Here is a 142,775-nt window from a genome sequence, read left to right as displayed (position 1 = left end):
GTGGTCTAGGGTGGCGTGCGGTTCTCCGCAGAGAGTGCACTCTGGGGAAACATGGCGGAAGTGGGATAGAAGCTGAGGGGTAGGAAGAGTTCGGGTCTGGAGTCGCCTCCAGAGGATTTGTTGGGAGTGGGATAGGCGGGGGTGGGGAGGGGGATAGAGTCGAAGGGCAAGGCGTGCTTGTTGAGTTAGTTCTGAGAACGTGTGTGCCCGCTCCCTCGAGAAATCCCGGCTGGGGTCGCCATTTGCCCGGCAAATAAGTCCTCGGGCTATGTTATCGGCGGCCTCATTTCCGGGATTGCCAGAGTGAGCCGGCACCCACACGAGCTCAATACGCCTATCGGGATTTAGGGTGCACATTCTCAATATCTGCCACGCGGGGGGATGGACGCGTCCGCGGGCGAAGTTAAGAATGGCTGTTTTGGAATCGCTTAGTATATAAGCCGCATTGGTTTGGGCAATGGCTATTGCTATAGCTGCTTCCTCTGCTTCTTCCGAGGTACAAGGTGGGTCTATGAAACAAACCTTAATGCACCCGTTTCGCTTCGCTTGTGCAACGCCGCTGCCCAGTAAGTAGACCAAATAATCGCCAACTAAAAGCGAAACCTCCACTAGTCGTCCACCGATTGCGTTTCCTTCGCCGCAGTGTGTTCAAGGGTGTCGTGAAGGTCTCTTCACTCTGTGCTGGAGACGCCACCAAATAAGATGTTAAAAAAAATTGAAAAGTGGTCTATTTTTTCTCGCATATCGGTGGACAACCGACCCGCGCCATAAGGGAAGAAGGAGGTGGAAGTGAACGAAGAGAAAAAGGTGTAGTGGAGGGCTCCGGACTAATTTCGACCATCTCGAATCATTAATGTGCACTGGCATCGCACAGCACATGGGCGCCTTTGCGTTTCGCCTCCATCGAAACGAGGCCTCCGCGGCCGGGTTCGAACCCGGGAACGGCGGCTCTCAGATCATTCATGGCAGTTTACCTATATCCCTCAAAAGTGTACAACAGCTGCACCATACCGGTACTCACCTATGGGGCACCGTTAACGTGGAGGTTGACGAAAAGGGTTCAGCTTATGGACAACGCAGCGAGCTATGGAAAGAAAATTGATAGGTGTAACGTTAAGAGACCGGACGCGGGCCGTGTAGGTCAGGGATCAAAAGCGGGTTAATGACATCCTATTCGAAATCAAGAGGAAGAAATGGTTTGGTTTGGTTTGGTTTATGGGGTTTAACGTCCCAAAGCGACTAAGGCTATGAGAGACGCCGTAGTGGAGGGCTCCGGAAATTTGGACCACCTGGGGTTCTTTAACGTGCACTGACATCGCACAGTACACGGGCCTCTAGAATTTCTCCTCCAAAGAAATTCTAGCCGCCGCGGCCGGGATCGAACCCGCGTCTTTTGGGTCAGCAGCCGAGCGCCATAGCCGCTGAGCCACCGCGGCGGCAGGAAGAAATGGGCTTGGACAGGGCATGTAATACGAAGGCAAGATAACCGCTGGTCCTTAAGGGTAACGGAGTGCATTCCGAGAGAAGGCAAGCGTAGCAGGGGCCGGTAGACAGTTAGGGAGGCGAATGAGATTTAGAAGTTTGCCGGCATAAAGTGACCGCAGCTGGCACAGGACAGGGTTAATTGGAGAGATATGTGAGAGGCCTTTGTCCTACACAGGGCGTAGTCAGACATGATGAAAGAACCCGTAACCCTGCCAGTACCAAAAACTCATGCCTCATAGCAATATTCAAAACAAATGCGCCAAAATCCTAAAGCACAAGCCAGAGCTGATCATCGGCATTGCTAAGTGTGTAATCAGAATTAAATTTTTATTCCAAAAACCAGGGAAATTCACTCCGTACCACTATTTGTAAGGAGCGAAATATGGCGCGACATTAACATTTCCCGCGCATCGTAGTAGGACAGCGCGGGCGCTCAAGACGGGGCTGACGGGAGAGCTCCAGGCGGATCTGTTGGTTGCTGTCGCTCTTGTGCGCGAAGAGCATTTGGCAGAAGCCGCACTGAAAGTTGCCGCCGGTCCTGTGAAATCACTTGTCGGCGGCGACAACGTATGTACTGGCGAATTCTGCCCCGCACTTCATGCAGAGCCTTTCCCCGATGTGCGTGGCTAGGTGCAGAGCCATGGTAGCCTGGCTCCCGCAGGGGCACACGCGACATGCAAGGGTGGAGAACCGGGAGGAGTCGTCCCGGTCATGCTTGAAAACATCGTGGGCTGTAAGGATGCTGGGCAGATCGAAGTAACCTCGGGAATCCCAGCATTCGTGAATGGTCTCTTCCAGCACCGGCCGGACGTACTGGAGCCGCCATCGATGTCGGAATAAGTGACACTGCTGCATGGTAAGAAAGAGGGTTGGCTGGTAAGTACGGCCTATGGCAGCTTTCGTTCCCAGACCAAAAACCCCAGCCTTCTATCACCGTTGTTTGCAACGGTACCACCTGTTTTAGCACATTGATAACTAGGCGGCACTATTTTTCTCCACTATAATGGCACGACGACCGAGTCCCGCATGTTCCGCGCATAGACTCTGTGATAGAGAGCTCCGGACCTTAAATGAGAGCCCCCTGGGGGACAAAGAGAAGTTGGTCTGTATCTATGGGGTACCACATGTCTAGTCACAAAAAGAACCTCCACCAAACAAATTGCTGAGGTTGAACGTGGCTTGAACCTAATTATATGAGCGGAAGCTATGTTAAGCATGGTCTCCACTGTCTCAAATCAAATGTCAAAGTCAAGGTAAAGTACCCAATGGTCATAGTCATATGACCACGTGGTCATGCTACCATAGCTTGGGCCATACCACCACGCGGTTATGTTCCGTTTGACCTTGTGAGAAACGGACGGTCATTGTCGATGTGGCGCCCAATGCCTAAATTCAAATGTGAATGTCAAAATCAAGAAAGGTCACCGGTCAAGGTCATGTACCCGATGGTCACAGTCATATGCTCATGTGGTCATGCTGCCTTGGACCATACCGCCACGCAGTTGAGTTCGGTTTGACCTCGTGAGGTATTGAAGGTCGTTGTCTCAACCACAATGAAATCGCAAGTTGTACCCCGAGGCGACGAGGAGGCGTCAATGCTTTGCATTACTCCAATGCGGTTTCAGCAGTGCAATCTAAAGTTTTTAGGGTTTAACGTAGCAAAGCGGCTCAGGCTATGCGAGACGCCGTAGTGAAGGGCACCGGAAAGTTCGACCACCTGGGGTTCTTTAACGTGCAGTGGCATCGCACAGTACATGAGCCTCCAGAATATCGCTTCCATCAAAATTCGGCCGCCGCAGCCGGGATCGAACCCGCGTCTTTCGGGTCAGCATCGAGCGCCGTAACCACTAAGCCACCGCGGCGGGGTGGTGGTGGTATTAAAAGGTTTATGTTTATTCAGTATTAACCAAACTTGCTTGAATAACAGGTGTAATTGGTCGTCTCCGATACATGCTTTCAGCTAAAACAAATACGGCAATTATATTCAGTGTTCACAACGTCACCGATGTCAAGCGTTTGCACTAGTAATCTTCAATGGTTGCTAGGAAAATTCAGGGGGGCACTTTGTTGACCTAAAGTGCGGTGAGGCGAAAGCCTTAAGCGTGGTGTTGCTGCTTGTGTCACTGATGTGTGGTTAAGATGTTAAGCGTCGCCTCTAAGAGGGGGTTGCAGCCTGCGGGCTGTGGCCGCTTATCGTTCAGCCAGCGTCCGCTTCGGCGGACGCGGTTGTTGCGACGCGAATACTCTTTCTTCTTATCTTTCAACTCTCTTCTTTCTGCACGTGGCAGCGGAGGTGTCTCGGCTTGAGCCAGTCGGCAGGCAAGCCGCGTGCACTTTCCTTTTCGTCCTTCTCTCAGTCGACACCAACCAGCCCGCCTATAAGAGCGGAACGCGACAGCGTCTTGCAACGCTGCCAGGGAGTCCATAGAACGCCATCGCCCGTTCGGTGCTCTGCCTTGCTCGTCGGTAAATTGGTTTTTGAGGAAAGGAAATGTATCTGCCTCTCATATCTCGGTGGACACATAAACCTCGCCGTAATGGGAACGGAGGAAGATGGGATTTAACGAAGACACCGTATTCGCTAGACGCGCCTGTGTTCATTCCAAAGCATCGAGCTGGCATGGCGGAGTGGTAGCGTGCTCGTCTCGCACTCCGGAGACCGGGGTTCGATTCCCGATCTCGGCCAATTTCCTTCTCGGTTTTATTTATTTATGTGGTGTGACTAGAAAGGGTAATTGGGCTAATTGGTTAAGTAAGCCCGTGTACTGTGCGATGTCAGTGCACGCTAAAGAACCCCAGGTGGTCGAAATTTCTGGAACCCTCCACTACGGCGTCTCTCATAGCCTTAGTCGCTTTGGGACGTTAAATCACATAAACCAACCAACCAACCAACCAAGCAATTAACTAAACTCAGTCCCACTTACTTGGAGCATCACTATATGATCCGTTTAATTGGTTGCATGGTTAGTAGCCAAAGTACAATTGGCCCCGTCTGAAATTCGCGCACTATGACGTCACGACCGTTTCGACCAATGAAAAAGCGTGACATTTCTGTCGACAGCTGTTGCTTACAACGATCGGCTTGCGACTTAAAATATGAAGCCGGAAGCCTTTAATGCCTCATCGTTGTAAGCAGCAGCTGTCGACAGAAATGTCTTAAGGCGGAAGCCTTTAATGCCTCATCGTTGTAAGCAGCAGCTGTCGACAGAAATGTCACGCTTTTCAATTGGTCGAAACGGTCGTGACGTCACAGTGCGCGAATTTCAAACGGTTCCAATTGTACCTTGGCTACTAACCATGCAACCAATTAAAGGGACCGTATAGTGATGCTCCAAGTAAGTGGGACTCAGTTTTAAGAGAAGTTTTAGTCAATTGCTTGGTTGGTTAGTTTATGGGGTTTAACGTCCCAGAGCGACTAAGGCTATGAGAGACGCCGTAGTGGATGGCTTCGGAAATTTCAACCACTTGGGGTTCTTTAACGTGCACTGATATCGCACAGTACACGGGCTTACTTAACCAATTAGCCTAATTAACCTTTCTAGTCAGACCACATAAATAAAAAAAAATTGCGCCTCTCCCGTAACCGATAGTAGAGTAAGCATGAAATGTTCACGGGCCTAACACAGGCGGCATTGAAATCCAGGACGATTCAGAAGCGTACGCGGACACGACGAGACGCGGGCCTGACAAGAATGTATATGCAGCGCGTTCGAATACTCCGCGAGCGTGTATACATCTGCCAGCCAGAGGGGGAAAGGGCTTGAAGGCTAAGCGGCCGGTCTTTTACATGCGTGAGTGTGGGACCGCAGCGCCATCCTTGGGGAGGGAGCGAAAGTTTTCCGCCGAAAGCCCTTCTCGCCCTCTTTCTCTAAGCGGCCTTCTCTCAAAGCCCCTAACAGATCACGTATGACAACGAAGTGTATTGTGGCATGTATGTGCTTTTTCCATGCGTTATTAGAAATCGGAAATTATAATTCCGTGCATTATCAAATGCACAGCTCGACTGATATCTTGATAAACATTGAGAAGACACTGGCAGCAGTTAATTTTTGTGACTCGTTTGGAGAGCAACCGGCGCTTGTATGCCGGTCCCGTAGGAGGGCTTAGAGAGTCGTTAAATCTCGTCAAGTCTCGTACGGTGCCCGGATGTTCTCGTTTCAGAGCCCGGATTAGTGGATTTCAGTGCCCGGATGATGGCTCTCGGTCTCGGCGTGACGTCACCACAATGCCGACAACGGGAGCTAAAAGCATTTCATGCTTAATAAAACCGAGAAGGAAGTTAGCCGAGCACGGGAATCGAACCCCGGTCTCCGGAGTGCGAGACGAGCACGCTACCACTCCGCCATGCCAGCTCGATGCTTCGGAATGAACACAGGCGCGTCTAGTGAATACGGTGTCTTCGTTCACTCCCATCTTCCTCCCTTCTCCTCCCTCCTCCCATCTTCGGCGGCGAGGTTTAGGTGTCCACCGAGATATGAGAGGCAGATACATCTCCTTTCCTCAAAAACCAATTTACTGAGGAGCAAGGCGTAGCACCGAACGGGCGATGGCGTTCTATGGACTCCCTGGCAGCGTTGCAAGACGCTGTCGCGTTCCGCTCTTATAGGCGGGTTGGTTAGTTGCGACTGAGAGAAGGACGAAAATTGGTTTATTGGTTTGGTTTGGTTTATTGGGGTTTAACGTCCCAAAGCAACTGAGGCTATGAGGGACGCCGTAGTGAAGGGCTCCGGAAATTTCGACCACCTGGGGTTCTTTAACGTGCACTGACATCGCACAGCACACGGGCCTCTAGAATTTCGCCTTCATCGAAATTCAGCCGCCGCGGCCGGGACGAAAAGGAAAGTGCACGGGGCCCGCCTGCCGACTGGCTCAAGCCGAGCCACCACCGCTGCCACGTGCAGAAAGAAGAGAGTTGAAAGATAACAAGAAAGAGAAAAACAGAGAGAGTAAAGACGCGCGTCGCAACAACCGCGTCCGCCGAAGCGGACGCTGGGTGAAAAAAACAGATAAGCGGCCGTAGCCCGAAGGCTGCAACCCCCTCTTAGAGGCGAACCTTAACATCTTAACCACACATCAGTGACACAAGCAGCAACACCACGCTTAAGGCTTTCGCCTCACAGCACTTTAGGTCAACAAAGTGCCCCCCTGAATTTTTGCTCTATAATTCTCTTTCCAATTCACACGTCAAATACTGCCAGCTTGTCTGGGGCAAGACTACATTCTCTAAAACAAAAAATATATTATATGCAGAAACGGTATCTACACTACGGGTACAATGCTGGTTATAATGCAACCACTGCACATTTTTTTTTTATAGTTGTCATGTTATTACAGCTCACAAGCTATACCGTTACCGTTTCAGTGCTCGGTTTAAAATTTAAGTGAAAAATAGTATTCATAGCCTGGATGCCTCGGCACATTTAGAACAAAATGAGAAATGTTATACTACTAGACGTGCAGACAACTAGAAGGCTGCTGTTCCATGCTTGGATCATGGTATGGAGCGTTTTTGTTATTCTCTGCTATCACTTTTAAACTAATATCAGTCACTAAAGGTTGATTTATTTAGTTGTTCTACTGCTAAACTTGAAGACATCCTTGTTGGTTGACTAACCTGATTTTTTCATTCTGCTGTTTGTTTTATCTTGCTCGAGTCTCTTCTTTTTTCTTCTGCATTCATCAAGTGTCTTGATTTGTTTATCGGTTAATTCTTTGGTGCTGTCTAGATGCTGCCTTATATATGGGGCTGTGGACTCTTCAAGCCGCCAAGTGACAGCTTTTTTTCCGTAGCACTCCCATCTGTAGCACATGGTGGAAATAAAATTTGATTTGATTCATGGGAGTTTAACGTCCCAAAGCGACTATGGCTATGAGGGACGCTGTAGTGTAGGGCTCAGGAAAGTTCGACCTTCTGGGGTTCTTTAACGTGCACTTACACAGCGCAGAGAGAAAGAGGTGCCGTAGTGGAGGGTTCTGGAATATTTTCGGCCACCTGGGGATCTTTTTAGCGAGCACTGACATCGCACAGCACACGGGCAACTTCGCGCTTCGCCTCTATCGAAACGCAGCAGCCGTGGCCGGGTTCGAACCCGGGAACTCCGGCTCAGTAGCCGAGCGCACTAACCGCTGAGACACCGCGGCGGTAGGTTTCACATCCACATGCGGATTTTGTGGGGTGGAAGTCTAATACGCACTAAAAAAATTTCTCAATAAAATATTCTGTAACAGCATCCCTTACAAACATGTCTGAGTGCCTCCCAAATTATGTACTGCAAAGTATCTCGCAAAAGCACATCTCAACAGCGTCTCTCTAAATCGTATGTCAAGCACACCTGCCAATCTTGTTCGTTCCACACTGTGTGCTCGTTCGGTCGAAAAGCCGTCGACGTCGTAGTTTTACTTGCGAGCACCATGACTCGGAAAAAATCGTATCATGCCAAAAAAAAAAATCGATTCGTCCAACGAGCAAGCCGTCGAGCCGAACGGGCGATGGCGTTCCCGTGGACTCTCTGGCAGCGTCGTAAGACGCTGCCGCGCGCTGCCGCGTTCCACTGCGTCCTCCAAATTTTTTTCCTGCTTCTCTCTGTGAATAGTGGAGTTTTAACGTCCAGAAGCCACTGAGGCTATGAGGAACGCCGTAATGGAGGGCTGGGGATTAATTGGGGATTGGGACGTTACACAGCCCAAGAACGCGTTTTGCGTTTAGCCACCATCGAAACATGGCCGCTTCTGCCGGGATTGAACGCAGGTCCTCCGGCTCAGTAGCCTAGCGCCCTAACCACTGTGCTAGATCTGCTATGAGTCGCTAACCAGGCCAAATATACGTGGCAACCGAGCATGCGCTACAACGCAAAGCTGCTGTCGTAGTTGGTCAGACAGCACCGCGGTGGCTCAGTTGTTACGGCGCTCGGCTGCTGACCCGAAAGACGCGGGTTCGATCCCGGCCGCGGCGGCGGAATTTCGATTAAGGAGAAATTCTAGAGGCCCGTGTACTGTCCGAAGTCAGTGCAGGTCAAAGAAACCCCAGGTGGTCGAAATTTCCAAAGCCCTTCACTACGGCGTCCCTCATAGCCTGAGTTGCTTTGGGACGTTAAACCCCAATAAACCAATAAATCAATCCAGTTGTTCAAAAAGCTACACTCTTTAAGTTGTGCACAGTGGTTGCGCACAATCGGTGCTCCCGATGGAACAGGTGCGACTAGTTTCGAACCTCGCTGGCAGAAGCTACACGGGCGACCCCCAGGAAGCATCGCGTCTGCAGTGATTACCGATGGTTGTCGGAAGAAAGTCAAAGCTCACCTCCTCAGGACACAAATCGGAATCGAAGCCATCATCAGCCTGCTTTGACTTCGCTTCAGTCTCTGCCAGAGAGGGAAGCCTAATTTCTAGGAGTGAGGCGGCGGCCTGATGTTCCATGTCTCTGGTCTTCCTGCAACACCTGGCACTGTACTGTACTGCGCTGGTGACGAAGGTAACAGCAGCCAACGTGGCAATGTTCAGCGAGACTGGAGGGGCGGGCGAACAGCGGCACGTGAACGACACGAGCGACGAAAGCGAGAGAGCAACACGTGATCAGTATGACGTAACTCACGAGCGATACACAAAAGAAAAGGAAACGCCACGTGGGTATCTCCTTTTCGCTATTTCTGTATATAAGGAAACGCCACGTGGGTATTTCCTTTTTGCTATTCCTATATTTTTAAGGCGAAAGCCTTTAATGGCTCATACTGTCGTGACCACGACCTACTGTGGTCGTGACCAAGACGGGTTAGCAAATTTGTCCGCGTTTCAGATTGGTCGAGATGGTCGTGACGTCACTGCGGCGCGCGAATTTTGACGGGTGTCCAGCGAAATATGCGAGACAGTTACTGCGCAATTTCTTTTCCTCAAATATTGGATTGGAAAACGTTTATTGTCAGCACTGAGCCCTAGTGGGCATTATACTAGGTGGCTTCGAGCCCATGGCTCTTGGCGACCTTGTGAGCCCACTCAGTGGCCCGGACTTGCGTCAACGGGTCTGAGCTGGCCAGTATAGCCTCCCACCGCTCTAGAGAAGGGACTGGTAGTAGGTCCGCCGGTGGCGGCGCCTTTTTGCAGCTCCATAAAATGTGGTCATATCCGGCTATCTCGCCGCATTGTTTGCAAGTAGCGTTGTATTGTGTTGGATACATGTGTGCTAGTCTCGACGGGCTAAAGAAGGCTCGCGTCTGGAGTGAGTGAGTGAAAAACATTTATTGCTCCAAAAATCAGGTTTTAGCGGTGGGCCGATGTCGTCATGTCTTCGGCCTCTTCACAAGGTCGGCGCCCCTATTCCAGGGCACCGCTGAGTCTTGCTGCTTCGCAGGCGTGCTGCACCAGTGCCCTTTGGGCCGTGAGCTCGCTGCTGGTCAGCAGGCCCTCCCATTGTTCCGCATTCGGGTCATTTAGCTTGTGAAATGCTCTGTTACGTTCGCATTCCCATGTGATGTGATATAGCGTGGGGGTTGCTCCGCACCACGGACATGTGTCCCTGTATTGTGTAGGGAACATTTTATGTAGTATGTATAAATTGTGGAAAGTCCCTGCTTGCAGTCTCCGCCAGCAGACCGCCTCGTGCTGTGTTAATGATGTGTGGGGTGGTGGGTATTTGAATCTCCGCCCTCTGTAGTAGTTTAATATTTCTGCATACGCACCGTCATGGGGTCAGTTGGATTCCCTCTTGATCTCGTAGAGGGAAATTTAGTTAATGATGATGATTGAAGGATTCTTGACGTCTTGAAGATTCGAATTGCTCAATCACATTGCAAGAGGACACTTTAGGAGAGGTTACTTTTTATAACAATTAAAAGCACAAAGGAGGATACAAGCAAGGAGAAAACATATTTACACTTGACTGGCTCGCAGTTCTAGGTGACGAAACCAGCCAAGTGTAAATATGTTTTCTCCTTGCTTGTATCCTCCTTTGTGTTTTTAATTGTTATAAAAAGTAACCTCTCCTAAAGTGTCCTCTTGCAATGTGATTGAGCAATTCGAATCTTCAAGACGTCAAGAATCCTTCAATCATCATCATTAACTAAATTTCCCTCTACGAGATCAAGAGGGAATCCAACTGGCGCACTCGACAGGATTTGCTACGTCTTCCTGCTCGAGGTATCTGACGGAGGGGCGGAGGAACAAGTCGGTGGACAAGCTGCAGAGCGGTACGTCCTAAAGGAGGAACGTCAGCGTCATAGAGCGACGTTGAAAGCTTCATGAGACTGCTGGTCATTGTCAACGGGACGTAGGAGGCTCAAGTCGGCGAGGAGCTGAAGGAGCCAGGCGACCGACGTGTCGTGGAGGTGCCTAATCCGTGAGCTGCGGAAGGAACCAAGCGTCCCTGTTGAGGTTCAAGAGAAGAACCAGGCGACCAGCGAGTCAAACGAGGCAGGAGGGTCAAGTCAGCGAGCTGCTGCGCGAGCCGGGGCTCAACTCATCGCATCGAGGAGCCGCTGTCGTCACTCAGGGCGACGAGATCACCGCGGCAGAGGAGAGCAACTAGTGACAAGGTAGGAGACCTTTTTGCTTTCTCCGAATTCACCATGTCGGTGTAGTGTTTTCATGCTATAAACGATAGCACGGAAAACGGAGATGGCTGCCGTACGGTACGATCAGGAGGGCATGATGCGACGTTTGGAGATTGAGAAGTTGAAACTTCTAATTGAGCAAGAAAAAACAAAGCTTGCACAGATGCAGTTAAAAGCAGGGCAGGGAACGAAAGCCGATAGCGGGATGTTATTGGCAGCAGTTCAATGTTTTGACTGCATGGAATTTGGGCATCTAATGATTGACTGTCCGAAATCGAAGCGAGAACAGCATGTTCCCGTATTGAGAATGACCTGTGGGCCAATGGCTATAGGTGTGAAAGCTGCAGCGTTTAGGCAGCAGGGCCCAACCGTGTGTGCCGTGCCAGGAGAGATGGCCGAGGGCATAGGGGCGTTAGTCACGCCTTTGAAGCGCTGCTTGTCAGAGCAAGCCGAGATAGAGGAGACCCAGGAGGCTCATGAGTGTTTTGTTTGTGAACAGGAGTTCAGCATTGAGCAAGAACAGGTTGGCGCAAACTCTGGCGCAGCTGTAACGCTCGACGAAGAGCTAGAGCAGGCGCGCATAACGGGAACACCCTTTGCAGGCGAAGGTAAGCTGGCTGCCAAAGATGAATCGGTTAGCCAGCCGGAGCTGACACTCTGCGCAGTGACAGCAGATGTAGCGGACGGTGTAGCGAAGTTGGTGACACCTGAGACGCACTCGCTGTTAGACCAGATAGAAAGAGAGCGGCTACATCAAGAAAATGAGAGAGCTGATTTGGAAGAGCATTTCAAAATTCGAGACAAATCTGAGACGCCGGTAGAGCTTGAGGCCAATTCGGTAGCTGCAAAAGTTTTTGCAGCAGATTGTGAGCTAACAACGAGCGATGAGGCTGCATTTGATGCCGAGGAAGGAAAGAATGCGCATTTGATCACTGCAATGGTTTTCGAAGATGATAAGGAACTGCAGGATTGGGATAATGCACCTGTCCCGGTGGGTATCAGCGTGGAGGAGAGACAGTCTGTTTCATCGCCAGAAGTGCGCAAGCAAGCTGGTGGAGTCAACTGTGAGAAAAGAAGGCTCGAAGGCATGATTTTCTTTGAAGCGTACGTCGGCGGGCAGTTGTACGAAGAGCTAGGGCTACTTGAATCTCGTTGCAAAACTGCATGCGAAGTAGCCGATGAGAGGCCTGAGCGAACTGTAAAATTGAAAGAAGTGGAGAATGCAGACGCGAGGGCAGCAGCAATCTTCGTAGCCCGCGGGGAGCAGGTGAGCTCTATTGCTCCGACGGTGGCGGCAGCCTTTAGAACCGGTGTTTTCCCGGATAATTCGGAAGTTGGGTCCAGTCTTCTGGGCAAGGCTCAAAAGAAACAAGTGTTGTTTCGAGATGTAGGTGGCTAGAATCTATTTCTGCCAGTTTGGGGCACCGATCTGACATGGTGAATTCTGGAATGTGCAGATTGGTCTCCAGCCTTGTGTGTGCGGGTTGAAATATCCGCTGTGTGCGCGCATGTGTGCGTGCTGGTGTACTGACCGGACAGCCGGCGCATGTGTGCGTGTTGGTGGACTGACCGGACAGCCGACGTACGTGTGTGTGCGTGCGTATGTACTTTTGTTGTTGGACACCGTGGCTGAACTTTAATGTCCCACTGACAAGTGTCTGTGTGACATTCTTGGTTGGGAGGAGTGAAGTTCGCGGTGCCGTGTTTTGTTTGCTGCATCCGGTCGCTTTATGGGAATGCCCATTAAGTCCCTTTTCTTGGGCCCTCCGCACAACCGCACAGAAAGGGGTCAGTGAACCCAGCGGGAGAACGAAGGCGCCGAATGGCGGGGGATTACAGGAGACGTCAAACTCCCCTCATGGACTCAGTCGTTAGGCGGCATCCTGTGTGCACGTGTGTACGGCGAGGCTGACCCGCGCCAGTGCGTGGCTCTTTGTACCATGTCTGCAGCGGCATGCTTTGACATATTGTCACGCTAGCTGCAGGCATGAGGAGCGACGACGAGAAACAGATGAGTTGAAATGGCGTTCCTCGAACTTGGCGGCAACCGGACGTTGGGAAAGCGAGTGTTCGCGAAGCTCGCAGCGGGAAAGCATGATTATCCGAAATCGTGATGGTGGAAAGTGTGCATATGTGTACAGTGTCGCGATGAGTTACCTTCTTTCCCCAATCATTCATTGGTTGTGTTATTCTTTCCCCAATTGCTGATTGGTGGTATTTTCCTTTCCCCAATAAGTTATTGGGTGGATGTTTGTATAGTACTTGATTGGTTATTCTCCCACCGAGGGCGGGGACATGGGATTTAAAACCCGCTGCTTCGGCAGGACCGAGGGCTGGTTTCGTCACCTAGAACTGCGAGCCAGTCAAGTGTAAATATGTTTTCTCCTTGCTTGTATCCTCCTTTGTGCTTTTAATTGTTATAAAAAGTTAACCTCTCCTAAAGTGTCCTCTTGCAATGTGATTGAGCAATTCGAATCTTCAAGACGTCAAGAATCCTTCAGTCATCATCATTAACTAAATTTCCCTCTACGAGATCAAGAGGGAATCCAACTGGGTCCTCCAGGGTTTCTGACTGCCCTGCTCGGCTCGTGATCTCGCGAACTAGGCTGTCTACCCTCGAGTTACCCTCTATCCCGGTGTGTGCCGGTATCCAGAAAATCCTGTGTCTTAAGGTCTTATTTGGAAGCTTTGCTTCGAGGAGGATGCTCAGCGCTTCCTTGCTTATTTTGCCCTGTATGTAGTTCCTGCATGCTGCTTTGGAGTCTGTTAGGATTACCAAAGACTTGTTCCTACGGTAACCTTCGGCCGCCGCTAGAGCTACGGCAGCTTCCTCCCCCTCCGTTACCGTACAGTTTCTTAATGTCGCGCTGCTAATTGGTTCCCCCATGTAATCTACCACTGCTGCCGCGACTCGGAACTTTCTGGTCCTGTGGTCCCATGGATAGAGGGCCGCGTCTGTGTATACTGTGTTTTCCATTGTGGCTAGGTTCCGCTTCACAGTCTGCCCTGGCCTGCCTTCTAGCGGCATGGAGGTTGGGATCCATGTTTCTCGGCAGAGGGCTGATGTCCAGTGTCTGGCGGACCTCGTCTGGAATGCTAGCTGTTCTATCTGCGATCCCTTCTACATTGTGCCCTAATCTCTTTAGGAGCTTGCGGCCGGTGGCTGTCTGCTGGAGCCTGGCTATTTGCGCACTTGCTTCCGTTAGTTCTTCGAATGTGTTGTTTAGGCCCATTTGTAGCAGCTTTTCATTTGATGTGTTTCTTGGCAGGTGGAGTGCCGTCTTGTACGCCATTCTTAGCAGCGCCTCCGTCTGTTCTTTGTCTTTCTTGGTCATGCGGTGGTATGGCAACGAGTACGTGACTCTGCTGACTATCAGGCTTCTGACGAGCTTGATCGTGTCGCTTTCTTTCATCCCGCTTCTGTTCTGTGATACCCTCGTTTTCATGCGGCTTATTTGTTCTGTTGACTTCTTGAGTAGGCTAATTGTGTAGGTACATCTCCTGCTTCCTTGGATACACATGCCCAGGATGCGAATCATATCCCTTTCTGGTATATTTTGGCCTTCTAACTTTACTGTCAGTTCCTCCTTGGTAGGGTTGGACCCTACCCTAAGAAGTTCCGACTTTTCCGTGGAGCAGGCTAGGCCCCTTTCCCTCACGTACTCTTCTACACACGTTGCTGCTTCTTGCAGTCTCTCTTCCTTTTGTCCTAGCGAGCCTCGATTCACCCAGACCGTAATGTCGTCTGCGTACATCGCGTGCTGGATGCCATCGATCCTGCTGAGTCTTCTAGCCAGTCCGATCATTGCAATGTTGAAAAGCACTGGTGAGATTACGGATCCTTGCGGCGTGCCCTTACGTGGGGTGGTAAAGGTGTCGCTTCGCAGGTCTCCCAATCTCACTGTCGCAGTGCGTTCTGACAGGAAGGATCTTACGTAGTCGTGGGTTCTTCTTCCGCAGTTGGCGTTGTTTAGGCCTTCCATAATGGCCTCGTGGCTAACATTGTCAAAGGCCCCTTTGATGTCCAGGGCCATGATAATGTTTTCGCCAGTTCTAGGTGCCGTGTCTATGATCTCTTCCTTGATCTGCAGCAGGACGTCTTGCGTCGACAGGTTCGCCCGGTGGTGGTGGTGGAAAACATTTATGTACAGGTATAATACAGGAGGTTATGCATGAGCTGACCCAGAGGGGGCCAGCCCTTACAAATACTAGGTGGAGGTCCCTAGTTCGGGACCCCAGTGGCATCGGCCGCCGCCCAGGCTCGCGCGACCAAGGCCCGTTGGGCCTGCAGGTCAGAACAGCCGAGCAGGGTCGCCTCCCAGTCCTCCCGGGTTGGGTTGGGGTGAGGGGGGATAGCAGGGTTGGAGGGGCAGGCCCACACCATGTGGTAGATGTCCGAAGACTTCTCCGCACAGTGCGGACAGCTGCCCGAGAAAGAAGGGTCGAAGTGTTTCAGCGCTGCCGGGCACAGCAAAGTATTAGTATACAGGCGGAGCAGAAGCCGCTCCTCCGCCTTTGACAGACCTTTACACGGACGGGGATAAAGACCATGGCCAGATTGATAGAGTAAAACGATGTCTTTGAAGGTGTGAGCTGGAATAAATTCGAGTTCCTGATCGTCAGGGTCGGAGGGGAATGTCCGGTGAGAGAGCGCGCGGGCGGCGGCGTCAGCTGCCTCATTTCCCTCAAGGCCCATGTGAGCGGGAGCCCAAACGATACGCCGGTGCGCGGGGTCACCGGTGTAGACGCTGTTTTGAAGAATGCGGTAGGCTAGGAAGCCGAACATGCTGTGCGGGTACTGTTCTTCGTCTTCCAGGTATTGTTGAATTCGCCTGGTGACGATTCTCTCGTACAATTTGCCAAGGCACGACGTGAGGGAAATGGGTCTCAGGTTCTCAATCTGAAGCTTCTTGCCGGGTTTGGGTATCATAACCACGACAGTGTGCTTCCACTCCTTCGGCACCACTCCCTCTGCCCACAGCGTGTTGAGGTACGCCGTGAGCTGGTCAATCGCCTCGTCGCTGAGGTTGCGGATCAAGGCGTTCTTGATCTTGTCTGCGCCAGCTGCTGTATTTCTTGTTGTCGCGCTTATCGCCGCCTGGACTTCCTTTCTTGTGATCGGCCTGTCCATTGCGGGATTGTCTGCTCCTTGGTACTCCCCGTTGTAGCCCTGGGGGTTGTCCTTGCCGTAGCATTTGATGCGGACAGCTTCTAGCAGTTCTTCGTCCGATCCTTCGTACTGGTAGGCCAATTTCTGAATTGCCTTGCCACTTTCTGCTTTTGTATTGGTTGGGTCCATGAGGGCCTTGAGTATGCGCCACGTCTTGGTCGTGCTGAGCGTGCCTGGCCAGTTGCGCCGCGTACTCCTCTGCCTTCATCGTGATTTCCGCAATCTTCTTTTTGAGTTTTCTGTTTAGCTTTTGTTTTTTCCAGCGTTTGGTGAGCCCGCGTCTTGCCTCCCATAGCCCGATCGAGTAGCCGCCTATCCACCTCCGGTGCTTGTTCTGTTCTATCTATTTCCTTTGTATAGAGTTCTTGTATTTGTTTCAGCTGTTGGCTCCACTCCTCTATGGAAGTGATTTTCCCTTTTAGCCGTTCGCTGTGCTTGCGGAAGGCGTCCCAGTTGGTAAGGTGGGCCGTTCCGATCTTCTTCTTTACGTTGTCTGCTTCGATTGCCGTTCTTAGAATGTAGTGGTCACTGCCAAGGTCTTCCAGCAGATTTTCCCACTCGGCCTGCTTTGCTCCCTTGATAAAGGTGAGCCGACGCCACGTTACCTCCTGGCTTTTGTCGAGCTTTTTGTCTGGTGGCGGATAGATCCTCCTTTCCAGTTTAAACTGATTGGTGTATTCGTGAAATGATATGAGTGCATCTCTCGTGAAATTTGGGGACTCAACCCGGCTCACTGCTCGGCTGACATAACCTCGAGCTATACTGTGAGCCAACTCGTTTCCCCTGTTCCCCGAGTGTGCCGGCACCCATATTAGTTCCACCTCTCTTTGGTCCCAGTCTTTATCTCTTAGGATTCGTTCTGCCTCCTGGGAGATCATACCCCGCGCAAAATTGTTGATAGCCACCTTGGAGTCGCTAATTATGGTGACTGCTTTGGTGCTGGCCATTGCCATGGCGATAGCCGCCTCCTCCGCTGTCCCTGAGTTTTTTGTTTTGACCGAACCGGCCGTTAATGTTTCACCCGAGTCGTTCAGGGCCACGACCACAAAGGAGTCGCCTCCTTCGTATTCCGCCGCGTCTACATAGGTTGTGTATTCCGAGCCTTCGAGCTTGGCTTCAAGGGCCTTTGCTCTGGCTCTCCTCCTACCTTCGTGAAAAGCAGGGTGCATGTTTTTTGGAAGTGGTTTAATAGTGAGTAATTTTCTAACTTTGGTCTGTAATTTTGCCTGCGCGTTTCTTTCCGGAATTCTATCATGTAATCCTAGGATCTTTCTCCCCGGGGGTGAGGTCGCAAGCCTCCTTAATTGCGCAAATATATGTGGTGGTGTTGTAGATCCCCAGTTTAAGAAGTCTTTCCGTAGGAGTGCAGTGGGGCAGCCCCAATGCTGCTTTATATGCCTGCCTTATGATCCCATCTATTTTGTTCTGTTCCGCCAGCCCTAGCTTGAGGTAGGGAACGGCGTAAACTATTCTGCTTATCACGAAAGCCTGAACCATTCGGCAGAGATCTTTCTCTTTGACTCCCCGTCTTTTGTTAGCTATTCGCCTTATGAGCCTGGTTGTCATGTTAATTGTGGACTTAAGCCTGTTTATTGTCTCTGTGTTCTTTCTATTGTCCTGTATTATAAGTCCTAGGACCCTGATTTTGTCAACTCTGGCTACCGGAGTCTCATTTACCAGTACGTGAATGTCTCCTGCGTTGGTATCGCGTTTCCTAGCCCCCCGGATCACCAGAAGTTCGGATTTGCTTGGCGAGCATTTTAGTCCTGCCCATTCCGCGTAATCCTGGACAATATCGATCGCGTGTTGGAGATTTTGTTCTATTTCCCCATCGTTTCCTGTATGCGTCCATATTGTTATGTCATCCGCATATAGCGTATGGTTTATACCTTCGACAGTCTTCAATAGCGGCGGTAGGTTCTTCAACGCCAGGTTGAATAAGAAAGGAGAGAGCATTGAGCCCTGCGGAGTTCCCTTGTCTCCCAGCTTAATAGTTTCTGACTGGATGTCTCCTAGATTTATTTCTGCGGTTCTGCCGGTTAGAAAGTCCCTTACGTAATCGTAGGTCCGCTTTCCAGGGGCAATCTCCGCCAGATTAGTTAGTATGGCCTCGTGTTTGACGTTATCGAAGGCTTTATGTAGGTCTAGGCCCAGTATAGTTTTGGCGCCCCCTTTGTTCCGCGGGTCTATGATGTCTGCTTTGAGCTGGAGCATGACGTCCTGCGTGGACAACTTGCTCCTGAAGCCTAGCATCGTTTCAGGAAATACCTCCCTTTCCTCTGCGTATTCCTGGAGTCTGTTTAATATGACATGTTCCATCAGCTTCCCCAGGCAGGACGTTAGCGATATCGGCCTGAGGTTGCCCACTTCAAGTTTCTTCCCGGGTTTTGGAATAAAGATTACTTTGGCATGTTTCCATTGTGAAGGTAGACTACCTCGTTTCCATATCTCATTTAGGTAATCTGTGACTGCCGTGACCGAGACTAGATCTAGGTTCCTTAAGGCCGATTCACACGACGGACCGTTCGCCCGCGGCCCGCGCACTACGTGTGCATACGTCAGCACTTTGAGAGGCGCGCTGGATGCATGGATGGATGGCGGCCGACAGCGCGCCCCTCAAAGTGCTGACGTATGCACACGTAGTGCGCGGGCCGCGGGCGAACGGTCCGTCGTGTGAATCGGCCTTTAGCATTTTGTTGGTTACCCCATCTGCCCCCGCTGCCGACGTGGTTCTTAGTTGACTCATTGCTCTCCATACCTCCGCTATCGAGATGTCCTCATCTAGCTGTGTGTTCTCTGCTCCTTGGTAAGCTGGAGATGAACCCCCTTTGTCTGTGTTAAGGTACCTGCTCTTCAGTTCCTCTATTAGGTCCGCGGCTGTTCCCTGGTATTTGTGAATCAATCGTTTAAGCTGCCCTTGTGCCGCCGACTTTGTTTGTCCTGGGTCTAGTAAGTGGCGAAGAAGATGCCACGTGTTCTTGCACCCTAGCTTTCCATTCATTTCATCGCAAATTTCTCCCCAGTGTTGACGCTGAAGCTCGTTTGTGTAGTCTTCTATCTGTTTTTCGAGTGTCGAGATTCTCTTCTTTAGCCTTCTATTGTGTTTCTGTTTTTTCCACCTCTTCAAGAGGCTCTCGTGGGCTTCCCACATGTGGGCCAGCCTCGAGTCTGTGATGTCATGTTTTCGACTGGTGTCCACCGAGATATGTGAGGCAGTTACTGCGTAATTTCCTTTCCTCAAATACAATTTTCATTTTGTTCTTTACGGCCCCTCTTTCTCTTTCTTCTTTCACTCCATTTCCTCCCTTCCTGTACGGTGCGGTTCAGACCACCGTGGTTCAGACGAGGAAGCGCAACGACTCCTTGTGCGCCGAGCCACGATGGCAGCAGTCAAGTGCGTCATTCTGTACTAAGGATCGACCACAGCGCCCAGTGACCCGTAAGGGTCCAGAACACCAATTTATTAATAATAAAGTTTTTTTCCATCCATCCATCCATCCATCCATCCATCCATCCATCCATCCACCCACCCACCCATCCATCCATCCGTCCGTCCGTCCGTCCGTCCGTCCGTCCGTCCGTCCGTCCGTCCGTCCGTCCGTCCGTCCGTCCGTCCGTCCGTCCGTCCATCCATCCATCCACCCACCGAGATGACAATTACAGCGCCATTTTCTTTCCTCAAAAAGCGTTGCGTTCAAAGGGCAACGCATCGCGCCGAACGGGTGGTGGCGTTCCGTGGACTCCCTGGCAGCACTACAACACGCTGTCGCGTTCCAGTCCTAAAGAAAAAGATTAATCGTCATTAATTGGCAGTTAATTAATGCACCAACAGAATATGAAGTGAACAATCGCATAGCAGAATGCAGCACTGGGGCTTTCGCCTTTCACCACTTTAGCCGCTAAAGTTCCTGGTAATTTTATAGCGCAACTCCTTGGCGCCCATTTCTACGTTTCGCGGCGTCGCCGTTGTCCGTTGTAACCAGGAGTGGACACCTTAGTCCCGCTTTAATCTGCGAAACCAATGGAGCGGGAGATTGGAAAGCAGTGGATAAAATTGAAAAATTGTTTTTTTAGGAAAGGAAAAGTATCTGTCTCGCACATCTCGGTGGACACCTTAATTGTGCTTTAAGCTACGTGGCGGTAGTGGCTAATGTGCGCTGGATGCGTTGGCATTGACAACGTTGTGCCAGAAACGCGGCGCTGAAGCCATAGGCCGTCGGCGTTCATTGGTGTCGCCGTTGACAAGGTTTTAAAGGCGCATAACTGCCCTCTTGGAACAGCGGACACCTCGATCGTGCTTTAAGCTACGTGGCGGTAGTGACAGATATGCGCTGCATGCGTTGGCATTGACAACGCAGTGCCAGAAACGCGGCGCTGAAGCCATAGGCCGTCGGCGTTCGTTGACTTTGGCATTCACGTTTTACACTCCGATCATTTTAAGGAAAGGAAGTGCGCATAACTGGCTCTCTCGGTCAGTGGACGCCTGAATCGCGCTTAGAGGTGCGTGTGGTGACGAGAGAGGAGGAGGAGGAATAACATTTTTTTTTCCGCCGAATATGGCGCGGCACCAACTCCGAGTCCGCACGCAGGCGTCCAGGGAGGCAGTCTGTCGCACCGCGGCCGGAGGACATCCGACCCCATCTAGGAGAAGAGGTCTTCAGCCTCGGCCGTGAGGCGGACGGCGAAGCGATGAATTTTATTACGAAAGCAATACTGCGCTAGGTTTTGAGCCTTCAGCGTCGTCCCGGCGGATCCACGTTCGACCTTAAGCTTGACCTCTGTTGTGGCGTTCATTGAAGCGCTTTGACATAGACAGCGTTGTAGACTGCGTTGATTTGGAGGAAAGGAAAGGCACCTTACCAACTCTGTGCTTTAGTGGACACCTCAATAGCACTTTAAGCTAATTCCGGCGTTCCATGCAGCACTCAGGCTTTCGCCTTTCATTACTGCAGTCGCTAAACTTGCTCGTAATTTGCTTTCGCAACCTTCCGGGCTTAACCAAGCTAAGCCTCTGGCAATTTTTTTTCGTCGGAGCTTCTTAGCGTGGTCTCCCATTCATCGCTAGTTTTAATCACGTTCGCCATGGGGCACGAACACGGTGTAGGCACGAACGCATCTCCATATTATGTGATCTAATGTTGCCACGTGGCCGCAAAATTACAAATTTCGGTGCCAGAGGGCGGAAGAGGGACGATGCAGAAACCGAAATTGGTGATGAGAGAAAGTATGGGCTGTATGCGTTAGCGCTAACAACGATGAGCGAACTCTCGCGATCAACTTTTGACTGCCACCTGCCAAGGTGGCAGGGTGGGTGGGGACCTTGATATAATGACGAACAGGAATTTCTTACCACTTATGCGGCAGAACGCCCCGTTCCTGTCGTTCGTAACGCCTCCCACGGCTGTGACAACCTCGCGAAATACATGCACAGACCTCGTACTTGAGAACCAGGCATTTGTGCAGCAAGTCGAGCATATATCCATCTATTTCTCCGACCACAAAGCTTCTTTCATGACAATCAAGAACTGTTAGTGGAGTGTTTCTTGAAGAAGGAGTATGTGCGAAATGTACCAAGTTCTCTGTAATTGTACTCTTGCTCGAATTATTTGCCTCAGTCTATCGAAAAGCTTGAACAGCTGATGAGCTGCGCTCAAATTTCGCATAAGTAACGTAATCATCGGCAATTTTTTTTTCAAGCCAAAGTTTCACTACGCGAGGTAAAACAAGCTCCGTGGTGGACCGAAGTTTCAGCTTCAAATGGCCTTGAGCTTCGAAAGCAAACGGAAGGCGCATAACTGACCCACTGGGACAGTGGACACCTTAGTCGTTCTCTAATCTACGTGGCGGTAGTGACAGATGTGCGCTGCAAGCGTTAGAATTAACAATGCTGTGGCAGAAACGCGGCACTGAAGCCACAGGCCGTCGGCGTTGTCGTTTTAGAATCCCATGATCTTTCAGGAAAGGAAGTGCGCATAACTGCCTCCCTGGTGTGTGGACGCTTTAATCCGGCTCTGAGGCACGTGGGGTGGTGAGAGATATATGTGGCCTGCTTGCGTCAGCGTTCACAACATTGCGGCTGATACGCGCCACTGCAGCAATAGGCCGCAGCGTTCACTGTGTCAGCAAACACTCGCGATTAACCATTAACAGCCACCTGCCAAGGTGGCAGGGTGGACACGTTGCCTATCCAGTGTCCGGAACGCACACATTACAGACGCCAAGCTACACCATAGCTTTCGCTCTCTACCTCGCATAAGAGCAGTTGAACCGCAGCTAAATTTTTCCTTTCTTTCTTTGACTCACTGCCTCATAACTTTAAGCTTAGTAGGCCCCCTTAGCCCACTCGGCCACCTCTATCACGGAAACTGAGTAGCCCAAATTTTTTAGATCATTCTTGTTAGCATTCGCAATACAGGTCACCGCCTGGTTATGGTCAATCCCCCTTATGGTCAATCCCCCTATGTGGCATTTTATGAGGCCAACAACAAAACTCAAATGTGCTCAGAACATCCACAACAGTCGTTGTTGTTCTTTGCTCTGAGAGCAGAAATATTTCTTAGAAGTGATTCCAAATCGAGGGAAGTGTTTTAGATTTTGACACCGTAATGCATTGTTGTTGATGCATTGGCAATGGTGAAGCCTGGTGGCACGTAGAACCTGCCCTGCTTATCCATAAGTGGTCATGGTGATAAACGTTTCATTCAATAAACAGCTTTGCGGCCCCCAAACTAAGAAGGGCCCTTAGCCTAGGGCTCCTACAGCCTTAGCTGATTGCTGTGCCAAGTGAACCAGCTGCCTTTGGTACTCTTTAGGGCTGAGCTGGACAGCACGGCCTCCCACTGCTTAGGTTGTGGATTTGGCATTGTTCTTGTGGCAGCCTGCACGCTTTATCCACATGTGTTTTCTCTCAGTAACATCAAGGCCTATTAAGAGCCTCCCCGACGCCTGATAGTCACCTTGTTAACGTGCGGCAGGACCGGCAAGAACTCCAAGCAAAATACGTAGCCGATGGTCGCACCTACCCTGAACAGGAACGCATGCGACAAAAAACGGCTAGAATCCGACGCCGCATAAAACTAATCGCTCGCCAGTGCTGAGAGGAGCAGTGCGAGTAGTTCTCCAGGCGCGCTGGCACTGGCAAACTCTGGTCCACATTTCGGTCCTTGCGCGGTCGGGGGAAGCTCCATGATATGGTGGAGGCCATGTTTCTCCGAACCGACGTCGGCCATGAGGAGTTCGAAAAACAGGCAGCATCCGAATTTTAAATTGCAGCGCCCGTTTGTGGATTCCACGTAACACGCCGCCTGACAAGCATGGGAGGTAGTAGCACAGCGAAACGCCACCTGCCACAGCGAGAGCGGAGGATGGATGGATGGAAAAACTGGACAGCCGGAAGGTCGCTGCCACGGGAAAATCTCACGAAGGTGGCTAGCAGCGTAACACGCCACCTGCCAGCGGTGGCAGGTAATCGTAATTGTGTGCCATTTTTTTCCCCGTCGGGATTTAACAAGAGCTTCGGTGTTCATACTGCCCTTTCGGAGTTTCAGAAAGTACTGAGGACAGGAATAGCTGCCTCCAATATATAGTCAAATGGTGCCCACACTGATAAAAACAATAGTCTCCTATACAGCCTCTTGCAGACCCAGATGTGCAGCTCTCAAAAGGTGCTCATTGATTCAAGGGCTGGATACAACTATGCTGCCCTTATTCATGCCTTTACAGATCCCAGCAGCTGTACACTTTGGAAGTTATGTTCCCAGGGTCATCAGCAAACAAATGAACAGAGACGACTGCACCAGTATGTTCAATGACAAACCAAGTACTCTTAACATTCACATGTAGCCTGGGCTGAGGCGAGCTTTTTTTATCCCTCACAGGAGATGCTGTCAGTTCTAAAGATTCTCAGGGAATTTTCTGACGAAATACTGCAGAAAATCCAACTCCTTCAAAACCACTTAAAACATTGGTTAGTCATGCAGTTTCAGCTATTGCACTGCAAAGACGATCACGACAAGATGCACTAATGGAGTTTATTGCTCAGAATTTCTTGAGGCTGCTTCTGGTGAACTGTGCGTTCAGCAACACCGACAGACAGGGAGCACATTGGTACTCTGCTAAGAAGCCATTCTCATGGAAGTGTCGAAGGTAAATTATTTTGTGCATTTCCTTGTTCGGATCACAATGAAAGTGTCATAGGCATGCTGTATGCCCATTTTATACAAGGAGTCACAGTGCAGCAGCAGCATCGTAGGGACTTTTTTGCTGCGGCACAGAGTGTGCTTACAATAACAACTTTCTCAAGGCACATGTGTGTGCTTAGCTTTTAATTTTCAGCCCCCGGTGGCGGGCAGTGAGCGAGAAAACAAATTTTAGGTCCGGCCACTCACCCTCACAGATTCATGGGCCCATTTCTGCCTTTTTATTGCATAAGCAACGTCCAAAACGCCTAGCATCGCTCACTAATACAAGTGCAGCTTTGCATGCAGACAATATGGATAAGTGCACAATGTGTGATGGAGAGCCCTGTTTCAGTGGAGCTCCCTGCGGTGACACCTAGTAGTAGCACCAACGGTGGCGCTCTGTGTTTTTTTTTTCTTTTCCTAGGCAATGAAACAACACAGGAGGCACCGCCTCTACATCGTGCTTTGGGGCCATCTGCACACGTGCAATGATAGATCGTGGTTGCACAAGGCAGCACATGTGTAAGGAATTGTGTGCAGGATAAGACTGATATGCCACCTGGTGTCAACCTTGGCAGGACAGCAGATATAGTAGCTGAATGCTTGTTTGGATAAGAAAAAACTCTAACTGAAAGCTTGAGGAACAATGAAAGGGAACACACACAAAAACGAAAGCACACAAAAGAAAAGAAACATTGCTTGCAAAAGTGTAACATGTCTTGGCGCACTGCCGGGGTCATCAAGGCGTTGACACGATGTGGACCAGTCACGAGTGGAAGAACTAGCCATGGCGCCTAGGTCAGGTAGCCCAGAGAGGAAGAAGCGACCCAAGACAACAGGAGACAGACAGTGCCAGTGGGAGACAGTGGATCGTGCCTGGAGGCTCAGGCTGGCGATGACGGCCGGTCCAGGTTTGGAAGCCCGGCAAGCCAGCAGACACAAAACCAGTATCCAGCACTAACCGCTTGCCCGATGTTCCATCCCGTACACGCCACGCTCTCTTCTTCCATTGTGCTCTGGCTCATGTCACTAAAACAAATCACAGTGTGGCACTGGCCTCTCACAATATGCTATGGCAAAACTGAAGCCTGTTCCCTGTTCAACATCCAGGACATGTCAGTGCTCGTCGGTCACGCGAGCCACTGCGAGCCATCTCATGCAGGCAACCGCATCAGATGGAGAGTTACAAGCCAGTTGAGGAACTAAGGAGTCAGATACTACAGGCGGCACTAATGCTCCTTATACTTCTGTATAACATTGAGTATTTCAAGCTGCATGTCCAGCTTTTTACTTGGCTTCACGTTCCTCATGTGGCCAGCCAAGAATAGAGCAAAGTGCTCATCCGCATCTGGCGGCTTGTAGTCTGACAGCAGCCTTGACACTTCATCAAGCTGCTGCTGTAGACCATCGTCTGCTTTCTTTCTCTTGTGCTGCCTTGGCGGAGGTGTTGGCATGCGCGCAGGCAATTCGTCCGTGGCAGCAAGTTCCTGGTCTGACACATCAGATGCTCCTTGTGCCGACTCCGTGGACAGAGAGGCAGCAGGTGCGGCGTCCTGGTTGCTTTCTACAGAAAGCAACGATACGCAGTCGACATCGACGTATGGTGTGGCTGCTAAGACTGCTTCTTCAGCGGCTACTCCCGAATGATTCAGCTTATGAGATTTCCTGTAACAAAGTGCATGTACAAGAATGAATTTCAAAATGATGGAATTTCAAACCATACACTGACAGGACAGGACACAGGCCAGGACACAGGCCACTCCACTGAAGTAATGTTGTACAGTACGTACGGTAATCTCCTCAAGGAGTCCTTCAAGAAGGCAAGCTGCTCGAAGTGTTGCCATGACACATCGTCAGCAGCGGCGACATCTGTACCTTCCTCAGTTTTAATATCGTTCTTCTGCGCCAACACTTGCGCCGTAAGCAGGCGCCTGAACTTGTCACGTAGCGATTTCCACCGCTTTTGAACGACTGTGTCTGCGGGCATAAAAGGCGACGGTAAATCGGGGTGACCAGTACCCTGCAACCATTCGTGACGAAAAGGCCGGCAGTCAAAGCACGGCAATGGACAAGGGCAGTACGGGCTCACCTGCGCCCGGAACATCTGGCAGCAAGCGAGCCGCAACCTCGGCCCACAACAATCGCGTCTTGTGACGGTTTTTGTGGTCCTTGTGCAGCGCGTGCCACAGCGCCGGTCGAGCTTCGACGCAACAAATCAGAGCTTCGTTGTCCAGCGCCAAACTCATGGTCACTGGACGATGGGCACAGGTGACAGGACAAGAAAACACTCAACAACAATGCGGAATACATGTACGGATGTACCGCCGTGCGAAATTAGCCAGCCTACTGTGGCTATGGCTACTTCTGACGTTATTCGATCTTGCTGGCTACCGTCACAATGTCACGCCTGGAAAATGAGGCCTGTAATCATTTAATTAACTGCAGTAACTATAAAATATGTTAGCATGTTAAGGGTTCTACCGAATGACACACGTACGATGCATAGCGTGTTTCTTTTTGTGCATGTATGCCTACGTCCTTCGTGTTCGTGCGCGCCCCCGGTACGGAACGGCCGCATCGCTGCTCGCATCATCTACGCGGCCGCGTCTGCGATGCACATGTCTGAGCGTTGTTTGGCTGAGCGCGTGTTGTTGTAGTCTGACAATGGGTAGAACCAAGAAAAATCAGAAGGATTTTCAGAAGGTCAAGCTCAAGGTTGGACGCAAACTACCGAAGGGCTTAAATGTGACCGACACCAGTTTCAAAACCAAGAAGATAGTTTTGCACGACCGTCTGTCAAAGCCGGCCACCGGTGAACCCACAACCGCACGAAAGCAAAGTGTCCAGGTAAGTGGACAAGGAGAAACTGAAAAGTGTCCGCTCATAGTAGTAAGCGACGTAAGTGTATTCGCTCGCCTCTGCGCTGGTTATTGTCATGTTTAACAGTCGGCTTGCGTATTGGCGCCGTGTTTCGGGCAAGACGCAAATCTCCCTGGATCGCGGACGCGTTAGATTTTCTGAGACGCACAATCGTGCTGAGATGTCACAGCGCTTGGCATTCAGTCTAGAGAGCGAAAAACGGAACGCAGGCTTGGTTAGTGGCACAGTCTCCACTACATGGAGATGTCAGACGCGAAACACCGGCTCGCGTTTGTAATAAACCTGTTGCGCGGTTGTGCGTTCCTGAATATGCGCCATTTCATGATGGGCTTTGGACACTGCGAAATAATGGCGCACTTCGTCTGAATGACCCCCAAGCACCCATTGCGCAGTGTGATTATCACGAGAGTTTACCTTAGCGTTACAGACGCACGCACAGTCCGAGACGCCGATGTAGTTGCGAGAAGCACATGTGGATGCCACAGGCGTTCTGCGCGTTGAATATATTGTGAGGTGCCGTTTGTGAGTTTGAGGGAAATGCCGTCATATACCATAACGTAAAAAGTAGCTAACTTGGTGCTATGGCTGACAGCTGTCAGTTTCGGCTGTTCAGTTTCTTGATTTCAGTTCTTCCTCACAATCATTTCCATTTTCATTCCCGCTAATAAACCTCCGTGTTCGTACTTCTCTCTGCCTCCTTGAGCTTGACGAGGGCAAGGGCATCTCGCCATTAGGGTGTGATACTGTAGTTCGCTTGGGATTGGGGTCAGCGCAGCCTGAGTTGCTGTGGGATGTTAAACCCCAATAAACCAAACCAAACTAAACCCGCAGCCTGCGGCTTTAGTAAGCGAACTGATGATCCTCAAAGCGTATGCTGAGGAAAAAGGCAGGAGAAAATTGCCCTTAAGAAAAGCAGTTTGGCATATTTATTACGCATTTAATTTACGTTCTCTTGTCCATTAGTGAGGAAAAATTTTTCTAGGAGACCATTGTGAGTAAGGGGCCCACAGCATCGAAGGCGTATGGTATGGTCAGTGTGAAGGCATGCTAAGAGAATAAAGCAGTGAAATCAACAGTAATAAAAGCATTGATGGCGCAAGAAAGTTGTAGTGCCTTTAGCGTTAATAGTAAGTGACCTCATGTATTTTGCCTTTGTGTGTATGAATGAACCGAAGGGAAAAAAAATAGTCTGCGTGGCTGCTGGTGCAGACAAAACCTACAAGTGTCACATGTTTATTGTGGACAAGTATTAAGAAAACAGTGAACATCACTAGTGAAAACTAGGTGCACAGCCTGCTCATATTTATTTGACAAAAATTTTTTTAAGAAGTTGAATCATTTTCACATTCCGTAAAATAACATTTCTCGTGTGCTTTTACTGGTTTCAAGAACTTTTGGCTTGCCTTGCCCTGTGCATATTTTTATTTGCTTGGTGGAGTCTTAATGGAAGGAGAACATGTTTCCCACATGTGTGCTCATGAGGGATGTTGTTTTTTTTGTTGTGGGTTCTTCTTCAGGACCTGATTGGTCGACTGCACCACTACAATGCCACCAGCCGTCTTGATGCGCTGGCCGGCCTGCGAGAACTGGGACGCAGTCACCCGGCCGCTTTCAGCCCTCACCTCAAGCCACTGCTGGAGATCCTGGGGGCACTGTGCACCGACAAAGAGGGCTCAGTGCGCCAGTCCACCCTCAAGGTGCGAGAGATGTCTTGTCGTGAATAATTTAACAGAAGCGATTCTTAGTATCAGAGGCAGTTAAATGTGTATCTCTTTCTGGTGCTGCATCTACATTTGTGCACAATCATTGTATACAGGCAATTGATTGAAATCTGAAAACCTTGTGTAGAAGTCTATCAAGCCAGGCATGTAAAATGAACGCAGAAAATAATACTTAAAATGCATGCCTCTGCATTTTAAAGGGAAGCTGAAGAGTTTTTCGAATTCATTAAAATGCTCACGTGTGGATGTGGGAACTTTGATTTCATGCGGGTGAAATTTTTTTACAGATTCATAACTTAGGAGCTACGTAATCGCCGTTTAAAATTACATGTTAGCTTCGCCCCCCCGCGGTCTGCCGAGCGCTGCTGATGACCCTAACGATGCGAGCCAAAACCGGAAACTGCGGAGTGGTGACGTAAACACCGGTGATCCGTCGCTTCACAGCCTCCGCGGCCGAGCTTGTTTCTGCGTACGTGCCATCATAAGCTGCTTCGAGCTGCCGTGTGTTTCTGTATTTGTGCGTTTTTATGTTTCTGGTGAGGTACAGAAAGGTGTGCAGCATCGAATGAAGCGGTGGACCCATCATGCCGGCGTTCTGCGCAGCCCTCGGCTGCACGAACATCCGCGGCCGCGACGATGTGGTCTTTCATTATTTCCCTCAAAATAAGAAGCCCTCCGCGAAGTGAGTCGCTGCTGTAAAGCGAAGGGATTCCAAGCCGTCAAAGGCAACAGTGCTATGCTCTGGCCCCTTTCGTGATTAGAACTGCCACCAGAGCCTGTCGACGATGCATTCACTGGGCCTGTCAACAGTCAGCTCGACTGAAACCCGGTGCAATACCATCTGTTTTCTGATAATTTCATTAATTTCTTGGCAGCCTCAGCAGTCTTCTTCATTCCCCTCTGGAATGCAGCGGACGCAGGAACATAGAGTGTTTACAATCACATCACTTAACTGCCAGGTATACATTTCTGATAACGCATGTAGTCGTAAAAAATTGCCGACTGCCGCATGGCTTCATACATTAATAATAATATTATATAATTGTGCGCAATGTGTGCTACAGCCAGCCTTGCAATTTGTCCTGCTCGGTTGCAGCACGAGTCCATCTAGTTAGAGAGGGTCGCCGCGGTGGCTCAGCGGTTATGGTGCTCGGCTGCTGACCCGAAAGACGCGGGCTCGATCCCGGCCGCAGCGGTTGAATTTGTTTGGAGGAGAAATTCTAGAGGCCTGTGTACTGTGCGATGTCAGTGCACGTTAAAGAACCCCAGGTGGTCGAAATTTCCGGAGCCCTCCACTACAGCGTCTCTCATAGCCTTAGTCACTTTGGGATGTTAAACCCCATAAACCAAACCAAACCATCCAGTTAGTGAAAAAATCACTTGCCGCTAGATCTGAGAACAAGCACGACAAAGGCGGCGCAAACGGATGAAAGTATTCCTACAAAGACTTGTAGCATGAACCAACTCGCCTAAACAAGGATTTTAATTTACTGCTAGCTCCCATCTTGGCATGCAAAACGGAAGGCACATGTTTGTCACCTAGACGAGTTTTGTCGCAAAGTGCTGCGAACTTGTATGTTATGAATCGAGCCGGCATGCAGCTGCTATGAAGTGGAGCAAGCATAAAATTTCCGTACAAAAAGATCGTGATAACTTCTTTCGCATGCCAATGATCTTTATGGATTACAAGCAGATTTGCGGCAGCACTGACATATGGATTACAAGCAGATTTGCGGCAGCACTGACAAGCGGCAAGACAAAAATGCAGACGATTGCATCCCGCTTACGTTGTATTAGGAAAATTACGTCGGGCAGTGCTGTACTGCATTTGCTCGCCTCAAAATTCATCCATTTTATCTCTGAATGTAGTTTGGTAAGAAAAGTATGCTTACCAAAATCATTTCCAACACGTGGAGATGCTGACACTTCGCTTTCGTTCGAGTTAAAATCACGGCTTGCGCCAGCATCGTTTCTTTCTTGGAGAGGTTTGCTCTTTGCAATCGGTTCTAACATGTAGGGGATGACGCCAAGATACTCCGGGTAATCTTCGATGTGTTCCATCGTCGCATAAGAAGCAAAACAACAACTCGAACCGCCGAGCGCCGCGGTTCATTTGCAGCGGCGGCGGCCGAGCCGACCGAGCCAGCGCCATTGTTGACGTCACGAGGCGCCCAACCCATCACAGGCGGCACCGAGACGCGTGAGCTCGCCCAAGGCTGCTGCTGCGCTTCTCGCCAAAATAAAATAAGTTTGCGCTTTCCTTTGCCTAATTTCGACCAGAAATTCGAATTCCGAAGATGGAAAACTGTAAAGTGCATCTGTCCACTCAATTTTTCTGGGAAACCTTTCAGCATCCCTTTAAGGCGAAAGCCTTTAATGGCTCATGCTCACGGTGTCCGTCCATGCTCCCATGCTCGTGGTGTCCATGCTGGTGGTGTCCGTCCATGCTCGCGGTGTCCATTGGTGTGCTGTAATCATGCCAACTGTGGCCATTGGTGTGCTGTAATCAACTGCGGCCTCTCCTCTGTGCTGTAGGGGACAGCACAACCTCCTCTGTAATTTCCTTTCCTCAAATTCATTTTTTTCATTACAGCCCCTCTTTCTGTTTCTTCTTTCACTCTCACTTGCTCCCTTCCTCTGCAAATGCGAGACAGTTACTGTGTAATTTCCTTTCCTCAAACACAATTTTAATTTTCTTCATCACTGACCCCCTTTGGCTTTCTTCTTTCACCCCCACTTCCTCCCTTCCTGTATGGTGTGGTTCAGGTTCAGGTGTCCACTGGGATGGTTGCAGGGTGGATTCAGGTGTCCACTGACCCAGGAAGCCAGTTTGCCCTTTCCTTAAAATGATGGGACTGTAAAACGTCAATGCCAATGCCAATGAACACAATTGCCAATGAACACAATGAATGCCGAACGGACAATGGCGGGGACGCTGCGAAATGGGCCCCAAAGAGCTGCCCTCTAAAAAACTACAATCCAAAAAGCGACCGCAGTCGCCCAAGTCAATAAAAACCGCGCATGCGGGAAGCCCGCCATGCGCCCAGCGGTTCGGGGAAGCGGCAGTAGGTTGACCACAAGGCTTTCACCAAGCACACTTTAGAATTTCCAAAGTGTAAATTTTTATGACAGCTCTCGAATGGCTCCTGTCAGTGTGTGTCTTCATTTGCTTGTCAAATGAAAAAATTTTCTGATCTGTTTACATAACTTCCTATAACTGGAAAGATTAAATTAAAAAAAGTTCTGCAATGAAGACCTTGAATCCAGTGTTGAGTCACGATGTAGACATGCAAAGACCAACACAACTGGTGTAATTAATCATTGGGGAAGATGAAAATTTTTTTCTCCTCAATCTTTTGCTTGCTGCTTGCAAAACTGAAAATTTGAGGACTCACCCGTATGCTGGATTGTCATTGGTGCCCAAAGTGGGTACACGTTTATGTGTTTTATTATTTAGCATGTCAAAGCTACACACATGTTCTGAGGTGCACTGTAGTTGAGGGCTCTTGACTGATTTCGACCACCCAGGGTTTCTCGATTGGACGTTGATGACAACGCTGTCCCATTTTTGTTCTTAGTAAAATTCAATTGCTTATGTATTTGTGGCTTTGTTTCCGTACTCTCAGCAGCAAAAAAACTTATTGCTGAACCGTTACGGTGGCTCATTGGTTATTATGGTGCTCGGTTACTGACCCAAAATCCTGGCTGCAGCAGTCACATTTCGATGGAGGCGAAAATCTAGAGGCCCGTGTACCGTGCGATGTAATCATCATCACTATCATCATCATTATCATAAGCGCGACTACGCCTACTACAGGGCAAAGGCCTCTGCCATGTCTCTCCAATTAACCCTTTCCTTTGCCAGCTGCAGCCACTGTATCCTCGCAGACTTCTTAACCTCATCCGACCGCCTAACTTTCTGCCGCCCCCTGCCACACTTGCCTTCTCTTGGAATCCACTTCGTTACCCTTAAGGACCACCGGTTATCTTGCCTTCGCATTACATGCCCTGCCCAAGCCCATTTCTTCCTCTTGATTTCTACTAAGATGTCATTAATCCACGTTTGTTCCCTCACCCACTCTGCCCCTTTGTGGTCTCTTAATGTTACGCCTATCATTTTTCTTTCCATAGCCCATTGCATTGTTCTTAACTTAAGCTGAACCCTTTTCGTTAGCCTCCGTTTCTGCCCCGTAGGTGAGTACTGGTAACATGTCAGTGCATGTTAAAGAACCCCAGGTTGTCGAAGTTTCCGGAGCCCTCCACTGCGATGTTGCCAATAGCTTGAGTCGCTTTGGGACGTTATGCTTCATAATTATGAGCAAATATTTTTTGCTGAGAGATGTCAAGTTCAAAATTGACTTCTTTTTTCTACCACCAAGTTCAGACTCGTCACGTTGATGGCATCAAAAGATTGTTGAAGTTTGTGCCCGCTGGCTAAAAAAGTATATGACGGTGTTGTCTAGCGTAAGATGTCCACTAGCACAAAAGTACTTGATGTCATCAGAGGTTTCTTTGAGATGTGTCATATGGTGGCAATGCCTTTCTTTTTGGTTTAGGCCTGTTTCTAACTTATGAAAGCTCCATTTCCAGCGAACAATAGGCTCTTTATCATGAGAATGCGGTAATCAGTTCCTATGGATAAACTTTTAATTTCATGTAAGATTCATTGTACTCTCAATACTCAAATTTTTTTATTTCATTGCAATTTTCATTGCATGTTTGATTGTCATAGTCGAGATTAACGCCTGTCAACTTCTGGTCAGCGGAAAAACTCCATATCCACTGAACCCCTGTGACCGGCCGCAGATGTCCGAAAGTTGCCTTCTCATGGCCGCTTTGAGAGAAACCCTTGGATAGCAGTAAAGCAAGGAAATAAACCATAAAATAAGTTTGCTTCTTTCTGTAAACATTCTCTTTAACCTCCTGAAGGATTTGGATGAGCCAGCCTTTAAGCCGACTCATTTCAGCCTCATGACAAGTCCGGCTTGTCGTTTCTTTTCTGGCACTCTGTGTCCATGTTAAGGCAAGTAGGGCTCATTCGAAGCATTTTTTATTGGTTTGCCAACACATGGCAGCACGGGCACTAAATTACCATTTTATAGTACCATTTTCGAAAAAAAAAGATCTGTCCGCTAGGGGGTTAATACTCTGCGTTTAAATATCTGTCCATCTTACCTTCAATTAAAGCTTGCTCCAAGCTTTGCTTTCAAGTCTCTAAAGAGCCCATTGATGAGCTAGCCTCAAGTTCATCATCAGCCTCAATACGTCCACTGCAGGCCAAAGGCCTCTCCCATATCCCTCTAATTATCCCTGTCCTGTGCCAGCTGTGGTCAGCTTATCCTCGCGAACTTTCTAGGTAATCTCATCCACTCACCTGATCCACTGGTGTCCCCTGCTATACTTGTCCTGTCTTGGAATCCACTCCATTATGCTACGGGGCCATCGCTTATCTTGTCTTCGCATTACATGCCCTGCCGTAGCCCATTTCTTCTTGTTAATGCTGGCTAGGATATCGTTAACTCACTTTTGTTCCCTGGCCGATTCTGCTCTCTTCCTGCCTCTTAATGTTACACTTATCATCTTCCTTTCTATAGCTCGCTATGCTGACCTCAATTTAAGCTGAACCCCTTTTCATTAGCCGCAACAGGTCTGCCTCATAGGTTAGTACCGGTAAGGTACAGCTTTTATTCACATTCGTCTTGAGGGATTTTGGTAAGCTGCTGTGCATCTCCTGAGAGTGCCTGCCAAACACACTATGCCCCATTCATATTCTCCTAGGCATTTCACTCTCATGGTTTGGATCTGCTGTCGCCACCTGCCCTAAGTAGATGCATTCCCTGACGACTTCTAATGCTTCACTGCCTATTGTAAGCTGTTTTGTGCATCTGAGACTATTGAACGTTGCTTTAAAAAAGAAAAAAACGAGATTTATTGCCTTAGGGCATCAGTGGGCGGAAGTGTGATGAAGGATGCAGTGATGATTAAAGTAATGGGAGTGGGTTGGCTAGTTTTATGAAGTCCAGTAGTGAGCGATGGTATGGTCCCTGCATCCAAGCGCGATATGAAGCAGGGTTGCGTGGTGAAAGACGTGCTGCCTTCAGGTGTCTTATCCTTGTAGGCTTGATAGCAGGGCAGTCTCACAATAAGTGGCGAATGTCGGCTTCAGTGTCCTCGCGCTTACATATCGAACACCCAGGCCGTGGAAAGAAATCCCGATACTGAGGTCACTTCCGAGTGACGGCAGTTGTGAGGGCAACCCCGACCCGGATCCTGCGAAGCGCAACCTCCCCTTTGCTTGTCTAGATCTTCAATTATTCTTTGCAGTTTGTGCCGAGTTATTTCTGAGGGCAGTGTAATCAGTGAATCGGACATTACTTAAGTATTGTTCATTAACTTTTACCGCAATTCTTTCCCTGATTGAATTCTCTGGACAGCTCCTGTAAGCACGCGAAGAATACTACTGGAGAGATCATATCAAGAAAAAGAAATGGGCTTGGGCAGGGCATGTAATTCGAAGGCGAGATAACTGCTGGTCCTTAAGGGTAACGGAGTGGATTCCAAGAGAAGGCAAGCGTAGCAGGGGGCGCCAGAAAGTTAGGTGGGCGGATGAGATTAAGAAGTTTGCGGGGATACATTGACCACAACTGGCAAAGGACAGCGTTAATTGGAGAGACATGGGAGAGGCCTTTGCCCTGCAGTGAGTGTAGTCAGGCTGATGAAGATGATGACGGTCATATCTCCCTTCCTGACACCTTTCTTGGTTGAAATTTTATTACTTGCTCTATGGAGAACTACGATGGCTCCAGAGCCGGTATAAATATTTTCCAGTACCTTTAAATACGCCTCTTCTATACCCCGGTTACAGAGTGCCTCCATGGCTGCTGAAGATTTGCCTGTGTGGAATGCTTTCTGCTAATCTATGAAGGCTATATATTGGGATTGGTTATATTCTGCACATTGTCTGCCACCTGATTGATGGTGCAAATATGATCTGTGGTGTTGAGTGTAGCCTTCCCGAAAGTCAGCCGGGTCCTATTGGTGACAAGTCTAAGGTTGGTGTAATTTGATTAAAAATTACCTTTGTAAATACCTTGTAAACACTGAAACTAAGCTGATTGGTCTCTATGTCTCCAAGTCCTCGACATCTGCCTTCTTACTGATTAAGATGATGTTAGCGTTCTTCTGAGATTCCGGTACTCTTGGAAGTTGTGAGGCATAGCGTATACAGTGTACCAAGTCTTTCTTGCACCATGTCTCCACCATCCTCGAACAAATCCTGTTGATGTAGCCAACATAGCCTCTAGTTATTGCCAGCCAAACTTATGTGCACAGCCTTTGTGAAATGGCAAGTTCCAAGTGATGGTCTGTTGGAAATGAGATCATTCTGCCAAGGTTTCTGTGGTGGTGCAGATATCACGGAAGGCAAGCATTCCAAGTTTTCAGCGTGCTCTTGGAAATCATGGATTGTACTGACCTCTAAAGGCAAACAGTTGCTTCATGTCAACATGTTGTTATGAGCTATATGCGCTCAGCATTAAACTTGTGCACAGTGCTTGAATGCATTCAGCCCTGAAATCATAGAGACAGCATGCCTCAGCTGTTAGGTTTTGGAGACAACACGTCCCTCTGCATAAGTAGAGCCGCACAGACATATGAGCCAGGAATGCAGTATCCTATTTCGTGAAAAACGTCAGCTGTTGTCCAGTTTTGCCTTTTGTCTTTTGCACACTGCTCGTGCACTCTGCACCGAGTTTAACACCAACCCCCTCACAGGAGCTATAACGGTGAAAGTGTGAGCAGCATCTTTCGCTGCAAGTTCAGAAGTGCGAAGTCTTTTCTGGAATTTTTGTTTTTTACTCATTTTGGCACACCACTACTACTGCGTGCAGTTTCGAGAAAATGACTGCAGTATAGCTGGATTTAGTGGAGGCATAAATATATCAATGCTTGTATGTTAGGATTGTACCTTTGCTGCACACGCACGGGAAATTACATTGAGTGCTTATTGCATTAAGCCTGCTAATGGCATTATATTTGCCACCGGGGCCATGCTTCCGAATTTAATGTCACGCTATGCAGCAATTATGGGAATGTGCGGATACTTCCTGAAAATGTTTTGCAGCTGGAAATGTCTATTTTTTGTCGCTTCCTTGGTTTCGTTGTAGTAATTGGTCTGTTAGCACTAACTGCAGTGGTTATTCTTCTTACTTCTGCATTCTTCAGTTTTAATTTTAGCTTAGCAATTCCCCTGTATTCTGTCTCTAACCTGCTACATTTATTTTCTTTCTGCTTCTCTTTGTAAGCTTGGAGGTGCATACTATGGGAATTGAATCTGTCTTTTTTTTTTTCCACTCACCCTTGTAACACACCAGCTCATTTAATGGCTCTCTCAAAGAGTCCTTGAGGTGTTCTAAATAAAAATAAAACCCACTGTTCAAGAGCTGCTATTAAAGGGTCCCTGAAATGATTCTTTTGGGCATATTGTAATGCAACACATTTGTAGAGGTGGTGTTTGTGGGTATTTGAGTCAGGCCGCCGCGGTGGCTCAGTGGTTATGGTGCTCGGCTGCTGACCCGAAAGACGCGGGTTCGATCCCGGCCACGGCGGCTGAATTTCTTTGGAGGAGAAATTCTGGAGGCCCGTGTACTGTGCGATGTCAGTGCACGTTAAAGAACCCCAGGTGGTCGAACTTTCCGGAGCCCTCCACTACGGCGTCTCTCATAGCCTGAGTAGTTTTGGGACGTTAAACCCCAATAAACCAACCAAACCTATTTGAGTCAAATTTGAAAGCTCAGCATGGGCTCAATAATTTAAAAATAATTTCTAAAAGCTACTGCTCGCACTAGCTCACAACCGATTAGGGTGACACACCTCACCGCGCATCCCCCATCCCAATGACATAAGTGGGCATACGGGGCGAGGTTGAAGACTGGCTCTTCTGTTAACCTGGGAACACGACGTGCTTCTTTCATCAACGCCACTGACAGGCAGTGACAATCGTGGAATGATGACGACTTGAAACTGGAAGGAAACTGTTTACTGGAGCCAAAACGTGCTCACAATATCAAGGGAAAAAAAAAAGTGGCAACTTAGTTATGAAAAGTGCGTTAGTATGTCGTCATGTTGGAATTTGTGCCACATTCTAGCTTACTCAGTGGGTAGCTGGGCTGTTTGAGGAAAAGCAACAAGTGTTGTACTGCATAAAGAATGCAATAAAGGCGCACATCTTCATGAATCAAGAGTTAGACGCACTAGTTCGTTGTTTCAATTCACTACAACGATTGTGCTAAAACCCCTAGAGCAGGAACGACGACTAGTGAACAAGTAGCTTTATTGTTGCTTTCTTTTTTACCTGAACTGAAATTTGATGTCTTAGTGTCCATTCAGCTGTTGAAACCGAAACGATACGGGAGAGGAAACTCAGTTATAAATTATTTACCAGGTGCAGATGAATACTGTGTGGTGATGCATTCATACTTAAATATTGGGAGCACTTGCAAAGAAGAAAGTGCACAGCAAAAAATTTCACATGTGTTTTCCTTTGAATTTGTGCTCCTTGCACACTGGCAGAGACGAGCCGCGTTCTCTTTCGGCAACGCCAACTCTTGTCGTCCCCACTGCAGGTGCTCCGCCTGGTGCTGGGATCGGTGTCGAGTGAGCGGCTGTCGCCCTTTGGGCCGCTCCTGCTCTCCCAGCTGGGCTGCGCAGTGAACCACCTGTCGGCCGCAGTGCGCCACGATGCCCTCGACCTGCTGGCCCTGCTGCTGGACTGTGTGCCCACGCTGGCCGTCCAGGCCCCCTACGGCACCCTGCACAACTTCCTCAACATGGTCTCCACCTGCACAGAGGCCTCCTCTGCATCGGCTGGCAAGCGTCGCCGGGTCCTCTCGTTTCAGGTGTGCACGCGTATCGAGCAGCACGAGTATCATTCTGTAGGTGTGCCGAGGAGTTGGAATCAATTCATGTGCAAAGAACTACTCATGCCCAGTAGGCACATTTTTAAGCATGAAATGCTTTTAGCTCCCGTTGTCGGCAGTGTGGTGACGTCACGCCGAGGCCGACAGCCATCATCCGGGCACTGAAATCCACTCATCCGGGCACTGAATTACAGTCATCCGGGCTCTGAAACAAGAACATCCGGGCACCGTACGAGACTTAACGAGATCTGAGACTCTCTAAGCCCTCCTACGCGACCGGCATGCAAGCGCCAGTTGGTCTCCAAACGAGCCACAAAAAATAACTGCTGCCAGTGCCTTCTCAATGTTTATCAAGATATCAGTCGCGCTGTGCGTTTGATACTGCACGGAATTATAATTTCCGATTTCTAATAACTCGTGCAAAAAACATACATGCCACAAATTTCCTGTCCTCAAAAAACGTTGCGTTCAAAGGGCAAGGCATCGCGCCCAATGAATGGGTGGTGGCGTTCCTACCTTCCTGTAAGGTGCGGCTCGGGTGTCCACCGAGATGGCAGAGAATTACTGCGTAATTTCCTTATGACTTTCCTCAAAAAGCGTCGCGTTCAAAGGACGAGGCATCACGCCGAACGGTGGTGGCGTTCCGCGGACTGCCTGGCAGCGCTACAAACACGCTGTCGCGTTCCACTCCTAAAGGCGAAGCTTAAGCGTCATTAATTAGCAGTTTATTAGTATTTAGTCATTAATCAGTCATTACACACTAATCAGTAATTTGTCATTACTTCGTCATGAATTATGTGTGACGTAATCCAGTGGTAACATCACCAGTGTCACATACGCAAAGTGGTGCTGAAAACGCTTTCGCCTCTACGCACTTCAGACAGTTTCGAACGTGCTGCATATACATTCTTGTCAGGCCTGCGTCTCGTCGTGTCCGCGTGCGCTTCGCATTGTGCCCGTAAAGATTTCATGCTTACTCTACTGTCGGTTACGGGAGAGGCAGAGTTTTTTTAAAGGGGCCGTGAAATGGTTCTGAAAAGCTGCTGTTTAATGTGTTCACTGTGTATAATGAATGCTTCTGAGCATTCGCACCTAGTATGAGTCCTCGGAACAGAGCCTGCAATTCACTGTTAACTTTTAAAAGCTACTGTTTTGAGCCTGTCGTCCTTCATGTAGCAAAGGCTTTTGGAATTATTTCTTGCCACTGTGATACCAGGGCTACTGCTGATGTCATTGTGAGCAACAGGCAGCGAGGCTCTGCCATTTGCTGTAACCATGATATCACAGGTACATTTCTGGTAGTGGCAAAAGTCTGCCCGCGTAGTTGCGTGGACCCTTCGACTGTGCGCATAGGTGGTTCCGTATTCCTGCTGCATCTTCCAATTGGTAGTTGCGGGCTCACTCACAATGTCCAAGCGGTAGCTATAGCCAGCTCGGACACATTCCACGGAAGTCGAGGGAGCCATGCTTCCTCCGATTGGTAGTTCTAGCATAGCTCGGTTTGCTTCCGCGAGGAGTCTTTGAGCATCCGCAGATCGCCCTGAGGATGCCGCAAGACGCCAAGCGCCAGCCAGCTATTTGCGAGCCGGCCCCGTCGGGACCAATCAGCGCTTGCACACAGGCGGCGTGCAGACGTGGATCTTGCACAGGCATGTGGCTCGGAGTCGTGGCTTTGGTTGCATGCGCGCCACGGTGCATCCACACGCAGAAAAAGTTGCTGAAACGTTATTAGCTCAAATTGAGTACTTTGAGGTTTCGAATACCCATTATTCGGATGGAATCGAATATGGAATGCTCTACTATTCCATCGAATATTTGAAATTGTTGAATACGTATTCGCACATGCTACCCTAGGAGCCTGATGTGGTGTTTTGGAAGTGAGAACTTGGGAAGTTGATGAAGACGACAACATTCAAATCACTGCGCGCGAGACTGGCTGTTTGACACGCAGGATGTTTGGCACTGGCGAGCGGAATAGATTTGTTCGTGCCCATGTGGGCTAAGATCTCTCTCCCGGCTATAAAATTTTTTATATACAGTCTAGCCCAGTTATAACGAAGTCGGCGGGAATCGGAAATCACTTCGCTATATCCGCTATTTCGTAATATGCGGACTACGAAAAAAAAATGCAAACATCGGCATACCGATTTATTGCCGCTGGAAGAAGTCGTCCAGCGTCCCCTGAACACGTTTCGCGAGTGCGGACTTCAGGATTGCGGCTTCCATACCATCCCACTGCGAACCAAAGATGTGGTCGAACTCCGGACTCCCGAGGTACATCCGTAGCGTGTCAACAGCTGCGATGGCCGCTGCGGAAGTGACCGGCTTAAGGGCACAACTAGCATCGTCGCATTCGCTGTCGGAGGCGCTCTCCACCAAGGTCTCTTCCATGACACTCCCGGCAACTTCTTCAGTCGTCAAGTCCTCGGTGGCAACAAGGTCTTCGTCGGCGAAAACGAAGTCCATGTGGCTTAGACCCGCAGGTACAAGGTTCAAGTCGCTAGCGGAATCCCAAAGCTGCTCCAAGCAGGCCGTCGCGGCGGCAGCATCACCGGTTGGCCAAGACGGCCGCTCTCTGCGACGTCATCGAAAAAAAAAATTGTCTCTGTTCTTTTTTACATTTTTCCCCTGCGCGGCGTGCTCTACCGCTCTACGCCGTGATGCCGTTCAAGGACGGCGCAACACGAGACCGGCGTGCCATGCGATGCAGTGAAGCAACCTTTCGCTCCGCAGGAGTGCAGACGACGCCACGCAAGGACGCTGTCAGCCGAATTTTGCTCTTATTTTCGCGGAAAAAAGCGCCTCAAGGACGCAAAAATGTGTTGATTGGCAGATTATTTTTCGATTGGTATTAAATCTCTTCGTTATATCCGCCGACGCGCTCTTATTTACTTCGTTAAAACCGGACCCAAAATGTATTGAAAATGCAGAAATGGGAATAGGAAATTGAAATCCCTTCGTTATAACCGCTATTTCGCTATAAGTGGCTTCGTTATAAACGGGATAGACTGTATTGTACTTCTTCCACAGGGTGTGACACAAGTCGCGCACTGTGCCTCAATGGGCTCCTTATGTGACCTCATTACAAACAAGCTCTTCGAAAACAAAGCGCAAAAAGGACACGGACGACACAGAACTGGACGGGACAGGTGGCTGTCCCGTCGAGTTCTGTGTCATCCGTGTCCTTTTTGCGCTTTGTTTTCGAAGAACTGTTATCAACAACCCGAAACCAAGCTACTGTTACAAACAAGCATTTGCCATTATAGGGGACAAATTTTTTGCTGTGTCTTACAGTCAGTCAGGAGTAGTATCAGGATTTAATGAAGAAGTGTGAATGAGCAAAGCTTTGCTATCAATAGCATGTTGCTACCAGTCATGAGTAGCAGGCACATAATCAAGCTGCTGACTTACCCTTACCATTTAAAAGTCGGTCTTCACGAGCCCGAGATGGTAAAAGTGCTGATCAAATTTTATGTTATTTGCTAACCACGGCTAGGATGGTCATATTCTTGTGCAGGATCATTTAGTATCCATTTCCACCAATCTGCTTGTTGCAGCCTGGCCAGCGGCACACCAACCGGGCAGTGTGGGTTCGTGTCCTGTCGTGCATGGAGCGCTTCCTGACGGTTGCTCTACGCGTCTGGTTTCCCAAGGCTGAAGCGGAGGACTCGGCTGCTGCAGTGTCCGATGCTGGCGGTGGTGGCACGTTAGATGCCAAAACCGTGCGCGTCAGTGGCGAGTCGGCCGGGTTTGCCCTGTACCGAAATGGCCTGGAGCCCCAGCCACGCGCCTCTGCTTTCGGCCTGTACGGAGGCCTGCTCTCAGTAGCAACCACCAGTGGTGCTAGTGGGGCTGGCACCAGCACTGGCGGTGGCAGCAGCAGCAGCCGGGACAACGCTCGCGAGTTTGCTCTTGATCTGGTTCCCCTACTCTTGGACATGTGGGTGGAGGCCGACCCGGACGCTGGTGTGTGCCGTCCTCCTCCTTTCACCTGCCACTGTGGCTCAGTGCCTGTGGCATCCAGCTGCTGAGCTCTTAGACATGGGATCAAATCTTGACCCTGGTGGTTTTATATATGGCTTCAATCTCATGATATTTTGCGCCGCCGCGGTGGCTCAGTGGCTATGGTGCTCGGCTGCTGACCCAAAAGACGTGGGTTCGATCCCGGCCGCGGCGGCTGAATTTCTTTGGAGGAGAAATTCGAGGACCGTGTACTGTGCGATGTCAGTGCACGTTAAAGAACCCCAGGTGGTCGAAATTTCCGGAGCCCTCCAGTACGGCGTCTCTCATAGCCTTAGTCGCTTTGGGACGTTAAACCCCATAAACCAACCAACCAATCGCATGATATTTTGCACACTGATGCATTTTTCTCTTCCAATTCCGAAAATGTAGTCATAATTGATCTGGTGGTCTTAGATCAAAAGTTATCTTAAATTCTAGGGTGTAATTAGGTAATTTCTTACGCAGCTTTAATCTACTTTCTCATTGCATTTTGTTGCTTTTTAATTACATCAATTGATAGCCAGCGAATTCCCATACCTGATGACATTCTTTTTCTTTTGTTTAAGCCACGTATAAATAGCAATTTACAATTAGCTTAACGAGTTGCAGTGTCAAATACTGCGACCTTTTGCCCTCGACATAGTATATCAGGTTGACATGCCTTTAGAGAAAAACGAAGGATGTCACCGGGCATGGGAACTCTGTGGCTATCAGTTCATGTAAATGAAGCATCAAAATGCAGTGAGAAAGTTAATTAAAGCTGCGTAAGAAATTACCTAATTACACTCTAGGCTTTGTAAGATTTAAGACCACCAGCTCAATTATGATTACATATTTGTAACCAGAAGAGAAAACTGCATCTGTGTGCAAAATTTCATGAGATTCTAGCCATAAATAAAAAAGTTAGACCCTCATCCCCCTTTAAAGAATACCAGGTGGCCAAAATTGATATGGAGCCCTCCGCTACAGCGCCTCCTGCAGTCCGCATGCAGCTTTGGTGAACATTAATGGGGCTTGTTGATTTAATGAGGGCCTAAAACAAACAAACCAATGAAATGCACATATGGGGCCACAATTTGTAATGTTGCAGTTCACTTTTCGTTTCATTTGGTAGGAGTGTCGTTGTGTGATGAAAGCAATGGGAGTTAGGGAAGTAAACAACCAGGGACAGGGCTGTGCTTCAGTTTAATTTTTCTTTTCTTTTTGATGCATGGCCAAACGACGTGTAATCGTGATTGCCCACTCAGTAGTGTCGGTGGCAGTTGGCCAGCAGCACCCATGGATGAAACTCTGCCTCGGCCGGTGACTTTAGCCTCAACACTGCCACAGTTTACATTCTTTTGAAATACTGTTACTTGTTGGCAACCAGAAAAACTCATTTTGATCATCACCACAGCGGATATAAGCGTGACATTGTCGTCACTGCACAACTCACCACAAAGCCACAACCAGTGAGCGTGGTCTGAAAAAAAAAAATAAAGGAAACAAAGCAGATCATTACAAAATGTAGCCCATGAAATGGTTTAGTTAACATGTGGAATGCAGCTCCGAGGGTACTAAGGGATTTAAAACGAGGAAAGGGACAAGGCAGCCATATTTTCGGCATCCTTAGACTTCACATTCATGTGACTGTTTTATCTTCCTATGGCGTCTTGTTTATGGGCCTTAATGGCAAATGACAACTGCCAAGAGCCTCTAGATGGAGCAGCTCTGTTTTCCAATGATCAAGGCGCTCACAGCAATTGTAAGGCTTCTAAAATAATCTCAGTACGTGTTTGAAGGAATTTCTAAGACATTTTTCTGCACATATGACTTGGAACTGATTCCTTCCTATTGGAGATAGTCAAGAGCACCCTTTTAACTGTGGTTTGAAAGGACTTGTTTGTTATGCCCTGTGTGAATTTTAGTTTTTTTTTATAATGTTGTTTTTTCATCGCTTCATGTTTTCTTTGATCCCTATGTCCCAGGGGAGGGCATGCAGCGGGACTCTCTGATCATCATCGACTGCATCCTGCGCGTACTGCTTTTGCTCATCGAGTGGCTTCGCAAGGAGAACTGCTCAAATGTCAGTTTTATTCACTTCTTTTTTAATGTTCTTGCCTCAGAAAGACCCTGAGACTAGTTGCTGTGCAGATGTGAAATTTTCGGTTGCGAACTGAATCGGCTATTTTCGAACAGCTCGGCACTGATTGGAGAACGCTTGTCTCTCTCTCTCTCTATCTCGTCAACAGAAAAAAAGACAGCATGAGCTCCCTGGTGCCGGTCTTCCTACCTTTCTTATTTCCGGCAGCCTTCTCTTCCATGAAGGATAGCCGGCAGTGGCAACTGTACATTTCTCCGACGCGTCAATGCCACCATACCACTGCACAATGGCTGTCAGCGTACTGATTTTATGCAGGGCCCAGCATTACCATGCATGGGCTTTTTTTACATGCTGGCAGTCAGTTTCATGAAAAAAGAGCAAGTTAACTCGGGACAAGTGCAAGATACTGCCGTTCGGAAACGTTACAATGTTTCGCCACAAGGTTAGGTAAACAAGAAATTTGTAAAATTTGTAGAATTTATACATGTATAGCATGACCACGAATATATAGCAGTTAATTGCAAAAGAATGCATGAGACCAAATCACTATGACACAATGGCCCTCATTGCCCATGCTAATATATGAAACAGCGATAGGACTTAGTTAACCCCTTCACCGTTTTCTTACATCAATGAATTTCTTAACAAAACTGCTTATTTTTTTTATTCCTGATTTCAATTATTATTGCAATAAAGATCATGCATTCGATCTTTAAAAAATATTTGCAGCAAACACAAAGTCAAATCAACATATTGAAGTTTATTATTCCTCACAATGCAGAAAACCAACTTCCGGCTGGTAATGAGCGATAAAAATTAAAGAATGACCATCATCAGGTTAGCTTATAGTGAACATCTTACCAGGAACTGCTAGAAAAGGAAACCGAGGGGGTTGCGTTGGGATGCTACTGACATCGATCTTCATCTACTGACGCGCGCTCGCAAAGTTCGCTTCTGAGCTGTCCTCTTCTTCATCGGAAAAACTGCTCAGCACAACGTCATCACTGTCGTCCTCGCTCCCTCAAACAATGTACACTTCGGTGTCTGAGTCACCATCGTCTGAATAAGATGACGACGAAGAAAAGCGTCTTCTCCGCGAAGACGGGCTAGGAATACACGCATCGCCTCCACCGGATGCCATTTTTAAAACCCAGGTTGCCATACGAAAAAAACGTTTATGCGGTAGAAGAAAACGAAATGAACAGGTCAGTGCTGCCATCTGTCGAGCAAAATGCCATCTAAGCCACACACGAGCGCTGATCGTCCGAAACGCTGAAGGGAAGAACCTATTCAGCGAGGACGAGCTACAGTCGTCCAAAACAGTTTGGGGACGGCTTGGCAAGGACGAGCGCAGCTCGTCCAAAACGGTTAAGGGGTTAACACAAAGTTGCATAACCGGTTCCCATGATGCGCTGATGGTTCTTTGGACCAAACATGATAATGCTTCATCAACGGCAATGATTAGGTCATAGTTCATGATGCATGGCTGCAAAGTTGTCAAGAGCACACCCGTGGAAGCATACGCAGGTAGCAATGCTCGTTGTAATCCATGGGGGGCCTTGCTTGAATGCTAGCCATTTCCATGTTTGCTAGCAGAAAAACGTCACCATGGCTGTCGCTACGCCAGCATCACAAACACATGAAGGAAGACCGTGCCGAACAGCTGAACTGACAAAGGCGGAGAGTAGCTGAGGAAACGGGGCGAATTCAACGCATGAAATTGCAAAGCTGACAGGCAGCACTGCAGCAGCTCGTGCGGTTAAAATAATTCAAAAGGAATAATGACTTCTCCTTGCGCTCCCAGGGGAAAGAGACACCGCGAATTAGCGAGGGCCGAAGTGGCTTGTGACACCGCTTCAGGAGTATCTAGTCAAGTAAAAATGCACTTGTTACGGTGTAAAGTTTGTTTGGTACTAGCATTTGTGAAGTGAAGGCCTTTGCTTGTCAGGCAGAGCCATCCAATACTTGTCAAATATCAGGCAGTCTCAACTATGTCGACAGCATATTGGTACAATCATTGGTGAAGGCAGTATTGCTAATCAAGAAAGGATACTAGACTGCCTTTTCAATTTGACATTTGACGTAATTTTAATTGGGCAAATTACCAATCAGTTATATCAATTATAATAAGTATTGATTAATTTTATGTCTAACCCACAACTGTATTTAATGAATCAGTTCTGCATGATGAAGTTCATATTTTTTTTTTGTCTGTGTCGCAGCTTGTTCTAGAGGAACGCCAGGCAGCCTCTGAGCAGCCAGTGCAGTGGGCAGTGCATTGCATTGTGTGCAAATTTTGTGGTGCATTGTGGTGGTGCAGGCGTCGTGGTTTGAGGAGCACTTTGGCTCCCCTCTGCTGAACCACTTGGAGGAGCGGTTTCCATTCTCACATGACTGTGTAGCATCAGCAGGCAGGCAGCCCACAGCCAAGAAAGCCAAGAAGGACAGCATGTTCGACCGCCAGGTATGCACTGCACCTACAGGGCACTGCGCAGCACATCACTTGAGGTGCTGAGTATCCAAGCTAGTGGGAAGCTTATGGGGGGACACTGGTCTTGAAAATAAAATTTTATTAATTTAGTCATAGCTATGAAATTTTCAAGGTACATGTATTTTTGTGCGCTGATTCTAGATATGTCATTTAATTTCATGTAAAACAATTCCTTGAGCACTTATGCACTTTTTATGCTAGAATTTTGCGGAGAGTTTTGAAGAAAATTTGCTGCAGGAAACTCACTGAAATGTACGCCAATGGGTTCTCTTGACACCAAGGAATACAATAAGGGTAAAGTTATCATCCTGGCTCTCATAGAACCTGAGTAATAGGGTAATGAAGCTGCCACTTCAGAAACAGGAATACACACTTTCCTTCTCATTTCTGACCCGACAACTTCAAAACTCTCTAACATAAGTTCTATGATAGGCAAGAAGACAATTTCACCCTTATTGTATTCCTTGGTGTCAAGAGAAACCAATGGCATACATTTCAGCAAGTTTCCCGCAGCAAATTTTCTTCAAAACTCTCCGCAATATACTAGCATAAAAAGTGCATAAGTGCTCAAGGAATTGTTTTACATGAAATTAAATGGCATATTTAGAATCGGCACACAAAAATACATATTCCCTGAAGATTTCATAACTGTGACTTCATTAATAAAAATTTTTTTTTCAAGACCAGTGTCCCCCCTTAATGACCCTGGATGTAACGAAATCAAGAAAGGCGTGCAATTTTTCGTTACACGCAGGTTTTCATTACATTCGGTTTTCACGTGAAAACTTGAAAGGACTCCGCAGAAGAGAAGCCAGAGTGAAAAATAAACGTAGATGAAATGGCCTAGCAAACATTCACTGTAAACCTCCATTGCTCGGAGTTGTTAACATGGAGAGGTACTGCGCGATCGCATTGGTAATAAACAAATAAATAACATAGCGCTAGTCAGTGGATAGTCAGCATGGGGAATCGAATTTGTTATATCAGAATCAACTGCCACAATGCCTTCGTGGCATTGCCGCGGGTTCGATCCCGCGGGTTCGATCCCGGCCGCGGCGGCTAGAATTTCTTTGGAGGAGAAATTCTAGAGACCCGTGTACTGTGCGATGTCAGTGCACGTTAAAGAACCCCAGGTGGTCGAAATTTCCGGAGCCCTCTACTACGGCGTCTCTCATAGCCTTAGTCGCTTTGGGACGTTAAACCCCATAAACCAAACCAAGCCTTCGTGGCATTGGTCTCGCAAATGCATGCGCTTCTGTGGGAGCGGCGTTGGGGAATTGAGCAACTTTGTAATATTGAGGAATTCGCTACATGGAGATCCGTTACATCCAGGTTTAACTGTATAAACACACAGGGGCCACCCCTATACTTTTACGAAAGATTTTATACAGGGTGTGTGAGGTGTTCAGTGTGGATAATCATTGTCCGAGTTCAATATGATCTGGGCCAACTGCATTGAGAGTGCAGAATAAAACACTAAAAGGCATTAATAATGTTGCAAAAGAATAATAAAGTGAAGAAAGTAAATATGTAAAGCTCTTCAAGAAGCATTTCTAGTCTTAAGTGCTTGTGGCTTATTGATGTTTTTAAAAAAAATATCTTCTTTATAGCTTAAGTTTGATGTTTGTTTTCTTTTTATTTTTGATGAGTTTCGTGGTGTTTTTTTTTTAATCACATACCCACTGCTGATGTGTATCATTCTCTGCACTTCCCCTGCCCATTTGTAATTTCCTTTCCATTTTTGAGCGGATGTGCAAGAAATTATAGTCGCAGTTTCGGTGTGCCAGCGTCTTGCAATGTATCGATGTTGTTGGGAAGAAGAGGCTCCTAGACATGTAACCTTGTGTGGGGTAAAGGGGCGAGCAAATTGCTCGTAAAGCATCTCCCAACCTGTGAGACCGCGTGCTTCAGTGCCCATTTCAGTTGTATGCCCACACAGGCAGTCTCAAGTGTATTACTGCTTGGCCCATTTGAATAGCATCTTTTTGACGAACAGGTGTACTCAGAGGTGTTCATTTATGACATGCTGTGGCAGTGCTTTCACCATTTACCCTCAAAAAGCCCCACGTACAGTTATTGTTTAATAGTGAAGAAAAGCGTCTAAGGAAGCGGTGTTGGATAGTGTAGCATGCAGTTCTTGTTCCTTGTGCACGCAGATTATTACAGCTAACAGTAGCGTGCATAGCAGCAGTGGCTTGGTGGAACTGGTACAACTAATAGTAACGTGCATTGTTAACAGCAGTGGCTTGGTGAAACTTTGTGGTGGTGCGTCTTGCTATTCCCGCTGCAGGTGTCGGTGACCACCATCAACCTGGCCATGTGTGAGGTGTTGGCGGGCCTCCTTGGTGTGCTGGGCCCCGACCAGGGACGCCGCGTGCTCTCCTTCTTTGGCGAGCTGGTGAGCGCCGGTCAGGTGCGCTCGGGGGACGCACGCGTCGTGGTGAAGATCGCCCAGCTTCTCATGCCACGAGTCTCCCCCAGTGGTGAGTTGAGTGGGACTGCACGCGCTTCCTTTGGATCCCTCTCCCCACTTGGCACTGCTTGTGGGGAGAGGCGGTAAGCTGCAAATTGGCGCATAAACATGCATATTTTATTGTGAAAGCAATACTAGTTGCACTTTCAGCCTGTCGCGTAGCGAGGTTGGTAGCTACCATATTATCATATTGGATTGGATTGGATAACCGATGCATCACCACAAGTCTAACCACAAGCACCACCACCAGCTACACTACCAGCTGAACCACAGCGTAGCTACGGATATTGCTTTCGCAATTACCGGGCTTAAGCAAGCTAAGCCACAGCCATTTTTTTAGAAAAACTTGAATGTGATGGGAGAGGTGATACAGAGACAGCGAGCAATGTAAAAAAAAATTCGGAGGACACTTGAGCTTCGCTTTAAGGGTATGATGTGATCATAGCATTAATATCTCCCTTCAGCTTCCTTGGGTCCTCATTGCATATCTGCACACTGTTAGTCAACACGCGCAAGGCCTATGCAAGGCCTCCCGTTAACCGAGCCAAAGAAATGCTCTTAAGTGGCCTTGGGGTAGCATGTCTGATTCGGGATTCAAGGGGCATGGGTTCGATTCCCATCTCACCCCAGTTTTCTTTTCAGTGTAATTGATTGTGCCGCTGTTGTGTTGTGCCCTGGTCATACTGTGCTGCTGTTGTACTGTGCCGCTGTCATGTGCTGTGCTGCTAACATGCTTTGCTGCTGCTCTGCTCTGCCACTGCCATACTGTGCTGCTGTTACTCTGTGCCCTTCTAGGATGAGCGAGCATCAGGTGGTATGGAACAATGTCAGGCTCAACAGGTCTCGGAACTGTGTTGTCAGTTTTACAGTGGGTAGAGAGGCACCACTATTGGTGCCAAGTGTGTTGGGCAAGTTTCCCTAACTCGTTGGTAACTTAAGAGAATGCCTGCAGGTTGTTTTTGCCATCACAAAAATGCAGGGCACTTAGAATTCCACGTTTTTATGAGGTGCCCAGGACCGTTCCTTCATTTAGTGTTTTAGGCAATGTGAGGATTCAATAAATTGTCTGCAGAAAGTGTACGCCATGCATGTGGACCCTGGTTAGAGCTCCTCTCGCTGTCTTGTCTTGCACGCAGACTGCCTGCAACTGGTGGAGGCCATGCTGTCCCTGTACGAAGAGGGTGGCGTGATCCAGCCCAAGGACGCGCATTTTGTTCTCGACTTCTTTCACAGCCTCATCCTGGGCCCACTGCCAGTCCTGGAAGCCGTGTGAGTGTGAGAGCTGCGACACTGAGGCACCAGTGGCGATATAAATTTAGAAAGATGCTCAGTTTCAAATCCTCAGCTGACTGTTTCTAATGTGGCGCCATTACTAGTAGTTCTTTGTTTCTGTGCTCAACAATTTTTAATGCTATTTTGCATGTCTGATGTTGTGGAACATAGGAGAGCTATTGTTGTGACCTCTGGGTAGCCAGGAAGCACGTGGGATCCATATCCACAAAACGTCCATTATGTGGACATGTCCATTTCAATCCTTGCCAGTTGGCTGGAAGCCCAAATGCACGACTGTGTGATGACAGCTGACCAGTCTTTTTTGTTACATCATCTCAGCTGAGGCTACGCTTGCCATTGTATCAGGAATTGTATTGGGGGGGAAGGATTATTACAAACATTGTGGCGAAAATACTTATGATTTACACAAGAGTGTTTTAAAAGCAGGAAAAAGTGGGTGCTTTTTGTATAAAGATGGTGGGAGCTTGTACAGCAGAACCTTGATTATACAGTCAAACCTGGATGTAACGAACCTCTATATAGCGAATTCCTCGGTATTACGAAGTTTCTCAGTTCCCCAATGCCGCCCCCATTGAAGCGCGTATATTTGAGACCTCCATGTATTAAATAAAGCTGTTGCGGTGGTTGACCATGATATAACGAAGTGGCTACGCGATCTGCATGTTAGCTAGTGCTGAGTTACTTGACATTTGGCAGAACCAAGCAAGAGTTTCCTAGTGATAAAGCACGAACTGACATTAGAGGAACGCCAATCGCAGCGAGTGACCTAGTTGACACAACGCGCCGTGCTCTAGCGTTGTCGGCGCATCTCCAGCGCTTTCTATTTTGGAACGCCATACCACGTGGCATTACAACAGTTCATGCTCAAAAGCAGCGAAAAATAACAGGGCACAGCAAAAAAAAGAAATGAAACCAGCAGTGCACAGCGATCGCCGCTGTGCGGCGTTGCACGAGCCGCAGCAGAGGTGGCGGCGGCTGCTGCCACAGTCGTGCTATAAGCGCGATCGTGAAACGTTTCCCCACGTTTATGACATCGAGTAACGCTGCTTTGTGTATGCATTTTCAAGGTGATTTCACCTACATTTATTTATTTTTTCGGTTTCCGTTCTGCAGTGTCCTTTCAACTCTTCTCACGAAAACTGCATGTAGCGAAAACCTGGATGTAACGAGAAATCTCGGACTTCTCTCAATTTTGGTTTAACCAGGTTTAACTGTACAACTTTCAGGGGACCTCATGAAACCATCGTATAATCTGGGCATCGTACAATTGAAAATGTCGCACAAGTGACGCATTCGCGTAATAAACGCGACCGCTACCCTGGCTTTCAAAAAATTAGTTCTTTTTCCCGCACGTTGTAAAAGCGCCCGTTTTCGTTCTGCAAGAGTTAGTTCTGAGAGTGCGCTCAGCCGGGCTGTTCAGCATCCAGGAGGTGGCTTTAGACGAGGCACACATGCGCTCCCATCCCTGCATATTAAGTAGACGTCACATGCACGTCGAAAGCAGTGATATGGATGACGCAGCAGTAATATGGCTGCTTCGGCTCTTCTAAGACGTTTTGCAGCGTGTAGTACAACCGTGCCAGCGACGTGTCTTTCTGTTCAGTCTTCCTCTACAACCGCTTTCACCCCATGGCAGCACGCAGCAGTTTCTATGCTTTGAATGGCGTCATATAGGAACAAAGAAAGCACAATGTTCGCCTGCGATGCAAATGTGCCGGTGGCGCGCTTTCTGCAGCGATGTGCAGCCCATCGTGTGACAGCGTGCCACTCGCTTCTGGCTCGCTCGGTGTCTTTAGGCTTAACGTGCTCCGCACTGAAATCGCAGTGGAATGCTCTTTCGAACTAGCCGGCGACGATCATAGAAATGACGAACCTTGTTACCACTTCTACAATAACTTTGTGCTGGTATGGACATACAGTTGATTCCCCTAATGCCTTTTTCAGCGAAGTACGCTGAAAAACCGCCTCGCAGAGACGGCCGCGGGTCGCACGTTCAGAGTCTGAGCTGTCTGCAGAACATTCATTACAGTTAGTCATGCGCTCTATCACATAGTTGCGCGCGTGTCTTCACCTTGGTTCTGATCTGGAACGAGCTTGGTTGATGTCACGTCTGCCAGTAAAGTGCTCTGCCAGCCTCTCTCATTCTGTACGGTTCCCGCTGGCCGTCGTACGAAGCGGAGTGTGCATATTTTTCCGTTGTATAATCGAAGCTTTTACAGCATTATCCCTATGGAAGATTCGCCAGGCCTGCGCCACTTCGTTGTAAAATGCGGGTTGTCGCATGAACGGGGGACGGACACATAATCGGCTTTTCACTCTACACCACTAATGCGCTTCAACATTGTGGCAGCGAGAGCATTTGCTGTATGTTTGGAGCTAGAGAATTGGACTGGTTTGAGCCACGTCCATATGGATGTGTCCTCTTAGTGGTCACTTCCAGAATACCTGCCCGGGAGTCAGTCCTGTTCTTTGTGGTGGGACTCTTGCACAGGCGCCCTATTGTGGATCGGTTCCTTACCCTGCTGCCTGGACGGGCCCTGACCGAAGGGGGTGGCCGGAGCACCCAGGCGGGAGTCTCATTCCGCTTCCTGGGCAAGCTGGCACGGCTGCGGCTGCCAACGCTCCTGAACAGTCTTCAGCGGCACGCACAGCTGTGCATAGGTAGGCTGTGAAATCCACTTGGCTTGGCTGGGTATGCCATTTCTGAAGGCAGCAGTTCTCATGCGTAAATTAGCTGTGACTGTCTCTTACAGCAGGGAAGGCGATTCGACGAACTCAGAGGGCTGGGGCACAAGCATTGTGCTAGCTTGTGCAACTGGCTGTGAGCAAGAATCGGGCTTGTTTTGCAAACGAGCACAAATAAAGTGGGCTGGGAAATACTGTACTACAGTGAAAGCTCGTTAATTCGACCTCGTTAATTCGGAAAATCGGATAATTCGACGCTCACGCGAGGTCCCTACAATTATACATAGAAGTCTATGGGGCGAAACTCTCGTTAATTCGAACAAATTTTGCCGTGTGTCGGTTAATCCGACTTCACTCCTCAGCCCCGCCAAGCCGGTGCTCCGAGAGCAAAAACAAAAAAATGTTCTTGCTGCTATGATCGCGGTTGTTTAATCATAAGGCGGTGCCTTTTTTGGTAATTTCATGCTTTGTCAGCGTGTTTACTGCGCTGCTTGTTGTTGTTGTTGCGACTGAGAGAAGGATGTGAAAGGAAATTGCACGGGCCTGTCTACTGCCTACTGGCTCAGCTCAGCCGAGCCACCACCGAGCCAGGAGCCACCACCGAGCCACCACCGCTGCCTAGTGCAGATAGAGGAGAGTTAAAAGATCAAAGGAAAGATAAAGAGAAAAGATAAGACCGTGTTGTCCAGCTGGCCGAAAGAACAGATAAGCGGCCGAAGCCGCGCTCCCTTCCCCCCCCCCCCCCCCCCCCCCCCGCTGCTTTCGAGTGGGTAGCGCACAGTGCCTGCGCGCCTCGCCTTTGTGTCCTGTCAGCTGACCGAGGATGTAATAATATAAGTGACAGGCGCTGACAACGACTATTGGAAGGTGACGATTGGGAGCAGTTGTCCCAAATGCCGAAGTGCACGGTGAAAGAAGCCCCAGAAGCCTTGTCCCTGCGGGAGAATTTCTGTGAACAAATCCCTGACGGTGCGTGTGCCGCGGAGCACCTGGCAGCTGTTAGAGCTATCGTAGTCGCTCGAAAAAGCAGGCGACGATAACAGATTTCTTTGCCAAATAAAGGTTGCGGCAAACATTGTTTTTTTGTTGTTCATTCAATAATTCGACATTCGGATAATTTGACAATTTTTCGCGGTCCCGTCAGTGTCGAATTAACGAGCTTTTACTGTAGTTCGTTTGGCTTGTTTATGCATGTGGTGCATGGTGTTTGGTGTGTAATGTGCCCTTATGTTGCAACATTAGGTATTCGAGCTAGTATTGCTTTTGTTTATTCGAAGTCCGCTCTGTAAAATATTCGAATGAAGTGGGTTTTTGAATTATCTGAAAACGAAGCAACACAATAAGAGCAAGTGGAATATGGCTTCGATTTGAGTGTAGCACTTCAGAGTCACTAGCATTGCACTCAACTAAGCTATGGTCAGTGTGTAATAATAAATTGCTGCTGCAGGAGCTTTTTCGGACAGTGGTCATCACGCCATTGCCGGCCGCTAGAATTTCAGTCACGCCAGTTTCGACATTCACTGAACGTAGTTGCACGTTTCTCTCTGTGTAACTTGGTGACTAACAAAGGTCTTCACTGTTCACCATACTCCGCCGTTCTTGGCGCACTCGAGGGCAGTGGCAAAGGTCGGACATGTCAGGTTAGTAGCCCAGCACTGCCCTCAGAAGAAGCATGTATGGAAGGGAAGGGCTTGAGAAGCAGCTGTTGGCTGCAGAGGAGCGACAAGAAAAGAGCGCGCTCAGTCCATGTGGTCAGTCAGGGGTTGGCGCTCTGTGGCTCATGTTAATGTGATAGGCGTGGTGCGTAGCGTGCACGAAATACGGATTACTCTTTTTCAGCGCCATTGCAGTGTTAGTGCACTGCACTGCACCAAACATAATGGCGCTCGAGCTTTGGCTGCCGTGACATCGCTACGCCTTGTGCTAAGTCAGAGTGTCGCTGGTGCCTACGTGGTGGCACGTAAAAACATCGAAAAGTCCACTGAAGTATCACTCTGTGCGATTCGAGCTCATGCACTGGCCTAACGCTTCAATATCAGTCCAACACGGGCATTTCCTCATAGCCCCACAGGTCTTTAATGAATCAAACCCGTGCACTCTACCAGCTTGAATCACTGAAGCATCACTCTGTGCGATTCGAGCTCATGCACGGGCCTAACGCTTCAATATCAGTCCAACACGGGCATTCCCTCATAGCCCCACAGGTCTTTAATGAATCAAACCCGTGCACTCTACCAGCTTGAATCACTGAAGCATCACTGTGCGATTCGAGCTCATGCACTGGCCTAACGCTTCAATATCAGTCCAACTCGGGCATTCCCTCATAGCCCCACAGGTCTTCAAATTAACCAAACCCGTGCACTCTACCAGCTTGAAGTACCTGGTAAGGTTTACTCCAGAAATTATTGGACGGTAGGAATTCTAAGAATTATTAGGGATTTTTAACTTAACTGATATCGAATTATCGAGGTTTTAGTGTATCTGTCACCCCCCCCCCCCCCCACCCCTGTTTGCAATGAGTCTTTCCGATTGTCAGATGTTTTTGAGCCAGGGATGCTTTCAGGCCCTGCTTTTGGTGCCCTGTGCATTAAAAGCTATCTTGTCCATATTAAGCTGCCTCAGGGTGATGACAGTGCAGCCTCCTTGTCTGCCCCACCTGGCAGATTGACCAAACTGTGTTGATGGCCCCGCATGACCAAAGTAAGCCTTACCAAACCCAAGTCTTTTCAAAGTTCCTGTTGGGTGCTATTCAACTTCCAAGGTAACACCTGTGTTTTGTTGGGTACCTATGTGCAGGTTGAGAATCCAAAGGAGTCAGCAGTTACTGCAAACAGGGAAAGCTTTGGAGAGTCACAGTATACCTTGATTGAGAGATAATTTTTTCTTTGTGTCATTATTATTACTATCATCAAAAAGAAAGTGAAGTGATACACGCTACGCTAAGGGTAGCTATTTAGCATAGCATGTACCACTACCACTTACCACGTACCAAGTACCACGCTCCACAACAGCACATGCGCAGACCGCCCTGAGGGTGCCAGATGTCACCGGGCTAATCAGTGTGTGCCCAGTGGCTGGGCACTGTATGCGGTATCCCAAAAGCATCTATTTCAATGAGCGGCAGTGAGCTGCTGAAATGCCTCAGCTATGCGGCTGAGTGGCTTCGAGTGTTGTTATCTATACTATGTCACTTCCGACACTCGTCTATAATGCTGCTGTCACACGGGCACTTCCGACCGCGATCGGTCTTGAACGCGGTTGAAGTTCGAAACGCGATCGAGGTGGACAGCTGCTGCACGTATCCACTCGATTCCGATTCACTAGTTAGATTGCTACATATGAGATGGCGTTGTGCATACTATCATCATCACCATCGATTTCTAATAAATTAGAAATAATCGTTAATAAAAATTTTCTTGTGAAAATTTCAAACTATGAGCAGAAAAAGCAGCTTGCTTACTTTCTGCTGCAACAAGCAGTGGACTCGATAGCGAACAGCTGCAAAACAACGCTCGGGGCACGCATAAACGGTAGCGCCATCTAGTGACAAGGCGCCAAAGCACATCAACTTTGTGATGAAGGAATTTTCTTCCGTAATTACTGATAACTAGGGTCTGTACATTGCGAGCCTTTTTTTTTCGTTCCAAGAAAAAAAACTGCAAATAGTAGAAAATGTAACAACTGACTAAAAGCAAGACAACTGCTTCGCCAGGTGTCGTTCTTGCGAGGTAAACACACTGCATATGGTTGGGCCTAACAGCTTGAAAATCGCCAAATTATCTGAAAAACAGGGGCTAGTTATTGTTTAAACCTCTACGCGTGGGCAAGAGTGTGCGAAATAAATGCGAACCGCTACTATTTGAATGAGCTGTCGCGCTGAAGGATCCAGCGGTGACATGTATTTATTCCGAAGCGGCCGAGCGGGGCGCCGCCATCTTGTCAGCGCATCCCCTCGATCGTGTTCCATTCGGTTGAGCAGGATCACGGTCGATCGCGATTGAATTCGCCGTGTAGCAACGACGGACCTGCATCGAGTTCGATTTCGATCGAAAGTGCCCGTGTGACAGCAGTATAAGTCCCCTTCATTTGGATTTCAGTTTGGAAAACTACAATTTTTGTTAACTACTCCAAACACGCTCACTTCCATTACGAATGCCTCTCTCTGCTTTTTTGTTATTCTCTCTTGACGTACGACTAGAACAAAGACTCTTTTGCTTTCTCCTTCAGAGCTGCTGCCGCAGATGGCACAGGAGGAAGACCAGCGCACCCTGGTGGAGCTCATCTGCCGGCTGCCCGTGCTGGAGAAGGAGCACTTTGAGGCCCTGTACGCAGCTGCGCTCACCCCACTGCCCACAGCCATCCTGCTCTACCTGCTCCAGCTGCTCAGGGAGAGGTCAGTGCACCCACTGTGTGGCCAGTGTTCATTGCTACTTTTGGAAAAGTAAAAATGGGGGGCTTATTAGTATACACTACATGATATGCTCGACCTTGACTTGGCTCAGATTTCTCTAACAATGGAGACTCAAATATATCAAAAAGCTGTTGGTCATGCAGCTTAGCTGAAGCTTGCCTGCGTCTTTCATAGGTGTCGAGATTGATTACCGCATAAACGCATATAAGGGCCGCACCCTGTTTTCCCGAAGGAAATACATATTAAAAAAAAACAAAGATCCGTGTAAGAGACGCACCCAAACTTTCCACGCCCAACGCGGGAATAGTCTTCGAAATGCACGCACCATGACCTCCACGATCAGCTCCGGCTGCGAGCAACGACACGCTTAATTGCGGAGGCCACACACATGCGCGCGCAGGAACTTCCAGGTGCCGCCCATGGATGGCGCGCGAGGCTGCGGCTCAGCTTCATCATCGTCAACTTTTTCTTCCGCCGCATGCTCCTGCTGTCCTTATCAGCTCCGGCTTTTTGTGGCTTTCGAAGGCACGGGAGTTGTGGTAGTGTGTTAGTTCACTGTAGTTGCGGCTTTCGTGTGCTGCCGCCGAGCATTCCAGTTCTGGCACGATGAGCAAGCACCTTAATAGCTACACGGCTGAGGGTTTGCTCTCGAGCACAGCAAGCTTACGGCGGGCAGGCAATTCGACGTGGCCGAGAAGTGCATCCAACCATGATGCAACCAAAAGGATGCATTGAGGAACACCAGCTGCAAAAAGCGTGGTTTCTGAGGCAAGCCGTGCAAGTTTCCCAAACTGGACGGGTGATGCAGTCGTTGTTTGGCCATCGAAACCGAAAACAAAACAGCGCAAGAAAAAAATTTATTGTAAATTATTCAGGTAGCATATGTGAATTCCACGTTGTGACTCATGTATACTATTTAGTTACGTACCATTCCAAAGAAACAAAATGGATCCAAAAATTTGGTGTTCCTACTCTTTTAATGGATCATAAGACAACGAAGTCTTCCACAGTGAAATCAGGCCTTAGCAGCAATGACTGATTTGAATTGTGGATTCACCATTGCAGCTAGTGTCTCAAGTTGAACTTGTTCTGGCAACAAACAGAGCATTGTTTGCCCAATCGTAGATGTGTTTGGTATTTGCTGCCGGTAAATGTGCAGGTAAGACAAAGGTAATTTTTTTCTTTTTTTTGCCCTGTCGCAATGTTCTTAACTGGGGCATAGATACGGTGCGGGAGGAAGCAATGCATGTGAAACTGCAGGAAATGCAGAATTTGGGTCACCTCCTAATGCCATTGAGATTACATACTAGGAAGGCTGGAGCCAAGCGATTTGTGTCTAGACACAGCGACGCAAGAAATTGCTTAGTGGTCGAAAGACGACGAGGTGCACCACTTTTGAGAAGGGACACTGTGTGCAACTCCATGCAGTTTTTGTTCTCAGTAAAGGTCAGTTATTTGACTCCTTGTGCATATGCTGAGGTTTGTTCAGCAGCGAAAGATTTTTTTCTCACTGAAAAAAATTAGGTTTAAGAATGGAGCAGATTTTTTCCCTGCCATTCAATTCAAACTCATGATGTCAAGACAGAAACGGATTTCATGATCGCTGCCTGGCGATGAGTAGTTTTGTAGCCTAGCCAAGGGTAGGAAACTTCCTATACACACCATTGTCCTGCCAATCCAGATGTCGGGGGCCGATTCTTCCCTTAGCGGCCGAAGGAAAGCCAATTAAAGCCTCGTATTGCTGTCATGGCAGCAATATTGAGCAGAAAAAAAACTTGGAACCACCACTGGCACAAATGCATGAGCGTTGTTTCAAGATGTCGCAGCAACAGTATCCAGTTATTGTTAGTTATTGGCCAGTTATTGGCATTAATGGCCAATTATTCAAGACAATGGCATGCATATAGAGGAATTATTTCTAAATACAGGTTCTCTTCCAGTCACCAGGTACGCTGCAGTAGTTGGAACCGAAACTAACTGTAGTTTCCTAGTCCTGGCCTAGCCGCATAGATATGCATGAAAAACCAGTCTTGACATCATTGCAGTTGGCTGGTTAGAACAGCTGATGGCAGTAGTACCTTTAATTTCTTGTCCCAGTCTGTTATAGTTTATGAAAGCTCAGTTTCCAGTGAAAGTAGCCTCTCTATCATTAGAGCATGGTAATCCATAACTGCAGGCCAACTTCATTTTGTTCTCAGTGTCTGGCTAAAAACACACACAACATGTTCGACCACTTACAGAAGTGACCGTGTTCAAAGTTTTTGTCATCCACTGTCTTTGCCGTGATGCCGCTGAAGTTTCGTGTGACACAGCGCTGTTCTCTTTCACGTTTTCTGCGCCGAACAGGCTGGACGAAGCCAGGTGCGACGCCCTGTATGTTGCTGCCTACAGTAGCTTTCTTCTGTGTGTTGCCACAGGTGAGTGCAACGAGAGAAAGCTGTGTTGTAACTGAAAGGGAAGATGTTGGGACCTGCATGTTTGCACTGACAAATTTTGAAGAACTTTCTTATTGCATGCCTCTTTTCTCTTCACTCGTAAATATCGGACAGTGATAAAACTTAGCAGGCGGTTCTACAAGTCGGTGCATTTAGACTGGAACCAGATTAACTTTTGTGAAATAGGTGAGAAGCCTGAAGCCCGAGAGGAAAGGCAGTCGGTGTTCAGTAACAGCCTCTTTTTCAACGAGGAGACAGAGTGCAAGTGTGCCACTACTCGCTTGTTTAATTTTCTTCTCTTTAACTTCTCTGCTGCTGATTGATTTCTAATAAGCCAGGCAGAGGTGCCCACGTCTGACACTTTATTCAGCAAAATATAGTGCAGAATTGGCAAACACCTTTTTAAGGGGGGACACTGGTCTTGAAAAGAAAATTTTATTAATTTATACATAGCTATGAAATTTTCAGGGCACATGTACTTTTGTGCGCTGATTCTAGATATGTCATTTAATTTCATGTAAAACAATTCCTTGAGCACTTATGCACTTTTTATGCAAGTATTTTGCGGAGAGTTTTGAAGAAAATTTGTGGCAGGAAACTTGCTGAAATGTATGCCATTGGGTTCTCTTGACACCAAGGAATATAATAAGGGTAAAATTAACATCCTGGCTCTCATAGAACTTGAGTAATAGGGTACTGAAGCTGCCACTTCAGAAACAGGAATACACACTTTCCTTCTCATTTCTGAAGCGACAACTTCAAAACTCCGCAACATAAGTTCTATGATAGGCAGGAAGACAATTTCACCCTTATTGTACTCCTTGGTGTCAAGAGAACCCAATGGCATACATTTCAGTGAGTTTCCCACGGCAAATTTTCTTCAAAACTCTCCGCAAAATACTTGCATAAAAAGTGCATAAGTGGTCAAGGAATTGTTTTACATGAAATTAAATGACATATCTAGAGTCAGCGCACAAAAATACATACATGTGCCCTGAAAATTTCTTAACTGGGACTAAATTAATAAAACATTCTTTTCAAGACCAGTGTCCCCCCTTAAAGAAAATAGACATATAGGGTATGTCATTTTTGTGAGAGTGAAGAGAGCAAAATGAAAACGGAAATGAAGGTTTTTATTTGAAGTTGTAAAAACTTCCGTTTGGTATGTATATGTGTGGGGTGCCCATGTACAAATTGTTTAAGTCAGTGCGCTGTCAAACTAGATGTTTAGTAGAGGTGTGTGATAAGAATATTTCAACTTTAACAAATCGTATTAAACAGTGCTACTCAGTGAAAGTTGATCGTCACGCTACATAATGCACAGGCCAATGGACTTCGCTGATGGGCTGTACCAAGATTTGTTTTTGAGATTTAGTGCTTTATGTGCTATATTAGGGTCATGTGAATAGTGTTGAGAAATTTTCGATTCTTGTGCGAGTACTAATACCGTGTAATGCCATGTATGAGTCGATTTCGTTAAAAAAAAAAAAAAAAGACATGACTAGAGGCCAGATTCTCGTGCGTTTGGCTTTCCCAAACTGTTGGCTCTGGTTTGTGTGATTGGCCTGTGCGTGAGGACAGCCGGTGCGCCGACCAATTGCGTCAGCCAAAGGCAGCCATGCAACAATTTGGGCCAATCTGAAATTGTGGGAGTTAACCTATTGGCGGAACCAGCCTATTTGCAGGGTCTAAGGTAGGTAGTTTTTGGCCGCAAATAGTGTGGGCTAGGGCCCATTCCCGACAGGATGCACGTGGCTCTATGTATAAAAAAAAAAAAGTCATTAATTCATATGGAGATCACTTCCACGAAAGAAAATTTGAATTGCTCATAGTTGACTCTGCTTGTTTGCGCTGGCAGTCGCTTCCTCAGTTGAGCGATAGGTGGCACGAGAACAAACCTGTGGTAATCTCCGAGGCGTATGTCATGCTGGAATTAAAACTACAGAACCGTTGGCAGTTCAGCATGCTGCTGCACACTCACATGCAATCGGGCTGCACACAAGTGTGGCAGGTAGGGTGGAGTGCTTTTTTTTTTTTTCCACTTTTATTTCCATTGGCTGCGCATAAACTGTATGAAATTCCAGCCAATTAGCCGTATTTACTCGAATCTAGGCCGGCCACGATTCTAAGCCGAGACCCGAAAGTTGAAGGCCACAGAAAAAAAAAACTTACCTCGATTGTAGGCCGGCCGAAAAAACAACTGCGAAAAAGAGGTACAGCATGCAAACGACATTTATTGCCAGGAACCCGCTCAGGCTGATCCCGGGCTGGCGTTTGGGCGAGGAGACATATGCAACGCCAGCCCGGGATCAGCCGCCAAAGTCCCGCCCGGCTTGAAGATTTGACGACTGCTCTGCAGCGAGTATAACTTTCCGCTTGAAGGCGGCACTATAATGGCACCGCCTGTTTGGTGCCATGGTGTTGGTGATAAAAACCACGCACGAAAACTTCACTGCTGCGATTGTGCTCACGCCACCGCACGAGAACAGAACAAGGCCAAAATGGCAGCCAGTGCTCATGTGTCAGTATCGGCTACGGATAGCAACAGCTACAGTGCTGTCTTTCGTTGGCGTTTTGTGGGGGCGCCACCTGCGTGCTACATTTACAGTAAAAGCTCGTTAATTCGAACTTCACGGGACCGGGAAAAAAGTTCGAATTATCCGATGTTCGAATTATCGAATGGCCGCGAAAAAACCGACAAGAACCATTTGCATTACGGTATATGTAGGGTATTTACTCGCGTAACGAACCCACTCACATAATGAACCCCCCCCCCCCCCCCTCCCCCGATTTTTGCCTAAGAATCTGAAAAAAAAAAAGCGTCAGTCGTTAACGCTTCCCTCCGTTTGGCACCGTCACGGCCCACAACGCTTTTGGCGGCGCGCCAAGATTCTGCGCAGCGATAAGTGATGTTATCGCTGCGCAGCATCTTGGCGCGCCGCCAAGAAATGCGTTGTGGGCCGTGACGGTGCCAAACGGAGGGAAGCGTTAACGACTGTTATCGCTGCGCAGCATCTTGGCGCGCCGCCAAGAAATGCGTTGTGGGCCGTGACGGTGCCAAACGGAGGGAAGCGTTAACGACTGACGCTTTTTTTTTTTTTTTTTCAGATTCTTAGGCGGGGGGGGGGGGGGGGGGGGGGGGTAGCTCCAGCAAGGGGGAAGCTAACTTTGGCAAAGTGCCAGCGCTTGTTCGGTTGCGCAAGCCTAGTTCAAAAGCGGGCGTCTTGTTCACGGCTGAGCGCGTGCTTCCGTCGCGTCCGACCGATGGGTGGAAGCATGGACGACACTCGCAAAGAAAAAAAAAGTTTTTCGCTCGTAATTTGTAGCGCCGGTCCGAAGTCATAGCCTTCATGGGCGTTGGCTGGGACCGCGCTGACAGTGCTTATCCGTATTTTCGAATTAACAGGGCTCGAATTAACGAGTATTCAGATGCGAGTTCCGGAGGTTGCGCGGAAAAGAGGGTAGGCAGCCGCCAGTGCGGTCGCCAAACCCTACCCTCCGGGCCACCGCGCCGGTGATGGTGCCATTTAAGCTTTACCCACTTTTCCAAGGTTTTATCTATTTCCATCTTCTGTGCCCGTTTAGGACGTACGCAGCTAACTATGCGGAGGAGGTGCTTTTTTGTTGTTTTTTTTGGCCACATGCTGTGTGCCAAGCCGCCCAGACGCGGTGGCGCGTAGTTCGAATTATCCGTAAGGGAACCGACTCGCTTTCGAATTAACGGGCTTTTTTATACACAGATCTCTATGGAGCTTGGCCGGACCAAGTAGTGTAGTTCGAATTATCCGAAAATTCGAATTATCGAGTTTTGAATTAACGAACTTTCACTGTATTCGTATTTTACGAATACGAAACCTCGAAACGAAATCCTCGAATCTAAACCGACATAAGAGTTCTACATCTCGTTTTTTTGAAAAAACTATCGGCCTAGATTCGAATAAATACGGTAGCATTATGATCACAGCCCAATGAGAGCAGCTGCGTAGTGGTGGCCATGCTCTTGTGGCACCTTTGCTTCACGCCGCGGTGTGTGCCCAACTGTGCAGGGATGTCGCGTGGCAAGAGGAACCAGTTGAAGGCTGTCTGGGCGGACGACTCTTCCTGGCTGGAGCTCAAGGAGCTGCTGCCCGAAGTGAGCCAGATTCCCGTGGTGCCCATTGACTGGGACCTCCTCCCCAGCCACCTGGCAGTGGTGGAGGTACGCACACTTGTGGTCGTCAGGGGAAGGAAGGTGGCGGAATGGGCTAGAGCAGGGGTTGCCGGCGTTTTTAGCCATGGTACTTGGCTACAAATGGTGGCATGCACAAATCTGGGCGCCGTGCTTCTTCGAGCATGCGCAGACCGGCTCCTGCACATGAGCCGAAGTGCAGGCATGCGACGCGGAGTTGGGGCTTTGGTTGTACACACGCCGCAGTGCCATCCTGGAGGAGGTACGCTAAACCAGAAAACTACATGATTCATGAATTCCGGTGGCGTTATTCGCTTGTGACTGATACTTCGAGATTTCGAATGCCAAACATTTGGATTGAGTCACACACTTTCCTGTTCAACCGAATACGTAATTGAAATTATTGAATATCTCAGAGGCCCACTTGAAACATTTTCTGGGATCTTTTCTCCAGCTGACGCTCTCTGCCGCTCTTTTAGGTGCATGCTATGAATGCCACTGTGGAGTTCGGCTCTTCCATGGTTTTGATCCTTTCGTCTTCTGCGGATTTCGTTTTTTCTCTTCACAGATGGTGGCCAAGTCCTTGGAATCATTCCCGGCATCCTGGAACCTGTCTCAGATTTTTGACCCGTTCTTCCAGCAGTACCTTGTGAGTTTGAGTTCGGGTTCCTGGGCGATGCATTTTTAGGAGCTAAAGTGACCAGTGGATCATTTTAAGGGCCTCATTTGTTGTAGCAAAGCAAAGGGGGAACTTGCTATCGAAACCACCTACCATATCTACACAATTCTAGGTCAAACTGCTTTTTTTTTTCTCTCTATTTGAAAATCCGAATGGGGAGGGTCGGCTTAGAGTCTAAACCAAAGCATGCCACCAAGGGCGAGACAAACGAGATATCAGGGGTGCTACAGCGTGGTTGCATTTTTGATGTGGGATTCCATCGCATCCCTCTTGGTGCTGGCCTTGAGCAGCTGCTCTGTTAACGCGCAGAAACGGCACCCCTTCCCCGCGTGTGGCGGCCGATGGCGGCTGTTGATAAGCGGCGGTGGTGGCGCAGTAACGCTGCCGCATTCTACTCTTAGACGATGCTGAAGCATCCTCCAAGGGTTTTTTTTTTTTTTTTTTTACTTTCAACTGCGCACTTGGCGCTCAAGGGAGTGTCGATAGTTGGCGAAAGGGCCGCTGTTACAATCTCGTCGGCATAGTCACTCGGAACGGCAACGGTGTCGGGGAGTGTCAGTAGCTGACGGAAGAGCAGACACCGCTCACGCGTAGATTCTCTTTGGCTCTGACACATCTGACGACTGCCCACCACGTTCTACCAGTTTGTAACGTAGAGCTTCGTCATTCGTTATTTGTGCTCCGGGTCTGGTAAGCGTCCGATGCTCATTCATGGCTGCATTCAAGATGGCTGTCATTCTTTACGCTGAAGAAACGAACTGCGCGCTGGGCCACAAGTTCGGCATCTCGGAACGGGTGATGCAGGCGTGGCGGCTGCAGCGAGGCCAAATTTTCAGCTATTCCACGCGATTTCGTAATGTGGCTGTATGCGAAGTGCGGGATTTCACTGGACAATGACGTTAAGAATGATGTGCTGTGGGACTGCAGCAACAGTCGCGGCGACAGCGCCAGTGAAGACGATGGCATGAGTCTAGACAAGTAGTCCAGTGACTAATACATTTTAGTTTTGGAATATGCGACAGCTGATCGCATCTGAGGATAAGCGGCGGAGGCTGGATGATGCTATCACGTTCTGCTGTTAAAGGGGAATCTTAAGGGACCTCCAAGTGTTTTTTTTTTTCCTGATATGAGATATGGGGGGGCTGACTTACATTTGAGTCAACTTACAATCATGTAAATACTTTACTTTTACTGTAGTTACGTTGAAGATCTTACACAAGACTTTTTAGCGCAATACAGTCAAGCCCACTTATAACAGTATTCAAGTGCCATGGAAATGCCATTGTTATATCCAATAATTGTTATAACAGGGTTGTGCTGAAAAAAAGAAAAGATGACAAACTTCCCCGCATTTATTGACAGTAAATACCTGGAGGGGTTTGATTGTTCTAATGCCTGTAAAAGCTCGTTAATTCGAACTTCAGCGAACTGGAACAATGTTTACCGATGACCAAAGCACCACCGTCACTGCGCCACCGGGAGCTTCGCGCACCTCCACGTCACATGAATCAAGCAGTCTTCCCGGAAGTGATTCTTATGGGAAATTCAAGAAGCATGCAGAACTAAGGGTGCGGTGACAGCTGACAAGAGAAAAACCACGCTGGCTGCATGCGCGCGCACTGCACCGACTGATTGGAGGTACGCATGGCGCGCGTAGCCAATGCAGCAATGCAGCAGCTCTCCTGTGGCGATGACGTCTGCCTGTTTTGCTTTCGTGGCGTTGCTGCGCCAGCTTAGTCCATTGGTCGGCCCCCCACGTGCGCGCTTTTGTGTTGTAAACATGGTTTTGCTGGTGTGGTTGTAGCATTTCCTTCTTTTTTTTTTCTATAATGGTTGACACTCAATTACCAGATTTAATTGTTATAACCAATAATGTGCCTTGACAGCATTGCTATAAGCAGTTTATTTTACTATAGAACATGTGGCAAAGCTGATGGTGCCATGACTGACCATTGTTATATCCAATATATTGCTGTAACCAGTATTGTTATAAGTGGGCTTGACTGTATTTGAGTTCTTTGGGCTGGCCTGTTTGCTTGCTATGCATGCTGAAAACATTGGTAATTAACAGCCCGATATAAAGCAGAAGTAGCTGGAACCTGGCAATTTTTGGGCACTTCTTTTTATTTTGGGAAAGTACATGTCATTATGATAGCGCTTCCAGTCAGTGATTGGTATCTTGCAGTTTTGAGGTCAGGTGTCTTGATTATTCATCTTACTTAGTTGTTGCATTTACTATATGACAGGGCATTGGTCACTTGCCATCAGTATGACAATCATCTCAGTTTTCACTGATTACTCAAAAACCTGCATGCAATGCCGTATAAATGTATGTATGGGCCGCACCCTGTTTTCCCAAAGGAAATAATATTAAAAACGAAAAGATCCGTGTAAGGGCTGCACCCAAAGCGCTGTCTAGCATCAGCGTCTATGGATAGTTTTGATTTTGACGTTATTTCACCACACTGACTATGGGATTCCCTCACTGTCGGAAGCAGGATGATTGTCCCACACGATGTTGAAACTGCGAAAGCAGTACCCGGCTGCTTTTAAAGGGGCTGCGAAACACTGCTTGGGGGGATACTGGCTATACTTCAGGTGGGTTCTTTATGTCACACAGATGCTGACTTAAAAAGAATTACAGGAATTGATGCACAGGAATGGGAGTTATTCAGTGAAGAAATTTGAAAATACAAGCAAACAAAACGCTGCCCTCAACTCGATGTTGGCGGGGCTTCCCACTCCTATTTAGCTCTCGCAATGACGGCACCTGGCGCAACCATTCAAAACTGCCAGCCAGAGCAAGTCACGGAATTTTGTACTCCATGGTTGCCTGCTCCCTGTAACTCGTTCTTGCCGAGACTGGCAGCGTCGTTTCCATGCCAGAGCGCCCCTGGTGGTGTATTTTTATTTTACTTGCTTTGCAGGGCTTTTGTCTTTGTTGATTTGTTGAAAGACAATTTGTCTTTGTTGATCTAATATAAAACGCAGACAGGTGACAAAATGTGTCTCTATTTATTCACACAATTTGCAGTATATTTACTGTTTGTCCGATCATCAAGCTCGCTCCAGGTGATGTCATATCCGCTGCTAAAAACCCGCCACTGTGTGGCGACACCATCAGAGCCATGAAGTTGTTTTTGGGAGGACATTAAAATAATAAAAAACGGAATATGCGTGGTGTTACCGACGCTAATCAACAGGCAAAACAGTTAACTAAGATTGTGTTTCTGGGCCCCTTTAAAAGGGAAGGAATCGTAAATGTTGAAAGGATCGGCACCGCGTCAGGCGCTGTCACATGGACTGGACGTGGCAGGGAGAGCCTGCAGTTACTGCCACCAAATGGCTGAAACTGCCATCTTCAGCCACGCTCTGCAGTTGGATTGCGGATGCTTGTGTCAGCATTTCTGAGGAGCCCGTCGGCCGCGCTTTCAAGAAATGCGGGATGTTGTGGGAAATGCAAACATGCCCATCGTTACCAAAGCGAGTTTCTATGGAAAAATATCTCCGACAAGGTACTCGTGGAATACAGTGCATCAACAACGACGGTCACTGTAGAGAAAAATGCAGTGCAAACAAACGCTTTCAGTGAGCTTTCCTTACTAGCATTATATACCTGGATGAAAACTTTTACACCTCATATTACCTATATGCGGGTTTTTCGGTGCCTTAGTTTATTTTCTGGATATTTACAAATTAGTGCTTAAGCATTTTTAATTATTCAGAAGAACTTCTGGTTAAATTTTTCTTATTTCTGGAAGTGCTAGAGGCATTAATAAGCCAACCAACCAGAATTGTTATAATTTCCTACTGGAATGATTTCGTGTTATGCTTCGACATGTAAAAGAACAGGGCTTGCACACTGTTATTGCATCTAAAATGAAGTACGCCCTCTGCACCAAGAAAATGTATTTTTGTACATAATCCTGGACTTAGGTGGAAAAGGTTTTGAGGTTTGGCCCTAGAGTGGCGTTACATTCTGTTTCGAATTGGTTTGTATGAGCACTACTTTTTGTTTCTGAAGAGTAAGATGTTTTTACAATGAATATGTGATGCTGTTATCTTGCTTTTAATCTTATATTGTAGCAGTTAAACATCCTAGCCAGTCGGCCACTGCAGCAGGTTTTCGAAATGGACAAGCTTGATTTCAAGTCGGCAAGTTCGATTTCACCTGAAACCTCTCAGAATACGAGGACAGTGTGCAGTTTGGACAGACTCGGCCTGTGGAGGGGGTCTTCGGCACTTTTATCGTTTTCTTCCCTGCCACTTGTAGTATGCTTGTCCTTCAATGGATCCCACTGCAGTGGCTATGGCATTCGGTTCAGATTGAACCCCAAGTGTGATTGAAATTGATCTGGAGCTCTCCGTTACCATGGCTCTTTATCTTTAACCTTCATCCCTTCCCTCACAGTGTGGTTTGGGTGTCCATTTTGGGTGAGAGAGAGAGTAAACTTTATTTCATTATGAGTGAAACATTTGCCACGCCTTTCATTTCGTCACAGTCATTAGTGCTTACTGATATACCACTATTCCTCCGTGGCAGGAGACGTACCCGCACATGTCCTGTTCAGTGGCTCTCCTGTTTGTGCACCTGACGGGCCGCCGGCGGTCAGCCCAGCAGGCACCTTGGCTCCTGGCACCTCCCTGGGGACCCTTGGCAGTGGGCTGTGCCGCGTCGCTTCTGTGCGTGGCGGCACAGCTGTCGTCGGTCATGCCCGCCTCCCTGCCTCCCGTGCTGCGGGCCGTGGGTGGGCTCGCCGCTCGCTGCCCGTCCGTCTTCACCGATCTAGTCCGCCAGTTCTGCCAGGTCGTTGAGTGTAAGTCACCGCTGTCGCCGCTTATTTTTCAACTGCGAACTGCCACGTGTGCCTGGCTATTGCCATCGTCTGCTGCAAAAAGCTGGCTTGGAACTTCGACTTTGTGATTCAGCCGGATGCGTGGCATTATTAGTTCAGGGATCTCGCTCTCTAGCTCTTTCGTTTTTTTTTTTTTCTTTACTGCAGTCGCTATACGGGGGATCTCTCCTGGGCCTGATTGTGTCAGTTTCACAGGTTGAAAGCAAAAACTCCCACACTCGCCTCCTAACTGACAGGAATGTTATCCGGCCGTAGACGCAAGACACGTCTGTTAAGTTTGGGGGATGGGTGCTTTCATTACTGTGCCATCCGCACTGACTGCATGATTCAGGTGAGCCTAGGAGTGACTGCTCGCCAGCGAAGTTCAAAACAGCCACCACTGTCAATTTCTGATGTGCTTATATGCTTTATGCATTCGTTTCTTTTTCTTTCTTTTGCACTTCCTACGTTTTTATGCCTTGCAAAAGTGGCTGGCCCCCACAGGTGTGATAGAGAGCAGGTCATCCTTCTTTGCTCACGATGTAGAATTTGAGAGAAAGCTGAGTGCAGTGCTGTCACTTCCACAAATAGGAAGGGCAAGCATCTCAGGTCCTAATGCATCATGGAAAGGTAACCCTGGAACACTGTCCATAATGCATTAGGACCTATCACAACAGTGTTCTCAAGAAATGGTTTGCACCTTTTTGATTCACATGAAAGAATGTAGTTGACGAGTGAATTCCCTTTGCAATTCTTCTTTCATGAGAATCAAAAAGGTGCAAACCATATCTTGAGAACACTGTTCTGACAGGTAAAAGCAAAGACGTGACCACGCGATTAATAATTGAAGCCAAAAGGACAAATGCTTCAGACACCGCCGCGGTGGCTTAGTGGTTATGGTGCTTGACTGCTGACCCAAAAGACGCGGGTTCGATCCCGGCCGCAGTGGCTGAATTTCTATGGAGGCGAAATTCTAGAGGCCCGTGTACTGTGTGGTGTCAGTGCACGTTAAAGAACCCTGGCTGGTCGAAATTTCCGGAGCCCTCCACTACGGCGTCCCTCATAGCCTGAGTCGCTTTGGGATGTTAAACCCCATAAACCAAACCAAACAAATGCTTCAGGTGTGATGTCTGTAATCACTCCATCTGTACTCTTATGTGATAAAGAACTGTTGTTTCTAAGGCATGAATACTGTTAGCTCAAGTGATAGCATGTCTTTGGATTATAAGTGAGCTGCTTGTGTGAATTAAAACTTGTTGGAAGTGGGCGCTCATGTTGTTCGTTTCTTAATGTGTCCTCGTCCTGTGCCGCTGTGCTACACTCTCACTAAGATGAAACAAAAATAAAACTGCCTCCTACGACGGGTGCTTGTAGTGTGTGCCTGCCAAGGTGGTTATAATAAAGCTGTATAATAAGAGGTAGACAGGCAAACATGAAAAGCAGCAAGTTATGGAAACAAAAACTGACACCTAAAGAGCGCTCTCAAAAACAGCAATGCCGACCATCTAAATCTGGCATATGTATACTGCATTGAGTAATGCATAGTATATACAAGTCACTGATTCTTAAAGATAATCAGCCTGGACAAGATAGTGCGCACCTTCTCTTTGCAGTTTCCTTGGTTCATCTCCTTAGCAATGTGATGAATTCTGATCTTCAAATAGAGTTGTGCAATTTTCTTGGATAAGTTGTAAATGTGGTTGTCTTATGGGTCGCAGTCCAACAGGTGAGGTTCGAGTTGTGCAAACCAAGCCCTCTCATTAACTGCGGTCAGAATTTCCACTACAAGGTGTTCGCATTGCGCATGCAGCGGCCTTGAGTCTTTGTACTGAACTTGAAGCACTCCGAGTCAATTTTCAGCTGTCTCGCAGGTCTGCAAGACGTTCTTGGATGGTGCTATAAGCCCACCACGGCTCTTTGCACGAATGGGGCCGGTCAGCTCAGTAGAATGCAGTGCTGCCACACAGACCTCGTATTGTGCTCTAGCCGAAACTTTTGCAACTGCAAATCCTGAAATATAGGGAACTGCAGAGAAACAGCGCACTAGCTCAACTGCAACAAAAAAATGGCTGAGGCTTAACTTGGTTAAGCCTGGAGAATGCGAAGCATCATCGTGTCGCGTAATTTGGAGGCGCACAACCACAGCGACGGCGCAAGGTGGGCCCCCGTTTCTCCACTGTCGTGACGTCATGTATCACGTGATTTGGAGGCGCACAACCACGGTGAAGGGCTGAAGTGGTAGCTAAAGTAGTATGCTTTGCATAATACCACGTAGCCACTAAGCTACACGGCGGATGCTACATGTTCTGGCTGTTTTCTGCCCCTGGCAACACGGCGCCGCGTCAGTGAGCGCCGGCTTCACTTGTCGAGCGCCCCCTCCACTCCAGAAGTTCTAGTATAACCTCCTTGGTGCCTGCCCTCCCTGTTTTGTGTGCTGATGTCCTCCCTGTGGTTGCCTCTTGCAGTGCCCATCTCAGCGTCCTGCCAGGAGATAGTGTGCGGAGCGTTGCGCCTGCTCAGCAAGCACCGGCTGCTCAGCCTGCCCGCACGGAACCTGGCTCTGCAGATGCTGGCCGCAGCTGGGGTGAGTAAAACGGGCGGTTTCTGTCTTTCCGATGACGCTCGGACGCTTGAACTCACCCGGGGCAGCAACAGAAAGGCGATGGTTTTGTTCCAGCGAGCAGTTTTCGCTCTTGTGCTCAGGAGTTACAAAGAGAAGGGTGCAGCATTGAAACAAGTGGCTTGTGAGGCACGTACACCCGACAGTGGTACTACTTTGTGCCAGTGGTTGCTCACCTTTAGTGTCATACTTTTGTAGTGGGTCTTTCTTCACTAACTGCGTTAATTCATTGATATTCTTTTGTATTCATGTGCCATGAGTTGAATGATGGGAGCCTTGCTGTGTTCTAAGGCTGCTGTTAGGAGCAGTTTCTCTTTTATTGTGTGTCTTTGAAAAAAATTTTTATTAATGAAGTCACAGTTATGAAATTTCCAGGCCACATGTAGTTTTGTGCGCTGATTCTGGATACCGTATTTACTCGCATAATAGGCGCACTTTTTTTCCAGAAAATCCGGCTCAAAGTTCGGGGTGCGCCAATTACGTGGGGTAAAATTTCCGGAAATTTTTCGACTCGCAAAATTGAACACACCGCGTAAACGCACTCGTGTACGGGCCGCTCCCCGTTTTCGCGAAGAAAATGTTAAAAAAAAAAAGGTCCGTGTATCGGCCGCACCGAAACTTTCGGAATGCACGCGCCGAGGCCTCCGCGATCGGCTCCAGCTGCGCGCAACGGGCGCTTGATCGCGGAGGCCACACACGCGCACAGGAGCTTCCAGACGCCGCCCACGGAGGGCGCCCAAGGCCAAGCTCATCATCATCGTTTCCCTCCGCCGCGAGCTTTCGCTATCTATATCGCCATCAGCATCTCCAGCTCGTTTTTTTTTTGTTGTTGTTGTTGCTGTCAAGTGCCGGGATTTGCGGTAGCGCGACAGTTATCGTGGTTTATGGCTTTGCCGCGGAGCTTTGATGTTTTAGCTCGACGGGCAAGTACCTTAACAGCTACACGGCTGGGAGTTTGCTCTCCAACGCGGCAAGCGTGCGGCAGGTCGGAAAATACGACGTGGCCGAGAAGTGCGGCAGTTGCGACTGCGGCGTCCCTAAATTTTCGTACACGACTCCAAGCGCCGAGGTTTTTGCGGGCCTAAGTCGGGAACGTTTCCGGCTGGAGATGAAGCTTTCCGAACAGACGTTTAAAGTGAGCACCCCTGAAAACCGTGTGCGGCTGTTCTACGCGATGCCGTTGTACGTGCTGTGGGTCCGCAGAAGCTGCTGCTAAATAAAGATTGGGAAGCGGGGGGTGGTGAGGCGTCGGCTTGCAATCGTGTAAATACAGTATTGATCACAGTGCCAAGTTCGGGGTGCGCCTATTATGCGCGGAAATAAAAAAATCTGATTTTTCGCGCCCTAACTAGGGGTGCGCCTATTATGCGAGTGCGCCTATTACGCGAGTAAATACGGTATGTCATTTAATTTTGTGTAAAACAATTCCTTGAGCACTTGTGAAATTTTTATGCAACTATTTTGGGAAAAGTTTTGCAGAAAATTTGCTGCAGGAAACTCGCTGAAATGCATGCCATTGGGTTCTCTTGACACCAAAGAATGCAATAAGGGTAAAATTATCATCCTGGCTATCATAGAACTTGAGTTATAGAGTTTTGAAGTTGTCGCTTCAGAAATGAGAAGAAAAGTGTGTTTTCCTGTTTCTGAAGTGGCAGCTTCAGTACCCTGTAACTCAGGTTCTATGATAGCCAGGATAATAATTTTACCCTTATTGCATTCCTTGGTGTCAAGAGAGCCCAATGGCATGCATTTCAGCGAGTTTCCTGCAGCAAATTTTCTTATATGCTCTCTCCAAAAGACTTGCATAAAAATTGCACAAGTGCTCAAGGAATTGTTTTACACAAAATTAAATGACATATCTAAAATCAGCACACAAAAATTCATGTGGCCTGAAAATTTCATTACTATATCTAGATTAATAAAAATTTTTTGTTCAAGACCAGGGTCCCCCCTTAGTGTTGCTACTCTCTCAGCGAATCTGAATTATGCCACTGAAATAACCATTTCTGCATGCAGTTTCCCATGGCTTTAAAATGTTCCCCCTCTGCTTAGACCAAGTGATGTCGTTGTCAGTGTTACTAAGGGGTGGCAGTTGACTTTTGAATTGCATGTTGTACGCTTAGGCAGGTATTTGTTTGGTGCTGTGGCTCTACAGAGAAAACAAAATTAGGCAGAAAAAGCTAACAACTTGTAACTTCTTCCCCACACAGCGAAAATTAAGGAGAGGGGGATGGCAAGCGTTATGGAGCCTTGAACACAAAATGAAGTGTGTAAAAAGTCAGAATTCACACAAAAACCCAGAAAGGAGAGAGGGGAAGGTTAATGGCACGCATTTCAGTGCCGAGACAGCAACAGCTGTTTCATGGTCTGCTGTGCCACGAAGCTTCATGTTCCAGCTTCGTGTTTCCGATCTCTCCTTAAATTTCGTAACGTGGGGAATAAATTTTCCAACTGGTAGTCAGTGCCCTGGGTTGTTTCTTTTTTCGCCCTGTGTCAATGTGCTGTCTTCTTATCATGTTCTGAAATTTTATCAACTATATTCCAAGTACACACTTCACTACAGCATCCCTCATGGCCTAAGTTGCCTTGGGACATTGAACCTCATAAAACCAAACCGAACTTGTTCCATTGTCACTTAACTCTCTACTACTGTATACTTTCTCACAGTCATATATTCTAGCCACTGCTGTTAGGGTGAAATTCTTGTTACCTGAACAGATCTGCAGCGTATTTTTTTTTTTTTTTACAAAATAAGGTACAAAAGGGTATTGAAGATAAAATTGCTTTGCACTGTTGTTTTCAAGAATGATCCTTGAGGTCTTTGAGGACCATAAATGATGTTGAGCTGCTGTTCTGTTATCAGCCACTAATCTTGGCGCTTAAGGAACAGAGAACGACAATGCACTGTAACTGATAACAGTGCGTGAAGGTCAGGTGTGCCTTTTTTTTTGAGCCCAGTGAGTTTCAGTGCAGTGACTCTTTTGAAGTGCTTCTGCTAGAATGAAATTTTTAAGAGGTCAATTACTGCAGACTGAATTCAGTGAAGCAAAAATGAGTTCTGCAGTAAAACCTAATACAGTTGAATCCCGCCACAACGAAATCGGCGGGGCGTACGAAAAATTTCGCTGTCGCGGAATTTCGTTGTCGAGAAATTACAGACGAGTCGGCTGATCCCGGGCTGGCGTTGCATATGTCTCCTCGCCCAACGCCGCCTCTCCTCCTCCTCTTCTCTTCTCGCCCAACGCCGCCTGTCCTCCTCCTCCTCTCTTCTCGCCCAACGCCGCCTCTCCTCCTCTTCTCCGTTCTCTCCTCCTCCTCTTCTCCGTTCCTTCTTTCACCACCTCCTCTACTTGCCTCCTCCCCCACATCGTTTCGAGAGCCGTTGGGCCTCATCGCATCTGCACCGCTGTGTGCTACCACGGCGCTCTCGTGGGCTTGCTGCCGCCGGCCTGGCGTTGCATAAGTCAATGCTCACGCGCGCTCCAACGAAACGTCTTGATACTGCTACTTGGGGTTCAACAGACCCCTGCGATGACAAAACGCCGGCTGTAAGCCGCCCTAGGCTAATATCGCAGTTGGCTGCGTCACCTTCTTGTGTTGAGCTGAAGTGCCCAACGCAAGTGCCTTACCGATGTTTTCTTTGCTCTTCAGTATCGTTGATAACGAACTCAGCGCGATGCCAAAATCTGCGGCAATAATCGACTTCTTCCCGCTTTCTGCTTCGGCGATAATACGCGCTTTTTCTTCTAGTGAAAGAAATTTCCGCTTCTTCGCTGGCGACATCCTAGGAATTCAGCAGAGCAGAGACGCGACGAGACCACGCTAAACGGTGCACACACAAAGGAAGAAATGGTGAAGCGGAGTGGGCTTCTTCCTGCACTCTCGCGTTTTCCTTTTTTTTTTTTTCTCCGACAGGACACGAAGCTCCGCCCACCGATGGCTCCGCCCACCGGTCCACACAGACTGCCTGAAACGCGCTCGGTGCCTAGCAGACGGACGCGGCCACGGAGGACGCGGCCGAAGACGCTAGCAGATGGCGTGCGCTGGCACATTTTACACGCGCTTTCGAGGAGCCCCTCTTCGCTTGGAGGCCGCGAACGCTTACCAGCCAACACCGCTAGCAAGTTACCATGACGCGCTTTCGTGCTTGACAGGAAACCGCGAGCTACATCAATCGAAGAAGCCCAGCAAAGAGCCAATGAGCGGGGCGTGACGTCACTTCAAAAATCACGTGGGCATCTGGATAAAAAAAAAAAAAGCACACGAGGGTGTGCGCGAGGAGGATGTGCGATTGAGTGCGCGTACCCCCCCCCCCCCCCAACAGTCTGCGATGCAAAAAAATTAACGGCGGGAACGGGAAAGTCGCTCTTCAGCACTCAACTTCTGAAGAAAGACAAGACGGAGGGTCCACTCACCCGCGAAAATTCGCAAAAAAAATTCGTAGAAGCGAACACGTGCTCGCAAAGTACTTCGTTTTTGAGGAAATTTTAATACATTAAGACCTATGGGGGTTTCACGGGGAATGCAAATTACTTCGTTGTGGCGAAAATTTCGTTGAAGCGGCGTTCGTTGTACCGGGATTCAACTGTATCCATTTTCCTTATAGCAACCAGTACGTAACGTGGATAAAGTAAAGACATATTCCCAGTGGCAGAGTGGTAGTAAAACCTCGTTACAAGAGACACTCAAGGGACCCAAGAAAGATGTTTGTTGGGGGTGTGCGAATATTCGAAATTTTCGAATATAATTCGAATATTATATTTTTAGTATTCGTATTCGATTCGAAATCCAAGTATTCGTGTTGTCTTGAATATTCGACCCAATGCGAATATTCGTATCTAGCCGAATATACATTGTGAGCACCGGCGTTCCATTCGGTCCGCAAGCCCTATCGACAGAGGCATAACAATATGGCGGCGCCCAGAGCAATGCGCGAAAATTCTTCCTTTCTCCAAGGGCCATGCCGTAGCTGACTGCGCTGGTGAGCTCCTTTGTGGGTAAAACTGCGAAGCTGGTATAGTCAGAGCTGTGCACGAAATACCTCGCAATACGTGCCAGTTCAGTGCCAAGTGAGAGGGCATTTTCTGTGGCTGGAGAAGTCGTTTCAGCGAGAAGGGTACTTCTGCCTGACCATGTGGAACAGCGGGTTTTCCTTCACGACAACCTTTTATGTTCATCCCAGCAACACGCGTTTGTGCTGGTGGCAAGCTAGCCTTAATCAATGCTGTGTACCAGCCATCTTCTCTTACATTTCCACTCTTCTAAGAATAATGTTCGAGTCTAATAATTTTTGTGCAGCCACACACCTTTTGTGTTCATTTAATCATCGATAGTTAAACTGTGATGTTCTTGGGTGCTCAAATAATGTTTTGTAGTGGTTAAATGCGTCTGTCCTTGATTATTCGATTCGATATTCGGAACCAAGTATTCATATTCGATTCATATTCGGAAAATTTGATATTCGCACACCCCTAATGTTTGTTATAACCAAGGTCTGTTGTACCCAAAAATTCTAAAAACACTGAAAACACTGAAAAGTTGGATTAGATCAGTTCTTCTGCGTTGAATGCATCGTCGGGGCTGTAACAGTGAAGTAGGTGAGGAGGAAGTCCACGATCTCTCCATGAGGACACGCAGTCTGTGATATATGGCAATTTCGGTGCAGTGAGACAGTAATCGCAACTATGTGATGTGTGACATGAATCGAGGCAAGGGAATGAAAAGTGCATGCATACGAGTTGGAACGATGTCGGCCGCGTTGCATGACCATATCTGGGTTGTGTCTCTTCTGAATAGTGAAGAATTTACTCTAGGGACCCAAAAATTTGTCCTTAGTAACCGAGTGTCTCTGTGTAACCATGTCTCTTGTATGTGATGTAGGTAACATCGCAAATATAGGAAAACCATCCAAACCACTTTCAAGTGTCTCTTGTAACCATGTCTCTTGCAACAAGATTTTACTTTATGTGTGGAATTCATGTTCCATTTCTGCAACACGTTGACATGACATGATGCATGAGTGGCTTTTGGTTTATGTTGGCCCATAAGGTCAACCATAACTCATCCGACTTAAGCTCCCAGATTGTCAGAAATGTGGCTGTTTGTGGTCATTGCTGTTGATTGCAGCTAAACTGAAGAATTATTGTTCGCCACACAAATGACCTCTTGCAGGAATCTGTGTACTGTTCATGCTCAGCCCAGTGCAATCAAAGACAGCAGCAATTCTTCACTATCGAGAATAAGGATTTATTACGAAGCATTTGATTAGCCTTTATGAGTACACCTGCCATCATAAGTGTGTGAAATTAAACTTTGGCAAAGGAATTCAATTTTTATTTGCACCCAGGGCACATTGCTCGAGATTTACTGGTCAGGAATTCGGACACTCAGAATTAGGCTGCATATACGTACTGTGAAGGACTTGTCTTTGCATGAGTTCAGTGTTTCGTGCAGTTAGCTGACGTAGTGATTCAGGAATATTTCATGGGCGCTACACTCCATGAAGCAGGAGTGGGGATCCTCTAAGTGCTCCCCTCTTCTCAACAGGTGTGTTAGCTTTTTGTTGTACAAAGGCAGGAACGGGGATCAGTACTACATCGTTCCCCAGGGGAATTAAGAAGCATTGTGATATCGAGGAATTTACATGAAGGTTAATTTCACCCAAGCCTAACCCTTAGTTTTCCTGAGCTCATATTTTGCAAATTTCACTGAAGTAGAAATTTGGAAATATCTGGTATGCACTGAATTTCATGAAGCAGCTATGAGAGTCACCCTAGTGCTTCCCCTCTCCCCAGTAGGTGCTAGCTCTCAACTGTGCAGAGACAGTAACAGGGATCAGCGCGACATCATCAGGGAAAACACTCTAAAGTGGCCGTGAATTGTATTTAATGAGGTTAATAAAAGGGCATGAGTCATTGGTATTATATCACTCTTCGCCGCCACCACAAAAATTTTTAAGCTAGCCTCATTGACACCAAGGACAGCGGCGATTAAAAATGATGCTCCTCCCCCCCCCCCAACTCGTACACATTGAGGAAAAAAACTGAAGAAGACAGGTTGTCACTACACCCTGCCAGGCCCCGTGAGTAGGCTCGCTCAGATTACCCATTCACGTCATTGGGGTAGGGGCGGCTAAGAACATGCAGTGGGGTGTTGCCCCGATCAGTAGCATGCAGCAATTTTTAAAAGTTATTCGTAAGTTAGAGTCCTCACAGAGATTTCAAATTTGACTCTAATAATCACGAAGACATCACCTGTACAGATTTGTTGCATGAAAATATGAGCATCGAAATCATTTCAGGGTTCTTTTAATTCTTTCACTACGGCGGAAAAATGGGCAATTTAGAGTGTACTGAAAGAAAAATATTTTAGCGAGGAGTAACAAATCCAGCGCATATTGCAATATGCACGAAATTGTAGCTTATTAGTTACACATCTGAATGAAACAAACAGCAGCGTTGTGCGTGCAAAAGTACATGAACATTTATTAGTGAAATATGCCAAAAACACAAAAAAAGTATACGGCAAAAACAAAAATTACCGGCTGCACTAAGCTAGAACTTGATTAGAGGAAAACTGTAATATACAAACTGTTACATATGTTTATAGCTTTCATTCTTCCTAGTTTCAGCTATGAGGAAAAATTATTGGACTTTCCGTGGCCAGTCAAATCAGGGATCATGACTGTGGTGCCACTGTGAAAAGCAATCAGATGAAGATGTGAAGCAGAGGTAGAGTAGACAGGTGCTTCACATAATGTTTGATTTTTATTCCTGTTTTGTTCTCTGATAGCTGAGCTTGCAGTTTCTTCTTTTTTCCATTTTTTTTTCAATCGGTTGGTGACTAATAGATTCTATGGGAGGAATCTCCGAGCGCCGCTCTGCAGCGATGCGCCGATATGGACACCTGGCTGTCGTCTTGGTTGAAAACTTGATGTGACCTTCAGCATTTGGCAAACTGTTTTTGTCATACGTTGTGAATGCCCTGAAGCACAAAAATAAACCACTGTCATCAATTACAAACCGCATTCACTGCAGAAAACTTAGAGCAAACGAAAACAGAACTTACATGCAAATACGCGCTGATATTGCAGGCCCCTGAGACAAAGTCTAGCTGTCGAAACTGAAATCCGTCGTTTGCACATTGTTGCCTGACTCATAACCGCTGCTTTCATTGCAAAAAACGAAACCGAAACCGGCCGAAGTGCTCAGTTCGGGGAGCGCGCGGCGATGCAGACGCCATTTTCTCCGGCTGACTGGTGTGGCCGTTCGAAGTTTCATTTTTCACGGTGCCCCCTCATGTCGAAACACTGAAACCAAGACTGCAATCAAAAGAGCAGTTGTTGAGCTCACAAACTAGATGGCGCAGCACGTCCACACAGCTCCAGATTGCGCAATTTCCGCGTGCGATTTCAGTCGAACATGGGAACACAGGTGTTCGGTGGCCTATGGGACGATAGCAAAAGAGTTAAGGTTGTTCCCAAAAGTGGACGGACATTGTTGGAATTCGAATGCCTGAACAACTGCGCAGCCTGAACCAGGACCCGATAATCTAATTTGACTTGCGAAATTTTTTTAAAGCTGTTTCTGTGTTCCAAAAATTCGGTGGAGAGGATAGCAGCTTGGCATAGAGAAAAAAAGAATCCGGAAAAAACAATTTCTAACTTGGGTGACTCTTTAGAAAATTTCATTTCAAACATGTCCATTTCAGCACCCATGGAATGAATGAGCCAGCTACGAGGAGTAAAGAGCTAAAAGTGACGGTGATTTCTCTTTGAAGAACTTACACCTTGTAATTATATGCGCGTTTTTATGGTAAGTTTCTTCAGTTACATTAAAGTGCTACGGATAATGCATACTGTGCAGTAGTTTTATCAACATCATCATCTTGCATTTCTATCGGTTGCTGTTATCTGAATCATTGCTTTCTTCACCCTCCCCCCGTACTGTCACTATAGAAACAGGGCTCGGAGCTGCGTCGCCACCCATGGTTCCTGGCAACTCTGAATGAACTCTGCGAAGGCCTGCAGCAGCAGCAGCAGCGCCACCTGACATTCCCCCACCCATTGGTTGCGCCCGATGTCGCCATTGCCGCGCGGCAGTAACACCACACGGCGTTGGCAAGCCTGGAAAGAGAGCAGCAAGATGACTGCGAGAGAGAGAGAACTTTTATTGCAAACTATAAGTCGGTGTATGAAAGATAATACACATTTTCCTCTGCAAGACACTTTTTCAATAAATAAGACGCGCACAATGAACAGGTCTGTGCAAGGGAGGGCAGACCATTGCTGCAGCTTCGGGAGTTTTGCCAGGGGCCCACCCACACAGAAGACTTCCATTGACTAGTGTGGGTGGGTAAAAATAACACATTGCCTTTGGACGTTCTTATTAGATTTGTCATGAGACACTCCTCCTAAAGGTTTAGCCAGATGTGCACCAGTGTGTTAACGGGAAGCTATTTAAATTTCAGTGAAGACTGGTTGCAAACTTGAGTGGGTGTTAGTATGTAGATGCTGCCATTTTCTCGCACTAGATGCCTCATGAGACATCAAGAGTTTCTGCCACACTTCAGTGTCACTCTTGGCCTCTGCTGTGCATTTTTATACTTCTCTGTCAGATCAAACACCACACTGTGTGCCTGGGTGTGTCTCTCTACGGCATATCCATGTTCTGCTCGCTTACAAAAATACACACTCTGTGGATTGCTTTCTCGCATCCCCAAGGCACTCTCGTCTCACAGGAGCGATCCACCATCGGGCAGGCGCTCTTCTCGAGGCACTCCATCTTCAGACACGAATAGGCGGTTCTGCTGCTCGTCTTGCTGTCCGGCACGCTTCTGCTAAGGAACTCTGGTGTCCCGTGTCAAGAAACGCGCGAGCAGAGTTGGTCGTGACAGGGTGGACCAAAACAAGCTGTATATGCACAGGCATAGCTTTGCGAGAAATTTTGGCACATGAGGCAGGCAATTTGAGTTTCTCTCCACAAGAATAAAAAAAGGACGAGCAAGAAAATCTACACATGACAAGAAACTTTGGTGTGAGAGTGAATAACTTAAAAAATAAAACCTTCCAGCACTGCTTTCTAATGACAGACTGCAAAATGAGGTGATGCAGACTGCGTAGAGGCGTGAAATCGATCGGAGTCTTTGTCAACTTTCGGAACTTCAGAAAGGTATTCACTAGGACACCTTAATAAAGCTTACTTTCCAGGAATTCAGTAGCTTGGAAAGAGTGCCACTTAGGAGCAACTTTTAGCGAGAGTTTTGTTAAATTTTGTATGCAAGTTTCTGTAAATATGGTATATCATGAAGCGCAGTACGACACACAATTTTCTCTCGGCATCTGACTTGTGAGACATGCCCTGGAGGATTACCTGCGGCTATCTTACTATGAGGATCAACCTTGAAAGCGGAGCAGCTCCTTCTGTTCAATTTCACGCCTCTAACTAGGTCATCAATTTACAGATGGAGTCGTTTGTTCGATGCAATGGCGGCTTTCGGCCACTAAAACACAATAGACAGCAAACAAAGACGTGCTGGACACGACGCGATGCACAAGCAATTTGTCTCGACGGACATGTACCATTGCATTACAGGGGCAAAATGGCATTTAAATAGTTTGCTCCAACAACAGCTGTACAGTTCTCAAGAGAAAAAAAAAAATGTGTATGAAAACATGCTGCCTTTGGTGTTCAGCTGTCATCTCAAAGCAACCCTCCCTCTTTCATTGCAGAGAAATTAGCCTGAAATTGCGTCAGTCTCACCCATCGAGAGGGGGGGAGTACTCTTGTGCAAGAGCACTTTGCATAAAAGATGCTACTGTGGTTCACCCCTGCAATGGAGGTAATGAAGGTCCCGCTCGGACATCGTCAGATCACTTTTCAAACTCTTGGTCTTGGATCAGAGAAACAAATGAGGTTTAACTAGAATTTAAACTAGGAACAGTGCGAAGCAAAACAGACTGGTTGGTCTCTCAGACTCGTTATGCTCTTCACAAGAACGGCTGTAGCCCACTGCTATGCGGTACTGTTTCTGTTTTTTTTATCCACACTAGCAAATGTACTAAGCACGACTTTAACCATTGACGGCAAGAGGAAGACCAGACAGCGCAAAATGGACGAAGAAATGCAAAACACAAAACGAGCACCACATATGTACAGATCATCCCCGCAAGCCCAGCCGGACAAGTCTTCCCTCAGTCCGCCCCGCACTTGGAGAGCCGTGCCAACTTTGCGCAGACTGGAATGTTCTGGATGCCACGTGGATGTGTCCATTCATCACTGGGCCAACGACCATTCACGCCGAGGTGGAGTGGCAGTTCGTTTGGTGTGCAAGACCATGCGGACAGCTGCTGAAGTGGCAGTCCACACAGGACTGCAGACAGCTGTCGGCGGCGCGACACAAGCACCACACAAAAGTTCGGCGGAGTCTGTGGCCACTGAGGGCTCACTGCTAAGAGGCCACCGAGGGCAGCTCATCGACGGGACACACACTGTGGCCTGATATTCTATGCGGTGGCAAAGTCCAGGCTCAAATGCACGGCAGATCCAGGGGAAGTCGTCACGGCGTCGGGAGCAACGGGCGTCTTGTCCTATTTACAGTTGACGGGAAGTGCTGGCCCCGAGAGCCGTCCTAGGGAGGGACGATCCTCAAGAGTCCTTGCTCTTGGGAGTGGCGTCACGAGGAGCAGCCTTCTTGCACTCGCCAAGCCACTGTGCACGCCTCAGCTTGTGGGACTGTAGGTAGGCAGAAAGAAAAAAATACGCACTCAGCAAGGCATCACAGCAGAGACACCCATGCTGTTTCAAAAGCCCTATGTTGAGATAATGCAGTGTGCTGAAGTGCTGCTTTATCCCAGAGCGCACAGGTTCTCTCAAAAGTTTTTGGAACACGGCCATGATCCTGCTGTCTGGAGGTTTCGCCCCATATTGATGGGTTGCACAGAGTTGCACAGCACATCCTTCAGTTTGTATGTGCATGCTTAGATAGCCAAGAAATGCAGCTTTTTCATGGCATACATGTCACAAAAACTTGTGCACAAGTCTCAACTTTGATGCTTAAAGTGCAGCTCTGTATTCTTGCAGACTGCCACAGTGCAGACTGACATGCTAGCAGGGCTTCGTGCATTTCCTACATTTTGCATTACACATAGCCAAAGCTGCCTTGCGATCATTTTGAATACATCCCAGTAATGAAAAGTACCTTGTTCACAACAAAGCTAGATGGGACCAGAGCTTTTGCTGGACCATCAAAGCGAGCATACTCACAGCAGCCAGGTCTCTGCTCCAGACACCATCACAGCTGCCATTGCAGTGCAGGCAGGGGCGGTGCAGAGCATAGCCTCCGCACTCGGCGCAGTCCAAGGATGCGTGGTCTTCATACCAGCTCACTCCACACCTGGATGTCAAAATGCACACGTGCTGCTTTCAACACAAAAGCTAAAGCCCTGTGAAGCTACCCTGCCTGTTTATTTTTGTTCTACGCGCAGAATGTGAAATGGATTGCAAAAAGAAATAACAAACCAGTGTGTTGGTAAATTATGACATGCTGGTAAATTGAATGGATGGCTGTTGAGTTCCATGCACTACACAAATTTCGGCACTTGATGCATTAAGGGGGGGGGGACCCTGGTCTTGAAAAAAATTTTTTATTAAACTAGATATAGTAATGAAATTTTCAGGCCACATGTATTTTTGTGTGCTGATTTTAGATATGTCATTTAATTTTGTGTAAAACAATTCCTTGAGCACTTGTGCAATTTTTATGCAAGTCTTTTGGAGAGAGCATATAAGAAAATTTGCTGCAGGAAACTCGCTGAAATGCATGCCATTGGGCTCTCTTGACACCAAGGAATGCAATAAGGGTAAAATTATCATCTTGGCTATCATAGAACTTGAGTTACAGGGTACTGAAGCTGCCACTTCACAGACAGCAATACACACTTTTGTTCTCATTTCTGAAGCGACAACTTCAAAACTCTAACTCAAGTTCTATGATAGCCAGGATGATAATTTTACCCTTATTGCATTCCTTGGTGTCAAGAGAACCCAATGGCATGCATTTCAGCGAGTTTCCTGCAGCAAATTTTCTGCAAAACTTTTCCCAAAGTACTTGCATAAAAATTGCACAAGTGCTCACTCAAGAAATTCTTTTACACGAAATTAAATGACATATCCAGAATCAGTGCACAAAACTACATGTGGCCTGGAAATTTCATAACTGTGACTTCATTAATAAAAATTTTTTTTCAAAGACCAGGGTCCCCCCTTAACTTCATCTTGTGGCTTTTACACACATTTTTTTTCCCCTGAATATTCTTGAAAAGCCACAAGCTTCTTTTGGTGGAATCGAGTGTGCCTCATTTAAAATATGTGGCACGAGCAAGCTTGCAGCTTCTATCGGATGCCTACTACTATGGCCACTGCTGCGATAGCCCATCACCCGACCTGAAGTGATGAGAGATGCTCACGTGAAGCAGGAGTTGTAGTGGCTCTTGAGGCCCTCCAGGGTGACCACGTCAGCCCCTTGCATGGGCATCTGTGCCAGGTCCTCGATGCTGTCCCAGACGCTGTCCTGGAGGTCCGAGCAGCGTGCCAGTGAGTTGTGCGACAGCGTCACCAGCACGGGGTCCGACTTGGAGTGACGGATGCACAGGTCTGCAAAGAGATCAACAAGAACAGCGGGCATGGATGTGAGCACTGGTGTTCTTTTGTTTTTTCTGTTCCCCCCCCCCCCCCCCCCCCCCCCCAAGCAATTGCATTCACAGGGCTCTGGCTGCAGTAGAGTAAAAAATTGTACAACATTAATGGCTTAATATTGTTTAGGATCACTACAGCTTTACATTAATTATGCAGCTGAGACCAATGCTTAATTAAAAAAAAGAGCCAAGTTTTTCAGTGAAACAAAGTTGCAATAGCCAAATGTACTGTAGCACACAAAGACTGGTCTGTACACTGTTTTCTTTTTGATCACTTGCTGAAGACAAATATGTAAATTCGCTGAAAAAGTAATGTGTAAGACAACAGTCCGTTTCTACAGTTGTTGCAGAGATGACGAAATGGTAATCGGTACCTCCCTCGCTTGTTCTTTGGAATCGAGCCTTTCCTTCGCCCCATTTGATTGTCCCTTTCAGCTACAAACGTGAACATATACAGCTTATGTAATGAGCTACTAAAGCTCCGAGAGGGCAAAGAACTAATGTGCACATATTCATTCATTCTCGTCTGGGCACCTAAACGCACCTCTCGGCATAACTATGTTTAGTATCACAAAGGCACTTCGAGCTTACCTCCAAATTTGTTCTACGAACTGCTGCTATTACGCATTTTGTACAAAGCGTAGAAAACCTGCCTCTTTCATATCAGTGGCGGACCTGTGCATAAACTCATCATGCACCTTGCAAGCATAGTTTAATGCAGGATTTTCAACACTTTTTAAGCTTCCTTTGTCTGACCGATGGCTTGTCAAGTCACATCCTCAAGCTCTAACTGTAGGTTTCAAATGCAGTCTTGCACACATTGCCTGCAATACCAGATTGCAGTCGGCTGTCTTTCATTTAGCATTTTCCAGTGCGTTCTTGTTTACAACGGAAGCTCTCACCGGAATATTAGCAGAGCGAGTCTGCCCAGCAAGGACAGGAAAAGTGCAGTTGCGGGATCCGGTTTGAACCGGAGTGAGTGCAGCAAGTCAACAGTGCAAAGTACACTCTGAGAACACCTGCTTGTCGGATCCTGCGTCAATCAAACCTCCATACTGCCTGCAGCGTGCAAGTGTACTATGCGAAACATCCTGTTTTACTGCTCTCTCCTGCAGAACTCTAGCCATTTATTAGATGGCAGTGTCAGTCGTACTCCCCCCCCCCCCCCCCCCCCCCCCCCCCTCTACACTGCTCTTGCGCAAACTGTTTTCGGTACTCGCAGTTCATTACACAGGCAGATCTACGCGTTTGAAGCTTTCCAGTCAAATTTTGTGCTCTTTGCGGGCCAGTGACACATTTACAAACAGTGTTTTGAATAAAGTCGCTTGTGTCAAGCATCTACGCAGGCATTTTGCTATAGGTGGAGCTGCAATGTTCCGTTTTTAAAAGTGCACCTGTTAGCCGACTCTTCTGCACAAGCTCTATTGTCCGCTGAACCCCAATGTGCCCTATCATCCCAGCTGTGTAATAGGCGACACGTGTCGGTTGTTTTCGAAGTTTCTAAATAGGACAGTGAATGAGCTCAACTGTCGTTTGACAGTGAGGACAGTGCGATTTAAAGAGTCAAATCAGCTTTTGGTTTTGTGCAGCACTCGCGTGTGCGATCTGTTTTACCCCACAATAACGAGGCCAATTTGATGCGAAAGCACCGAGGTTTTCAGAGCTGTCGAGTTTCCGGTGCCAGCGCACTATGAACGGCACTGGCGTGATCGCTGCGTACGCTCGCCAGTTGGACCTCCGACGACAACAAAAGCACGACGTTGAGAAGCGCACAGGAAACTCGATCATTTCCTTGACCTTCCCAGAGGGATTCTCGCCACAAGGCCTGCGCCATTCTCGTGCCAAGTCTAGGAGACCGTTTCGAGCCGCACCCTCGACCAAATTGGCGCGCTCGCTCGCGGAGGGCGTTCCCGGCTCGCTGACTAAGCCTGGGGGCGTGGTAACGGAGAGTCCTATTCGGGGGGCGGCCGGGTTGCTTATTTTCGCTCCTTCCTGGACGCCTCGGTCCAAGGCTGTGATAACAGCGCGGCCGCAAGAGAGAAACCGCACGGTCGGTGGGAAACGATATGCTCGGTTGGCTTCCCCTTTTCACTGGATCCTGCAGCCGCGACGGTACAGCCATTTTGGGCATCGCCTCGTCCCACGACCACTCCTGTGAAAAGGGAACGAGGGTGGAAGGTAGTACACTGGACAAAAACGTACAACTCGAGGTTCCGCGTTACCCTCTGCTTCCACTGTTCAGCCTCCTCTCCCAAGCGGTCGGAGAGAGAACGAAGGCGAGGGCTGGTTCGCGCAGCTGAATGTTCTTTACAGGCGGGCGCGACGACCGCACATATATTCCTCGGTAGTCCATGCCCGTACGTTGTCCTCGTTGCTTCGGCTTCGCGTTTTCCTTTTTGATTATTTTCTCGCGAGGCTGCGTACAACCTGTCCTGCAGCCGGGGAAGACGTGCGTCGTCCGCACGAAGCTGGTGTTTGGGTTAGAACGAAGCAACGCGCCTTGAGGAAGATGATAGCGCATGGACGCAGCCGAACTTAACTGCAATGTGGGGCAGTGTTTATTCCGTTACTTTTAGCTGGGGTGGGGTGGGGTGGGGGGGGGGGGGGGGGGGGGGGGGAGTTTCGGAACAGACAATTGTAGGCACGTGCCGTCGCTGCTGCGTTTCATAGATAGCGCCGATCGCGAGGGAAACGGCAGCTGTGCGATATTCCGAGCGTCATGTGCTGCCCTCTCATTGGCAACATGTCTCACCCTCAGTCGCACAGTAATTTAAGAGGGATGGCGTACTCTGCTTGGAAGACCGAATAGCTTCAGAGATTGATCTAAAAGCAGCTCGTTCGTTGAATGCACAGTGGGCTGAATATAAATTAATCTAGAATGTGCGCTGTATGAACATCGCTTCTCTCTCCGATACCGGACCTATACACAGCTGGACTATTAGCAGATCGCGAATGGAACGAGCGCACTGCCTCTCCCAAACAAACCTACTGTCGGTAATGTATCACGCGGCGCCCCACCGAATCAAAACAAAGCCGGCGCCTGACGGACGGACGGCTGCGCATACGAACGGCCGCCGCACAGCTGCCGTTCCTCAAACGCGAATGATCGCTGGCGGCGCCGTTTTAACGTCGCCGTCTCGGCGGGGTACTGCTTGGGCCGCTGCATACACAGATATATACGTATACATGAATACATATATACGATATTTATGAGCGCCTCCCTCTGCGATCTCTGCTGCCTCGCGTCTGATCTCGCCCCGCGGCGGAGAGACAGATAGTGGGACGTTGAGGGAGAAAGAAGTAGGCGCCCGCCATTCGTAGCGCTACATTCGGGAGATCTAGGACGGCCGCGGGATTGCGTAACGCTCCCACTCTCGCGGACGCTTTACCTCTTACCCCCCCCCCCCCCCCCCCCTCTCTCGGGGGAGATGGGCATCGAGAAGAGCGGGCACCCGCTCACCGTTAATCTGCTCTTCTACCCCCCCGCTCTTTTTCCCGCCATCAACTCTCTAAAGAACATATTGGAAATGTATGCAAAAAGAAAACGAAGCAAATGGAAGATGTGGACAGCACACACCGCTAGCACGTATGCAACGGCTACAGCGAAACTATACGGTGCACTGACTATTCGACCAGCGCTTTTCTTTGTTTTCGCGACATCGTCGTTGAAGATAGAAAAAAATAAATAAAAACAACAGCGGGGAGTGAAGTAGAAAAAGAGGGCGGCGGCACCTATAAGTAACGGCACACACAAAAAGAACTGCGTACCGTGGTGCAGTAGGCGAACGTCGCTCTGAGACGACGACCTGGATTCGGCCGCACTTCCAACCATCGCGGCGTAAGTCTTTTCGGGGACAGAGGGAGACGGCGAGCTTTGAAACGGATTCACGCAGGGCTAATGTTCCTCTTCGCCGAGCGGCGGTGACTTTCGGGCCGGCTGCGCCTTTTCCACCGAAATGAGTCGTCCTCTCACGAGCAACGTGAAAACTGCTGTGAGTCAACGTAGCACACGTCGCGCGCACACGGTCTACTGGGAGGAGTTGGTTCTGTGCCCGTGCTGTTCTAGTGGAACGCCGGGATGGTGACTAAATCAGTGACTCAGGGGACGCACGCGCTTTACTGAACATTTGGCGGTGTGTCGTGCGCATATATACCATGGCACCACGATATGGGTGGCGAGGGCGCGCCGTTGATACCGATTCGGTTTGCCGCGCATTTAGATAAGAAAAGGACACTTTCCGCTCAAAGTGACAACAACGCACTATTATCGCTTCAACCACAACAGTCTGTTCAAACAGATTTCCTGCGCCGCGCGTTTGATCTCTCGGCCTTCTAACAATCGCCTCTTTTATCTTCATTTTGATATCCCATCCAAGGAGCAAATTCTATATATATCCTCCTTGATCCCATCTAATCCTGGCAGATTGAAAAGAAGACGTGTTTTGGAGCAGACGGAATGACAGAAACAGAGAGTCGCTTTTGTTCGTCTTTACGACGAAATTTTAAGCACTGGACGAGGTTTTGATGGAGGAAAACGAAATTCCCGCCTTTTGGTTGAGCTCAGGGGTTCAGCGGTCATCAAAGCTGTTTCTTTCGTTGTGCGCAGCAGGCACTTAGAGGCGTACCCCGCAATCTGGGGACTTGAAACTGCTCCCTGTGTTTCTACATCTTTCTGGGAGTGGTGCGGCCGTCGGTGGGTCACCCACTAACCTCAGGGCTCTGCCGATCGTTCCAACCTCCCGCCGGCAGATCGCGCTTCGTGGAGGCGTGCCACTCTGGTACAACGAACCCGCAGCAGACGACGACGGCTCGAGCTGCGCGCGTACCCCAACCGTCGAGCGTGTTTTCAAGGCCGCCGCGTTCCTTTCAAAACGAAATTAACGGCCGGACGCGTTGATTACCATACGCATTTGCGGTATCTACGGGTGCGAAACTGTACGACTGGCGGCACAGTCCGGACTATTTTGCTCTGATTCCTATATGTAATCCCGCGCCGCACCGTTAGATTCGAACGCTTTCAGCCCATTCATTGGTATGTTCTTCTCCACGCTGATTATTTTGGTCCTCCACACTGGTACGCGATCTAGGAACCAGCTGACGGCGGAACGCGTGGCTTACACGGCTTGGCAGCACGCCACGTATGCCGCGTGTGCGGTGACGTTGATCGCCGCCGCCGGATCTTGCCAAATGCGCCCGAAGCCACGCTACGCTACCTGAAATCGCGGACGAGGCAACACAACGATCGTCCCTAAGCCGTGCGAATCAAAAGTGTGTTTGCTTCTTTTCCAGGACCCTGCTCTTGAGTTACTACGGGTACTCACGGTGCTCTACCAAACTCACGGCAAAACGGTGTCAAGTTGCACGCATGAAAAGTGACAGCGCGGAAAGCTCTGCAAAAAGTTTTCTCGCTAGATCCGCACCCACGTGCGTGAAATGCGATGAGAACGCGATCTTGTTGTGGCTGCAACCAGGAGTAACTCGGGTGTTCCACGTCGGAAATTAACTCGCAGAGTGACTAATATTGAGCCGCTTTGAAACCGCTCATTCTTTCCAGATCGCACTCAACGAATGCTTATCATCTAGTTAGACCCATCAGTATTCTCCACGCCCCACGTTTACAAGCGACAGAGGCAGGAAACTGTCTGTGAGCCTCACCTTTCTTGAAGACCGCCGAGCGCGACTCATGGAGCGCCGGGGACGGGTAGCTCACTAGAACTCCGGTAGCCATCGTATTCCACGTGTTTGACACAGTAGCAGGAAGAAGGCGAACAGGAGAGACAGGTGGCTGGGTCACAGCGGTGCTTCCCGGCGACGGGCTTGATTCAGAATAATCCGAACTGATCAAAGTGGCGCGAACGTACGACTTTCGGTTTCCGCAATTGATCGCGAAAGCCACACGGCGTGCTTGGAGACGACTGAGGAGGAACGCCTCGGAGCAGACGATTCATTTCGAGCGCGCCGCTAGCGCCGCGGCGCGGTGGCTTGTAGCGGCGCGTGCGCAGTCGCGTGGGCCGAAACTGCGCATGCGCCGAGACCCGCACCTGACCGATCGCGCCTGGTTTTCCCCTGGTGAAACAGGACGGGGCCTCTCCCGCGCCGACGTCGCGTCGTCTGCTTCTCGCTCGCGCTGCGCAAACGCGCGCGGTGTTGGCGCTGTGTCGACGACGTCAACGGCTGGATGAGCGCTTCCCAAGAACTCGAGCCTTCCCGAAGTCCGGAGAAGCATGGAAGGAAAAAAAGGGCGGCGGCTGTCGACAAGCCCCCTTGGAATTTTTGCGGTTTTGCCAGGAACGGTCTGGTTTGATGCGGCATCGCTCGCTTCTTGCAGCACTTCAACTGTTTCGTTTTGTTTTTGTTGTTCCCTGCGCGCCTGCTGCGTTCATTTGCTGTCAGATTCGCGCCTTTTTCTTGCGAACGTTCTTCGTCGGTTGCGGTGCACGGAGACTTCACCGGCACCGATGTTGTCTTTCTGTCGCAGTTTTGGGTCTCGATTTTCGCGCTGTTTAATCTTCGGCTGACGAACGTGCCCGGCTTTCTGTTCTTTCGAGTACCTTCACAGTTTATTTAAGATCGGTTATCTCTGTTCCTTCTCCGTATACGTCTGCTCGACGACGTACAAAAATAAACAAAAATGCTTAAGAGCACATTAGCACCTGACCTGTTGTTATTTATTTATTTAACAATACTGCATACTGCCGCTCTCAACCGAGAGCCTAGGCGGCGAGTAAAAACAAGAAAAAAATATTTTTTTTTTTCGAATAAATCTTGTTCTCAAACGCATGCGTGCTGTCCCGCTCCCTATACCGGTTTCAAACTTCGGCATGTTGCCTATGTGCCATAAAACCCAGCGCACCAAACTTCGACATTGCGCCTATCGCCTCCAGCTAGCATAGGCACTGCTTGCGGTGATATTTTGTTTGCTATAGACGTGTGTCACGAACGAGATGTGGAGACTGGAAGTATACACCTCGTAGTGAAGACGATGTCCTCGCCACCCCTGCTACGAGGGCGCATCAATTTGTGGTAAGATGTTCCGCGTTTAACGACTGGCGCTAGGGAAGTATGTCGCCACTATGAAGCAACTGCCGTCGCGGTCACGCTATCAGCTAGGATTCAGTTCCGTCTACAGTGTAAGCAAACACGTCTCGCTTCTTCCAACTCTCTAATGGCGAGACCTCTTGCATTTTGATGTTTCACTCACCGCCCACACAAGCCCGAATTAAAGGGTGATGTCGCTGATATAAGGGTTGTCCGACGATAGTAGCTCGTTCCTCAGTTCGCCCCAGCGCCACTCGGCATCTGCCTCGGCTGGCAGGTGGAAAAGTAGAGAGAGGGAATCCTCGTCTCCACTTCTTGGCGATAGGAGGCGATGGTTGGTCTATGAGTCGGATACCACTCAAGAACGAAGCGGCTTTTCCCCGACAAAGGACCACCTTCCAGCCAATGGCTCCGGCAGATTCTCATGAACCTGCCAGCGTGGCAACGCAAGGAGCGGCGTGACAATGCAGAGAGGGAACTATCCTCGACCATGAACTGTCCCCTTTCATCGGCCACTAGCTGCATTGTCGCGCTAGCAGGCTCATGAGAATCGCCCGACGCCATTGGCTGGAAGAAGATCCTGTGGCGGGGAAAAGCCGCTGCGTTCTTGAATTGTATCCGACTGCAGTAGCTTGGGGCGTCTGCCTCGGCAACTATCGAAACCCATTGCAGAGTATCAGTGCAGACCTGGGCAGAAGACAGACCATGCCTGTAAAAGTGTGTGCGTGTGTGTGTGTGTGTGCGTGCGTGCGTGCGTGTTTGCGCGTGTTACATCAAAATGCGAGGTTCTTTGACCCTTTCGTTGACTGAAATTCCTGTTTCAGCAAATTAAACGCACAGATTTAAGAGGCGTTCATCACATACTGGTGATCAGTCCGGTTCATCTGTGAACGCTTCGGGTGTGTAGCTCCACCGTAAAATAAAGATTGGTTTAGGTTTGGTTTATTGGGGTTTAACGTCCCAATGTGACTAAGGCTATGAGGGACGCCGTAGTGAAGGGCTCCGAAAATTTCGACCACCTGGGGTTCTTTAACGTGCACGGGCATCGCACAGTACACGGGCCTCTAAAATTTCGCCTCCATCGAAATTCAGCCACCGCGGCCGGGATCGAACCCGCGTCTTTCGGGCCAGCAGCCGAGCGCCGTAACCACTGAGCCCCCGCGGCGGGTGGTAAAATAAAGAAGTCCATATGTATATTTCAGATATATGCGAATGCACGATTCCTTTACGGGTCGGAGTTTCGAAAAACAGTGTCCCTCGCTCGAGACGAATGTAAGATCCGTCACCGAGGCAACGCACCTCCCAGCCAACCACGTTTTTCGAAGGTTTATGATGTATGACCGCGAAAACGCCTCAGCCGTTCCGTGCGTAGCCAGGATAAACCCCGGAGGCTTTTTCAGGGGTCTCTTGACAGCCAGCCTTGGCGGAAACACTGTCTGGAGATATTGTGCCGACGCGCTTGTGCGACCGCGAAGTGGGCGCGTATTATAAGACAGACGTCCGTTACATTCACTGCATGCGCCTGCTTACCGATACGCCCTCTCCCAGCACCTTCCGTTTCCGCTCGACTCTCCTTTCCTTCTCTTTCTGTCTCCCTCACTCTCTCCTCCCCTCTACCCCCAGGAGAGTGGATCGTGAGCAGTTGACATTGAAAACAGTTTTCCTTTTTTTTTTATGCCCTTTACCTCTGAACGCCGGCCTGTTTTACTTTTGTTTTCTTCCCCTCGCACTGTTCGGGTAGCGAGTTTATCCTATACAATATCTCGCCCGTCTCGCCCACCTTTTATTTTTTTTTCCTCATTTGCAGCGCGCGTGCGTGTACGAAATACAAAAGCTAGCGAGTTGTCAAGGAAAGAAGTCGGTTTGGTTTGTTTCCAAAGCGAGAGAGACAAGGGGGGGACATACATTTCGTATTGTTTTTCCCCAAAGGTAAAATTGCTGCTGCCAGCTATAGAAAGTCGTTGACTGTTAGGCACCGAACCGGTCGCTCCCCAGCGGCCGATCTTTGTTGGTAAAAGGCGAGCGAAATTGGTCTCACGCACTTTACGAAAGCGCAGGGGTCCTCTTAACGTGGGCGCGCCCCCTCTTAACGCGGCCCACCTGCCTGTCTCCTTCGAGAAAACAAGTCACTTAACGATTTGTTTCTTATAGTTGACGTCGCATTACCGCTCTCCGAGGCTCGCTTACGAAGGGACTGCGGGCCCCAGCGGAGGGTCTGTTTGTATCTGGACGCTGTGTTCGCGCCCTGTACAGAGCTGTCAACAAGACATTTACGTCGGGCGTCTCATTGTCGCTTGATAGTATTTGCAGGTCGGAGCGTTTATCGACCTTGAGATGCCTTTGACCCGCTGTTGCTTCGCTGTGCCGGCCTGGATTAATACGGCAAGGATGCTTAAAATTGCTGTATTTAAGAGATACGTGCAAAGCTCTAGGCATTGTTATGTGTCATCGATCCCGGACGGCAGCACAACCAGAAGGGAAAAAAAAAGTAATGGGGGAGTTCTGATTCGTCTAGAAATCAACTAGTGAACAGAAAGGTAAGAATCATGTCGGTAAACACTGAAGAGTCATTAGTGATTTTTAGCTTAGCATTACCCTGCATAGCTAACGCCAGCTTCTATAGCACTTGCGCATGTTGGTGGTGCGCCAGCCACCAATGCTTAAAGCGCTTCGCGCTTTTTGCTTCAGACTGGTAATTAGCCCTCGATCGGCAGCGGCTTCACATTGCCCGCCGGTTCTAAAGCTATATATATTAGGTCCAACCGAATTGACACCCGCGTCTCTTTCCTTAAGCAAGGAAATATAAAAGTTTGTTAGCGCAGAAACCGGCGCATCGATGAAGGAATCGAAAAAGGTTGGTTTTATGGAGTTCAACGTCCCAAAGCGACTCAGGCGATGAGGGATGCCGAAAAAGGGCAAATTAAATAAACGAACCTACAGGATGCGTCCTAACCCTGTTCCAGCCCTGTGGTGTGTGTGGGCTACACAATGAGGGGCTGCACTTCAGGCCCTATATAAGTGGATGAACGAAGAAGTGTGTCCAGGGTGAGCATGAACGAGAAAGGGAGAGGTGGTGTTGCTCCGGAAACGACAAGCATCCTACGCACACCGTATACGTAAGCAAGGAAGCCGCTGCGAGGCGGCCAAACAGTGTTTGTCAACCCGCTCGTGACCGAGGCAGCGCACGCACTGATCGCGTATGCGTACTGCGCACCCAACCGCAACCGACAGCTTCCCGGCGGTGGGCCTTCTTCGACAGCCACCGCTTTGCTCTTCGCTTCTCCTGGGACAGCTCTCACTTTTCCTTCCGAGCCGTCGTCGTAACGCGTGCTACCGCCGCACTTTTGCGTGGTGGCGCCACCAACGTCATCGCCGACGCGGCTCGGCAACTTCACTTGGGCCGACTTTCAACGGCTGCACCACGAAACAGCACCCGGAAGCCGCCCTTGATAAACAGGGGGTCCAAAGATGGGCGCGTGCTGCCGGCAGACGACAGTGCGTGCTTAGTGCGAGCAGAGAAGAGCAAGCAAAGGGAGGGGGGTTGTTGTAGCTGCATGTGTCGACCGGATTTCCTACGCTCTGTGTTCTTCCCGACCGGGCGTGCTTGCTGGAGTAAAAATGAAAACACTTAAAAAAAGAATACGAGGAAGTAAAATACGAACACAAACTTCCTGAAACGCACCTTGGTGTGCCCCAGATGGCTGCAATGTGTGTGGCGTCCTGACCTACATACATCCTGCCGCCTACTTCCTCGCGCCTGGCCCACACGCTTACTACTGGCGGGGCGTGTGTGTACTACGCCGCGCCGTGGAGGAACCGCGGAGGCGGTCGACGAATGGTGGCAGCAGCATTCCTTTTGTCTGCGTTCTCGAAGCGCGACGAGGTGAGCAAAACAAAGAAAAGAAAGCGTGACGAGAAGGAGAGGCTCCGTAATGGGGACGGTGCGAGCCACTCGGCGATCGAGTGCTCCTTGGGCGGAGAGAAATGGCGCGAAAACTAGCGGTTTGCGCTCGCTCACCGCGTTGTGCTTGCGCGCCTTTTACGTGTGTGATTGTGGCGTCGTACGCGCTGGCCGGGTCTGTCCGGTGTTGAAAGGCGACAGGGGTGTGATGAATGAAAATTGCGCTTGTCTGTAGAGAGGGGTCGAACTGCCGGCTGCCCATTGAAAGGATAAGACATTGGCGTTCGCGAACAGGAACTGCTTTTGAAAATTGTGGGGAAGAATAAGACAAATGATCGGACTGAGGGAGAGAAGGGGACAAGCCGAGAATAGTTTACGAGCCAAGGGACCTGCTCAAAGCACGAGGAGAGATTTCTTTAAAAATGTTTGCTTGCTGAACTGCCACTTTCAGTCACAGCTTATTACACAGCTCCTGGAGATAAAAAATGATCACGGTTCTGAGACGGTTGCGGAAGTTAGTATCGGTGTCTCGGTCCTGACTTTTTACTAGCTTGTATGAGGCCTTTCAAGTCAGTGCGGTAAGTTCGTTGTGTCGTTGGTTTCATAAATAAAACTGTAACTGCCCCTTCTTCGGACCGGCCGTGGACGAGAAGTTGCTTTTTTCGTGTCATTCTTCGTCGTCGAAAATTACGCGACTCGGTGAAAATCGACAAAACTGATAATACTCTGCAATATTTAGAACAAAAACGGGACGCAGTAAACCGAGAGGCCAGCGGCTTACCACTCGTGCTGTTATTGCAATTCCCGGAACCAACCAAAAAAACGCAGTAAAAGCTGACCCGGAACTTGCACGCTATGCGACGCCTGTGTCTACTCCGAGGAGAGAAGTCGACCGGTCCCGCCGCGGTGGCTCAGTGGCTACGGCGCTCGGCTGCTGGCCCGAAAGACGCGGGTTCGATCCCGGCCGCGGCGGCTGAATTTCTTGAAGGCGAAATTCTAGCGGCCCGTGTGCTGTGCGATGTCAGTGCACGTTAAAGAACCCCAGGTGGTCGAAATTTCCGGAGCCCTTCACTACAGCGTCTCTCATAGCCTCAGCCGCTTTGGGACGTTAAACCCCAATAAACCAAACCAAACCAAACCAGAAGTCGACCGAAATAGCGCGAAAAAAAAAGAAGGGTTGATGGCGACGAACGAATGATCCCAGTTTTTTTTTTCCCCCCACTCCCGGCGCTGAGGATTGATAGCGATAGCGCTGGCAGCCAGGCCTGGATCTCGGGACTCCGCGGAGCATACTCTCGAAAGCACGAGAGCGGTCATGCACTCCATGCAGGCCCGCCGAGATGATGCGATCACGCACGAAGCAATGGAGAGTTCTAGCATAGGGGATGCGTATTTGCGTAAAAGTGTGCCGGATTGACGTATATGCCTACTGCGCACGCGCAGTTTCACGCTGTGCAGCAAGGAGGGATTCACACATATCACTGCGCATGCGCTACAGGCGTGTACATTAATCCGGTATGCGCATCTACGCAAACGCATATCCGCTGTGCTAAAACCATAGATTTCAGGAGCAGTACTACTTGGGGCTGTATTTTGTAACTAGCCCTTTGTAACGATTTTTTTCGCATTCCATTGATTTGCCTCTTTGCCATATTGGCCAGCCCTATAGCTGCCTTTGATAACCGGAACCGATGAATCACATTGCTTGATGGCTATCAACACTGACGTCACGGGTGACAGCTGCCAACGATAAAGGGGTGAAAATAATGAATTGCGGAACTGAATCGTAATATTACCCTCAGATACGTAGCATTCGCGATACGTGGCCTGCGGGTGAACGCCGGAGTTTTCCGTCACGACGTGTCGCTTATTGTTGCCCCAGAGAGAGCCAATATGAAACTGTCATTGTAAAATAAATGAAGAAAAAGAATGGCAGTTTTCATTTTCTAATTCGCATCCCAGTGATCAGCGCCAATAGTAGCTCTACAAAGAACCGAGGAGTAAAATAGGGGAAGCGACGCAAGTCGTGCTATTACACTACAGTATAGTGGGCCGCCACGCGAACTCTTGCTTCGTGTCGCTTACGCGCCAGTATAAGCCCCGCAATTTCTGGCTAGTTTCTCCAGGGACCGCGACAGCTCCGCGGTCGTCTCTCTTCCCCTGTGCGGAGTACACGTCCACTGACAGTGATAACGAGCGCTCGTATTAATGGCCAATTTCTAGATGGAGGAAGTCCCGCAAGCAGATTTCCTTTGGGCCGGCCCGCTCTCTCGCGGAGTAATTAGCCAACGCTTCCCTTTTCGGTAATAATTTTCACCATTTCTCCTTACTGCCTGCAAGACGGGAATCAGAGCAACGTAATGCATCTGAGGAGACGCAAACTGCGATGAGACGGACGAAAGGCATCTACTGTACAGTGCAGTCAGAGAAGACGAATTATATGCAAATGCCGACTCATACAGCCACGCTTACATATACGTAAGCGCACGTAATTTCGCACGAGTTCGATCGCGCGCGCGTTCAAGCCAGCGATTTGGAGAACTGGTGGAGATAACGTAATTATACCTTACGTACCGTGCTGCTCCGTGCTTTAGCCTCGGCGGACATTCCACTGACGCCACCAGCCTTTGCGTCTGGTTATTAAATAGCCGATCGATAAAAATGGAGCCTCCCCGCTCTGACGACTACCGCGGCCTTGGCCGAAGGCAGCAGCGCTGAGAGTACTTTTCCGTCACGTTTATAGCTTCTAATTAAGGGCTGGAAAATACCGTTGTCGCCGCGGGCGTGAGTCCGTATTAAGTAAATATTATCGTAAAAAGCTTTGGTCATTGGATTGGATCGAGTCAGGAGGAAAGCTTGAATCGAAATCACCGCTGCGCTACAGTTTCGGCTGGAACTGACCTGAACTGAAACTTCGAAGAATGTGGCAACTCAAGCAGCAGGCCTCACGTTGGAGAGTGCTGCATTTTATGCTAGCGTGGACAGGATAGATATCAGTGTCGCTCCCTTGTGGACATATTTATTGCGCAAACCTAATCCTACTTACTAATCCCTTTTAGTGTCTTGAGGTGACGACTAAAGCGAAGGATCGGAAAGTCTGTTTTATAAATTAAGGATTTTAATAATTCACAGTCGCACCTCTAGGAAGAAAAGAAGCTCAGTATAAAGAAGTGTACTTGATTCCTCTAAAGCCGTGAGAAGATTCAGAGGAAACCTAAAAACAAAAAAGACAGCAATCCTAAAGAATAATTTCACCATATATCTATAAGCTGTTCACCCGAGGTTATACGTTATCGACACGACCACACCCTGTAACTTTATCGTTCAGCAGCAGTAATTTCATAATAACCCGGAACTTTGATAAGATTTCACAATGAAATGGATAGGCAGTCAAAGGAAGAATTTAGCGTCATTACAACAGGCGGCAGTGAAATACGCGCACTTTGACCGCCATTAACACAGGAAGCTGACATGACTGTAAAACATGGTTTTGCGATCAGTGGATACAGGAATGAACGTTCGCGCGAAATAATAACCGGGCACTTACGTCACTGATCAGGAAAATCAGAACACCTACACGACCCCTCAGTCGATAGCCTGCAGAGCATCCGCCTCGCATGCGGTAGGTGCTGGGTTCGATCCCCAGGGCCGCCGGATACCCACCGGTTTTCTAACGGGTACAAGGAGACGGTGTGATGCCCTCTTCACTGGGGTGTAGCTAGCTGCGAAGGTGTCGTACTCTCTTTTGTCCCGATACGCTTGCCCCTTCAGCGCCCATCGCTAACCTGGAAACCCATTCACAGCCCAAGAATTCGCTTCGAAGCGACGTTCTGTTAGGACGCGGGAGACCCAAGCAATCCCAGTCTTTCCGTTCAGTGGGCTCTCACTGCCCTTAAACTATTGATATTTGTATCGTATATTTTTCCTTTATGCATTGTGGCCATTTTTTTTTCGTCTGCACAGGATGGAATGGGAGAGACTAATTTTCCAGGTATTTCACCGGTGGTTACCCTGCGGCGCTCGATGGGGATCGAACCTCGCACCTCCCGCATAAGAGGCGGGTGCTCAAACCACTATAGGCCACCGCTTGAGTATAAAGCGGTTTGACCTAGTAAAAATTTTTGCGAGTGAGGTGTAGCGTTCTGTATACTCTAAAACCGCCTCCGGTGAATGCAACGTCATAAAAAAAATAGAATGTGCATATTCTACGAGGTTTCACGCATGGGCTTTCCTTTCAGCTGGCGCCCGTAGAAGTAGCCTTCCTTCCTTCCTTCCTTCCTTCCTTTTGTTAGGAAAGAAAGTCATAATTTATGGAAATGAGGAGACAACGAGATATAAATGCCTCAGCCGACGGGAGAAATACATATATATATATATATATATATATATATATATATATATATATATATATATATATATATATATATATATATATATATATATATATATATATATATATATATAACACGAGACAGTGATTTCAAGTGTTAATTTCAGACACACATCCGCGGCCCATGTGTGCAGTTGATGGGCACTGTACCGTGACCGTGTGCGGGCGAAACTGGATAAGGCTTGAGCTGAAGCTTCTCTCGTCAGGTGTCGCAAGTGTCTTTAAGGATTAAGGCTTCTGACAGAGCCTAAGCTGCGTTCCTTGACCAGAAACGCTTTCTTACGGCTGTGAAACAAAGTGGCATACCACTCGAACTGGAAGCAAAGAGGCACTGTGCCTGTACACAGCGCAACTGCTCGAGAATATTATTGCAACCTATCGGAAACCGGCGAGTGCTTAATAGGAGTTGCAGAGATTTCGCACCTCCTAAATACGGTATATACTTCTTGTGAAGTTCGAAATCGCAGGCGGAGTCCCGTTTAGTTACGCCCAAACTGCCGCAAGGGTTAGTACCATCCGCCTCGTTAGCACATGAAAAATACTGTTTGCCTTGCCATAGTTTTCATCGCAATTCACGTCAGACTTCATGCGCACTCGCGAACTGTCTTCGTGAACGTGTGTGTGAGTGTTTATTTTTCTCTGTGGGGTTTCTTCTTCCCTTTTTCTTCTTTCAATACGGCCGGGTTAACTTAATTTTAGGGAGTTAACACCAATTTTCTTTCCTTATCTTCCCAATTCATGGGCACAACAACGAAAAAGGTAGTCGACTCGGCGCTGAGCTCCACCGTCTCACAGTCCACAGGACTTTAACAAACTTACCTCTAGACCACTCACACACTGGCGCACAAGTTTCTCTGCGCTCTGAGTGCACTGCACCGTGGTGGCGAGGCGAATGCACTCTTTCAGAGCGCAGCGCCTTGTGTACGCTGCATATTGAACGAGCGGAACGAACCGTACCCCTCCTCTGAACTATGCGCTCCGTTGTCTGGCTCTCGTCGGCTACCGCCGTCGTTTTGTCCCAGTGATGTAAATCGTTTCGTAACCGCACCCCTTCTTCATCGTTTGTCCCGGCCGAGTGAGTTGCGCCTTTACGTGTACGCCCACACAAACATACAGGAGCGACGGCCGCAATAGTCCGTCGACTCTCGTGAAATTGAGAGAAGGGAGGGTATAAATAATGGGAGGAGGGCGTCCGTTCTGGTGACCCTGGGTCCGGCCGGCCCAAGGCTGCTGCAGGAACTGGAGGCGGATGACCTTGTCCGCTCGGAGCAGCGGCGACAGTGTGGCCTTGGATGTGCCGCAATACGAGAACAGATCGAGCAGCCACAACCGAAATAGACTGCGGCGCCGCCGCCGCAGAGGAGGAGGCAGAGGGGACACTTGTGTGCGGAACACCGTATCGGCCAAAAGCATGCAGCGCCTTTCAAGCTAGCCCTGCCGACGGGCAATATCGGCGCCTGAAATGACGGCGCCGTTCGCGCATTACGACGCCTTTCGATGGGCCGTCACGCCTACTGTCGGCGCTCGACCGCAAGCTCGTCACGAAACGACGCTTACGAAACGTTCTTGCGAGGTGTGAACGCCGCTCTTGATTGGGTGGCGATGGTGGTATATTTCGCAAGGCTGCACAGTTTTAGCCCGTCGGAATGGACGAGGCTGGAGGGAGAGCTGGGACACAAGTGGAGGGATGTGGTACGAGCAAATGGAACGAGCGTTAAGGAGCGACTATAGGACAGAAGCAGGCATGGTGTTAGGTGCACTCGCCGCATTCTTTGCACGGGACACGTGCGTCTGCGCATGCGTGGAACTGCCTCCGGGCCCGTGTCGCTAGATGTGCCCTAGCCGACGCTCTCTGCTTTCGAACAACTATGATGGCTGTTCTGCAGTGCTGGCGCGGTTGTATGCACCGGTTGCGGAAATGCTTCTCCCTGCTGAGTTCATGCGCTGCCGTTGGAGGCTAGCAGAAATGGGAAAGGAGAGGTGGACAGACAGCAAAGAAATAAATGACAAAATGTGTGCTCGTGCATAACAATCGGCTGGCCATGCCGTACGTGGTGAGCATCCCATGGTGATCACTTTGACGTAAATGAGATAAGGACTCTGGCACATTTATGCATATGCGCAGCGACTAATACCTGTGGTACACTACCGGCGTATCTTGTTGCGACAGTGCACATCCTTTCGTTTTCCTTATGTCAGCGGTGCACGAACTGTAAAACTAGGCGCTGCAACTAAGCTCCTGCAGACATAGTTTTCTGCAGAAGCATTTCCAGAGCGGGGTTGGTCCAACGGGGTAAGGGATGGAGAGGCTTTTGTGGCCTTTTCTTGTCCCAGTGGTCCACATGTACTATCGCGGACAAAAGTCTCTAGGACGCTCGGAAAGCGCTTTAAGAACATAAAAGCCATAATTTGGCAACGCTCACATCATCTCGCTACCACAGATAACAGAACGCGAGTTTGAGTTTCACCTCCACAAATGCGGTCTCGAGTCGGTGGCCATAATAATAAAGCTGTCGGTTTCCTTTGTGTCTCACAGATTCAAAGACTTCTGTCCCCGACTGTATACATCCCTCGAATCTCTCGTATCATTTGACAGCAAAAGCTGTCGTGTAGAAAGAAAAAAATCAAACAAGGCGCTGTTACTCTGACTCGCAGCGAGCGGTGGGCTTCAGGTGCTTGCTAAAATCCTTTATCTGAAAATTTTAACCAGCACCTATAAAACTTTCCATTACTGAGTTTTACCCCATCATGATCCATTACGCGTGGATATACGCTGATGAGCACACGTAGTGAGAGACGTGTACGACTACTCCTGGCACCTCACCAGCCATTGGCGCATGCGCAGTCAGCACCTCGCGGTAAGAATCGCACTGTGCTAAAATTCTCTGATCAGAATGGCGGATGAGTATGCACTGCACCAAACTGTCGAACGGTGGCTCGTATCGGCTATACGAACGCAGGTAATTTTCTGGCTTTGTGGCACAGGGTGGAGTTGTATGCAGGGCTGGCTAGAGCAAAGTTACCGCACCATCCCACCTGCACTGTTCGGCGGTGTTTGCCCAAGTTCGCAAGACCCAGTTCGTAAGACGATTTCCACGAAAAGACGGTGCATGGATGCGTACGTCGGGCAGGAAGAGCAGGCATGCACGTTTCTTCGCGGTCTGCAGGGTTGACTGGCGAGCACCACTGCTGCCAACTTGCGTAGGAAAACCTGGGCGATTCGCAAGGGACCGCCACGCAAGGCTTAATCATAAGTGCAGCCCGCTACTTGGCGTACTACACCGTTCTGGTTTTTTCTGTTGCTGACTGCCAACGCAAGGCAGGGCGGGAGAGACACCGAAGTCGTGGCACTTAGCGAGCGCACTCACATCGATCTACTTGGGCCGTACAGGCGCCCAGGCCGTGTACGCCAGTTCCAGCGGTGTTCATTTGTGGGAAGGAGGAAGACACGTACTTGCAGCTATACCGTGTGTGTGGGCGAGTGTCTTTCGATGGTCATCCCACCGAGGGAGGGATAAGGAGGTGTTACGTGCGGACGTCGTATTCATAAATTTCGCGATGCTTTTAGATTATTTATAAATGAAGCTCTGCTGCTGCGGAGCGGTCGGCAGCTTGCAACTAGGCCATGAGGCCTGCCTCGCCTAGGTGTGGCTGCATGCAGCAATTCATTTCAGTTGCGTTGTTGGAAGATAGTGGGGTTAGCCTTGCGGTTATTCAGCTCGCTGTGTGTAGCACACCGGGCAGTGTTCGCGCAGCACAAGACACAACGTGCTACGAAACATTCGAAATTAGGGCTGCTAGGCGAGGAGGTCGCCGTGGTTAAGAGGCAGCCAGGCAGTGCCGTATGACCGATGAGTTAACAGCATATCTATCTGCGTTCATAGTGTGATAGTTACACATAAGCAACTTTCACCGGAGTAAGTTTAGTAGTATCTCTTTACGGATATAGAATCGTGAGAACATTCCGCCTTGTATATTTATTAAGGTGGAGACTAACCGGTCTTACTTTCTTTGTTCTTGCGTAGTGATACCTGTATCTTTTTTTTTTGTCAACGCGGGGAACTATAGTTTGCCTATTTCTTATGGCAGTATCTGTGGTCTGCTTCTTTTACGCAAAAGGGCACGCTTCATCTGCTTATTCGTATTTTTACCAATAACAGGATTATTGAGATCATTTTTCGCTGATTGTTTCTGTTCCTAGCATTTTTGATAACCTGCATGGCCAACAGCCACAGATTCGTTCTTGTGCCATTGTGTTCGTTTGGAAAGAAGCAGTCCAGCAGCATCATGTAGTAACCCTGGTGTCATCATCATCATTATCACGATCATCATCATCGACCAGGTCGCTTACGTTACACTGCAAAGGCATCGTCCGTTGGCCCCCAACTGGCTCCGTCTAGCGCCAGCCGCTGCCACATTATATCCCAGAAAATTTCCCCTACTCCCCACGTGTGAGATATATCGCAGCATCCTCCGCTGTGTCGCCACCCTGGTAAGTTGCTCCGCAGCCGCTGGGAATCCGTATAGGAAGATCTGCCCATTAGCCTTGCTTACTTCGCTGCTGTTCTTAGGTCAGCTTGTGAGTTAACGCAGTCAGCTGAAGTTCATAGTCTTTGTTTCAGCACTGAAAAGGCGGAGAATAAAATTGCTTTTTCTTTTTTCAGTTTTTTTTTTAAGCTCCAGTACCCGAGCTGTGTCCACAGAGCCCATCTTTGGCGCACGTCGGTGCCACTTTTGTTGCCTTTCCAAACTTGTCACTGCGTCGCATGCCTTCGTATGAATTGCAATACCCCTTTCGAGGAAGTCGGAAAGCCTCTGCGCTCGAGAGTGACGTCACAATTCACGACGCTTCGTGAAGCAGTTGAAGAGAATTTCTCGAAGAACGACTAGAGAAGAGCTCTTTCTTTTCCTTTTTCTTCACTCGTCCTCTATTTTTATCTTTTCTAATACACAGCGTCGCAGGCAGCCTCTTCAGCCAGATAAGGAAATAACTGAAACGCAAAAGTGACCACCCACACAGTAGCTTTTTTTTACTCGCCCGTTTGTTTTGAGCGCCGACCGGAGAGGCGCAGTCATTTTTTTTTCCGCCTTCGCAACGGCAGATTCGATCGAGTCTCGCATCGGCATTCGCCGGCCACTGTCCGTCGAAGTACAGGCGCCCGGCTTTACCGCGTATACATAGCCGACGTCCAGCCCCTGCTATATTTGTAGGCATTCCCCAATGGAGTCTAAAATAAGGTCTCTCGGTCTTTCCGGGCAGCGCCCATACGCATTGACCGACGTGGTTTGTATAGCGTTTGCTTGCGGTCCGTTTCTGCCTCCGTAGTTTCCACACCACGCTGTGACGCAAGGCCGGCTCGGCTTGTGTTGGCGGGCGTCCGTCCCAGCCTGCCTGCGTTGGAAGATGTGCGTGCGTCAAGCGGACAGCGCTCCGCTAAACAGCACGTGACCACAGCTGGCCCGCCGCGCGGGCGGCTCTGCTGTTTCCGCGGTTCCCGAGACCTGAGGCGGGCACGTGACTAGTCGTGCTCAGCGCCGCAAATACAATGACGTCATGCCGACGTCATCTAGGTTTTCGTATTTGTGGGACAACGGATGCCAAGAAACGGTGGCTTATCTGCACTATACCGAGATCACAGTTGGAGATCGTTCAAGGCGCGATGCGGGCGAAGTGCTGCGCGCACAAACATAAAATGTTTAGAAGTCTTGTTTTTTTTTTGATGTGGGTTAATATCCGTCCAACACTTTAACGCATTATAGAGACAGAATGTATTAGGAGTGTTTTTCCGGAGCTTTACGCGTAGTTGTCGGTGTCAGGTATCAAACACCCTCCGACGTAACAGAACGTCAAGTGATCACACTCTCATTGCTAGTCACGTAGTCTAGCACCGTGCCAACGGCGATTTGGCTACGCCGCGATAGCACATGTGGACGAGGAATGCGCTCTAGCCAGCTTCTTATCGTGTGCCTGAATGTGTGTCGTCACTGCATATCATCTGGCGGGGCCAAGGTTATAGCTGTTACTTCGCTCAAGCGAAAATTGGTCGTGTTTATATACCTCGTCTTGTAGTTGGGGATTACGGCATAACACGGGTATAAACATGGGCATTGTCGAAGGATATATGGTCTGGGGTGACGGTCGCGAACACTGTCAAGGTTGGGCTAGACGAAAGACAAATACACACGAAAGCAGAAGGTTAGACAAACACCGCCGCTAGCTCATTTGGTATAGCACCGTACGCGACATGCAGAGGTCGTGGGTTCGGATCCCGCTGGTGGCATGTGGTTCTCTTTTCTTCTACTTTCTGTTGAATTAGCTTGGGTTAAACTGATTAAAGGTCTATTTCCCACTTTGGTCGACACAGCTATTTCAATAAAAATAACAAATAATAATAATAATAATAATAACATGCTCCTATGATTTCCGTGGTTTCAATGGCTGTCGACTTTTATTTACTGCTTAGCATAGCTTCGTTCTTCAAGCTCCCTGTAATTGCTGCCGTTTTAGCTTTTGGATCTTGGCAGTGCGCAATTCGTTGTTTCGTCTCCGAATTCTCATTCCACCTGTCATCTAGTCGTCATGTGAGACCTGATAGGACGCTAATGGCCGTCGCACACATCTGGCAGTCGAATAGAAATTGCAATACAAATCAAGACTCACGTATCCAATGTGTGCTTTTGCGCACTCGTGTATGTATGTGCGTGCGTGCATGTAGATGCTGGAGGGTGGGAGCGGGAGGGGGGGGGGGGGGGGGGTGGGCGAATCGTTTTCATTTTCGTGTAGCCCAACTCCAGACCTTAGTTAAGCCAAGTCAAATTTTAATGTGAAATATCACTAGCGGAAATTTATTCTAATTACGGGGAGTTCAGTTCGGGAGCTCGATCGGGATAGTCTCAATACACGTGATATCGGCGGGACCAAACGTCAGTTCGCATAAAGGGGTAATTCAAATTAACGACTCCATTCCACTGTCTTTTTTGTGCCAGTGATCGCCAGTATACTGTTTGCCTTACGGTATATATCCCGTCCATCCAATAAAAGCTAAGCATGTGGAGCCTTTGAAGATACTGAAAATACAGCCGTGTAGTTTTTTGTTTGTTCTTTTTTCTACTTCCCTCTCTCACTGCACGACACGCAGTTTTTGGGGTCGCCGACCCACTTGAGCCAATGCGGTAAACGTGGCTGCGATGGGATCGAGCCAAGAACAATAGGCGACCACAGTGACCTGTCCGGGAGACTCTGCTATGTCTGCGTCTCCATTTTTCACACCAATGCTGCGTGTCACCACGTCCGCTGCTTTGTTGGCGTCGAGGGGGGAGCACGGACCTGCCTCTTCCCTTTGACGCAAGCGCCGAACAAAAGCCCGGAATGCACGGCTGCTCGCCAGCGAGGGTTTCCCTCGCCATGCAAATGGTGCACTGTTTCGACATCGCCATCCTGTACGGCCTCCCAGCCGCGTCGCAGGGCCCCACATGGCTTCGCAGCTCAGTGGCTGCTAACCTGAAGCGGGTGAGAAGCAAGGGGCGAGTCAGTTCAGCTCATCTTCGCAGTTTCATTGAATTTGTTTGAAGCGAATACATTGCACCTTATTTGAGCCGATTGGCTAGTTCCCGGTTTAGTCAGAGGCGAGTTCACCCCCGCCAGTGATGTGGAAAAAGATACTCACGTGTTGGTGGGCTGTTCTGAGTGTTTTATTCACTGTTTTTTTTTTTTTTTATCGGGCAACACCATGTGTCCGAGGTTTTTGTCCAACTCTCAGGGAATTTGTAGCCGCATCGTATGCGGATTTAATCGGTTCACTGAAGCCTGGCGTGGCTTTTGGAGAATAGGCGTCCCAACTTCTTTATTTGCGAAACCATTAAAAACTGAGGAAAAAGCGGTGTGTGGCAATATCGACCAGGCCACTTCAATCTAGGTAGAAGCTCTGCGATTAGCATGTACTTCCTAATGTGCCTAGGCTTGAACTAGTACACAGTCATTTGTACTATTATTTCTATGTGTGAAGAACCTTTGCCTTAAATGTGTACAGGCACGAAGTTTCTGGCTATCCGTTTCTTTTTCTGGCTGGAAAGAATCTGCGGGCGTAGTAATTATTAAAATGAGCTCAAAACGCCAGTGAGCAGGGTGATTAATAAATTACAAACGATTTTGCATCTGCAGTTTTGGTCTCGGTCGGCGCCAGCGCTTGAATGCACTTTGACGTCACGGTCGACCCGTCAACCTGGACTACCTCAATACTGATGACGTCGGCGTCGCCAGCAAGCACTGGTCTTTCTTATGAATGACTACTGGGTTTGCTGACGTCACAATGATTGAGGCAAGTGCACCCTGACGTCACTCATGTGGGTACATATGCCGAGGGATTCCTCGGGCAAAATTAAAAATACTTAAATTGTGTTTCACGCCACGCCTGCGGCTCAAACCTGCTATGCATCTCCTTACGCCCATGAAACAAATCATATCGCTTGGTTTCTTTCGAAATGTGTGTTTGTACCTCTTTAAGGTGTACACTTTCCAAATTATTTCCCTGCGTGTCGATACTTTGGCAACTTGCAGTTTGCATTCTTGCACGTTGGCGTAAGTATTTATTCCTCCCGTTTCATCACCGCCGAATCGCCACGTTTGGAAGGGTCTGAACCCTTCTGAAGAGCGGGAACGAATAAGCATCTAAGAAGATTTACTGGCCACACTTTTAAATAAACGCAAAAAATTCTCGATGACTTTCACCCAGTCTCCTCTGCGCGTCCTCAGAGCGAAGTATAGCATGAAAACACGGGGAGAGAACGGTCGTGGAAGTACTGTTCTTGTTTATTATTCTTTTTTTTCCGCTTGTTCCTACTGTTTGCTCGAAGACGATCGTGACGGAGAGAACAGCTGTCCGAGCACTGCTGCATTGTGCAGTGCTGGCTTGTTCGCGGGCCTGTCCTGCTAAAAAAAAAAAAAAAACTGCCAACATGTTTGCAACAGAAGCCGTACTCAGACAAAAGGTTCCGGTGAACAGAAACTAAAAACTGGTACTGAGTGATGAAAAACGAGAACCATTTGTGTTAACCCGTTTGTTTTTCTTATACATAGTAGGCATGTCAAACAAGCCATCTGGACAATTTTTAAGCTCAGCATAGCTCATGTTTTACTGTCTTTACCATAAGCCTCGGAACCTTGACGGCGGCCGAAGCAGATAAGTTGACAGTGAAGCATCTCACGGACAGCCGGTAACACCTGTAGCTTAGCCGTGTTCCGAAGGGTTCCGAAGCGTCAAATACTCTGCAGCCAACGCCTGGCGACTATCTCACAAGCATTGTAATTAGTTGAGGAACTAAGATACATGTGCGTCGTTCGCAAAAGGAGAACGAGTTTGTGCAGCCCTTTAGCCACAGCGTACACAGATGTATGCGCAACTTACTATGTGTCGGCTTTAGTTATCCATGAATGTAATGTGCCGCGAATGCTGGAGCGTATATTCTGAACCCTCTTTCACGAGCCAGGTAGAGCCATTTTAAAGCAGACATGCGAAATGAACTAGCGCCGGTGTGGCTCTGGAACATACTGCGTGAATTCGTTCTCTTGTTTTGAATGCATCGGGACACCTAATTCCATTATGTGCTGGCAATGCGATAACATCAGCAGTTGTTGATGCCTTTAAATAAAGTGAGTCACTTTCTATCTGGTGAGGTCACTTCCTCCAATCAATGGGAATGCTCTTGTATGGTGACGTCAGTTCCCTGGAGCCAATGGGAATGCTCTTGCCTGGTGAAATCACATCCCTCCAGCCAAGGGACGAAATTCATGACCGACGACGCATTCTGGCCTCATGGGGTTATCGCAATGCTATCGCATGAAAAGACCTAAATGAGCTGAATTGTTTACCTGATGACTTTTATGAAGAAATGAGTGAAAAGTACAACTGACGTCCTGAAGACAGTGTAGCGTCATGACGGGGAGATATCAGAACCCGACAGAATTTGCAAAATTAAATCATCAGAGAGGGCTGAATTTTTCGCCAGTGTACTATATCTAGGTTACGTTCCTCACAAAAATCATAAATTTCGGAAGTTTTCCTTTGACAGGATCCGAATTTTTGAGTGAAGGGGGTCGTTGCTCTTGGCCCTAGTACAGCTGAAGACCAACAAGGCGAGAAATGCGAGCTTCACTGCAGGAGACTGGACATGTCATCACAGCTGCGTTGAAAAAGCAACCTGGCGAACTCATATTGTGCTATAGCTTGAGTTTTTACACAGCAGCTGTTACGCAAGGCGACAGAGAAGCTTCAGAAGAGGTGTTCGTGAACCGAGTGGGATATTGTTCCCTACCGGCAAAGGCTTTGTCCTGTGTCGACGGTATGAAACTTCGCTCATACAGAGGCGTAGCACGCAGGCCTATTATAGCGCATAGGCCTGTGCATGTGCGGATGAAAACGCTAGAAAGACGGATGCTAGCTCTGTCTTCAGAAATTTGCTGCTCTGTTGCACTCGAACTCTTCGAGAATGATTTAAAAAAGTTTATGAGGATCGGTGCATCATGCCGCACTAGTCGCTTAATGATTAATTATACGGTTAGCCGCATTTACCTTGCCGCCTTTTTTATGCAGGCGACGAATTCCTGTTCTTTACTTCCGGTGCGCGCTGCATGCAAGGCTTTGGGTGTGCTGCTGAGGCCCAGCTATATACCATCCATGCCAACTGTCTAATTAGCGACATCGTGGAGAACCCCATTCTATTTTTAACCAATCATCTTGAGATGTAATATCAGCCTTACGAGACCTGTAACACGGACAAGCTACAAGCGTCTTTCTCACACTCGTCTGTTCAAAACCAGTGGGGCATGTAGTATGTTGACTCATCATGAAGTTTCTTCTGTCTCCTCTTCTTCAACCAGTTTTTCCCAGGCGTAGAAGAGTGTCTCGGGTGGTCGTTCTGTCGAAATACATATCCAAAACCAAATTATTGTCTGCATAGCCAAATATACCAGTTTCCAGAATTCCCCGATGAACCTCTTCGGCCATGGCACTTTGAATTCGGGGAAGGAGACAACAAGCGGAGAATAAGCTCCGTGCCACTACGTTCCCTCCTCCATGAAATGATAAAAATAGAAAACGATCTTTAAGGCAAACAGTTGCGCCCCCCAAAAACTCCCGGATGAAGACGAGGGCACTACTGCACCAAAAAAGTCTCAGAAAAAGCAAATAGGCATTTCATTTCCGGAATACTTTAAATTTGTACGAAAAAAATTGGCAGTGGCGTAGCTCGGTTATGCCAGGATATACGTAGCGAAAGCAATCCTCCGACATGTTATAATGTATGCGACACAACTGGCGAAGCGAGCGCGGGCGAGCGCAACGATGAGGCAAGCTTTGTGACGCCATATTAAACGGCAGCGGAGGCTCCGCGGCGAGGCGCGCGGTGTGACGTCATGCCAGATGGCGCGGCGAGCGCGCGGCGTCCGCCAGCTGCGGCGGTCGCTAGGCAACGGCTGAAGGTCGGTCTCTGTGCCTCCTTGGAGCACCGCCACAGCGAAATCGCAAGTTCGTGGCCAATGTAGCTGTCGCTACAAAACTTTAACATATATATTTATATTCACTAATGCATATATAGCAGCGCTTGTCCGTACATATAGTCTGCTTGCTACGTCAATGCCTATTCGTCTGCGCTTTCATCGTCTACCAGTTTCGTACGCATTATTTCATCTCGTATTCTTTTTTGTCTGTCCCTGTCTGTTCGCGTAATATTTATTTTTACATGAACAGTCCCAAATTTGTAGGACTTTCTACCTTAATTCATGTGAGCTCGAAAAACAAGCTTACGAGTCCGGCGTGAAGTTAGTTTTGGCACAGCCCAAACGGATGCAGCCTGGAGCCACGTTACTCAAAGGTCCTTTTTTACAATTCAGCCTTCTTCCTGTCTATCGTTGATAGCCGCCGCCTCTGACGTAAGGATTGAAAAAGCAAGGTCCGACGCCGGATTCTCTATCGAAGCCGGTGCTGACCAATGGCAGAGAAGCAAAAGAATGAATCGCGAAAAGAATTCCTACCCAGTAGCACTATATATTTCACTGACCCAAACAAACTAAGGATTACGCGAGAAAGGGTAACGAAAGTCAGATGCGTCGCAAACAGGATGTACTGCCTCTGTGAGGAGCAGCGCTTCTGATCGGCATATCAAGGATAGTATGCTTTGAAAACTTGAACTGCCAGAGATGAACACGTTCTGCGCATCTAAATTTGAATTTTCAGTGCACATGTGCATGGCTGTGCCGTACGAACATGTTTTTTTTTTTTTGCGCTTCCAGCAAAGTCTATATCGAGGCTTTGCGATGATTCGTATTTTGGCTATGGTTGATGCTAGGACGGGTTCTCCCCCCCCCCCCCCCCCCCCTCCCTCCATTCTCACCCACTGCCGAGCGTTTCGGACTTTTCTCTCTCTCTCTCACTGACCCACTGTAATCAGGGCACCGCAATGGCTGTTAACAACGGTTGTCCAATGTTTTCCACATGAAGAACGCTCCCACCACCCCATAAAACACTTGACTAAACAATAACAGGTCATGTGGCGACAACTACAGATGAGGACCCTCCCCAAACCAAACTACATATCTAAATTCATAAATAAGGATATAAGTCCCTCCGGCCGCTTTTGGGGTGAGAAAGATAATTTCGACCACATGATCTGGGCGTGCCAAGTTCGTAAGCCTCCCCCAGAACTCTTGCCTGATTCCTCCAAAGAAGCATGGGATAGGCTAAGGTCCAGCGATGATCCCGATATTACGTCCAAGGTCGTCGAATGGGCCGTAGTCGCCAAAGGTCTCCACGGCCCGCGGCACGCTAGCTAACTTGCCTTAATCCCCTACGGTTATGCATAATAAAGTTTTGTCAGCCTCACATGCAATGAGTGCAGCACGAGGAGATCGAGCAGCGAATTTCTTCGTCTGCCTGGTGCAGTCATGCGATGCGGGTTATCGCGTCGCGTCTCGCGTAATTTGTTTGCTCCTGCCAGAGCTTGCTCACTTGCCCCGTCAGATAGGCAGCTTTCTCTTAAACTCGGCACTCTATTCTTTCATTTCTTTATCTTTTAGGCTGACCAGACAGCGAGTGAAAAAAAAAAGTATTCAAAAAAGCATTCTTCGTACGTCTCGTCATTACCTTAACGTTCCGCGCAGTTTTCGCTTCGGCTGGTGTGGCGTGTTAACGGACCTTTTCATAACATTTTTTTTTCTTGAAGCCACGAAGCTGTTACTAGCTCGCAGGTTTGTCAGTGTTTTCGTATATAATTGAGCGTTGAGAATTCCGAGCGCGCCGCGTCTCAGCTATGTGGCCTTGTTGGAGATGGCGCTTTCTTTTGCTTTCCCATCGGAATTCGGTTTGACCATATTTCCTTCCCGTTCTGCTGGAACGTGAAGGTACCTCGACAGTCTAGTCGCGAACTGTTTTCTTTGTTCTTTTTCTTACAGTTCAGGCGTGGATCGCCTCTAAACACGCAATGTTTAGGCAGCACGCCTCCGTGGTTTTCACTTAAATCTCGGCGCGGTTTAGAAGTGCGAGTGAACGGGTTGTGGATTCCAGAAACGTACGCCGCACCTCAGCGTCCCTCGAATGGGAAATTTGAAGTCGTAAATTTCCCTACGTGCGACTGAAAACAAGACCGTGGAAAAGCTGTGACGAAGAAAACAAAAAACAAAAAAATGGGGAATTCATGAAGGAGAGGGTGATACGAAGAAAGGAGGAGAGATGGAACATGTTTTTCCGTGCGAGTTTTATTCCAATAAACAAGCTTCAAGCAATATTAACGACACGGAACGCCCGAACGATGGTTATAAGGAAGAATATTGTCGAGCAGTAAAAAAGACTGTGTGTGTGTGGGATGGCAAGTACTAAATACTGTAAATACAAGGCTAAACTAAACCAGCTATACGGATAGCCGCGTTTCAGCTCGGTTATAAACTCTGTCGATACGGCTCAATTTTTGTCCGCCCTTTCTGCTTTTCCATGTTGACTAATCCTCGATCCTGATTAAGCGTACTTCCCAACGCTTCAGTCGCCCCCTAAACCGTCATCATCTGATGTTTTTGTCGCGTATATCACATGCTCAGCTCACGTTTCCACGAAGCAGAGATTTTTATACTGGTGACCGTACGGCACTATAGGGCCTCTGTTCTGACGACATCCCCTTAAGAAACAAGTGTATGAAGTTGTTAAAGGCATGAAGAACAGATGACAGGACGTGTTTGAAAAGAAAAAAAGAAAAGGAAACGCTGTTTCTATTCATCAAGCACAACGGAACCGAGAGGCATTAATTCCTTGCCTTGATGGAAATAATTATTAAAAAATTATGACCACTTTCTATTTTTACGCTGTTACTATAGTATATAGAAGGCTGCACATGAGGTCCCCTGTGCAGCCTTTGGCTTTGGGATCTCCTCCTGTATTTAACAAATATGTGTATGTACTGTTTGTTCGTATATATAAACTGATTTTGACTTAGATGGGCTTTCGCAGGTACCAGTGAATAAGTTCTATCACCTTCTCGAAAGCTTCCATGCCCATGCTTGACTCCGCCTTTCGTTGTTTTATTTTTGAGCTTGCTACATTGCTCTTTCGCAGTGTCGAGACAAGCGCGCTCACAGACCTGCACAAAAGCGCCGAAAGCCACTCTTTTTATTTGCAGCGAACCTTATAGGAGCCGCCGACTATTCTAAGAGATGCGAGACTGCGACAAGTTACACGGGGAACTACATTGTTGCAGCGATTGGTTCTGAATACCTTTCTGTTCTCGCAACGAATATGCGAGAGAATGCACTCCAACAAAAGAGAACTTCGCGCGCCGTCGCAGACTATAGTTTCATCAGCTACCAGCCGCAGTGGCTGGCCGTTTTTGTAGAGGGCATGTATTTGTTTTCATTGTTGAGAACAATGCCGCTTGCGACCTTCATTAAGACACGTGTATAGCCTTTGTTGGCTTCAGCGGATACAGCGGTCGTTGTGCAAAACAGCGCCGTTTTTGTTTCCTTTCTTCTTTAACTTCCGTTTGGTGCGCGCATTGCTGTGTTATATATAGACTATAGAGGCTCCAACTTCGGCAGTAAATGCTATCCAGATAGGTGTAGTATGTGTCATTCTTAGAGGAAACGAAACACGAAGAATGGTTAAACTGGTTCTTTACGCGGAAAAAAGTAGGTTTCACCGCGAATCAATAGCGTTGCTTCAGGCTCATCTTCTCGAGCTCTCGCAGCCTTTTTCCTTTTTTTTTCATACCCAAAAATTCTGTACAAAAGAATTTTTGAGCGGAAAACCGTGCATGAACGCGACTTTTTCATATAACGTAAGCTTTCACTATAATAATCAGTATATACGCAGATCACCCGACAGCATCTTGCATTTTTTTTTTCAATTGACGTTCTTGCTGTTGTCAAAAGCGTTCGCCATTGGTTTTTTGTGGCAGTCTGAACTTGTCGTTGCGATCGATTGAAACACTTTAAAAGAACGCTTTTGCTGCACATCCGAAGGATTGACCATTACCTTCGCTGTTTCCATGACAGTATCTTACATTTTCAAAATTTCAAAATTTTTCTCCGAGAATGCTGGGCATGGTTTTCGCTTCGATGTGAAGCCTATTTTCTCCAGTTAAGCGCCGGTTTAAATTTCCTCGCGTTCCCTTCAAGTATGACACGTACTGTATATTTCACCCTTAGACAAATGAACAGAAGCGAATCCCTATCTAATGGCGCGAAGGGGTGCTGGTTAGAGCACCACAGAGTCAGTACTAGACACGTTCCTGCCATCATCGTGATGGCACAGAGGACAGGTCACCCGAAGCACTGCTCTGGTAAACAATTTCGCGAACATCGCCGCGAAGGCGAGCAGAACGGAAGCGTCAACGGCGAGGTGATTCTGACGGACGAGCACCAGCAAGTGAGTGCCCGCTAAGCCGAAGCCGCCGGACGTAAGCGATATATGCGAACCGCGATGGTGCCACTCGAGCATTTGCGCGTCAGTTCGACGCCAACGCATTGCTATACGCTTAGCCGCCCGCATTCATTAGTGTAACATCATATGTAGGAGGAGAAAGCGACCTGCTGGTGCTGAAATTAGCAGCTTCTTTGATGCTTGCCAGGCAGCTGTTTTTTGTACCTAATCCACCAGCAAAAGTGCAGCTGCCCCGTAGTGTCGCTAAGGCAATTGTGGCAACTTTCGCACGCTAAAAGGCTGTCGTCGTCGCTGTTCTGCATACGCACATTACCATACTCTTTTTATTCGTGCACGGAAGTATTCTCAGGGGCGGATATATGGCAAAGGAATAGGGGGCTGCCAATTCCAACTTCTTCTTTCCTTCTTTCCAACACTTCTTTCCTGAAATAGAGAAGCTACCTCTCGGTAAAACGTTTCTGAAGCTCATGGTGTAAAAAAAGAAAAGAATAGAGCTATTGAAAAGCAGGTGGGCGCTTTGGGCACCCGCAGGAGCCGTTCACCAAGACAATGAGAAGCACAGCAGCGGTTCATTGCCGAGTCGGTCGGCTGGAGGGAGGGACTGCCTTTTTTGCGAGGATGACCGGAGGCGCGTCTCTGGTTTCGTCTCCTCTGTGTGCGTACACAACGTCGCGGCGCTGTCTTTTGAAGCCGGCCGCCCAGCCAGACGCGGTCTACTGCCTCCGCAAAGATCGAAAGACGATAGGCGCGTCTTGCGCACCGACTGAGCTGTGTACGTCGGCTTGGGCACGTCAGCGGATGGCGGCCACCGGTGTATATTACCCTATACCCGCGGCTTCAGGTGGAGGCGCCGACGCAAGACAAACCCCGGACAACCGCGTGCAGTCGCACTCAACATGACCTGCGTGCGACGCGGCGCCGGAAGACGAAGCTTGTCATGTGGTTTCCTTCGATACGACACGCTGTCGCATACGCAGCATCAAGCGGGGGCAGCACTGAAAGAGGGTGGCTGTCTTTTTGTTTCCACCTGGATGCGCCCCCTCGTGGACGCCGACTGACAGGCAGTTGTTCCTTCGTGAGATGGGCTCCGACTGCTGCTGAGCACGACCAGAGTCTAGCACGGCTTAGCAGACGGTGGCAGGGGCAAATTCGAAATCAGCTAGGCGTGCGAAAGGAGTAGACGTACGAAAGCTCGCGTTTAACTTGGTTGGCTCGTGGTTTTGCTTTTCTAGGTCGTCGGCACGTCTGACGCCGATATTAGACTCAGCTAGGCTTAGCTCTGATCAGGTTAAGCTGATCTCGTTTCGTTTCGTTTATTGGGGTTCAACGTCCCAAAGCGACTCAGGCTACGAGGGACGCCGTAGGGAAGGACTCCGGAAATTTAGACCACCTGGGGTTCTTCAACGTGCACTCACGTCGCACAGTACAAGGACCTCTTGAATTTCGCCTCCACCGAAATTCGACCGCCAGGGCCGGGATCGAACCCGCGTCTTTCGGGCAGCACCTGAGCGCCATAACCACTGAGCCACCGCGTAACTTGCTAAGCTGATGGTCGACGGTGGTGTTAGGGGTGCGCAAAGTAGCTTATATGACCGCCATATATATAGTAAAAGAGATTAAGCACGTAGGGGATCTTCATAGTCTGTTCGGGGGGAAAAATTGTGGCTGAGCAGCTCTCTGAAAAACTCTTCATGCTTGCATCTGAGGAGCTAGGGCAGACAAACATTGTTTTTGTTTTGTTCTTGTCTCCCTTCGTGGTTTTCGCACTAGCCAACGCACGCGCGAAGATAAAATCTGAGAAGATGCAGCTCGTCATTATATCATTTTCGTTTTGTCCACTCTTTTGAAAGGCTCCAGACAGAGTGTACAGACTACGGCAAACCCTGGAGTTTTGTGGCAGTGTGGATGGTATTCAGGCTATTTCGCTTTGTATTATGCACATACGCCGAGCACGCTTTCTGCGGAGTTGCACTGTGCAGAGCTTTGCAGCAAGCGTTTCATGATGTGTGAGGCACAACAGCTGGACGGAATAAGGGCAAGAAATGCCCACATCGTCTCTCGAAAGAGACATATGAAACAGGAGGCAGGGGACAGAACAATATATGCTTTACTGCTTGGCGTCTTTTCGGTATCTTTCTCTTGCGTGTATATCTTTCCGCTTCATAAGTTGTAGAATCCAGCCATAAGCTATCCCAACATTACGTTCTCCTTGTTGACCGAAAATCACGGCTAGGAGAGACCGCTACGCACTTGGGGCTAGAGGCTGACTCTCAGAACAACGTCGGCAGAAGAGAACCTCGCCACTCGGACATTGCATTGGGATGCTGTCAACGTTTACTGTAATCCTCGGGAGGGTGTCAGTCAACCCGCACGGCGCTGTCACCAACGCGGGCTGCGCGGTAAAGCAGCTATTATTTGTCCTTGAGAGCTGCACACGTGTAGACATGTACGGCTGCATGAAAATGCTAGGCGTGACGATAACGTGAAAGCACCTTCGCACTCTTTTTTTGTTCAGACGCACAGCAGGCTAGATAAGCTGGGTATATGATGGATGAGCCTAAAAGAAAGTAATAATGCATCTCTCTTGAGGGCCTTCGTATGCTCCTGTGTTTATGCTTGTGCTGCTTTTAAATTCCTAGTTTTGCATATTCCGTTTTATCTTACCGAAATCATCTACATCCTTAGCACTAAGCCCTGCAAATACCAGTCTTGTGGCCTTCGATCGCGTTTTCTATCTGGTTAACTACGTTTCTCAAGTCCGGCTCGTTCGACCAACACGAGCGTCCAGTCTGGTCGCAACAAGCTTTTGCTACAATCATCCCGCCGAGCTTGAATGCCGCCTAATGCTTTGGCAACAAGGTGAAAAGAAAGCAGGCGCAATGCAGACTAGTGCGAAAACCGGTGCCCCCAAATGAACCCCTGCCGGCGCATGCACAAGAGACTAGCTGAGCCGAAACGTCCTTGCTGAGCGCGGGCGCACCAGCGCTGAATGCGCTGAACCCTTTCGAGCGCTCTCTGCCGAGATCGCGGCTCAGACGAAAAACGATCCGTCGAGCGCGGCTGGGAAGGCGGCAGCAGGGCTTGCTGGGGCTGCGTCGGCCGCGCCAAACGCAGAACGGCGACGTAGAGGGTGAGGAGGTGGGCGGCAGCCGCAAGCCAGCGGTCGGCCTTTATTGGACCCTCCTTTTCCTATTCCGACGGCGGCTGGGCTCGCGGTGTATTGAACTCGATGCCGGAGCGGCGCGTTCCGCCGTGTCCGTTGTGGCGGCGTCAGCGGCGGCACCGGGATACCACTCTTTCTCCAGACCGGCCACGCTCCGTTGTTTCGTCGATTTATCTTCCTCCGTTCCTGCTTGCATGGCGCCCTCGTACCCGGTTTCCCTCCAAAACCGTGCAGTATAGAGGAACCTATACTATACGGCTAACACCAACGAACTCGAACTCACCGAGCTGTTCGTTCGCGCGTGACCAACTGTTCACTGTTGTGGTGCACGGTATTACTGAAATGCTGGGCGTCGTCATTGTGTGCTTCTTACGGTGGCTGCCGTTCTTTATCGAATCTGCTCCACTGCTCTTTTTTTTTTTTTTTTTCTTGTGGTGTAGTCGAATGCGTGGTTGGTGCCCGGGGAGCTCTCTTTTTTTTAGGTTCCGTCTTCTGGGCACTACGGAGAATGCAGCCGAGGCGGCGAATTTGCACAGCCTGCACTCGCGTCGGGGCTTTGGCCTTTTACACTCGTGATTTAGCAGCGCCCGGAGTTGCCACGCTGGGGCTGGCAGCGCGTTCAATCGCTCAGTTCGTGCCATTCAACCCGAAGCGCTCGGTTACTCGCTTGAGCTCAGGAACGAGCAGCCGTGGTGCAGAGATTACAGAACAGCAGAAGGAAGACATATTGATCGTGAAAAGCAATGGGGAGGATGGGGAGAGGCGGCGCTCAATATCTCGGTGCTTGCGAAATCTGCAGTTTGCGGTGCTGACCATGTAAGTACTCGAGAACATGACAGTTTGATGGTTCACGCCAGTCTGCGTTGCTTCGCGCTGTAACTGGTGAAGTCTTTTACGAGTGGTCGACATCTTCGTGGTCTTCTGTAAACTCCGTTTTGTGTCGTGGCTTAAAATAGCGCCAAAGACGAAGGAGAAGGTGAAGAAATACAAAGCACCAACACTGTCGCTTTTAAGTCATGGAATAACACCAATTCTTAAACTTTGTTTACTTCGTAGTTTTTGAGGTGGCGTCGGTCTGTTCGAAGCACGGGCGCCAACGGTACGGCACTGCGTCTTTGGCGACGTAAGTTGCAGGGCGTCTAACTTCGCCCGCAGAGTTTCGCTACGTATATGCTTGTATCCTGCCGCGGTGAAGCGTTATCAGAACAGCTAGGGATGTATCAAAGTATTTGGGAAATTCTTTAAGCCGTCAGTTAGCATGGCTCTGCTTCACTTGGCGAGTGGTGTGGCCAGAGCGTGTTGGCAGGTTGGTTGCGTGCTGATGTTTCGATACTAAGCCCGTTAATGACCGGTGTTATGATCGTTACCAGGCGCCGTGGCAGTCACGCTTCTTTCACTAACGGTGGCAGTACCTGATGCACACAATTCCTCCATGGTGACTCGAGGCCATAGGCGCTGGAACTGCATTGTAAGCACTGCAGTTACACTGCAAATGAGAGCAACGTTTTTGTAGGCATTGCAGAGAGGTGAACAAAAAAAAAGTATTGGTGATACAATTCACTCGGAATGACTGCAACACCCCAGGGATGCATCGTGGTATAGGCTAAGTTTAAACTTTTATTATCTTATTTTTTTTTTGTTTCGTGATGTGGTTCTTTGCAGCTGCAAGCCTTGTGTTCCTTAGGCAATCATCGGACGTTACCGGTTTCATAGTCTAGTTGTACTGAACTCATTGCACCAGCACTCAAACTCATATCCGGCACGACTGTCTCAGTGGTTACGGCGCTCGGCTGCTGACCCAAAAGACGCGGTTCGATTCTGGCCGCGTCGGACGCATTTCGGTGGAGGCGAAATGCTAGAGGCCCGTGTACTGTGCGAAGTCACCGCACGTCAAAGAACCCCAGGAGGTCGTAATTGTCCGGAGCCCTTCACTACGGCGTCCCTCATAGCCTGAGCCACTTTAAGATGTTAAACCCCATAAAACCACAAAGCAAAGTGTTATGACTCGAGGTAGCGTGGCCAGTTGTTGCATCACCAAGGGGCTCGTCCGGGATGAGGAAACGGTCCAGAACTTCGAAGGTTGGGAATATCAAGAACAAGCAGGTTTAATGGCAAGAAACTAAGACACTTATTTACATAAATTTACAAAAAGAAGAGCAAGGAATCAAAATTTAAGAGTTCATGACGTCAAACGACTGGATGAGCCTTTTACCCAGGCCCAGAGCCAATGGATGAACCTATTACCCAAGGTTCAGAGCCTTCGTGCTCACTTTGATCGCAGGTTAAATAGCCCAAGGCTCCGCCCTTTCACCAGGCGGCAATTCATCGTGACACAAAAGATCGGCACCACACGTCACAGCCAACGAAGACACCTGTTGAGAGCCCACACATGGGAACAATTCATCGTGACACAAAAGATCGGCACCACACGTCACAGCCAACGAAGACACCTGTTGAGAGCCCACACGTGGGAACTGGCGAGGAGGAGCGTAAGTCCGCATCTCTGTCGCACTGCGAGGCAACCATACTGTTGTCAGCTCGCGTCCATCGAACACAGGTGTGGCCTGATGACGTCGCAGCCGCAGCTGCGCCGGCTTCCTCTGATTCGTTCCGGGTTTTTTTCAGACGAGGGGCAACCTTTCTTCCCCGGTCGTCGGTCCTTCTAGAAGGTCGTTGGCACCGAGCCGTGGGGTCATCTTGGGGTCAAAACGACCCGTCGAAATTGCCGCTACTGTTGAATCCACCACCGTTTCATCGCGGGTCTCAAGATGGGTCGTAACAAAAGCTAGACAGGCGTTTCTTCAGTGACATGATTTTCAACGGCCGAAGTAGCGAATCACTGCAAAGTGAAGGGACAACCCCAGCAACATCTATATTTAGTGCAAGAAATTTGGAGAGGTATTTGAAGCACTTAATCACTCGTGTCACGACCGCTCTTCCTTGTTACGACCATTGTTCAGCTTGCAGGAATGACGTGACGTAGTTATTCTGAGCAGTGTGAAACCTAATGGGGTCGTTTAAAGACGGTTAACTGCGATGTCGTTAGACGATCGTTTAAAAACACCTGTGCTGAACCTGTCAGTGCGACATAAATAATCAAGCAAACGTTTCAGTTAAGTTACCGACAAGGCGAAAAAGTGATAATGAAAGGAAGGAAGGAAGCTGGAGAGAACCGTCGTATAAAAAAGCAATCAGCGAAGTGCATTTTGAGCCACTGGAACAAACGTCATTCATTATTTAAAGCGGGCTTTGCCAATGCAGTAGCGAATTCAGTTTCCCTTTTAAAACTTGCGCCATATACTATACAACCCAGACAGCTGCAGGAACGAAATTATGCTCAAGCGCAACGATTGGCGCATCTTCGCTTGCTACACTTAAAACACGCCTATATGGGAGTAATTTGGCGCACTTCCTTTTACACTCCCCCTCCTCCCTTTTACCAACTTACACTGTTCTTACTGTTTTCTATTTAGAATGTACTGTATAACATTGACATTCTTGAATGTTCTGGGGTTACCAATATCCCTGTATCTTACCGGTACAACAGCTGTATCTTACCGGTACACACCAATGGGGCAGGAACGTGGAGGATAACGAAAAAAGTTCAACTTAAGGACAACGCAGTGAGCTATGAAAAGGAAAATGATGGGTATAACGTCAAAAGACAGGAAGATGGCAGAGTGGGTGAGGGAACAAACGCGGGTTAATGATATCTTAGTTGAAATCAAGAGGAAGAAGTGGTCTTGGGCAGGGCATGTAATGTGAAGGCAAGATAACCGCTGGTCCTTAAGGGTAACGGAGTTGATTCCAAGGGAAGGGAAGTGTAGGAGGGGGCGGCAGAAAGAGGTGGGCGCATGAGATTAAGAAATTTGCGAGAGTAGAGTGGCTGCAACTGGAACAGGACAGGGTCAGTTCGAGAGGTATGGGAGAGGCTCTTGTCCTGCAGGGGGCGTAGTCAGACTGATGATGATGATCATGACTATGGTGGTTCTTCCGGAAATCGATTTGTATCGAATAGCGAGCGAGTCAACACGGAGTACAGAACACTCTATCCTTATCTTATAGGCGCATAGCCCTGAGCTGAACAGAAGCCCCCAGCGAGTAAACGCAAAACGTCAAGCCCCTACGCCTCGAGAATCGCCGTCGTCTTCGTCGTTATCATCATCATCACAACAATAACCTAAAGCTCATTTACGTCCACTTCCGTACAAAGCCCTTTTCCTAAGGACCTGTAATTAACCATGTGCGTTCTTAAGCCCAGACCTAAACATGCGTATTAAGGTGGCTCAGCACGAAGTCACGGGCTTGATATCTGTCCATGGTTGCTGAATTTGGACGCAGCGTACCAATTCCCGTGTAGTGCGGTTCCGGCCAGTTTGAAATAACGGCACGTGGTCGAAATTAATCTGATCTATGCGCTGCGTCGTTACATGTAGCGCGTAGTATATAAGCTTTGGGACGCAGAGACACCATCGCTACAGCACAGCTGCCGCAGTTCTCTGTAAAAATAGCTAAAACGAATGACGAGCAGTGATGTTAGGTTGCAAGTTTTTTTTTGTTTGATTGCCGAAGTCCTGTTAGTATTGTATGAACTATGAACAGTGCGTTGGGGCATGGGCTGTCGCAGTCTGCCCGTCCGTTCTCAGTCAGCCGTTGGCTAGCTAGCGTCCATCGCTCTAGCCTTGGGTGCCGGCTGCACGTGTACATAATCTCATATGTACTTTCTGTCGCAGACAAATCACTCCTTGAGCCACTCGTGTGTAGCGCAGCTGTTCAAATGCACCTTCCCCCACGCCCAAACCCTTGGGTGGCTCGCTTCACTCAGTTGAGCACTCACTCACTCACTCACTCACTCACTCACTCACTCACTCACTCACTCACTCACTCACTCACTCACTCACTCACTCACTCACTCACTCACTCACTCACTCACTCACTCACTCACTCACTCACTCACTCACTCACTCACTCACTCACTCACTCACTCACTCACTCACTCACTCACTCACTCACTCACTCACTCACTCACTCACTCACTCACTCACTCACTAAAATGTGAATGGAAATGTGAAAGTTGTGGACGGAGTCCGACTACGCATCATGCACGCGACACAGCGAAATATTTTTACCTTCAGCGTCATGCGTACAAATGCGTTCGTGCGTGTGTCTGTGCGTTCGTGTCTGTGCGTGCGCGTGTACAGGACACTTATTGGGCGCACACTCGCACGCCGCGAGTAATGAACGCAGAGAAAGTACGCGCAGAGCCCACCGCTAGCACACTGCGAGAGCCAGAACGTCGGGGTTCGCGAGGCTCATTAAAAGCCCGCGCTCCGTCGCGCCGGGCCCGGGAGCGATCCTCTTACCGCCTATCGTTGGTTCGGAGCGGAGGATTTGCGCGGGGCTCAACGGACGATGAGGCTTTGAGAGAGCGCTGTCCGGTACCGCCTGCTATTTCTACATCCACACACACGCACATCCGGACTTCGATATGCTTCCGTGCCTTCGATCCTCATTGGGGTGTTCGTTTCCCCGCCGGATCAGTTTGTCGGGGTACGTCGAACCCAAATGCGGTCCTGGGCTACGTTGCGTAGCTGAGGGCATTCACTCGGTAAGGGACGATGTCCGCCGCGCATCGCCCAAGAAACGCCTTGTTTTCTATGGTTTCAAGTGCCGTTGCAATCGAGGAGAAGTTGTAAATAGTGGCTTTCGTGCGTTCGGGATAACAAACGTGAGCGCAGAACGACGTATGCTTTCTTTGATCATTGGGGCGTGAGTTCTAAGTCAAATAGACGGCCTTTTTGGCTTCGGTCAGTAGCCTGCTTTTCTTTTGTTTGTTTGTTTGCTAGTTTGCTTATCGCTGCGATTCCTTCTTCACTGTGATATGAAATTTGGAAGGAAGCCGTGTGGTTGAGTTCAAACAGCAGATACGTCGATTTGAAAATGGCGAATAAAATTCTGTTGACACAAGTTGCAATTATGCGGTAATTAAAAAACATGTTTTCGTTTTTCCTTCGTACAGTTCTCACACCGATTCCTCCTTCTGTAGCACTTATAACCGTATGTATGAAATGTACCGCATATTGAAATAAATACAGTGATGATGATGATGATATCATTTTGTTTTAGCATTGACAGAGTTTCTTTTCGGTCCTAGAGTGCCATTTCTATCGGAATGATATGAGTTCGTGCAGTGCTAGAGAAAATGCTGTATTTGCGATGAGCATCCGTCAAAAAAACTTTGTTTTTTTTTTTTGCGACTCGCATTTTCCTGCCTTCATTCATGCGCATAGGCGCGGACTGCGGGGGGCTAGAGGGCTCAAGCCCCCCCCCCCCCCCCCGCCCTTCCCCCCGGGGACTTAGCGATAGGGTCAGGGGGCAGCATACGTCGGGCGAGAACATGGCTTGCGGACCCGTCCTTTAGAAGGCGGGGCCTTTAGTATATAGCCTCTCCGCCTGTCTACATCTTGTACCAAAATCATCTGAAGATACCATGTCACAGGTAGGGTAATACATATGCCCGGCCTGAGCAATCGCGATATCTTGCATTTCACATTCAATTTATCGCATGCGCCATAGTCAAAACGCTGCGAGACCATTAGCGACTATAACAAAGCTCATTTTGTAGCCCTTAATAACTGGGCTCCTTTTTAGATATTTTCTTAGAAGGTTATCTCGAGCGCTCAGTAAAAACAAACTGGTGCATGTGCATGTAAAGTGTCTGAACGGACTCATCTTCTTATCCATGTTCGGCGTGCGTACTCCCATAGCCATGCTTCATGGTATAAAATATATTTAAAATAATTTTCTAACAAATAGAAAAGACTTTTTCGAACTGCTATGTATTCATTAAAAGCTGCCCATTTGAAAGCATACAAGACAGCTGCTTCAGCATATTAACGAGCGCTGAAGTCTACTAAATCCACCTTTTTTAAACTGCCCCTCTTGAACAGTCTGAAGACTAACCCAAAGCGTTTCTGGAACATAATAAAACCTGGAAACACCAATAAAGTGTCGTTGTTGCACCCACCGGCGAACCTGCTCCCGACTACCTCCGTGCTACTGTATACTAACTGATACTTTCGTAAAGTCGTTTCCTTCTTCATCTAATGTTATCCAACGTCCCGGTTTCCAACTGTGCGATCATTTCGCGATGGATCCCACCATGTTCGACTCTCAAGGCATCATACCGATTATCGATTTGAAAATAACATCTGCTAGCGGAATTTATGGGATAAATGGCAAATTTATACTGAATGCTAGAGAGTATAGTTCTGTCATCATGAAATGCATATTCTCACAATCGCATCATCATAGCGTACTATTGAAGACTGGAAGACTGCTGTGGTGATACCAGTACATAAAGCCGGAGATAAACAGAGTCCATCTAACCATTGACCCATATCTTAGAGATCAATAGAATGAAAAAAAAAATAATGGTGCATATATTTGCACATAGTGTTAATTTTCTGGGGAATAACAATTTCTTCTCTCTAACAGAGCGTGGTTTCCGAAATTTTTTCTCTTGTGACATTCAACTACTTTCCTTCGCTTGCGGTTTGCATTTGGACTCTGCCTTTTCAGATGACTGCATATGTCTTGACTTTGCTAAATCATTGGATAAAGTTAACAACTCACTACTATTACATAAACTAAGTGTGCTGAACACTGACCCTGCAGTTCTTAACTGGATCTGTACTTAGCCCCCTTTCCTTTTTTTTATCGTCTGTAGTGCTGTGAATTGCCGTTCCTCTCTGTAATGCACTATGTATCTTGAAAGTAAAATAAATAAATATTTCTTGCCAAACAGCATGCCCGAAGGTGGGGGGGGGGGGGGAGGGGGGCGGAGGGCGAATGAAAAAGAGTGAGGGTGCTAACTGGGCCCCAGCCCCCCTCCGACAGATTGAAAACTCGGCGCCTATGTTCATGCACATTTTATGCGCGGCTGAGGTGTCTACCGTGAAGTGAGAAGTTACGGCGCCATTTGCTTTCCTCGAAAACCTCCACTAATTCACGTATTTCGATAAAGCCTCAATTAACGAGCACTGAAGTCCTGAGTACCAGTGTACATCATTGGATTAAGGGGCTATCATATCGCTGTGTCGACATATCTGAGCGCTGCTATGCTTGCTTTTGGACAAAGAGCGAGGGCAGACAGTTCATTTTGTAGCAAGGACAATCTTAAATTAAGGCGTTCCTATCCTTCAGGTTTGCCGCCAAAGCAAAAGCAGGCCTCTGGAAAGAGGCTGGCGTAAATATTTCACTGTTATCGAACGTTTGAACGTTTTTAAGAGTGCATTAATGCATGTTTAGATGTTAAAAAATTCTAATTCGGGGTTCAGTTGCATATTCAGCACATGTTGGCAAACAACGCCAGGATTTTGCCGCCGGTATGTATTGCGCACTTAGCAGTAATGACAGTAGAAAGGGTGGAGACCTTGGTGGAGAACGTCTGCGCTGGGGAATTACTCTTTCAGAAGTGCTTGAAACCAGCGACATATTTATCTATTGGCAATTGCATCTTATGCGCGTGTTTCCTTTTTTTAGTTTGTTACTGTCGACGCGCCCTTGAATTCCACTATATTATGTCTATAGTTTCATTCCGAAGAAGATGGTCACATTCTTCCATGCGCAGTTGGATTTTTGCTCGTTTGGGAGCCCTTGCGATTTGGAGCTGTACTGCACGTTGTTTCTCGCTTATACAGGAAACCACAGTTCTCCGCGGGTGGGAAACTCTTTCCGACTGCGGTTTACTCCGCGGACGCACGGTCTAGCGGCAGCTCGGTTTACAACGACGTCGCCAGCAAGGACCGGGTCGGCACAATCGCAAAGGACAGCAAAGAGAGACGAAACAACTGAGAGAAAGACGAGCGTTAATCTTTTCTTTTCCTTTCATTCTTTCCTCTTGGCCGGCTGCCAAGCCTCCCTTACTACACGATGCCGCCGACGCTCCTTTCGAGCCGGCAGCGTATATCAATCGCGCTGCCGCCGCGGCTGACTCGAGTTGTTGGCCAACGCGTCTGCCTAGTGCGGAACGCAATAGCGCCCCCCAGACGAGTATTGCACCAACGCTTGCTCTCTCACCAACGCGGCGTGACGATGGTGCGTGATTAAGCGTGATTAAACGGAACCGTTTCTACAGCGCTCGTATAGGTAGCTCTAGCTTGCACTTCACGGCTCCGCGTTTTAGTAGTTCAGTGACTTCGCGCCTTTCGCGGCGGTCATTGCGGTAGTAACGATTGCGAGTGCTCTGAGTGCGATCACATACCTTGAGCAATGTGAGCTGGAAGGTGGGGGAACGAGACCGCCTGCGTAGGCGCCGAACTCGTCGAACAAACCCGGTGTGTTTGTAGAGAAACAGTGAAAAGCTTTTGCCGTCGCAACCTCATTGGTGTTTGCTGTGTCGTTCGCTTCTGTCAGCGACGTCTGTCGATATAGGTATCGCCACTGCTAATACCGAACGGTTTAGGCTGCACTTTCTGAGACCCCTGCACTCCATTTGCGAAGTGCAGGCGCACATGTTACGCTCCCTCAAACCTCAATGTTCTAACGCAGTCAGACTTGTCTCCTCTTTATTCTAATCAACGTCAAATTTCATCCTAACAGGAGTTGGCTTCATGGTCTTCAGCAGTTCCGCGTGCCTGGCCGTCTCTTGCTTTGCTGTTGTGGCAATTCCTGTTAACTGTATACATACTTTACAGCTCAGCAAACAATTATCCGGCTATTCCACGCCCTTCGAAAGGGGGCAGGGGGAACTGAACTGAACTTTGCTGAGCACCAGTCGCGCCGCCAAAATGACTGCACGCTAATCACACCTCGGAGGCGCGTGCAAGGGGGTGGCCACGAGCTGCGTTTGCATGAATGCGACAGAAATCGACTCCAGTCCACCTGCTCTTTCCCTCAAAAAGTAGACTAGAGTCTGTCGCATTCATGTACCCGAGGCTGGGAGTCGGGCGGAACTATCTACTCGTTTCTACAGCCGGTGGTTAAGTCGGGGTTAAGCACGGGGGGAAAAAAATTGTTTCGGCACCAGTTACTGCGCAAAGAGGTGTCATTCATCACTGTTGTTCTCGGGCGTTATTAATCAGTGTCGAGTGATATGGTCGGCAGAGTGTACAGTGCTCCCGGTTTAGTTCCACAGCTTGCGCAGTATGTAAGCAGGTGTGCATCTCTCACCGGTCCTTGAGCTGAGCCATAATGCACGGCGGCTTTGGCCTCAACGAGGAAGAGGCCCCCCGTGCCGCCAAGCCCCGTGGACTAGAGACACGCTGGCCGCCTTCATGCTGGCTTTCCTTCTCGCAGCTTGTCTCTCGGGAGGAGTTATCGCGAGGAGAGAAAAGAAACCGGGAAGAGGAAAAGGCGGCAGCGGCGGCCCACAGAGATATATATCCCCAGCCCCCTCTCCTGTGGGTCACGCTCCGGTTGCAACTGGATGGCGGAGTCTAGCGCACGACGTCGCGGACGCTGACCACCGGCGGTCACAAAAACACTGAATGTTTTCCTCCGTCCACGTCGTCCGGATTCGCGGGAATTCCGCCAAATTCTGCCTTGACTGACTGCTTCATTGCGCACTTGAGCAGTTCTTTCTACCCTTTCTCTGAGTTCCTTTCTTTCTTTCTTTCTTTCTTTCTTTCTTTCTTTCTTTCTTTCTTTCTTTCTTTCTTTCTTTCTTTCTTTCTTTCTTTCTTTCTTTCTTTCTTTCTTTCTTTCTTTCTTTCTTTCTTCTTTCTTTCTTTCTTTCTTTCTTTCTTTCTTTGAATTTCGATATTTTCGAGACTAATGCTTTTTGCAGCTCAACAATTGTGTCGATCGATTAGTAATTCATTCATTCATTCATTCATTCATTCATTCATTCATTCATTCATGCCCGCCGCTTTGGCCCAGTGGCTTTGGTGACCGGCTTCTGGGCCCAAGGTTGCAGGATCGCATCCCGGCACAGAAGTACGCGTTTCGTGGGGGTTGGTTGGAAGCGCTATTCAGGCAAAGCGTCTATTAACCCATGTTGCTGCGCGAGCTAAGCGAAGACTCTTGGCTTTGGTGCGCAACAGGAATATACTATGTAGCGCTCCCTCTTTTCCACCCCCGCCCCCACTATGCACACACGTACGCACATTGCTGCGTACGCGTTTAATAAAGATCTATTAAATGAGGGACATAGGGCACAACTCGCGACTGTAACTTTGCGTCATAAGTCTGATGGGCGGGAGCTACTAAACGATCCGGAAGACATACCTGCTAGCGCGCTGCAGCCGCCTCGTCCTAGCCTTCTCTCTCGATCCTCTCAAATGATATTGAATAACACAAGCATGCTCCATAGCGTATTTAATTAAAGTTACTGCTACTACCATCGTTTTATTTTTGACAAATGTGGCACGGTTTTAACGCAGTTAAACCGAGTAGACGTGGGAAAGCATGTGTTCATTCCTCACCTCTTCTTTCTGTGATCAGCATATGCACGCAACCGCGTTTCTCGCTCTTCATCATCACACCCTCTCCCCACTTGGCGGCAACTGGCACGACGCCCTCCTCCCATTGGCTATAGCTGGCGTGACGCTCCTCCGAAATTACCCGTGCTTACCCGAGTTACTCCGAGGCTTCACACAAGATTCTTGGTTGGGATTAATCAGTGCTTTCGCACTACTGGTGCTTTCGTACTAAAACCGCGTTAAAATTGCTGTCTTTAGCGCGGAACACATACAACTTGGTGGCAGGAAATTCTAACTCCAAAGACTGCCTTATGCTAAACAAGTCCCTGTAAGCATTTTTCACGGTGAGAGGTTGCAAAATGTCTTGTTGCGCTAAAAACGGAAACCGACCGATTTCAAAGAATATATTTTTCCTTGTAGGCACTCGTTTTGTAGTCATTTTTGTGCGCGCTTTGCAACGCCGCTTGGTGGCTGTCGTCATCATATCCATCTTTCGCAACCAACTAACATGAGGACGGATAAGAATACTTTGCAGAACTTAACGTACAAGAATTTTGATATGATATCTGGTTACTGTAATAGTGGCTTTCGACAAAAAAAAAACAAAAAAAAAACTTCGTGGGGCTGGGCGCTAGTAATCGTTTGGTTCAGATGCCGACATATCAGACGAGAATGTCATTTCTACATTCAAATGGAGAGCCAACTTCGGTGGAGACGGGTTAACGTTTTGCAGCGTCTTTGTATTCCTAGTTTGACATCAGAATACAGAAGGTTCTTAGAAAAGGAACGTGCTCAAAATTTCATTTCCTTCGAGGCAGTCCGCGCTCGAAATCGCGCCTCACGAAGAGTTTAAGGTTAATGTCTGGGAAAAAGAAAAAAAAAGTAAAGAAAAACGATAGCCGTCGTTCGAACTCTTCTCAATGCATACAGATTTCGCGCGTTTGCATTTTAAAGTGCATTCTTTTTTTGATACAATGCATTTCTACCAAGAAAATCCTATTGAGACACACACACATACTGCTTCTTTCTTCGCTCTGCAAACTCGTAGCGCGCCGTTGTCTGGTCAAAGCGCTTGCCTGGGGCTTTAAAAGCAGACGGCAACCTCTACTTGCAGAAGGCGGCAAGTGCTCGCGAACAGACGAAAAGCTCGCAAAAACCAGCGACCGCTTCTTCACGAAATAATAAAAGAAAGTAATGCAAAGCAAGTCATCGAATCAAGGATGGGCCATGACCTTCGCCGTGCCTTTTGAGGTTGAGCATATAAACAAGCGCGCATGCCTTCTAAAGCTGCTTCTTGGTATTTTGATCTCCGATTCCCGTCCCTGACGCATGCCATGCGTGCTCTTTTCTTTTTATCCTTTTCAAGCCGTACCATTTTAACCGCAATCATCAACATCATGGAAGGTCGGCGTTAGGCGCATTGACACGTGTCTACGATCGAACTTATGCCGTTTATACGTACACGCCCTCGGTGGCATCGTTCGTCGTAGAATACATGTCTTTCTCGCGCGAATGCTTGAATGCCTAGAAGGCTGCGCTCTCTCTGTGCATTCGTACAGGGGCAGCAAAAAAAAAGCCGCGTCGCGACCTTACAGAAAGGCGTTTCGGACAAGTGTTGGAAGTGAGGGGGGGCTCCCCTCCGGGAAGTTATTTATAAGCGTGGCGGACGACCCCTTTTGGACCCGGCTCCGCGCTCGCGCTGCCGTAGAGGCCCCTATTCTCTTGCCCTGCCTTGCCGGTCCCCAGGTTTTTCCGCCTTGCTTTCTTTAAACTGCCAGACACTCGTGATGGCCGCCACCGCATTTGGCGCCTGCTTTGTCGCCCGCCGCCGCTTTCGGTTTCTCCGCTCGCCTGAATTCGCTTTTTTATTTTCCTTACCGCTCGTACTTGGCTGCTTTAAGCTGTGGGCATTGTTCATTCGCGCTTTGCAGGGACGCGGGCGAGCCTCCGGCGGCTATGTTATTGCCCAAAGGTGAGGCGAAAGACTGCGGTATAAAGACAATACTTTTTTGTCCCTGAGATTGCCCTTGATTTGTACTGCATACCAGCTGCTGCGGACAGCTTCACTGCGAACAAAAAAAAGAAAGAAATAGGACGTGCCGGCTCGCCGATGTCCATATAACACCTGCCAAGGGTGTACGTGCGATCGCGCGCTTGGTGCGCCGCTTAGCGACTGTAATACCCCTGTCACACGGGAAGCCTAAGATGTTCGAAATTATATATATAACCTACAATCGAAGGCAGAATTGAGAAAACTGCCATACCCTCCCCCCCCCCCCCCCCGCCTCCCTTTCAACTCGGCGTTCCGTTTTTGATTGGATTTTATGCTGACCGGGCAATAATGATATTATTGGTATTGTGGCTTGCTGTCCAGAGCGTCGTTTGAAGAGTGAGTTGCGCGACTGATTCGGAAAAAAGGCCTAACGTAACGCAATAACAGAATGATCATTTCGGGCGCCCAACAAAAATCAGATGTGTGCGATAAGAGACAAGCAGGGCAGTGCCATTACCAATATGGATATCATAGTTAATATTGCCGAGGAGTTCTGCAGAGGTGTATACAGTAGCCAAAGTAACCAGGACGATAATGAAAAAAGCAGCAGTGCAGAAAAATTGGACATTCCACTGGTAACGAAGGAGCAAGTAAAGAAAGTTTAGGAGCAATGCAAAGGTGGAAAGCAGCTGGTGAAGTTCAGGTAACATCAGATCTGTTGAAGGACGGTGGGGAGTTTGTGCTAGACAGACTGGCCGTGCACCACGCAGTGTCTCATGACCTCGAGCGTACGAGGATCTTGCAACAACGTTAACATTATCTTAATCCATAAGAAAGGGGACGTCAAGGACATGAAAAATTACACGCCAATCAGATTCCTCTCCATTTCCTGCAAGTTATTTACAAAGTTAGTCTCTAATAGAATCGGGACAACCTTAAACTTCAATGAACCGAAATACCAGGCAGGTTTTCGTAAAGGGTACTCGACAATAGACCATATTCACACAGAGAAATGCGCAGAATACAACCAACCCCTATATATAGCCTTCATAAATGACGAGAAGGCATTGCCTCAGCCGAAACCTAAGCAGTCATGCAGGCGTTACGGAACCAGAGTATAGAAGAAACACGTGTAAAATGCTTGAAGATATCTATAACTGCTGCACAGCCACCATAGTCCTCCATAGAGATAGTATTAAACTCCCAATAAGGAAAGGTGTTAGGCAGGGGGACACGATCTCTCCAGTGTTACTCGCTGCTTGTCTACTGGAGGTACTCAGAGGCCTGGATTTGGAAAATTTGAGGATAAGAGTTAATGTGAATATCTCAGTAATGCGATTGGCTGATGGAACTGCCTTGCTAAGCAACTCAAGGGAAGACCTGTAATGACCTAGACAGGCAAAGGAGAATGGTGGGCCTAAAAATTAATCGGCAGAAAATTAAGTAATATTGTATCATCTCGGAAGGCACGCAGTTTTGCGATGTGTAGTGAGGCGCTGGAAGTGTTAGAACAGTACATCTACGGCAGATCCGGAACATGACAGTGAAGTAACCAGAAGAATAAGAATGGAGTGGAGCACATATGGCAGGTTCTTTAAGATACCCCCCAAGAGAAAAGTGTATAGCAACTGTACGTTACCGGTACTCACTCAGAGCAAAATGAGTCAGGGAAGAAACTGGAGTTAAATACATCCTAGTCGAAATCAAGAAAAAGAGATGGGCTTGGGCAGGGGATGTAATGCGAAGACAAGGTAATCGCTGGTCCTTAAGGGTAATGGAGTGGATTCCAAAAGAAGGCAAGCGTAGCAGGGGGCGAGAGAAAGTTAGGTGGGCGGATGAGATTAAGAAGTTTGCGGGGATATAGTGGCTGGAGGTGATGATGATGGTGGCGAAATAATAAAACAGAGCATATACAGAAAGCCGATGCCGGATGATTCCGTTTTGGTCACTCAGGACATTCTCCCCGTGTCTTTGAACTCTGCGCACATGTGTATGAACAAGAGGAAAAGCGAGGGACAGCGATCAAGGGGCGCTTGCTCGGAGCCATCGATCGCGCTGCTGCGTAGGCGATTAACGGTCGCGGAAAAAGGACACTTTCCGATCACGCCACTGCTCGTAAGGAGCCACGCGAACGCGCCACTCGCCTCTCGCGATGGAGACCGCCAGTCGTATAACCAGCGAACGAACGTAGGCCGGCCTTGACCCAGAGGATGTGGCCGTGTCACTTCTCGCAATTCATGGAATCGCATATTCTTTGATGTAAAGCGGGCGTATGAAACGAAAATGTTTGAAAAGTAACGCCGGTGATTAAATATGTTACGATTGCAGGCATGGCGTTCTCTGACGTTTAGTATCTTGATGAAATTAGAGTACAACCACGTGCAAGCGAAAGCTCAAAGCAAGATAGCGGTTAAGGTACGCCAGGCTCAGTTCGTTCAAGATGTCGTATTCAGCAAAAATTGTACCTTACACGCAATGTTTGTAAAAAATTTCCGGTCCACAAGATTTATTGTCGAGCCACGTATCGAGAGATCTGAATCTCTGGAGCTGTGCAAGAGGTGAGATGGCAGGTCTGCTCACACTGGAAAGATTGCCAACTTCAGGGATGCCTTAAAAACAGCTCTACACTGCTCGATAGCGAACCATGAGGACCGGACACATTTGACGAATTCTGTGTATCTCGACAAGGGCTTGTCTTTTGTGTGCACGCGTGTATTGCTTTGTTTTCGTTTTTCTTTCCTTTTTACCACATTCTAAGTACAGTGCTTTGTGTGCTGGTTGCTGAAGCTTTAAAAGCAGAAACAAAAGGAGGAATTTTAGTTCAGGCTGCACACGAGCGTTTCCGATCACCGTTGCAAGCTTTAGCCGTTCATTACTCTAGTACACCACTGGCCAAAGGGGTTAGTGCGTTGAAGGAACTCTATTTTTCACTGCGAACCTCATAATTTGCCGCTATGTACTTAGCAAGCTTTTTTTGTAAAGATTATCTATTTATATCTGTTGTGGTAAAGACAGTCGGCACTTAAAGCAGCTGAAGACATAAACTGAAGACGAGAACGAGCTCGAGGCCTGTGTTCGCCCCTCGTGGGCTTTGGCGGACCGCTGCAGCAACGCTTTGCTCAAACACTCTCTCTGGTTTCGTCTTCGACATCAGATTTCTCATTTCATCTGTTTTTTTTTCTCTGCTCAGCGGACTACATCGAACACACATCCCTTCAGGTGCATGTGGTAAAGCACTGCCTGTCGGGTTGCACGATTCACTTACTGAAGGCAGGACCTAAACCAGCGTTTCAGCTTTGGTGTGCGTGTTTAGCAATACAGGCCGTAGGAAGGCCATGCCTCCTTTTTTTATTCTCTTGTTATCGGTGGCCCTCCAATGAAGTTTCTTATTTCCGGGTAAAGTCGAGCGGTCACTGGCAGAGCTCTATGTCGATCGCCGGAATCGTGTGACCCTCCCGACAAGGTGACCTTGAACAGCCAGGCAGTGACCCTGATCTCTCGAGCCTTTCGAGCGCTGGGGTTCTAGGCTCAAAATGGTAAGCAGTTAGGTGTAGCATACGTGCCTGGAGTAAGTGGTATCTTCTCAGGGAGAGACAGAAGAATGGAAAAGCGGGGAGCTTAACCGGACACTATGCGTGCCCAACTCATAGTCTTCACCAGCTTACGAGACAAAGGGATCAAGGTATGCCAGGCACCTCGCTCTGCGCAAAAGCGCGAGAACAGTCTGAATTCAAACGCGCTTCTGCGAAAGCATTATGCGCGAGGAGACATACTGGTTGCGGGTGCGCCAAGACTTACATGCGCATACCGTGATGTAGGCATCGCGCCGTGCCCCTCCGCTAGCTGTCTACGCTACGTGCTGGAATATTGTGCACTCGGGTAAAAGTAATTCGCGGCCGTTGCATGTCTGGCGTTCATTGTCGGCTTTGTTCCTTGGTCTTGCTGCGTACGAGTGACGTCACGACTCCTGCGTCTTTTGCCAGGACTAATTAGACTTGCACGGGCGTTTTTTTTTTCCCCCGCTTCGTCGCGATGTTGGCACTGGGCTTTGACCTCAGCAGTGGCGATTAGAGAAGCAGGAAAGAAATCACTGGCGTGGGTTAACTTGGCCACAGCGTCGCAAGGATTGCATCTCGCGCAGTAACCTCACGGACGATATAATGAGCCTCGTCGAACCGAGTCGTCCAGACGCAAAACGGTATAGTGGGAAATCATTTGCCTGTCTGTCTTGGTGTACCGAGCAGGCCTAAAGCACTGAGCGTTTGTATCTAAGAAACGCACTCGATCACTCGTCGAGTGGTTGTAGCCGTTGGTGTGGCGCATCAATAGCTCCTGATAAGGGTGTTGGACAATCGGTAGCACGCGTAACACTCGGGAGTGATTCCTGAGCACGCTGCCCTATGAAAGCACTGTAGAAGCGAGCAGGGTTCATGCATTTTGTGGGGACGCCTTCGTCCCCTGCGTTCACTTTCCCGCACTGCACCCCACTGTTGTTAGCTGCCCCCGAAAAGCACTCCCTTTAGTTAGGTTACTCTAGCTAACAGGGGAGGGCGCTCGCGTCGCAGCGACAGCAGCGCCACGGATGGCGTGTTTTGCCGCTCGCGCGCGGGGGAAAGGCTAGGTCTCTTCTTTCTGGGATCGGGAAGCGAGCAGACGTTTCGCTCGCAGCTTCGCTCTTCGTCGACGGGCGCCTCTCGGTAGGAACTTACTCCCGCCGAGCCCGTCCCGCTCGACCTCGGAGTTTATCCCTTTGCCCTACCGTGGGCGGACGTTCGCTCGTAGCCGTGCTGGTGAGTCGGACATCCTAGATTCCTCAGTGTATTTTGTTGCTAGCTGGCGTTATTGTTGCTATAGCAATAAATGCCTTGTTTGTGTCAGCCAGTGTGTCGTTCCTTTGTTCCCGCAGAGCACGGCCCGCCGTGGTCGGCGTGCGCTCAGTAGCGTACGCGACCACGGGGTGGGGTCCGCGCGGCTTTGAACTGGCTCAGCCGCGGTTAAACGGGGAATACGTGTTTATCTTCCCCGATTTAAACCCCACAATTTACAGCGTAGCGGCCATCGTTGTTTCCCGTCGATGCCATTTGCTTTCTTTGGAGTGCATTGCTTAATTATTTATTTTATTTGTTTCAGTCTCAAGGGTACCCACGCAGGACATTACATGAGGGGTTGGTGCATCAGTGGTGGTTAACAATGACTGTTGCTGGGCCACCGCGGTGGTTCAGTGGTTATATGGTGCCCGGATGCTGACCCGAAAGACGCGGGTCACCTAATCGAACCAAGCCAAATCAAACCAATGGCTGTTACGTGGTAATCATGAAGATGGCATGGCTTCCTCGATGGCAGTCTTGAAATGAGCAGGATCGGGGATTAGCGCTAGGGCACTGGGAAGGTCATTCGAGTCGTGAGCTGTGCGTACAAAAAATGACTCCTGGAAAGTAATAGTGCGGGCACGATGCCGGATGACGCTGTTAGCATGGCCTGTGGGATGTGTTCGACGTGCCGGTAGAATGAGCTGGCTGTCACGAGGTGAACAATGAAAAAAAAAAAAATCTGTGCTGGTTATGTTCGTTCTTGTTGAATCTCTCTGTCTTTGCTGCGGCTGATTCCTTGAAAGTATCTAACGGTTTAACGTGACGAAGAGAACAAATTGGCTGTCATTCGTTTCATCCGTGTATTCTTCATGTAGAGCTCGCTTTGGAGGCGCTGATGCCGATAGTTTTGCTCCAGAGAGAAAGAGGATCTGGAGGTCCTGAGAGATACCTGAAATATAGCGACCAAAAGTTAATTGGACAGGCTAGCGTCTATAGAGGAGAGGACGCCGGCCACTCGAAGCATACCGAAAAGCAGCGGTTGCGGCAAACAAAGAGGAAAGATCGAAGCGGAAAAGGGACAAGGAAACATCCCGCACCTGACTTATTCTTAGGGGACGTGTTCCTGGCTCCCGTTCAGCGTCAAATACGCGTGCATTTCTGGAGGCAGCAACCAAATGCAAGCACATTCCCACACATATTCTACACAGAGATTGAAACATGTGTGCACGTATTTATTTGCCCGGTTACACTCTAAAAACGAAATGGGTAAAAAGGGAATAATCTGTCCTCTTGCGCACTCTTTTAAAAATGGGAGTGCGCAAGAGGACAGATTACTCCCTTTTTACTTCTTACAGCCTCCATAAGATGGCGTTACAGTAGAAGGAAAAAAAAAACGTTACGTGTACACATGCATGCAATAAGTGCCAGCAGAAAGATACGCTTCTCCTCTATAGCACCATCTCATGGTGCACACCTGTCGAACGTAACGCGTTAATATGTGACCATAAACACTCACACATCATCCAAACGACAAATACAAGTAGGTGTCCCTCAGGGAGGTATCCTTAGTCCATTTATTCGACATATACATCAATGACATTTTTCTTTATCCACAAGGAACCAAATCCATACACTACACAGACGACACTACTGTTTTTTTTTATCATCAAACTCACATGCAGGCCTGATTAACGCAGCGAACAATTTCCTAACCCATCTCTCTAAGTGGAGCCAGGACAACATTATAACAGTATACTCCAAGAAAACACAGGCAAACATTTTTAGGACAGAAGGTCTTCCACAAACGCACACATCATATAACGCGCAGAATATAGAACTCGTGAATTCAGTATAAGTACTTGGCGTATATTTCACCGACACATTGAGATGGGACGCTCACGTCGATTTTATATTGCAGAAATTAAGCCGCATAGCAGGTCTCTTACATCGAACTCGTTACCTCCTACCCATGCCAGCAAAATTGATCATTTACAATGCACTACTTGCCTCACATGTAAATTATTGCCATCTTGTATGGGGTACAACATCAGCTTCTAATCTCACTAAAATACTGCTCATTGAAAAAAAAAATACGTGCTATTGCAAATGTGCCTTATACCTCACACACCGAACACCTTTTCACCAAGTACAAGATACCAAAAAGCCATCTTCTCTACAAACGAACTCGGTTATGCACCTACTACTTCCATCTATAAGATACTAGCAACGTAATAACAAATATAGCAAACATAAGAAGGAACATGCCCGCGTATGACACACGCAACACAGAAAAGTCGTTCATCCCTGTTTCCAGAACAAATTACGGTCATCAAATGATAGCAAACACCCTGCCACGACTACCAAATTCTTATTCAGAAGCCGGAATTGACATCTCAACCTTAACACCATCGGAGCTCATCTCTCTTTTAAAAACAATCATTTAAATAATCGGGGTACATGTAACCATGTTTTTTTTGCTCTTCTTTTGTAAAAGTGTTATTTCCCACCCATCTGCCAATATGTAAAGGGGGCCAAGGCCCTCTAAAGCTGCCAACAAGCAGCTTTTACCTTGGCCTCTTCCATTTCCTTACAAAAGGACACAAATAAATGAAATGAAATCAATATACAAATGACATATGCGACTCTAAATATGAAGACTGTAAGTTTCTTATCGTAGGCTGCAGAGCAACAACTATCGGAGCACGCAAGGAGAGACGAATTTTATGTGCCATACGATATTTCATGCTATTTCCTTCGTTGCTTTTTTTGTTGACGAGAAAAAAAGAAGTAGACAAAGATTCACAGATGTGAACATATACTGCTCTCTAAAAAAAAACAACACAGGTAAAAGTGATGTTTTAAAGCGTAGGCACAGACTCTGCATAAGAAGAAGATATGAAGTTCCAAGGATGTTGACTGGTGACCGCGAATGCCAGGCGTCGCAGACACACACACTGCACACGCTGCGCGAGTGAGCACTCAACAGCCCACTTCGGAATGGAATTTTCGACTTTATTTGCATTCGCCGCGTTCACGCACGAACGCAAGTTTTCTGGAGCGCGACGCATTACGCCTTGAAAGAGATAGTTTGCCGGGAAGCTGTTGAATAAACCGCGCGCGCAAGTGCGCGCTGTATTTTTAATGTACGCATCGCGCGGCTCGCTCTTTCCGAAATTGGCGTCGTTCCCTGCTGGTTCGTATGCATGTGTACACACGCACACGCATGGGCGCTGTATACAAGCGACGCATGTACTGTAACATCGACGACCCTTGGCACGGCCGTTCCCAGCGGCAGGGCGCCCGTTTCACATACAAGGATCGTAATCGCGGACGGGAGGAATACCGATAAGGGCAAATGACGATAAGCAACGCTCGT

At 48.5% G+C, this 142,775-nt stretch overlaps 4 protein-coding genes across 6 annotated transcripts; 1 reads left to right on the top strand and 3 right to left on the bottom strand.

Moving 5' to 3' along the window:
- Window positions 1–1,787: 1,787 nt before the first annotated feature.
- Window positions 1,788–9,064, bottom strand: LOC149371616 (uncharacterized). The gene is made up of 2 exons (XM_089565873.1): window positions 8,785–9,064; window positions 1,788–2,334 (listed from the first exon to the last, which is right to left on the bottom strand). Exons 1-2 carry the CDS (start codon window positions 8,899–8,901, stop codon window positions 2,032–2,034), a joined length of 420 nt encoding a protein of 139 aa, XP_089421999.1. The 5' UTR covers window positions 8,902–9,064; the 3' UTR covers window positions 1,788–2,031.
- Window positions 9,065–24,207: 15,143 nt separating this feature from the next.
- LOC149371615 (uncharacterized) lies at window positions 24,208–27,294 on the bottom strand. 2 transcript variants are annotated; one of them, XM_089565868.1, is made up of 3 exons: window positions 26,467–26,711; window positions 26,168–26,354; window positions 24,208–26,042 (listed from the first exon to the last, which is right to left on the bottom strand). In XM_089565868.1, the coding sequence occupies exons 1-3, from the start codon at window positions 26,621–26,623 to the stop codon at window positions 25,607–25,609; spliced, it is 780 nt and encodes a 259-aa protein (XP_089421994.1). In that variant the 5' UTR covers window positions 26,624–26,711; the 3' UTR covers window positions 24,208–25,606. The 2 variants fall into 2 exon arrangements, with proteins under 2 accessions (XP_089421994.1, XP_089421995.1); XM_089565869.1 differs by lacking the exon at window positions 26,168–26,354 and having other exon boundaries at window positions 26,467–27,294.
- Window positions 26,627–82,291, top strand: LOC149371614 (testis-expressed protein 10). The gene is made up of 16 exons (XM_089565867.1): window positions 26,627–27,224; window positions 28,775–28,954; window positions 38,602–38,874; window positions 42,453–42,861; window positions 44,865–44,962; window positions 47,301–47,444; window positions 49,762–49,954; window positions 51,081–51,213; window positions 53,729–53,898; window positions 58,150–58,315; window positions 60,680–60,750; window positions 64,815–64,966; window positions 65,505–65,585; window positions 70,159–70,432; window positions 72,916–73,034; window positions 82,027–82,291. Exons 1-16 carry the CDS (start codon window positions 26,862–26,864, stop codon window positions 82,171–82,173), a joined length of 2,973 nt encoding a protein of 990 aa, XP_089421993.1. The 5' UTR covers window positions 26,627–26,861; the 3' UTR covers window positions 82,174–82,291.
- Pino (protein pinocchio) lies at window positions 82,219–92,694 on the bottom strand. Of its 2 annotated transcripts, none has more exons than XM_089565870.1 (4): window positions 92,419–92,694; window positions 86,536–86,722; window positions 85,334–85,463; window positions 82,219–84,802 (listed from the first exon to the last, which is right to left on the bottom strand). In XM_089565870.1, the coding sequence occupies exons 1-4, from the start codon at window positions 92,489–92,491 to the stop codon at window positions 84,716–84,718; spliced, it is 477 nt and encodes a 158-aa protein (XP_089421996.1). In that variant the 5' UTR covers window positions 92,492–92,694; the 3' UTR covers window positions 82,219–84,715. The 2 variants fall into 2 exon arrangements, with proteins under 2 accessions (XP_089421996.1, XP_089421997.1); XM_089565871.1 differs by lacking the exon at window positions 92,419–92,694 and adding an exon at window positions 90,532–90,777.
- Between the last annotated feature and the right edge of the window lie 50,081 nt (window positions 92,695–142,775).

Source organism: Amblyomma mixtum, chromosome 1 (genome assembly GCF_055824585.1).
Source record: "Amblyomma mixtum isolate Tamu chromosome 1, ASM5582458v1, whole genome shotgun sequence".
In the NCBI taxonomy this organism is placed as follows: domain Eukaryota; kingdom Metazoa; phylum Arthropoda; class Arachnida; order Ixodida; family Ixodidae; genus Amblyomma; species Amblyomma mixtum.
The sequence above is the reverse complement of the archived record's forward strand: the minus strand, read 5'-3'. Positions and strand labels throughout refer to the sequence as shown.

Coding starts and splice junctions, on each gene's coding strand:
- Pino (XM_089565870.1), bottom strand. CDS start 92,491: ATGGCTACCGGAGTTCTAGTGAGCTACCCGTCCCCGGCGCTCCATGAG. Junction 86,723..92,418: donor CTCGGCGGTCTTCAAGAAAG/GTGAGGCTCACA, acceptor ATCTCTTTGCAG/ACCTGTGCATCCGTCACTCC. Junction 85,464..86,535: donor CACTACAACTCCTGCTTCAC/GTGAGCATCTCT, acceptor TTTGACATCCAG/GTGTGGAGTGAGCTGGTATG.
- LOC149371614 (XM_089565867.1), top strand. CDS start 26,862: ATGACACACGTACGATGCATAGCGTGTTTCTTTTTGTGCATGTATGCC. Junction 44,963..47,300: donor GCAAGGAGAACTGCTCAAAT/GTCAGTTTTATT, acceptor GTGGTGGTGCAG/GCGTCGTGGTTTGAGGAGCA. Junction 64,967..65,504: donor GCCACCTGGCAGTGGTGGAG/GTACGCACACTT, acceptor TTCTCTTCACAG/ATGGTGGCCAAGTCCTTGGA.
- LOC149371615 (XM_089565868.1), bottom strand. CDS start 26,623: ATGAGTTTGGCGCTGGACAACGAAGCTCTGATTTGTTGCGTCGAAGCT. Junction 26,355..26,466: donor GCCAGATGTTCCGGGCGCAG/GTGAGCCCGTAC, acceptor TTATGCCCGCAG/ACACAGTCGTTCAAAAGCGG. Junction 26,043..26,167: donor GACTCCTTGAGGAGATTACC/GTACGTACTGTA, acceptor ACTTTGTTACAG/GAAATCTCATAAGCTGAATC.
- LOC149371616 (XM_089565873.1), bottom strand. CDS start 8,901: ATGGAACATCAGGCCGCCGCCTCACTCCTAGAAATTAGGCTTCCCTCT. Junction 2,335..8,784: donor CCGATTTGTGTCCTGAGGAG/GTGAGCTTTGAC, acceptor CTTACCATGCAG/CAGTGTCACTTATTCCGACA.